Source organism: Myotis nattereri (genome assembly GCF_964212035.1).
Source record: "Myotis nattereri genome assembly, chromosome: 5".
NCBI classification, from domain to species: Eukaryota; Metazoa; Chordata; class Mammalia; order Chiroptera; family Vespertilionidae; genus Myotis; species Myotis nattereri.
The window spans coordinates 61,937,306-62,081,484 of NC_138080.1; the positions used below are offsets into that span (position 1 = coordinate 61,937,306).

At 39.8% G+C, this 144,179-nt stretch overlaps 3 protein-coding genes across 3 annotated transcripts; 2 read left to right on the plus strand and 1 right to left on the minus strand.

The window, feature by feature from the left end:
• Window positions 1-11,040: 11,040 nt before the first annotated feature.
• Window positions 11,041-85,527, minus strand: NAA15 (N-alpha-acetyltransferase 15, NatA auxiliary subunit). Its single transcript, XM_081091638.1, has 20 exons — window positions 85,165-85,527; window positions 59,633-59,717; window positions 56,523-56,627; window positions 54,258-54,415; window positions 52,762-52,896; window positions 51,433-51,586; window positions 47,631-47,750; window positions 45,648-45,743; window positions 45,402-45,508; window positions 43,404-43,476; window positions 40,234-40,403; window positions 38,430-38,582; window positions 36,232-36,360; window positions 34,409-34,622; window positions 30,221-30,414; window positions 24,510-24,618; window positions 21,357-21,455; window positions 16,892-17,038; window positions 15,094-15,191; window positions 11,041-13,790 (listed from the first exon to the last, which is right to left on the minus strand). The coding sequence occupies exons 1-20, from the start codon at window positions 85,216-85,218 to the stop codon at window positions 13,590-13,592; spliced, it is 2,601 nt and encodes an 866-aa protein (XP_080947764.1). The 5' UTR covers window positions 85,219-85,527; the 3' UTR covers window positions 11,041-13,589.
• Window positions 85,528-91,741: 6,214 nt separating this feature from the next.
• Window positions 91,742-96,569, plus strand: NDUFC1 (NADH:ubiquinone oxidoreductase subunit C1). The gene is made up of 4 exons (XM_081090654.1): window positions 91,742-91,925; window positions 92,379-92,482; window positions 95,088-95,167; window positions 96,430-96,569. Exons 1-3 carry the CDS (start codon window positions 91,859-91,861, stop codon window positions 95,145-95,147), a joined length of 231 nt encoding a protein of 76 aa, XP_080946780.1. The 5' UTR covers window positions 91,742-91,858; the 3' UTR covers window positions 95,148-95,167; window positions 96,430-96,569.
• A 7,176-nt stretch (window positions 96,570-103,745) lies between these two features.
• MGARP (mitochondria localized glutamic acid rich protein) lies at window positions 103,746-113,863 on the plus strand. Its single transcript, XM_081093290.1, has 4 exons — window positions 103,746-103,891; window positions 107,617-107,720; window positions 111,608-111,701; window positions 113,018-113,863. The coding sequence occupies exons 1-4, from the start codon at window positions 103,810-103,812 to the stop codon at window positions 113,464-113,466; spliced, it is 729 nt and encodes a 242-aa protein (XP_080949416.1). The 5' UTR covers window positions 103,746-103,809; the 3' UTR covers window positions 113,467-113,863.
• Window positions 113,864-144,179: the final 30,316 nt, after the last annotated feature.

The following is a 144,179-nucleotide window of genomic DNA, read 5'->3' on the forward strand; positions in this document are numbered from 1 at the left end:
TTTACGTGAATATATCCGTAAACCATACTTAGTATTGTTTTAAATTTTTCAAAAATTTATATACAAGATATACAATATGATGCCGTCTAACTTAACTTTTTTTTGGCTCACCACTGTTTTGGAGGGTAATCCTCAATTCACTTGTTGCCAGCTTATTCATTTTATCTGTACAGCACTCCATTAAATGAATATGGCACAATTTATTTTCATGTTACCTTTTATTTTCAAATTTCATTACTATAAACAATACTGTGACGAACATTCTGACACATTTCTCTGGCAAATGTATAGGAATGTTTACAGGGTGAACTTGCTGGTTCATAAGATATGCACGTTTAATTAAGATGGCCTTAGTTAATACAGATGGCCAAGACACATGAAAAAGTAAAAGAATATTGCCAAGTACCCTTATAATGACAATCAGTTTTACTCCCAGGGTCTGAAAGTTCCTGTGTTTTCAATATCATTGCCAATATTTGATATTCAGACTTATAAAATGTTACCAAATAGGTGGTATCTTGAGTTTGACCCTAGAGATCTTTGAGGAACAGAAGAGACCCCAGAAATCAACCCAAGCCATTATGATCAATTAATATTTGACAAAGGAGGCAAGAGCATACAATGGAGTCAAGACATTCTCTTCAATAAATTGTGTTGGGAAAATTGGACAGATACATGCAAGAAAATGAAATTAGACCACCAACTTACACCATACACAAGAATAAACTCAAAATGGTTAGAGACTTAAAAGAAACTTAAATGTAAGACATGAAACCATAAAAATCCTAGAAGAAACCATAGGCAGCAAAATCTCAGATATCTCTCATAGCAATATGTTTACAGGTACATCTCCTAGGGCAAGGGAAACAAAGAAAATAAAACAAATGGGTTTACGCCAAAATAAAAAGCTTCTGCACAGCAAAAGAAACCACCATCAAACTGAAAAGGGAGCCCACAGTATGGGAGAACATATTTGGCAACATACATCTGATAAAGGGTTAATATCCAAAATATATAAGGAACTCATACAACCTAACAAAAGAAAGACAAACAATCCAATTAAAAAATGGGCAAAGGACCTAAATAGATACTTCTCTAAAGTGGACATACAGATGGCCAAGACACATGAAAATATGCTCAGTCACTGATCATCAGAGAGATGCAAATTAAAATGACAATGAGGTATCACCTCATACCTATCAGAATGGCTACCATCAACAAACCAACAAATGACAAGTGCTGGCAAGGATGTAAAGAAAAGGGAACTCTAGTACACTGCTGATGGGGATGCAGACTGATGCAGCCATTATGGAAAACAGTATGGAGATTACTTAATTAAATATGGACCTGCCATTGATCCCACTTCCAGGAATATATCCTAAGAAACCTGAAACACCAATCAGAAAGAATGTATGCACTCCTATAGTCATAGAAGCACAATTTACAATAGCTAAGATCTGGAAACAGCCTAAGTGCTCATCAGTAGATGAATGGACAAGAAAGCTGTACCAAATTTGCTCCATGGAATACTATGCAGCAGTAAAAAAGAAGTATATCTTACCCTTGGAGACAGCATGGAGGGACCTGGAGAGTATTATGCTAAGTGAAATAAGCCAGTCGGAGAAAAACATGTCATGTGTTCTTACTCATATGTGGAATCTAATGAATAAACTGTTGAACAAATTAGATCCAGAGACATAGAAGCATGGGACAGACTGTCCAATCAGAGAGTGAAGGCAGAGGTGGGTAGAGGTCAACCAAAGAATTTGTATGCATATATGGTCACAGACAATAGGATGATGGAGGCTTGGGATGGGGATGGGCTATAAGAAGTCAATGGGAGAGAAAAGGGTAAATATGTAATACTTTCAATAAAAAGATTTTTAAAAAACCACTTTGGCCTGGCCGATGTGGCTTGGTGGTTGAGCATCGACCTATGAACCAGGCGGTCACGCTTCAATTACCAGTCAGGGCACGTGCCCAGGTTGTGGGCTCGATCCCTTGGTGGGGGGGGGGGGTGGTGCAGGAGGCAGCCAATCAGTGATTCTCATCACTGATGTTTCTCTCTCTCTCTCTCTCTCTCCCCCCTTCCTCTCTAAAATCAATAAAGATATATTAAAAAAACAAACTTTGATTCCTTAATACTGTTATCATCTACTACTTTTTTGCTATTTCTTGGTCTCTTATTAGCCTCTCTTCCTCTACCTCAGAGGTTTTCAACCTTCTGGCCCTTTAAATATAGTTCCTCATGTTGTGACCCAACCATAAAATTATTTTCGTTGTACCTGCTTCTGTTGGTAATTGTGTCATCTTCTTTATCTTTTTTAAAATATATTTTTATTGATTTCACAGAGGAAGAGAGAGGGAGAGATAGAAACATCAATGATGAGAGAGAATCATTGATTGGCTGCTTCCTGCATGCCCCCTACTGAGGATCGAGCCCACAACCCTAGGTATGTGCCCTTGAGGGGAATTGACCCTGGGACCCTTTGGTCTGCAGGCCAACGCTCTATCCACTGAGCCAAACCAGCTAGGGCTAATTGTGTCATCTTTGCTCATCCTCTTTGAGCAGTCTTGTCCAGACCACACACACCACTCACAACTCACTCTTCAATCACCTGTGTTCTAGGTTTCACACCCATATCTAGCTGCCAACTACACATCTTACTGGGACTTTTACATGGCCCATACACATCTAAAATTTATGTCCGAAAAGGACCTCACTTTCCCCCTCAATTTCTTCTTCCCACTTTTTTAAAATTGATTGAGGGAGAGATAAAAACATCAATGATGAGAATCATTGATTGGCTGCCTCCTACACGCCCCCTACTGGGGATCAAGCCTGCAACCCAGGCATATGCCCTTGACCAGAATCGAACCCACAACCCTTCAGTCCAGTCGCAGGCCAATGCTCTATCCATTGAGCCAAGCCGGCTAGGGCATCTTCCCACTTCTTATGGTAGTTTAATGATACCGTCAAAAGCAGTTTTACCCAGTCAGTGTGGCTCAGCTGGTTGGGTGTCATTCCAAGCACCAAGAATTTGCTGGTTTGATTTCTGGTCAGGGCGCATGCCCTGGTTTTGGGCTGATCCCCAGTAGGAGACATGCAGGAGGCAGCCACTTGAGATGTTTCTCTCAAATCAATAAGAACATTAAAAAAGCAAACAAAAACAACAACAAAACAAAACAGCCTGGCCAGTGTTGCTCAGTGGTTGAGCATCGACCTATAAACCAGGAGGTCAAGGTTCAATTCTTAGTCGGGGCACATGCCTGGGATATGGCCTTGATCCCCAGTGTGGAGTGTGCAGGAGGCGGCCAATTGATGGTTTTCTCTCATCACTATCACTGATGTTTTTCTCTCCCTTTCCCTTCCTCTCTGAAATCAATAAAAAAGATATTCAAACAAAGACAACAACAGGGTTTTGTCAAAACTCTGGACATCATTAACTTTTCCTTCTCCATTCACTACCCACTTTCTTCCAACAGTCAGCTGATGTTGGTAACAGCTTCTTAGTATTTTGTGTATATCTTGCTCTCCTCTCCATACTTAACTGTTGTTGTCCTTACTTCTTGCAGGTTATATTGATCAGAAGTAAGCACCCTGGAGTTAGACACACCTGGCTTGAATGCAGAATTTTATCATTTACAAGTTGTGTGACCATAGGCAAATTATGATCCTTAAGTGTTCTGTTAAATGGGAGTGCTACTTATCTCACGTGGGTTTTTTTAAGGATTAAGTGAGCTAACAGATGCAAAATACTATGCCTGGCATATACTGATAACTATTAATTAGCTTAACTTGAGACTCCTAATTAGTCTTGGCACTTCCAATCGTGCTCTGCATATCCCCCTTTACATTAGTAGCACAATTCTCTCAATCATCCGTCCCTAAGTCTCCAATAACTGTCCTTTGCTTACACAAAGCCAAATCCAGCCTTTTAGTAAGTAAATCATCTAATCATCTCTCTTTACTCTGAGCCCCAGCCTCTTTCCCAGATTCTATTCACACTACTTCACATAAAATCCCTGAATATATGATCTCATTTCATGTCTGTGCCTTCAGGCACATAGTATCTCTTGTCTGTCTAGGGAACTTACCTTTATCTTTCCAAACTTCAGTGAACAAACAGAAATGTGTATGACTGCTAGGGAGTTACATATTGCTGTTGCATTCATTTCTTGATTTGTCCGTCTCCTTTACCAGCCTATGAAAAATGTGAGAGCAAAGACTACGTACTTATGTCATATATCCCCAATATGAAACATAGTTCTTGGAGGTAGTAGGCATTCAGTAACTACTGTGTGGATAAAAGGAGGGACACTGGAACTGGCTTTATTTCACATCCTCAATAATTTTAAACAGCAGCAACAAATCTGCCAAGTTCACTAACACTAGTAAGTTTCCATGAATCTCAAAACGTTGACAGAGAATGGCGGAATCACAGGTGGTTTCCTCTTGAAAAGGCAAAATAGTGTACATACTAGCACGTTAAGTAAAATACTAGGGGAGAATTCAAATGTTGAGTTGTTGGTATCTAGGAAAAGATTATAAACTATACATTTCCTGAATATGGTGGCCCAATATACTGCAGTAGGCAAGTAAAAATAATCAACTAGAATATTGACAAACAGTAAAGAACATCCTTTTGTAAAAATATAGTGAATGCTTACTATTTATAATGAATATTTATAGTTAATGCTTGTGGTAATCACTTTATATGCCATGTGACTTAATCCTTCCAACAACTATATGAAAAAGAAATTCTTAGCATCTTGCCTAAAGAACCTGAGCCAGGATTTAAACCTAGTTCTGTTTTGACTTATTGTTTTTAACTACATCATACGATTGTTGTCCGTCAAGCCACAGGGTTTATACCAGAAATTTGGCATTTAGTCACAAGGATGAGAGAAAAGTAAGGAAAGCATAAGGCAGATCTTCTATGTGAAGAGACTGAAACACTTTAAACCTTCCAGTTTGCCAAGGTGAGGGAAAACTATCCATGTTCTGTCAATTCAAGAATGTGAACAGGAGAGAGAGCCAGAACTTCCAAAAGAAGGCCCAAGGCCCGACAGCAGCTTGCATTGATTCACAGCTGGGCCTCATCTGGGCACCTCCAAACCCCAAACAAAGAAGAGGAATCTGCAGATCTCTCCATAGCTCCTGCTGGGTAGAGCACCTCCTTAGAGATCCAAGAGCCAGTGTACCCAGTGGTCAGAGTGGGACCATCCAGATTACAACTCCTCAGATCCATAAGGGACACACTCAGGGGGCAGACTCAGTGAGCACCAAAGCCCCACTGAAGCAAGTCTTGCCCCAGAAGGGTGTCTCCAGCACAGAAGTTCTCCCACTGTAGACACAGCTGATTCTCACAGCCAATTGGCCTGGAGGTCAATTCCTCCCAGTGATACCTACAACAATCAAGGCTTAACTACAACAAGACTGTGCACAAAGCCCACAAAGGGGTGCACCAAGAGTGCCCACCTCAGGTAATTGGGGAGGCTGAGCCACCGGGCCCTATAGGACACCTAGCACAGAAAGCCACTCTATCAACACAGGGAAGCATAAAAAATGTGGAGACAAAGAAACAGGTCACAAATGACAGAAATGGAGGAAAGCAAACTACTGGATATAGAGTTCCAAACCACACTTATAAGGTTTTTCAAGAATTTTCTAGAAACTGCCGATAAATTTAGTGAGAATTTCAAGAAATCTAGTGAGACCTTCAAGAAATCTAGTGAGACCCTCGAGGATATGAACAAGGACCAACTAGAAATTAAGCATACACTGTCTGAAATAAAGAATATTATACAGAGTTTCAACAGCAGACTAGAGAATCGCAAGAATCAAGTCAAAGATTTGAAATACGAAGAAGCAAAAAACACCCAACCGGGTAACAAAAAGAAAAAAGAATCCGAAAATATGAAGATAGTGTAAGGAGCCTCTGGGACAACTTCAAGCGAACCAACATCCGAATTATGGGGGTGCCAGAAGAAGAGAGAGAGCAAGATATTGAAAACCTATTTGAAGAAATAATGACAGAAAACTTCCCCTACCTGGTGAAAGAAATAGACTTACCAGTCCAGGAAGCGCAGAGAACCCCAAACAAAAGGAATCCAAAGAGGACCACACCAAAACACATCATAATTAAAATGCCAAGAGCAAAAGACAAAGAGAGAATCTTAAAAGCAGCAAGAGAAAGACAGTCAGTTACCTACAAGGGAGTACTCATACGACTGTCAGCTGATTTCTCAACAGAAACTATGCAGGCCAGAAGGGAGTGGCAAGAAATATTCAAAGTGATGAACAGCAAGAACCTACAACCAAGATTACTCTACCCAGCAAAGCTATCATTCAGAATTGAAGGTCAGATAAAGAGCTTCACAGAAAAGGAAAAGCTAAAGGAGTTCACCACCACCAAACCAGTATTATATGAAATGCTGAAAGGTATCCTTTAAGAAGAGGAAGAAGAAAAAGGGAAAGATACAAATTATGAACAACAAATACACATCTATCAACAAGTGAATCTAAAAATCAAGTGAATAATCTGATGAACAGAATAAATTGGTGAATATAATAGAATCAGGGGCATAGAAAGGGAATGGACTGACTATTCTTGGGGGGGAAAGGGTGTGGAGGTGCAGGAAGAGACTGGACAAAAATCGTACACCTATGGATAAGGACAGTTGTGGGGCGGTAAGGGCAGAGGGTTGGGTGGGAACCAGGTGGAGGGGAGCTATGGGGGGAAAAAGAGGAACAACTGTAATAATCTGAACAATAAAGATTTAATAAATAAAAAAAAAACTATATGCCTGCCCTAACTGGTTTGGCTCAGTGGATAGAGCTTCGGCCTGTGGACTGAAAGGTCCCAGGTTCAATTCCGGTCAAGGGCATGTACCTTGGTTGCCGGCACATCCCCAGTAGGAGGTGTGCAGGAGGCAGCTGATCGATGTTTCTCTCTCATCGATGTTTCTAACTCTCTATCCCTCTCCCTTCCTCTCTGTAAAAAAATCAATATAATTTTTTAAAAAAAGAAAAGAATGTGAAGTGTCAACACTACCAGGGTCACTTATCAACTTCTTTAACTAGTCAAGAGTAAACTAGACAGAATTGAGGGGTAGGCTATGAAAAACAATTCCTATTTTACAAGAGAAAAATAATAGTTTGGGTAGATTTGGGACATCTATCCAGAATACTATTTCAACAGCTCTAAAGCAGATTTAGTTTGATATATGATTCCGTAACATATCAGCCTCCTTTCCAGGTTCTACACCTATAGACCAACATTGAAATTATGGGTCCCAGAATCACGGTTGCTTCCACATCTGATTTGTAACAGTAATTCACTCGTTTATAAAAAATGCTGTCCTTCAAGGAGAAGTACCTACCACCACCCTTATTTAAAAGCCTGCTATCTGTGCTTTGCTTTGGTTCTCATCCACACAAAAAACTCAAGCATCTACCTATGGCAATTACATTTCAACAGTTGCCTCAATGGAGACAAGTTACCATGACATCCAACAGAACCTTGAAGAGGTGATTTAGGTAAGAAAAAGCATGCACTTTAAAACTAACCAGCTGCTCTTAACAGAAAATTCAAATACAAGTTCTTTCCCTTAATATGAAATGGGGGAGTTACTTTTCACCCTTACATAGTTGTTTGCCTCTTTGATCTCTTTGAGGGAAAAAACCCAATACTATGTTTTAAAATTCTAAGCAAACACACCAATTCTCAACCTTGGATGCAACTTAGAATAACTGGAGTAGTGATTCTAAAGAAGCACCAATACTTAGGCCTGACTCCAGGTCATTTAAATCAAAATCTTTGTGGGTAGACCTGGGCATCGAGGTTTGTGTTTTTAGAATAGTTCCTCTGGGATTCCAATACACAACCAGGGTTGTCTGACTTAAGAGGACTCAACTGTCTATCTTAAATAGAGGCCAATGGTGGAACATAGCAACTAGTTATGATGAACACTGGCTGTAGATCGTATCTAGAAGTAACCTGTAGATCCCTACCGTCTCCTTTCTTGCCATGATTAAAAGTAGAGATACTAGACTGCAGAAAACAGCTCTCCAAATAGCTGGTGTGTAACACTCGCCTCACATTGTTTGAAAGATGAGAAACAATTACTGAGTGACAACCTTTGTAGTAACTTAATTCCACTGAACATGTTACTTGGGTGGTTGGTTGCTAAAGACATGATGAATAGATTTACTGCCAACTAAATGCCACAATGAACAGGCAACTGAGAAAAGTTAGAGGATGGTCTTCTAGTCATTTGCTTCCTACAAGGCCAGTCACAACCATTCATGATAAACTATAGGGGGGCGGGGGGAGCGACACAAAAATTAGATGTGAGAAATCCATTCGACCTAAATATAATGAATCTGTTATTTTGAAGAAATCCCTAAAGCCCAACAGAGAGGGACAAGGGGAAGATAAATGGGAATACTTCAACACATAAGGGGTAAAAAATTTGTGAGCCTTTACAGGTGACCTGAAAGTTAATAGTACTTTATTGCTATTTTCTACAATCTGTAGAGCAATATTAATATTTACAGCAAATTTAACAAGAATTTGAATATCCACTATGTATTTTCCTAGTCACTATACCTTTATACTAAAATGTACCGTGTAAATCCTGAAATTTCATACATTACATTAGAAATGGATTTACATGAGTCTGAACCAAAGCATTAATCATTTAACTTCATATTATAATTAGACATTTGTCAGAAAAATGCTGTGAAACTGAATGCTTGAAATAACAACTAGGCTCTTGAAGTAAAATTTTTAAGTTATAAAAAAATACAAGTGAAGCAGTTGGCTTATTTTTCTGTCCTTTTCTATGAACATCGGAGCAAATAATGTAAACAGTATAACAATACTAGCTCAATGTGTTTCTGAATGCTTCTATTATTGTTATTAATGCATAGTAATTTTTTTTACTGTTAATAAAGGGAAGAATTAGTATTTAGTATTCCACAGTTCAGGACTTAAAGGATCTAGGAGACAGATCTGTTATAAATGGCCCCCTTTTCATTTTGAAAGTAATCAACCAGCAACGACTCCTTGAAGGCAAAAAGGTAGTTCAGCCCTAACCGGTTTGGTTCAATGGCTAGAGCGTCAGCCTGCGGACTGAAGGGTCCCAGGTTCGATTCTAGTCAAGGGCATGTACCTTGGTTGTGGGCACATCCTCAGTAGGGGGTGTGCAGAAGGCAGCTGATCTATGTTTCTCTCTCTCATTGGTGTTTCTAACTCTCTATCCTTTTTCCCTTCCTCTCTGTAAAAAATCAGTATGTATTTTTTTAAAAAAGGTAGTTCACAAGATGGGAGATGGTAGCTAATTTATTCATCATTAATGAGGAAACACCAGAGTTTTGGATAGAAAAACCTATCCTACTTGCAATGAGACATTAAGCACTAGAAAATGGACCCAGTAAACTAACAGAACAAAGTAAACTAGTGGCAAGTTTAAGAAAGCCCAATGATAGGAAACCATAATTGATTGTAAAAATAGCCATGGAATGACATGGAGGGGCTTTTGTTTGTTACACAAAGTACAGGTGATCAGGCAAGTGTAATGACTGACTCAACACAAACCATGGGATCCAGAACATATTCCAAAAATCTCTTCACTCCTATGTTGTTTCTAAAGGAGACAATAATTTGTATTTATTGAGGCCAAGCTGAAGATTCAGCAACAGCAGAAATCTTTGTATAACAGACTAAAAAATTTCCATCATTATTCATCACCATCAATTTTTCAATTAGGAAGTTATACCATTTGTATGAAATAATCGGCCCTTAATGTAGACACAAAGAAAAGCCTGGTATAAAAATGTAAGACGTGCACTGGTTTTGTTAGAGAGCCATGTAGCAACTTTACTTTTGCTGCAAGCAGCCTTGAGACAAAGCCTATATTGTTTTTGGCAAATAGAGCTCTATAAAGAGCACTAAAGATTAAGATGCCAAGCTTGCCTTTAATCAACAATTTAGTAAAGTTTTCATTTAAATAGTACCAATTCTTTTTTCTTGCTACAATTCCAAGATGGCATCACTTCAAAGGCAACTGGATAAACTGAGGCTGGAAGCCTTTAGACCCTCTTTCCTACAACATACTGCTCCCTTTCCTCTGCCCATTACTGTATCATAAGAGGGGTATGTCCCTCTAAGGAGGTAGCAGTGTTAAGTAGGCTGTATAATCTAGAGCATGTCTAATTTTTCTGTTTTATCAAAGAGCATTTTCCTCACAACTTCCTGCATACTACCAATACTTTATTTCAACATCCCTCTTGAAGGTCACATACTGAAAGGTCCAAATAACCTTTTCCAAAATGTTTTATTGCTACAAGTTGTGAGATTTCCAATCATCAAAAACTTAAGTTTTCAGCTTCTAATGGCGCAACACAGCCATTTCCTAGGACTTTGTATTGGCAGTGGATTCGGTGAAGTTTAGATCTAGAATGGTATCAAGAAACCCTGTCTGTAACTTAAAGAAATGGAGCATGAGCCAGAACAAGACTATCTCCCATCTGAAAGGTCAGTCTTTCTTGGAATTCTCTTGAGTAATTTCAAAATTTAAGGCTGGTAATTACTAAGACAAGTATATAGGTATCTTGTAGGAAAATCCAATACTTCACTTACTTTTTTCTAAACAGATGCTACACGTGGCAACTAGAATATTCCTAGAAATTGTGCAGAAGAGACTTCCCTGAATTTATCACAACCTACCTGAATCTAGACCACACTTCCCTGGTCTCTTCTGATCAACACAGCTTTCATTTCACAGCTCTAACAGCAACACACCATGGAAGACAAACAGTTCTGTGAAAAACAAGGGCCCGTACAACTCATGGGAAAGCTATTCACTAATTCTGGGGCTACTTTTAGTCATGCTATTAAAGATCACACTTTATTCTTGTGCATAATAGATACAGAAAAATGTTGAAAATGTATGATGCAACTATCTAAAGTTGAGTAAACTAACCTACTCAGACTTTAACTTTTAAATGAGAAATGACAAGAGTAGTAAATATGAAGAAAAACAGAAAGAACTTTACTTTCCTATGTTAATACAGGTCAAGGGACCCTTTCTTCTCAAAAGGGTTGATAACACCAGTTCTTAGCAATAAACATAAGGCACTTGTTTAGATTATAACATCACCGCGTTCTCTTTTCCACTTGTTTTCTAACCCTGTTTTCCCCCCTCCCCCCACAGTATCATTTGGAATTAATAGAGTAAATGAGGCAAATGAGATGACCCCATTGATACTATTCAGGGCATAATAGTACAGTACAATGTTTTAGGGGTGATGTCTGGACATAAAATGGACCCTGTCAAGGTCCCCTAACACCAGACAATGTATCCACTATCAAGTAAACCTGAAAGAAAATAAAATATTTATTCAATAGTTCCAGTAAAACTGGGTTGGAATTACAATATATGTATTAGGAATTTAACTCCTCACCGGTGGCATCTGCATCGAGAGTTGAGTACTTATGAATATTCATTCTAAGACAATCTACATCATTTCAACATTGTCAAAACAAATATAATTCCATTTCAATATACAGTAGAATTTAAACATAATTCACACATACACCCCCTATCATATGGCTGATGCCTCCTCCAATCACCTCATTAGTGGCAGAGGTAGCACTAGTGTTCTTTCCCAACAGTAAGAACTTCAGCTGCCACTCACAGTTGAAAACAATGTTGGCGTTTTTGCCATCTGCTAAGATGTTCCTGAGACAAGGCCAGTTAATAAAACATAACAAAGCACTCGAGTTCAGTTTGTACTTTTCTTTACATCACTGAATTATTAGACTGGGATGTGGAATGCAGGAATGTACTATGAAAGGTTGAGTGTAGCACAATTGTCCAATCAGTGGAAAGATAGGGTCTCCTAAAAATTCCCTTTAGAATATACTTCCCATAACGGTACCGAAAAAAGGCCAATTACACATACAACTGATTCACTTAATCTTATTTGTTCAGATCTTGCAAATACAGTGAGAACCTTGAGCCAGAGGCTGGTTCTCAGTGTATAGATTTAACACATTAAGGCTCACTTCCTTAATCAAAATAATAGTTGTTTTCCTTTCAAATTATTAATTACAAATTACATTCATAGTACCTGCGGCCATCCCAGCCCTGAGTGAAGTCTGCTGGAGTGGCCCTGCACCCCCTGCACCTGCACTGCGGAACTCCCTGACACCAGCACTAGACCATTCTGCAGAGCCCCCATCTGCACTAGCCTTCCAGCATACTACAGCGCCTCTGGCTTACAACCTCTGTTTCCACCTGTATATTTTCACAGAAGCCCAACACAGATTAGTTGAAATATTCACACAACTGTTTTTCAAAACAATTTATTGCATCATATTTGGTACCTCATTTTGACAACAAAAAGGAAATTACATCTGTAACTGCAGGAAAAAGAAGCTGGTCTGTTATTGAAAAAAAAAATCTTGGGCCCTTTAAAAATTACAAAGTCTTGGGCTTGCCTGAAACAACTGAGCAAGAAATATATTCTTAGAAATGTAGGGCTTCAAGTATTACAAACCTGTGACACTGTGGAAAAATTCCAGAGGTATCTAAACTGCAGCACTTTTTTTCTGCATATCGTGAACAAGGCCTGCTGAGGTTTTTTAACTATTAGTCTCTTGATCAGTCATAGAATGGTAGTCAGGAGTTCTGCTCTTTTACTTCAAGCCATGGTAGATTTCCTTTTTTCACTCTGGGTGAAAAAATTCATGCTTGCTAATTAGTTGGTGCCATTATCACAGTGCATTTGGTTCTTGCATTACAGTTTTAACAAGTTTGGCCAAAACAATGCTGAAAGGTTTGCATTGTTATTTTAGTTCTTCAAGTTTTAGTTAAAATTGATTGTTCCAACTGGTATCTTCAGTTAAAAAAACTGTGGTACAAGAACGCCAAACTGATCATGTACAGTGAATTTTGGAAACACACGCGTATTGAACACCCTCTAGGTTTCTTAGAATTCTGCTTGGTATCTCTATGTCCCAGCTTCTACAACATCAAGCATCTGTTGTAGGTTTCTCTGTAAATAGTGATTCACATTTGCATACTTCCTATGGCCAGAATCAACCCCATAACAAAACCAGTCAGATGCTAAAGCCCCAACAACTCTTTGTGCTCAGTGAAAGAATCCAGTGCTAAAACAGCATTTATGCTGTCTGAGATATAGTAAAATCTCACAAGACAAATTTAAAGTAATATTTCTGCCACACACCTGCTTTGTTAGCTGTAACAGCCTCCAGATTTTATATAAATTAGTTTAAAAACATGGGTAGGTAGGTAGGAAGAAGATAGGTCTCTTTTTTTAACCCCTCAATTTTAGCAGCTTTTAATTTTTTAAGAAACTGAACCTATATCCTGTAATATGTTAGGTATTTTATATATACTTTCTCAGCAGGATAAAAAACTTAAAACACTATTTGAAGGCAAGAACATTTACTCTTCTCATTCTGTTTAAGTCAGAGCAATGCAGCAGGTGCGTGACAAAAATATTATATACTAGATATGGTCCAAAGTCATTCCATTTGCTTGTTTAATGATGTTCAAATTTCATTGGCCAGTTCTTCAGTTTCTGCAGAACTATCTCCATTAACTGTGATCTTCATATCCTCTTCATATCCAGGAGGCATAAAAGCCAAAGCATAAGGGAAAAGCTTATGACAATTTGCTCTATAAACTTCAGCAGCTTCTTTACAGTCTCCTAGGCTACCGTCACACAAGGCTTCTAATACCTCCATACAGGTCTAAAGGAAGAAAAAAGGTCATGTTATAACTTATCCAAAGAAAAGTTTTTACTGTGAATCTGACATTTTGTTATCAACAGACTTCTAAATAAGAGGCCAATGTACATATTTAAGATAAATAAGAGCATTTCCTCCCACATATATATTCCTTTAGAATTAGTTTCTTCAGAATTGCAGGGTTTATATAAAGGATGAATGTTTAAGCAAGGCCAGGACTAAGGTTGGGCAAGCAAGGTATATAGAGTGCTACATTTAAAGAGACGGTCACTTTCAGCAAGTGCTGAATCCTAAACAACGACCCTGACTCGGCTTCATTTGGCCCTGTATATGTCAAAATTCACATGCCAAGATCAATTAATGCACTTAAGCCTTTTAACTTTTTTGGAGGCTAAGAACCAGTTGGCAAAATCGAACACTGCTTTTCAACCTTGTATTCAAACTAAAGAGAACCTTAAGATGTGTCCAATAACTAAGCAGGAAAGAGCATCTCAAACACAAAGGGCATATATGCAAAAACAAAATGTGTTCATGAAAACTGACAATTCTTCCAACCAAACCCCAAAGTACATCTGCTGCTTCTATTTCTAAATGATTTGTGTTGGCTTGCAGTTCTCATGTTTTCTTTCATCTTCCCACTTGGAAAACACTATGTAGTCTCCAGATGTATATCCTATAAACCTTGCCAGTCTAGAAATGCTCTGATCTAAATGCTGCATTAATTAGCAACCAAGAAGTGTAATTTTCCCCTTAAAGGAAAATATTTAACTCTTTCAGCAAGTGCTTTCTTAAAAACCTGGCTGCTCATTATACAAAGTAGCTGTCCTTTGCTTTTAGTTTAAACTACAATCTGTATTTTTCAGCATACCCGTATTCTTTCACTCTCCTTAATCTCATGTTATATTACAAGCTATAAAATGAGTATATAAATTCACCCCGTGGTAAATACATTTTAAACGTGTCAGAATCTTTATTGAGACCACTGCTTATTAAGAAATGTGAGATATGAATTGAAATCCAAAATTAACCCTGAAATGTATATATGCTTTTACTAAAACATTTTTCTAAAAAAAAAAAAACTAACAGATGTGAAACTAGTTATTAAATGCCAAGTACTCAACTATGCATGTGTGCACAAACACACAATATAAATAAATTTAAGATTAGGTAACTTTCTGACATGGGTTCGTAATAGTTTGAATGCATAAATAACAAAAATATTATTTGTGACAACTGTTCTCTTGATAAAAAGAGGAATAAAAAGTAGTCAGGTACCCGTACAGACAGGTTGTAAAAAACTCTTTACCTGGAGGTTTCTGTTAGTGAGGGATTCATCAAGTGTTGTTGCCAACTCTATAGCTCTCTTCTGACTAGAAGGATCTAAATAATATACCATTTTGGCAGCTAAATGAGAAGAAAAACAAAAATTTGTTTTATTTCAAGATAAAAATCAGCATCTTATCCTCCATGCATTCAAATATAGGCATATGTGCACAAAGTGTGGCACTCTATGAGAAAAATAAGAATAGCCATTTGAAACAGTGTCATTTATTTTTTAATTCTGAGAGGATAGACCAGAAATAGCCTAACTAGAAGGTGAAGGCCTAGGAGGGGCAGGGGCAGGATGGAGGGAGGCAAAGGGAGGGGGAAATAAGGGACATCTGTAATAGTCAACAATAAAAATTTTAAAAAAAGAATGTTTAAGGTAAGAGTGACTATGAAGAAATGCAAATATCCTATATAATAAAAGGGTAATATGCAAATTGACCCTAACAGCAGAATGCCTGGGAATGACTGGTCAGTATGACACGCACTGACCACCAAGGGGCAGACGCTCAATGCAGGAGCTGCCCCCTGGTGGTCAGTGTGTTCCCACAGGGGGAGCTCTGCTCAGCCACAAGTGCCAGGCTGACGGCTACCAGCACAGTGGTGGTGGCGGGAGCCTCTCCCGCCTCCTCAGCAACGCTTAGGATGTCCGGCTGCAGCTTAGGCCTGCTCCCCGCTGGCAAGTGGACATCCCCCGAGGGCTCCCGGGCTGCCAGAGGGATGTGTGACTGCCAGCTTAGGCCCGCTCTGCCCCCAGGGGAGCGGGCCTAAGCCAGCAGGTGGACATCCCCCGAGGGGTCCCAGACTGTGAGAGGCATAGGCCGGGCTGAGGGACCTACCCCCCAGTGCACAAATTTTTGTGCACCGGGCCTCTAGTTCTAATAATATTTGTCTTCGTGGGGCAAGGCCCTGGATAGTTTTCTTTCAAAAATGAGCATAATTTGGGGGTTTAAGGGAATACCTAACCTTGAAAATATGAGCCAAAAATCTGAATTGAGAATTCCACAAAGGCATACAAAACTGCTGGGTTTCTTAGCCAGATTTTTATTTTTATTAATACTCACCCAAGGATATTTTTCCATTGATTTTTGGGAGAGTGGAAAAAAGAAACATCAATGTGAGAGAAACTCATCAATTGGAGGCCTCCTGCACAAGCCCTGACCAGGGCCTGGGCCAGGGAGGAGCCTGCAACCAAGGTACCTGCCCTTGACTGGAATGGAACTCGGAACCCTTTGGTCCATGGGCTGATGCTCTATCCACTGAACCAGGTATTTTTAAAGCACCCTACTAAACCGCCAGCCACATGATCCCATCTTGTCCAGAATTTAGCTTGCTAGCACAGACTCTTGCCAGATGACCCTTGCCTGTGGGATGGTTTCAGGTGTTTAGCACTGTCAAGCTTGCTATCTTACATACACATGAGAAATGGGGGATGACAGTCACGTCCAAGTGAATTTTAAGAATACCCTGATGGGAGAAAGAAGAAGAAAGTGTCTCCTTCATTGTATGTAATTTATAGCTAAATTCAGTTATACTTGCTTTTCTATAATGCCTATGCTGAGCCAGGAGAAACTACTAACCTTGATTCATAGTCATAATTTTGTCTAGGAAATTTAAAATTGTATGGGAAGCATATATAAGCTGCCTGTTTTCATGGATTAAAATGTGACATACACATTGCCTCTTCCACGTGAAAAATGTGTAACATCACTGAGCCATTAAAATAAAAAATGGAGTTGTCTTAGGCGGCCATGATTAGGATAAAATAAAGTGATTACCTGATAATCTGTGTGGCAATGAATCAGAATTCCTTTTCAGAAAAGTTTCATTAAAATTCTTTGGATTCGTTGCTCCAAAAAGACGATTCATTTCTTGTTTTAATACTGTTCTAACTGCATCAGGTAAATCTTTACTGTCACACACTGCTGAACAAATTAAAAACAAATTCTATTAGCAAGTCGAAAGTCTGATAAAGTTTGTAGGAGTTAAAACAAATTGAAAGGCAATTCAACATTTAAAGAGCTTACCTATATAAATTTAAAGAATTTCAAATTTATGTGTCATCACTCAAAACATTTCATTGACAGGTGATTCATTCCCAGAAAAGAACAGAAAGCAAAATAGATGATAAAAGATGTAGTTCCACAGCCTTAAAAACTCCTACATGCTGCCCCCATTAACTTTACAGGGAATCTGCAAAGCAGAGGCTTGACAGCACCTACTGGTAAATAATGTCACAGCAAATAGCCGTGGTGAAACCAACAGAATTTTCCTCACCATCTCCATCTTATTCTACAACCGAGTGAGGTATAACAAACTTATCGGTGTTGTAAGAAAACATGGTTGACTTCATTAACCTTTATTTTCAGGGGCTATGTGAACCAAGCTATTACTATAGAATAAATTTCAAAGGACCACCAAAGTATTTTCCTGTAATGAATACATGCAGCCATCACATTCCCAGGTCTTGGGATTTGGAGAAAGAAAAGCTGACCCCCACACCTCTCTGGACTGCATCCTAGTTATGCTTTGTTTCCTTGCAGGCATACCTCAGCAATATCTCAAGTTTGGTTCCAGACCATTGCAATAAAGTGAATATCACAATAAAGCAAGTCACACAAATTTTTTGGTTTCCTAGTACATTAAAAGTTATGTTTATATTATACTATAGTTATTAAGTGTGCAAAAGCATTATGTCTAAAAAAAAAAGTACTTCTTAATTTAAAAAATATTATATTGCTAAAAATGCTAACCATCATCTGAGCCTGTTGCAAAAATGGTACTGATAGAGTTGCTCAACTTTTAATAAAATGCAGTATATACTGCCTAGCCGGGTGTGGCTCAGTGGTTGAGAGTTGACCTATGAACTAGGAGGTCATGGTTTGATTCCTGGTCAGTGCATATGCCTGGGTTGCGGGCTCGATCCCTAGTGTGGGGTGTGCAGGAGGCAGCCAATCAATGATTTTCTCTCATCATTGATGTTTCTCTCTCCCTCCCTCCCTACCCCAACCCCTCTAAAAAACAAACACAAAAACCCAACCGAGTATTTGCAAAGGCTAATAAAGCAAAGCACAATAAAACGAGGTACATCTGTACTATTTTCGTATAGAAAGACAATCTGGATCTTTGAGCCAGACAGACCTGGGTATGGACCTCGGTTTGGACAAATCATAACCTCTCTGAACCTATTTCTGTTTTGTTTTGTTAATCCTCACCAGAGGATATTTTTTCCATTGAATTTTAAAAGAGTGGAAGGGAGGGGGAAAAGAGGAATAGAGAGAACAAGACATCCATTGTTTGCCTCCTCCATGCACCCTGAACAGGGCTGGGTATCACACCTGCAACACAGGTAGGATCGAGCTTGTGACCCTCCAGTCCTCGAACCAACATTCTAAATGCTGAGCCACACTGGCCAGGGCTCTGAACCTGTTAGTCTATAAAACTGAAGTGATATCCAACCTAGAATGATCACAGGAAGGAAAGGCTAAATTTAAAAGAGCTAATTATATACTATTCAATAAATTGTAGTTATTATTTTTGTCATAGATAAAAAATATAAATAGATTTTTCTTTGGTTAAGAACTATGGTGGTGGCTTTCAAACTTTGCCTATAACCAAGTATTTGTACTCTAATGAATATGTATCCTATATACACAAATTATGTGAAGCTAAAGTTTCACAGAATACTAATCACTTACTTTGTGCAACACAGGCTGATATTTTCTACTTTATTTTTTATTGTAGGTTTTTAAATGCTGGTAATGAACCCTACATTGCTTTCATTGTCTCAAAAATGGGCCACTACCCTAAGTTTAAAATAAACTGAACTATTGGGTAGTAAATATTTAAGTAAAATATTCTACACATAATTAGTAACTGAATAATTTATTGATATTGCCCTTTGTTGGTTAAACAGCATTTCTTCTATCATTCTAAAGAACTGGGTGGTTCAAATATAGGAGCTACTTGTTAAAGAATTTAGCTTTACTGCCATTCTGGCTGTATATTCAACTTGATTTAAAGGGTTATAACAAAGTTGCCCCAATTTTGTGTCTCTGTTTAAGTACACACCTGTTCTTATCAATGCTATTAAGCAGTCTACCCAACTTCTTGAAGGCTTTTTGAAGATAGTGAATCTTTATCAATACAAATTATCACTGCTTTCCATATTAAAATTTAGTCAAAATAAGGATCTCTGTAAATCTCAATGTCAGCTGAACACTTGGAGAAATGGGAATAGCTAACATACATTTTAATTTTCTGAAATAACTTGCAAGAAAATGGTCACAATCCACACACTCATTAAAAGCAAAAACATTTAGAAATGCCACTTTTAAATCATATTTAAAAGAATGTCTCTAATTCCATGGCACTTATGTATAATTTTACTGCCTTTCAGGAAAGAATAGATTATGCAAAAACAAAAGTGTGACCCTGGTGAGTGTTGCTCAGTGGTTGGAGCATTGGCCCATCCACCGAAGGGTCTTCGGTTTGATTCCTGGCCACAGGCCCAGTATCAGGGTTATAGGCTCCCATCTCCCACTCTGGTTGGGACAGTGCAGGAGGCAACTAGTCAATGTGTCTCTCACATCGATGTTTCTCTCACCCACTCCAATCTCTCCAAAAATCAATGGGAAAAATTATCCTCGGGTAGGATTAACAAAAAAAAAAACAAAGCATGTATGTTACTTTTGAAAATAGTTTAAGTGCATTCCATCCTAACCAAGAATGGATCGGTTATCTCTAGCCTTAACTTTCTGATTCATGATTTCAAAGTTTTTTAATACAAAAAAAAAAAAAAAGACCAAAAAGAAACTTATTTTCTCTAAAAACAGCAATTCCTTCTTCTATTTTGTATAATGTGGTATATTATTTACTACTTTCTGAATTTAAAAAGATTGAGGAAAAACATTTCTATGATTCCATTTCTATAACAGGAATCATTTCTTTGACAAGCATAAATGTCTATTATTTATATATATATATATATATATATAGCGCCTAAGTGACCGAACAACCACTCGAACATTCGACTGGTAGCTATGATGCGCACTGACCACCAGGGGGCAGATGCTCAACACATACACACACACACACACACACACACACACACAGAAACATTGAACAGACTGATGAATCTCAGAGGGAAGAGGAGAGGGGGGAGGGCAGGAAGGGATTAACCAATGATCTTATATGCATACTAGAGGCCTGGGCCAAAACCGGCATCTGACATTCCTTGCAGGGTCCCAGACTGCAAGAGGCACAGGCCAGGACAAGGGATCCCACTGGTGTAAGCATCCGTGCACCGGGCCTCTAGTAATTTAAATAAGGCTTTACTTTTTCCTTTGAAGACAAAACAATGTTCTTAATTGGGACAATTTAGCAATTTTCAAAACGATTAAAATGCCTGGTTTAATCTCATTATTTTATATAATGAATGGATTTATATGAGCCTGAGTATTTAAGCAATGAGATAACTAATAGTATTTCTAAATTCTGCAGGTTGTTCTAGTAAAAATTCCATTTCTCCTTCTCTAATCACTTAAAAACCAAAACAGCACTACTTGACTATAGGAGTGCTTTATCTACATTTAAAGCTCTGTAGTAGATAGAACAATATGAAGACTTGGGCTCTCATCCCTGCCTCATTACTGGTTATCTGTTACCTTGAATATGTAATTTAATCTTTAATGGTCACAAATTTCTTAAATATAAAATGAAATAATTAGCATAAAATTCCACCTTTCATTCTCTAAAATTCTGTAGTTTTACTTCACATTAAAATTAATGTATGGAATCTTATCAAAATATTTGAAAAGTACGATTGTTTTAAAGTTCTTTTTAACCTATATATATTTAATAACAAAAATGATATGACTTAACTGTGCTAAAGACAGGTACATAAGGAGATAACCAGTCCATTTCAAAGAGATTCTTAAATTTCAGGACAATTTACTAAGAAGCTTATATAATAACATATGATTCAAAACTTCAATTTACATGTAACCTTTTACAAACAGAAACAAAGGTAATTCGCAAATACCTGAACTGAACAATTCTGTCAAAATTAAGTAACGTTTTTTAGCACTACCAAATAAAGACCTTCAACACAAAGACAAGAACCCTGCTTTGGCCTCAGTAATTTAATATGCAGTGGTTCTAAAATGATTGTTTATGATGGTAAACTTGTACAGATCACTTATACAGTCACAAATATTTCAGAAATGGGAAACAAAAACATACCAGTACTAAAGAGTCGAATCATACACTCATGAAGCCAGGGATGACTAGAATCAATAGCAAATGCCCTCTTTACTGATTGTAGCATCAAAAGAAACTTTTCTATAAAAAGAAAAAGTGAGATATATTTTTATCATTTGATAAAATAAGATGCGCTCTTTTGGAGAACTAAGACCTTACAAATAGAAAAACTAATTTACAGTCAATCACATCTAACCTACTAAACATATGATTGAAGCCAATGAATTCCTCAGATTAGCAATGTTAGCTACTATTTTCCATACAACATTCTTTAAGAAAAAAGGTTTTATGAAGTACAAAAAATTTAGATAGCACGCAACAATATTTGAACTAATGCCATATAATCAAGTCCACTTCAACGAGATTCTTCAATATCAGAACAATTTACTAAGAAGCTTATATAATATGATTCAAATCAACGGAAACAAATCTGAAGCCATTTCATTTCCTAACACCCTTTAATCAAAATAAAGGGATTTTCCTCACTACGTAAAAACATCAGTGAGCCCTGGTTGGTTTGGTTCAGTGGATAGAAAGTCAGCCTGTGGACTGAAGGGTCCCAGGTTCAATTCCAGTCAAGGGCACATGCCCCAGTTACAGGCTCAATCCCCAATAGGGTGCATGCAGGAGGCAGCCAATTGATAATTCTCTCTCATCATTGATTGCTTCTCTCTCTCTCCCTCTCCCTTCCTCTCTGAACTAAATAAAAACATATTTTTAAAAAATCATTGTTTAGCCAAAACCGGTTTGGCTCAGTGGATAGAGAGTCGGCCTGCGGACTGGAGGGTCCTGGGTTCGATTCTGGTCAAGGGCATGTACCTGGGTTGCGGGCACATCCCCAGTAGGGGGTGTGCAGGAGGCAGCTGAACGATGTTTCTAACTCTCTATCCCTCTTCCTTCCTCTCTGTAAAACACCAATAAAATATATTTTTAAAAAATCAGTGTTTATATGCTTAAAACCATCTCCTTTGTTGTGTTTCCTCACATGTGTAATGGTTTCCTTCCTACCTGACTATTCTCTCCTGTCAATCCCTGGCTCTTCTTCCCCCTGAAAGGTAGAGTTTTCAGTGATGTTCTAATCTCTATCTATGCTGTTCCCCACTCACCCTCTACCCCCATGTTCCCAGGCTTCAGCAGTGCTTCAACCTGTTGAATGGAAATCTGCAGCAGAATACTCCCTGAACTTCTATCATCTATGAATACCTTTGTTATGACTTCCCTAATTTGGCACCATTCTCCAAATATCAAAATTCAAAACCCCAGGCTTCTCTGACATTTTCTTTTCCCTTACCCTCAACACTCAGAAAGCTAAAAGCACTGCCATGCCCTTTGTCATGGCCCATTTCACTCTCCTGCAGTGGACTGTCAATGCTGAGAGCCCTTCAGAGGTTACTACAGCATAGCCAAGAAGCCAAGTGAATGGAATTTAGATTGCCCTTCCCCACTCTAAGAAATACAGCTGTTGCATTTTATACTTTGGGACTGATTTAAAAGTACTGGTTTAAAGGGAGTTGTAGTAACTGTTAAAAGTTTAAAATTGCCGAAACCGGTTTGGCTCAGTGGATAGAGCGTCGGTCTGCGGACTGAAAGGTCCCAGGTTCGATTCCGGTCAAGGGCATGTACCTGGGTTGCGGGCACATCCCCAGTAGGAGATGTGCAAGAGGCGGCTGATCGATGTTTCTCTCCCATCGATGTTTCTAACTCTCTATCTCTCTCTCCCTTCCTCTCTGTAAAAAATCAATAAAATATATATATAAAAAAAAAGTTTAAAATTACTGTACTATTTATTAAACTTAGTTTCCAAATTATAACATAATCATTGTGGAAAATAGAAAATATAGTAGAAAATATTTTAGTCATTCAAATTCCACCTAGAGATAATCTCTGTTATCTTTTATCAATTTCTGCTTGGCCACTTTTCGATTGTACATACCCCTGTAAGTATCTTATTAAAATGAAAATGAAGCTATAGTTAGTTTTATGTCCTATTTTCAAACAATTATATATGGCAACCTTTCCCTAACATTACAAATTACTTTTGGTAAACATGATTTTTAATGGATACTCTATAGAGGTGTCATTTTATTCAGTCTTTTTTAGGACAGTTACACTGTTTGGAAACAACCTTCTATTGGATCTTACTAACCAGTTTGTCTCCCTTCAAAACACATCACCTTAATGATAAAATTTTCTTTTTCAATAAACCACTGGGATTACTCCAATTCAACACCATAAAATCTTCTTAGTATCTATTATCTTCTATATAATAAAAACCTAAGCAACCATTATGGCGGAACAACCAGAACAACTGGTTGCTATGATGTGCATGGACCACTAGGGAGAAGACACTCAACACAAGAGCTGCCCCCTGGTGGTCAGTGTGCTCCCACAGGGGGAGCGCCACTCAGCCAGAAGCCGGGCTCACAGCTGGTGAGGGCAGCGGGGGTGGTGGGAGACTCTCCCACCTCCACGGCAATGCTAAGGAGCAGCAAGCCGAGCATTAAGAAGCAGTGAGCAGGTGGGCGGTAAGGAGCAAGGGGTCCCGGACTGTGAGAGGGATGTCCACCTGCTGGCTTAGGCACTCTCCTTTCAATTTTGTGGAACAGGCCTCTAGTATATAGTATAAGCATTCTAAACTTGGCAACCAAGACCTCTCATTTATATTTTACTGGCTCAGGCAATATAGCCAACCTCAACATTACCATATTTACACACACTTGTGTTTTCTTAACAAAGCCTCTTCCCTTCTACACATCTTTTCTTTCAGAAATAGGAGCTCCCCTTCAAGATACACCTAAAGCATCACATCTTCTATTTTTAACAATAGCTAACATTTATTAATGCTTACTGTGTACCAGACACCATTCTAAGTTCTACATGTATTAACTAATTTTATCCACAGACACACATAGGAGCTATTATATCTGACCCTAATCCTAGTTAAGCATTTACATCTATTGTGATTTTAATGTCCTAGAAAAGATAATCATACCCTTGTACCTCCCCACATTTCGTGCAGAGCAGGCAAGCTGAACTGGCATTTGCAAATAGTGGTGAGGCTATCGGAGTTGGGAGACTATATCTAAGAAATACAGTGATCAATGTTATCAGGGCCACAATATCCTAATTGCCTACCTTTCCTAAAGTAAATCTCAAAGGCAAAAAGATGAGTTTCTATCTTGTTCTTCACCAAGTTCTTCAACGGTGTTAAAAATTTAATAGCTTCTTCCAATGGAGTTTCAACCTAACAAAGATAAAAGAGATTATACAAATGGAAACAAGATTGGAGGGGTGGGGGGGTGATGTTACTCTTTCTATTAAAAACACTTAAAAAAAAAAAAAAAAAAAAAAGCTCACCCAAGAATAGCTGTCATATTAAAATTCCCATAATCTGAAGAAGGGAGATTTTGAACTCTACAGTGGATTTTAACCATAGAAATTATATTACCTCTGGATAGAAACTATCCAACAAGTAAGGAAGAAAATGCAATAGAACTAGGGAAAGAAAGACAGTAAGAGAAACAGGGAAGATAACCATTAAGGGGAAAAAGAAGGGAGATGTGAAATAGGATAAAGGGGTATGAAAAACACTGTAGAGATCATTACAGAATGAGTGAATATTGTTTTTTAACTCAAACAAAGTGAGTATAATCAAGCTATTAAAAAAATAGTATAATATCCATTCTGTCTTGCTTTGTTCCACTACAAATTCTACAGAAATCCATATTGTTCAAATACCATATTAATGGTGAGATGGTATTTGAAAAAGATTTATATTTATAGAATTCTGTTTCTACCACCTTTTAGAAATTATATAAATGTCATATGAATTACATACTTGTAATCATTACTGGACAGGTATAATGTTTACTATATATCTGTGCTAGTGTTATACTCTTAAACTGAATAGTAAGACAAGACTATTCTCTGTAAACTGGGGTAAGAGTGTAGAGCAATATCATATACATCAGAAGAGCACTGAACATCTGTGTTCTATATTTGCCCTCTCTCATCATAGAAGCGGTGACAATTTATCCTCATTGGAATATGGATTCGCCCTATCCACCCAACATGCACCTGCCAATTGTACACAAACTGGCCAAGGAAATTATTTCACAGCATTTAAAAATAAAGTTAAGCAATGAAGTGTTATCTATGGGAGTTGCCTTGTACCAGCATGTAAAGCAGCTGGCATTATTCTGAAGGATACATGCTCTAAACCAGAAATCAAAACATGGTACTACCACTCTTAACAGCTACAGATACTAAGAAATAAAGGAGGAAATAGGGGTCCTCATAAGTATACCTTTCTCACACATTTGTAAATATTTTACTTCTTATTCCCATGATTCTAAGTTCTACTGAGTTGGAATTTGTGGTATACCGTGAAGAAACATCTACCAAGGAAAGGAAAAGAACTGGAAACTGAAATTGCCACAGGTTTACATCAAGCTTTTCATGACTGAAATGAGGATCACTTAGATATGGCTGCTACTGAAACACAGAAACATCCCTGGCCAGTGTGGCTGTTGGTTAGAACATCATCCCATGACCTGTTCAGGGACCATACCAGGGTACATATGGGAGGCAACCGATCAATGTTTCTCCCTCACATTATGTTTCTGTTTCTCTCTCTCTCCAGAATCAATGAAAAACATATCCTCAGGTGAGGATTAAAAAAAAGTGGGGGGGGGGGGGCGCCAAGGAATATAGGGAGGTTGAATAAATACAAGAATTATACCAACCAAAATCCCCTCAGACTCAGTTGGGGCCCCTATGTTTACTGAGTGGAGTAATGGATAGAACTGCCAGCATTATTCATACTCTTTTTTGCCTCAAAGAAAATTCACATTCAGTCATGAAGATTTGAATTTACTTAAACAAATGTAGAATGTAACTGTATTTTGATGGTCAATGTAAGACATTTATTTGCAAGGGCAGTTTTGATCATATTAATTTACAAACTAACCTGAAATCTAATCTGTGTTAAAATACATTGTATATCTCCCTACATTCTCCAGCATAACAACAAAAAGTTTAAAAACTATTAAACTCTATACAGACAGAATACTAAGGACTCATTACCCCTGATAAGGAATGCATGTGCGTGCACAAAAGGGAAGAAAAATCCAGCTGAGATGAATGCTGGCTGAAGGCAAGGAGAAACATGGGAGGGGCGGTGCAAGAGAGAACTCATAAATGCCAACTACTACTACCCAGTGACATTTTGGAGAAACAAGAAACACAGTGTCCACCAAGACTTTAGATTTTATATTCCATTAACTGAGTATGAAACTCACTAACTAAACCTCTTCCAATTTTCCTTTTCTCCTTAAAAGGAATTACTAACTTAGTAATACTTTTATGTTATATATCAGTGGTTCTCAACCTTCTGGCCCTTTAAATACAATTCCTCATGTTGTGACCCAACCATAGAATTATTTTCATTGCTACTTCATAACTGTAATGTTGCTACTGTTATGAATCGCAATGTAAATATCTGATATGCAGGATGGTCTTAGGCGATCCCTGTGAAAGGGTCATTCGACCGCCAAAGGGGTCGCGACCCACAGGTTGAGAACCGCTGTTATATAACATCCTCAACTGGAGACACTAAACTTACCATTTATCACAGGTAAGAATGCTGAAATATAGGATCACAAAAAAGCAAATAGAGATCATAGGCCCGGATATGGCAGGTGCTTTTAAAGTGGCCTACAATGCCAGCTCTGGTTTTGACAGCTTGATGTAATTTGGCACTGCAACCACATTGAGGATATGGATAAATGTGGTTGATATTAGATGGGGGGCATCTTGGAAGCAGTTATTCTAGGAAGAGTGTTATGTGCCTAATAGGTAAGAATAGTATATACTGAAGAACAGTCTATGAAACTGGGTCCCTTCCACCAGGCTTCTTCCTAATGAAGCACTTTTTGTAGGCATTATTTTGTTCTGAGACTCTACAAGATTAGATTACAACTTGACATCTGGCCCAAACCAGCCATAACAGGCTTGACACAAGGCAAACCCTAGTCTATAAGGAGGCCTGGTACAGAATTCTGCTTTGCGGGGGTACTCAATCCAAATAGATCTTCTCTTTTAAGACCTATAATGCAAGATGTGAAGAGTTACAAAGGAAAAAGTCATTAAGGAAAGTCATGGTTTAGAGAGAAAGCAAGTAGAAAGAATAATGGTGGCAGGCAGTCAGTTATGGTAGTAAAGTAGTGGTAATAAAGCTGAGGATAAAAGTGGAAAGCCCCTGAAGCTGATATTATCCCTGAATAACTTTGCAGCTCTCCATGAGGCCTAAAAGGTCAATTTTCTTTCTTTTTTTTTTTAAATCCTCACTGGGAGAGTGAGGATATTATTTCCATTAATTTCGAGAGGGTGGAAAGAAGGGGTGGAGGGAGAGGTGGAGGGAGGGAGGGAGGAAGAGAGAGAGAAACATCTTTGTGAGCGAGACACATCCATTAGTTGGTTGCCTCCCACACACACCCCAACCAGGGGCAGGGATCAGACCTGCAACGCAGGTACGAGCCCTTGGCCTGAATCAAACCTGTGACCCTCTAGTGAGCAGGTCAATGCTCTAACCAACCACTAAGCAAAGCCGGCAAAAGCCTAAAAGGCCTAAAATTTTCTTTGTTTACTTACTTGTATACCCTTCAAATAAATTCCCCCAAACAATAAAAAAGTAACATCTTTTTTTTCCTAGAATATATACAATTATTCGTGAAAAGGTGTCAATATATTATTTATGAAATCCAAGCTAGATTTCTATATAGTACTTAAATAGCAATAATGCTATATTACTGTCCATCTTCTCTGGTATACTTCTAAAACTATTTTCTAACTCTATTTGTTTGGTATTATAATTTTCCTTAGTTTTAAAGCATCCAACGATTTTTGAATTTTTACTTACTAGTAAGGCTAAAACTGAACCCTAGGGCAATGTCCTCATTACTATATTGCTTTAATATAAGAAATTATGCAATTACTTTTACATGGAGTAGGAGGATGTCAAGGGCCACAAGAGAAACTGCATAGGTATGTTATTAATCAAAATGGCTCATGTGACAATGAATAGCTTGTCTCGGTTTCAGCTAAGAGATTAGATTTAACCCTTTGCGGTCATATTAAATTTGAACATGGGTGTCGTACTGGTCGGAATTAATTTCCATTGAAAGAGCAGTGATATATAACATGCAAGATTGTGAAGGATAAACAAGATTTATTAACTCTTTTTTGGAACTACGTCACTACTAGTAGAATCACTACAACCGTTATCACTTTCTACGTCAGAGTCAGTATTCAAGGTGCCAAAATAAAACTCTTCATCGTTACTTTCAGATTCGCAGTACACTTCTTTCGGTAACTTTCTTTTTGCCATTTTGGAGTTTTATTTTGAAATATCTTAACAAGCGAGAATGCCTAATTACAGTTAAACGTAATTTGTAAAGCTTTATTTGAAATTCTGCGAAGTATCTCCGAAGCTTGTCGATTTCTTCACTCTCAAAAGGCGACTGACACGCCACGGTGTTTTGCATGGCGAGTGTGGAACGACCGCGTTTGTTTATATTGAGTTTCAACATCTCCGATTTGTCGGGGCAATGTTTTGGTTCGTGACAAGGTCGCTTAGACACTTAAGAGCTTTCAGAGAAATTATGAACTGATACATGAACAAATACAGTTAAGATTCGTACGGTTCCTTGCTGTGGTGGCTGAGAGCAGACATACAACTGGAACGGTAAAAAAGCTTTGGTGGCTGAGAGCAGACAAACGACCGCAAAGGGTTAAATAACAAAGTCCAGCCCCGGCTGATTTGGCTCAATGGATAGAGCATGGACCTGCGGACTGAAAGGTCCCAGGTTCGATTCTGGTCAAGGACACATGCCCAGATTTCGGGCTCAGTCCCCATTAGGGGGCGTGCAGGAGGCAGCCGATCAATGATTCTCATCATTGATGTTTCTATCTCTCTCCCTCTCCCTTCCTCTCTGAAATCAATAAAAATATATTAAAAATAATAATAAATAAATAAATAATAGCGAAGTCCGATGAAGAAATACTGTAAACTGACAACATGGGTTAAAGATACACATATAAAACTCCCTTTTTAACAAGTGATTCCCTATATAAAACCTTGCCAGTGTGGCTCAGAGGTTGCGTGTTGACCCATGAACAAAGAGGTCACCCGCTGATTCCCAGTCAGGGCACAGCCCAGGTTGCAGGCTTGTTACCAAGGTAAGGGGCTTACAAGAGGCAGCCAACTGATGTTTCTCTCTCATCAATGTTTCTCTCTCTCTCCCTCTCCCTTCTTCTTAAAAAAAAAATCAATAAAAACATATTTTTAAAAAAGTTGCCAAGATATAAAAGCATGCATGTTTCCACTTACAACAGACACTATATTCTTTATACGTATATTTTCGCTAGCCCTAACATCTCTTCCTAGTAGAGAATTCTTCTAGTCCCATTTTACAAATGAAAAAAAAAAAAAAAATCAGAGAGGTTAGACATAGGGTCCTAGACACACAGTGAAATGTAAGAACTGATATGTGGACCCAGATCAGAATGACTCAAAAGCCCAAACTTTCCATTACACCATCTAGACCAGCAGTCAACAACATTTCAGACCACCAGTTGGCGACTGCTGATCTAGACTACACTGTATCAGGATCGTTATTTCAAGTTTTAAACGTGAAATGTGATCAAGGAAGAAAAAGATGACTAAACTGAAAAATGATTTTTTGCTCTAAAATCTATAACAAAATGATTGACCAAGATACTTTAAAATGACAATAGTTGGTCATGAAACTTCACGCAATCATGCTATAAACACTAGTATCAAGTACCTTGGCCAGTTTCTCAGGGATAAGTTCTTCTTTTGGACCTCCAATTTCCTCATCATCGTCATCCTTCTTCTTTTTCTGATTTCTCTGCTGCTTTTCTTTTTCTGCATTTTTTTTCTCTTCCTCTAGCTGGGCTTTCTTTTGAGCTCTTCTTTGTTTATTACGTAGTTTCTTTAGTTCTTTGTCAGACATGTTTGCTGTAGGCAATAAGTGTTAATTAACAGAATTGTAAGCCTATTAATCAGATTAGTAATGATCAATTATTACTAAATATTCCCATACAAACTCCCATAAATATTACATTATCCATGTTCATATGCCAGTGTGTACCTAGCCTTTTAATGGCTCCACAATTTGATAGAAAACCCTGTAAGGGCTTAAAAAATTTTTTGAAAACAGAAGGAAACTTGGTGCTGTAACCACAGCAAAGCATAAAAGTTCCTACAGCAATATTAAACTACTTAACAATTCTAGGAATATAACAAGCTGTTTCATATCTCTATGGTTTTGTACTATGCTTTCTCCTAGCCATGCCTTCTCTAACCTTGTCAAACTCATTCTCCACTCTGTGCTGCCACTGACAAATAAAGCATTGTTGCTTTATTTGATTAATAACAGAATGGGGCAAAAGTAGGTTTACAGTTGTTCGTATGAAAATAAAATTATTAGTAAGTAATAATACAAGAATACAGTTTCATGTAATCACAACAGTAAGCCTACTTTTCCCCACCCTGTATTTTGCTTGTCACAAAACTTGATGAATACATCTGTTTCTGATTTAGACTGAGCAACTTGGTGGCAGAGACCGCGTCTTATTTGTAATCTTTGTATTCTCAGGGCCTCACAGCATACCAAAATACACAAAAAACACGAAATATTTGCTAATGAACTAATGGTAAATTAAAAAATGACAATGAGCCTTAGCTGGTTTGGCTCAGTGGACAAAGGGTCGGACTGTGGACTGAAGGGTCCCAAGTTCGATTCCGATCAAGGGCAAATACAAAGAACCATCCTAAAATGAATGTGTAAAGTATATGTATACATAAAACTCTGGAAATTAAAAATTGTGTATAAAGGAAACAGCACCTTTTATAGGGATAACCATTTGAAAGGAGATAACCTTTGGGTAGGAGGAAAGTGAAAGGAGATTTCTCATATTTGTTAAGGATATTTCTGAATTGTTTCAATGTTGTGTAGTTAATTGTGTATTATTTGTACAATATGAGGAAGAGTAGAAAGCCAGGATGTGTGAACAAAAAGGTAAACAAAATGTCAGGGGATCTCAGCTCTCAGCTTCAACTGTAAATTGTCCTGTAGAATCTTACTGGTATCTTTTTTGTACTTGAAACAGGTAGCAACAGATTCTAGTGAAATCTGTACAATGATTTCAATGTGTGACCTTAGAACTTTCTAAACTGTTCTTGCCTAACAGGAAATAAAATTTAATAATGAATTAACAACAACAGCCGAAACCGGTTTGGCTCAGTGGATAGAGCGTCAGCCTGCGGACTGAGAGGTCCCGGGTTCGATTCCGGTCAAGGGCATGTACCTGGGTTGCGGGCACATCCCCGGTGGGAGATGTGCAGGAGGCGGCTGATCGATGTTTCTCTCTCATCGATGTTTCTAACTCTCTCTCTCTCTCCCTTCCTCTCTGTGAAAAATCAATAAAATATATTTTAAAACAAAACAAAACAAAACAACAACAACAAAAATCCAAAGGTATTTAGCAGTAGGAAGAATATACAATGCAAACAACTGTAACATCAGAAGAGAAATAAATTTAGGATTGAAGGAAAAAAATCTTACACACTCTTTATGCCTCAACTCCTGTAACATTTTTGTCATGAGTCACAAAGTATTTGGACATACAATTAATTTATATCCTTCTACATGTATGCTAGATCATTTTCATTCTGAGGTTATTTTCCAAATAATCATCTAAGCAAGATTTCTCCCTACATACACTGACACCCTGCCACGAAAAAGGCATGTTAAGCCTGGCCGGTATGGCTCAGTGGTTGAGAGTCAACCTATAAACCAGAAGAAGGGCATGGTTCGATTCCTGGTCAGGACACATGCCCGGCTTGTGGGTGTGCAGGAGGCAGGTGATCAAGGATTCTCTCTCATCATTGATGTTTCTTTCTTTCTCTCTCTCTCTCTCTCTCTCTCTCTCTCTCTCTCTCTCTCTCTCTCCTTCTCCCTTCCTCTCTGAAATCAATAAAAATATATAATTTTTTAAAAGGCATATTAAAAACTGGTCAAATAATAAGTCACTGAACAATTTTAGTAGCTTAATTCCAAGCTGGCTTTTCATTTTCAAGCAATATTCATATTTTAGTAGGTTAATTACAAATTATTAAAAAGAGGAATAACTAGCCCTAACCGGTTTGGCTCAGTGGATAGAGCATTGGCCTGTGTACTGAAAGGTCCCAGGTTCGATTCCGGTCAAGGTCATGTACCTTGGTTGCAGACACATCCCCAGTAAGGAGTGTGCAGGAGGCAGCTGGTCGATGTTAATCTCTCACTGATGTTTCTAACTCTCTATCCCTCTCCCTTCTTCTCTGTAAAAAAATCAATAAAATATATATATATATTTTAAAAAGGGGGTCTGGCTCTTTAAAAAAAAAAAAGAGGAATAACTAGACATACTGGCAGTCAATATTAATGTAGAATGCCAACATTATTTATATAGTTAGCAATTTACAGTACTGGAGCTAGCAATTTACAATACTGAATAAACCAATTATTAAATGTAAAACTCATGGAAGTAAACTTCTTAAAAGCTAATGATCAGTTACAAATTAAATTCTTAACTTTTGAAAGTATAAAGTAAACAGTATTTTTTTTTAAAAAAAAAATATTTTTATTGATTTTAGAGAGGAAGGGAGAGAATCATTGATCGGCTGTCTCCTGCAGGCCCCAACTGGGGATTGAGCCCACAACCCAGGGATGTGCCCTTGACCTGACCCAAACCTGGGGCCCTTCAGTCTGCAGGCAGATGCTCTATACATTAAGCGAAACAGGCTGGGCAATGGTCGGCAAACTCATTAGTCAACAGAGACAAATATCAACAGTACAACGATTGAAATTTCTTTTGAGAGGCACATTTTTTAAACTTAAACTATATAGATAGGTACATTGTTATTAACTTAATTGGGGTAACCCTAAGGCTTAGGAAGAGCCACACTCAAGGGGCCAAAGAGTCGCATGTGGCTCGCGAGCCGCAGTTTGCCGACCACGTGGCTAAGAAAACAGTATTTTTCTTTTGTTGCTTAGAGAAATTCACAAAGTGACTGTCATCATTTTCTAAGCATGTATACCTTCAGTATCTTCTGGATCCCCCCCAGATATCAAAACCCCCAGATACTGAAGTCCATTATATAATGAAGCAGTATTTGCATACAGGCTACAACATGGTATAACCAAACATCACTTCATTTACATGGGTTCAGTATAGTGCTTGGCACGTGATAAATTCAAGTTTTACTATTTGAAACTTTCTGGGATCTCCCACTTATTTATTTGTTTGTTTGTTTATTTATTTTAATTCTCACCCAAGGATATGATCCTATTGATTTTTATAGAGAGAGGAAGGGGGAGAGAAACACCAATGTGAGAAACATTGATCAGTTGCCTCCTGTGCACCTGACTGGAGATTGAACCTACAATCCATTTATATGCCCCGATCAGGAATCAAATCCAGGATTTTTTTTAACATGGGATGATGCTCCAACCAAACAAGCAACCCAGCCAGGGCCCCCTTCATTATTTTCAACCCATGTTTGGTTGAATCCACAGATGCAAAACCCACAGATGTGAAGGGCTAGTTATAATATCTTCCCAGAGAATGCTTAAGAAACTGCTCAGGGCCGAAACCGGTTTGGCTCAGTGGATAGAGCGTCGGCCTGCGGACTGAAGGGTCCCGGGTTCGATTCTGGTCAGGGGCGTGTGCCTTGGTTGCGGGCGCATCCCCGGTGGGGAGTGTGCAGGAGGCAGCTGGTCGATGTTTCTCTCTCATCGATGTTTCTAACTCTCTATCTCTCTCCCTTCCTCTCTGTAGGAACTCAATAAAATATATTAAAAAAAAAGAAAAGAAACTGCTCAGGAAAAATTTATATATTACACAAAAACATAAATACACATACTCATACCACAGCAAACAATAAGAGTTCTTTGTATATCATACCATACCTGTATCAGCTTCACGTTCTTTATTCTCATCTGTAAGGGGGTTGTCATGAAGCTTCAAGTAGATCTCTATAGCAATTCTTGCTGCCTTGAAGTAAAATGGATGCTGTCGAAGTACATCTTCTAATTTTAATAAGTCCACATATGATCTAAGGGTAATCTTCCTCATACAGTATGTATGAAAGTCAAACTGGTCATCAGTGATTTCTATAAAATGCTAACAAAATTGTCTTTTTTATTATATTGAAATAGAGCAATACCAAAGAAAACAACAAAACTCAAAGCCTTGGAATTACCTATGACCTAAGCATAAAAACTTTAGTAAAATAACAAAAAGTTACAATCATTCAATATACTAAACACTTTGCAAATAAGCAAATATAATTGGCCATCACCAATTAGCAAAACATATGGCACATACAAAGCACTGAATTACTTGTTGGATGAAAAGGAAACACAACGCTTTAAAACGAATTTATTCCTTCCTTAATTATCCTATATAATAAAGAGCTACTATGCTAATTAGACCGAATAGCAGGACAATCGTCCAGACAACCTTCTGGGCAAAGCCAGGGCTGCAAGGGCCAGCCAAGGCAGACAGGGCTTCAATGGCTGAGCCCCCTGCACAAATTTCATGCATCGGGCCTCTAGTACTTAAATAAAGCTATCATGACAAATCAAACAGTATACATAATGATGTAATATAGTAAGATTTGTATAAATATTCAGTTTTTACATTTAGAACAATTTTGCTAAGTATTATAATATTCAGTATCTGGTAACTTTTATAAGGATATAAATCTTAATGCTATGAAATAGTAATGCTAGTATGTAGAAATCAATTAGCAAGTAAATCAAGCAATCAGAAATGAACACAATTCAACTAAGCTCTGGGGTTCTCTACTTAACGAAACAAGCATGAAATTATATAACCTATTTTTATCTGGAAATAAAACACAAAAAATAATCAAAAGTGAAGAGGACTACAAAAACAATGAATTTATAAAAAATGAGGCATTACATAGGCTATTCAAATATTGTAAAAAGGCTTCTAAGCTCCCATCTCATAAATATCAAGGGAATATGGTATCCCTAATCAAATCTATGACAAACAGGTTTCTAGGATAACTTAATGAACTTTGTGTTATTCAAGGAACAGCAGCTATTTCAAAGAAACATTAAAAAAATCAATGAAAACATAAGATACAAACTTTCCATAAATACTTTTACATGAACTCTTGCAGGAGGAGTAGACAATGGGAAAGTCTGCAAAAAATGCAGCCTATAATATCCTATCTAATAAAAGAGTAATATGCAAATTAACCATCACTCCAACACAAAAGATGGCAGCACCCGGTCCTCTCAGCCCCGCTGGAGTCCTCTATTCTTGGGGGCGGCCGCTGAGAACAGGGCCTGCTTGGCTGTCACCCGCAGTGACCTGGGAGCAGTCACGCAAGACCCGCAGACAGCACACAGTAGGGCCTGCTTGGCCGTCGCCCACAGCAACCCGGGAGCAGCCAAGTGGGCCCCGCAGACAGCAGAGTGCCACAGGGAGCAGGCCTAAGCTGTCAGTAGGACATCCCCTGAGGGCTCCCTGATTGGAGAGGGTGCAGGTTGGGCTGAAGGATCCCCATCCACCCCCTATGCACGAATTCCGTGCACTGGGCCTCTAGTTTCCATTATAAAGACTGAAAAATGTAAATACCAATATTTAGAAATCACTTACTGTAACTTATAAAGAGAAAAGAAAAAACAATAGGATTTACCCCAAATCTTTAATATTTAAGAGAATTAAAATAAAAAACTCATATGTTCAGGGTACTTACTCTCTCAATTTCATGACATTTCTTAAGTGCTTCACCAAATTTATTCATTGTCTTATAAGCCTGGGCACATTCTGTCTGGAACCACATGCACTGCATTTCATTCAAATTCTCTACCGCTGATGTTCCTTCCTATGTGAAAATCACACATATTCAAGAACATTTCTTATCTAATACATTATTCTACCACAGGATTTCAGAAAAAGACGGTCAAATAATCTGAATTCTTTCAAAATCATTTTCTGTTTTTTAACCCATTCTCAGATTAAGAGGGAATAAAATGTGAAAGAAACTGAAATTATATATATTTTTTTGAAATTATATTTCTAACCACACAAAAAAATATGTACCTCTGTAAACAACTAATCAAAAGCTACACTAATAAAAGACAAAGATGTTAATTGACCATACCTTCGCTACACCCACCAGCCAATCAGAATGACTATATGCAGATTAACCCAACCAAGATGGCGGTTAATTTGCATATTCCGGCTGGGAGCAAAGACTGAAGACAACATAGAAGGATGCCAAGTGCTGCAGATGGGAGCAAAGTAGAGGCGGCGGAGACAGGAGCAGAGCCAAGGCAGCAGAGGTGGGAGGCAGGAGCGGAGCCAGGGTGCTGCGGGCAGCTGGGGCGCGGTGGGCGGCAGTGGGAGGTGGGAGGCAGTGGGGAGGCAGAATAGGCCCTTGACGTCAGGGAGGGGTGGGACCTGAGCACTTGGCGCAGAGGGATAGGACAGGCTCCATGGGAGGGAACAGAGCGGAGCTGCGCTCACACTCAGCCTCAGACTTCAATTTCCTGGTGTGTCAGGTGGCCCTCCCCGCCTTCACCGGGTTGCAAGGTTCAGCTCAAAAGACTGAGAGCCTCCAGGGTGGTTGGGAAGGCATTGGGGGGTGGGGGGACGGTGAGGCCAGTGGGCGAGCGGATTGGCTGGAGGTGGGGCAGCAGGGCTCCCAGACTGGTTGGATTTGACAGGGCGGGGCTAACCTTTGAGAGGTGGGAGGGGGAGTGTAAGGGAGTGTGTACTCGCGTGCGCCACCGGTCTGCCGGCTTTACTCTTGTATGGCAATTGCGGTGGCAGTGGCGGTTACTACCCAAGCCCAGGTGGAGCAGAGGCCGGTGGAGCAGAAGAACATCCCGGCATCCCGATACCAGATGGCGTGGCCTGCGGGTCATGGCCAAAGGGGAGGGCGCCAAGAACGGCTCCACAATGGGGCTGCTGCCTATAGGCATCCTCCAAGTGGGTGAACGCCAGGCCCAGGGAAGGTGAGAACCTGGCATCCAGTGGAGGGCTAGGAGCGGCAGTGTCCACGGAGCATGCGAGGTGTCGGTGGCGGTGGACATGGCCCTGATGGCAGGCTAGGCCTAGGGGACCCTACACGCTTATGATTTAATCGTGCGCTGGGCCTCTAGTATCTATATAATTGGGGTTGGAGAGTAACTTAAGAAACAGAACACTAGGCACATAGCAGGTACTCGATTTATATTCATTTCCTTCAGCCCTAAAAAAATTAATCTGAACATCCATCAATATAAATCAGAGTTAAAAAACCCATTGTACAACCATCTAAAAGGTAATAATGTTTTATACTAACATTGATTTGTTTTTTGCTGATAAGGTGATTTAATTAAAATCACATTTTGATGTTAAAAATATTAGAAAATGCCCAGCCAGTGTTGCTCAGTGGTTGAGCATTGACCTATGAACCAGAAGTTCATGGTTCGATTCCAGGTCAGGGTACATGGAATTGATCCCCAGTAAGGGGCATGCAGAAGGCAGCTGATCAATGGTTTTATCATTCATCTCTCTCTCTCCCTCTCTCTCTCTCTCTCTCTCTCTCTCTCTCTCTCTCTCTTTCAAATCAATAAAAATATATGTTTTAAATATATATCAGAACCAAACTTTGAAAATAAGTAAGGTATACAAGTATGAACTGTTTTTTAAAAAAATATATATTTTATTGATTTTTTTACAGAGAAGAAGGAAGAGGAATAGAGAGTTAGAAACATTGATGAGAGAGAAATGTTGATCAGCTGCCTCCTGCACACCTACTGGGGATGTGCCTGCAACCAAGGTACATGCCCTTGACCAGAATTGAACCTGGGACCCTTGAGTCCACAGGCCGACGCTCTATCCATTGAGCCAAACCAGTTAGGGTTGAACTGTTTATTCTTAAGTAAGAATATTAGCTGTACAAACCCTTGTAAACTTGGAGCACATTTCTTCAGCCTCCTTTATCAGATTGGCTTTTAGCATATATTTTGCACACTTGGAGTTGATAAATCTGTCTGCTGTGTCCAAAGCCTGGGCCTCATCCATCCATCTCGCAGCTTCTTTAATATTCCCAGCATGCTTACAGGGTACAAAAACAAAATAAACCCGTCAGTATGCTAATATTCCTATGCAAGTAATTAGTTACCTATTGATATATGACTGAAACCACAAATGAAAGAAAGGTATTCTTCTGACTCATCAGTGCAGATGCATAAATTCTGCTATAAGTTCTGATACCTTTCTGACCATGTAGAATAAAGACTCTCTAATAGTCAAGACTTATTTTAATACTAGAGGTCCAGGGCACTAAATTAGTGCATGGGGTGGGTGGTTGAGGTGGGGTGGAGGGAGGGAGGGTGGCCCTCAGCCCAGCCTGCACTCTCTCCAATCCAGGACCCCTCGGGGGATGTCTGACTGTCTCTCACAATCTGGGACCACTGGCTCCTAACCGCTCATCTGCCTGCCTACCTGCCTGATTGCCCCTAACTGCTCCCCTACAGGCCTGATCGCCCCTAACTGCTCTCCTGCTGGCCTGATCGCCCCTAACCGCCTCTGCCTCGCCCTACACCTGAGACCCAGGATTCCCTCCTCCAGCTGGTTGTAGGCACCCAGGACCCAAGCTTCCCTCCCTCTGGCCGGCTGCAGGCACCCAGGGGGTGGGAGGCTTGTCCCTCTCCTGGGCTACAGCCTGGCTGGTCCCCATTCCTCTCTCCCCAGTGTTGAGTGTCTGAGCCATTATGATGTGATGGTGTGAGGGCGTGATGACCATTTGCATATTCGCTCTTCATTATATAGGATTATTGACTACTATTATAACTTCATTGCCAACAATATTATCTAGCACACAGTGAATACTCAAAAGTAATGGTTGAATCAAAGAATAAATAATAATTGAAATATTTACGTGAGAACAACATAATTAAATGTAAAGGTCATACTGGTAAAAGGCAAAGGGATGACCAATTTCTACCCAAAGGAACCATGGAAACTGATTAGGATCACTAGTGAACATTCCACAGTGATCCTCACTCTAGTTCAACTAACTAGTCCATTTGGCAAAGCCAGAAAACTAATGAACATAACCTAGATTTGAAAAGTGCTTTTAAAACATGACTTAATTTCTTTATTTTTGGTAAATAATTGGTTTACAAGCTCTTCCCCAATAAGTTTTATTATTAAATTATATTTGTATATTAATGTAATTTATTTTAAGATGATACTAAAACATATGATTAGAAATTCTCATACAAGACCCAAGAATTGAGGAGGCAAAAGATATATGTAAAATTCATTATAGAATCTTTAGTTTAATTTCATTAACATTACCAGATACTGATATATGATCAAACTCAAATGTTAACAGAAACAAGTATTTCACAGCAAATATAATTACTTTTGATTACCTACTCTCTTATTACTTAAAACCAAGAAAATTACCAGATACATATATATGTGAGAATGTATGAAAATATAAAATAACCACATATAAATAACCATATATGTGTCTATATATATATATATATATATATATAGATATGAGTGGTCCAATTAGCATGACCATGACAAGTGTAACAGTAATCAGACTAAGAATGTACTATGCTTGGTACTTCATGTTTTATGAGCTGTCAAATAGTTATTGTTCTTATAGCATTAAGAATCAATAAAATATAGAAAAAAATTTCTAAGTCTTGTTACTCTATAAGAAAAAAATAAAGGAATAGATTTTTACCTTATAGATTTTAGCTTTCACAAGAAAGAGTTCTATCAATGTAGGTGTACTTTCAATAGCGGTATTTATGTATTCAAGAGCGATAGATGGCTGACCAATTTTGTCATAATGTTGTGCCAAGTAGTACTGAACCCAAAGTAATGTGGTTGGCGGTTCCTCTTTTCCATCATCTTTAAAAAGTAGGGGAAGCAGGTGGAAGAGTAAAGAAACCAAGATTAGTCATTATACATATACATATTTTATATATATGTGTATATACACACACACACACACACATATCAAGAGGATACCCACCTCAAAATGGGCATTCTATCTTTATTAATAAAGAAAGTAGTTTGAACCATGTCACTTATGTAGCTAGCTGTAAAATTACCCCTAAATGTACTAGTATAAGATCTTTGGATGGGATCACACTTTCTTTTCTGGAACACTACAGCACCTAGCCCAATGCCTTGCATTTAGTAAGAACTTTACATAATAAACATGGTGGGTAAATGAAATCAAAGATATATTACCTAAAGGAAACTGAAAGGGGTGGGGAAAGACAAGTTGTACTAGAACTATGAGTGTATTGACCAGGAATTTATATATGAGAAAAGAAAAAAGAAAAAAAGGCAAAATAAATTTTCCATTAATGTGGAAAAAAAAGAAAGAAAACAAGACCAACTGTTTAATTGGTTTTCTCAACTATGTACTAAACTATACATATATATATTTATGATGTGGTTATTTTAAATTCTGGTGATTATAATATTCTTAATATATTTTAATATTATGGTGAATATGCAACAATTCATAATTGGGGTAGAATAAAAACTATACCCCCAAAAAAAGATAAGTAAAAATACTTATTCTATTTCATAATTTAATTTTTATATACTCATAAGAAAATGTGTAAGTTAAATACACAACCCACACATTAAAAAGTGCTTTTTATAACACAAATTTCTAAAATCAGAGAATTGTTCTTTGCTTTCAAAGAAAGCAATAGATTGCTTATTTTTTCCTGGTAAAAGTACGATGGCTCAGTGAACAAACAATAGGAGTGGAACTCACCAACTCCCGATCTGATAGATCTGCAACTAAATGCTGCATATTCTTGGGCATTTCATTGAACCTCTTCCACATTTGTAAAATATGTAGAAAAATGCTGATAATCAAAGGAATATTATGATGATTAACCAATGAAACCATGGTAACGCCTTCTAAATAGTATTAAAATGAATCTGAGACCTAGAAATTATGATCAAACCAATAGCAATGAGCACCCCAGTTCCCATACTGGGCTTTCCCACTGCAAGAACCAGGGCTCCTTGGGAAAAAACAATTGATTCCAGGTCCATTATGGACAGTGTACAAGATAAACTGGAAAAAGAAAATTGCAAGGAAGCTATCAACTACTACCATGGTATAAGAAGGCTGGAACCATTGAAACTGCAATGACTTGCCCCAGCTGATTTGGCTCAGTGGATAAGAGCATCAGCCTGTAGACTGAAGGGCCCTGGGTTCGATTCCAGTCAAGGGCACATGCCCCGGTTGTGGGCTTGATCCTCAGTAAGGGGTGTGTAGGAGACAAATAATCAATGATTCTCTCTCATCCTTGATGTTTCTATCTTTCTTTCCCTCTCCTTTCCTCTCTGAAATCAATAAAAATATATTTTGAAATTGCAAAGACTTAAAACAGCAAATGTGTTTAAATCCAGGAATTCATAATACCTTTAAAACATGTACTAGCCATATCTGAAGGATGTTAGTAACCCAATTCATTATTTTGAAAACTGGTAAAGAACGGGAAAAAAAAAAAGGTAGAAGAGGCAGGGAGAAAAAGTAGCATGTATCTTGTTTTTCCTATGCATAATGAAATATTGGATAAGCACAAATAGATCAAAAAAATTTCTTTTAAGGTAACGAAAATGAATGATAGAATATAAACAGTTTATAATTTCTACCAGTTGCTAACATGTATAACAAACACTACATGTCTCTTGATGGAAGAACATACCACCACCTATGAAATAATCCTGCTCACCGCTCTTCTGATAAAAACAAAACAAAAGCAAACAACGTGCCCGCCCCCCCCCCCCCGCCCACACACACACACACTTTAAATCTCATCAAGCCTCTGTCTATTAGAAGTTTCTGTGATGATGGACATGTCCTGTATCTGCCCTGTCCAATATGGTAGGCAGTCACTTCAGATGGCTATTAAGCAGCATTTAAAATGAGGCTATTGCAACTGAGGAATTGAGTTTTTAATTTTTTATAGCCAGACTATAGAAAAACTCAAGCATATCTGATTTCTTTAACAAACAAGTTGCAGGAAGAAGAGAAGATAGAAGAAAAGCCTATAGAATAAAAGAGAGTTAAGAGACATATCAACAGCCCTGGCTGGTTTGGCTCAGTGGATAGAGTGTCAGCCTGCGGACTGAGGGGTCCTGGGTTTGATTCAAGGGCACATGACCAGATTGTGGGCTCGATCCTCAGTGGGGGGCGTGTAGGAGGCAGCCGATCCATGAACTTCTCTATGTTTCTCTCTCTCCCTCCCTCTCTGAAATTAATAAAAATATTTTTTTAAAAGAGGCATATCAACCAAATTCAAAGTATAGAATTCATCTGAATCTTCATTCAAACTAACATGAAAAACAAAAAGAAAAAAAAAATGATGTGTCTAAGATAACTGGAAATGTAAGCATGGACCTTTTTTTCTTTGATATTAAGGAAATATTAATGTTCAGGTGTGGTGTTGACACTATGGCCATGATCTTTAGAATATTAAAATAATTCATCAATGAAATTATGTGATGTTTGGGATTTGCTTCATAATAACATGGCAGTAGAAGGAAATAGGTAAGAATATAAATGAAAACAGTTTGGCCAGGAGATAAAAATTACTGGAGCTGGGTGGTGGATAAATGGATAATCATTATATTATTACATCTATTTTGGAGATGTTTTTAATTTTACATAAAATGTGTTTAAATAAACTAATGTGATTTTCTTCCTTCCAAATATTTTCATACAATGTTTAGATTAATGCATCTCTAGATTAAAGGGGAAAAACATTTAAATATACTAAACTTATTGCCTAAATAAGGAACAGTAATGACCTTCTAATTAAGAATTTCACAGTACATTCAAAATTTCAAGATATTTTTAAAACCAAAACTTACCATTGGGGTTAAATAACCGGCAGCTTTTTAGAGAGGTTTCATAACCTACTACTAATTCTTCTATGATTGCCACCTAGAGTATAAATACACAAGCACAGTTTAATAAAAAAATGCATATATATATATATATATGTATTATATATATATGTCATGTATATATGTCATATATATACTATTTCTGTGCAGAATGTGTCATTTACTATTAAAGGGCTACATAAACATTCACACACACTTTTATAAATCTCTTAATCTATGGATAAAAATTTAAAAGCAAGTCCCCGGCCAGTGTGGCTCAATTGCTTATCACCCCATGCACCAAGAGGTCACCAGTTTGATCTCCGGTAGGAGGCATGAAGGAAGCAGCCAATCAATGTTTCCATCTCTCTCTCCCTCTCCCTTCCTCTCTCTCTAAAACCAATAAAAACGTATTTTTTAAAAGCTTAAAAGCAAGTAAACCATACATGTCTTATATATAAGACATAACTTTTTAAAAACTTACTGGCAACTCCTTTCCCTGCTAGAAAATAAAGTATCAAATTGAACTAGAAATCAGGAAAAGGTTGGACAAAAAGAGATAATGTTGTGGATGATTTTTATCTCAATCCATATAAATAAAACCCAAATTAGCATTTATTCTTCAGAAATCAAAATTAAATACTATGTGAAATGAGAAATTCTGTAAGTAATTGATAGCATTAACTCTCAATTTCATAATCCGGAGGAAAGCATTAATAAAAATCAACATGGAACAGTAGACGGGTTTCTGAGGTCCAGGAGAGTGAGTGGGTGTCCATGTTCTTCTGGCTTCTCCTGAGTCATGACTATACTACTTGTTCCTAGCTTCCTAAGAAATCTGTGAATACTTTTAATTTATTAAATGGACTTCTATTACTACAGAAGCTCTCTTTAATGACCTCAATTTAACTGATCCAACAGATTAACACCAGCTCTCTCCATTACCTCAGAAAACTGTGAGGACTGAATGGCCACAGCTAGGTTATTCTGGTGTGCCCATGTTCTTCTGCTCCCACAAGTTGAGCTACATGCTTACTAAGTTTTGTTTTCCCAAACCTGTTTGAATCAGTTGCATTTATTATCATCATTGCAAAATTTAATTTAATATTATGTAAACTTAAGAAATGAGAATAAAAGAAAGAACTGTTTCTATAAGTTGAATACTGTGGAAAGATTCAAGGATAAATTAGGTATTTTTAACCAATTTAGATTTAAATAAGACAACCATATATACCATTAAAATATATAGGAATTCTACAATTAAAACTGCTTTGCAATCATCAAGTTCTCTAGCCAAACTGAAAATAACAGACCACATTTTATAAATGTGTTTTATGCAAGAAAAAAAAGCGAAAGTCATCAATAAAGCCCATGCCTTGGGCCTCGCAACAAAAGACTGGCAAATAAGTGTACCTTATGTGCTTTAGGTTAGTGTTTAGCATGTTTAATTTGTCCCATCTTTCTGATTCTTCACTGTAACTGATTTTTTTTTATCCAACCAACATGTCTTGATGCCACTGTACTTGCAAGCAAAATAATCTAAATTAAGATCAAAACATCCTCTTAACAAGCATTTGAATATTGTAATATATAGCTAAAAGAGTAAGTTAGCTTACTGGGACAGCAAATAAACTCTTCTGACAGAATTTTTTATACTAAATAAAAAAGGAGAAAGATTACTGAGCTAAATCTTAGTTTAAAAAAAGAAATCACTTCTGAGTTTCACCATGAGCAGGGATTAGAGAAAATATTGAAGAAATCACTACCTTACCAACTTTTCATACCTACACTGACTTAAAACAAATAAGCACTAAATTATTTAGCTAAAGAAAGAAGAGGCACAGGAGCATTTAAACTATGAGCTAGGAAGACTGATACTAGATTCACAAAATGTGTACTATGTGCACAGATAAGCAAGAGTCAATTATTCCAAATACTAAGCAAAGAAATGATAGTTTTAAAAAAAGTCGTATTTTGCTTTACCTTTTCTTTATCTTTGTATAATGACCTCAAAGTATTGAAGACTGGTGGACAACCCTTGCTGAAGTTCATCCTTAAGAACTTATCCAAACATTCCTTAAACTTCTCACCTTGGAAGAAAAAAATCCTGTTGACTTACAATTACCCAGACATCTCTAACAATGCCTACTAATATGCACCTTTATATGTTTAAAATCAAGGAAACCGTAAATCATACCATCATTTTTATTCCTTTGCAATTATACTCACCACATAAAAAGTTTAATGGCAGTCTTCTTGGCACCAGTCCCCTGGGATACTTAGTCCAGGCCTCCTCATAAATTTTTAGTCGTTCTAACATATTAGCTGCAAACAAAAAAAATTATTTTTATATTTAACTAGAACTATTATATATTTCTAACAAATTACATATTTCTCAAGGTATACAAATATGATATTAAGCAAAATTTGCAGATGGGAAGAAAATTATTTATAATCTAACCATTTAAATGCATCAACAATCATTTCAGAATATTTCCTTCCTTCTAATATTTTCACATTTTAAATACCTATAGTGATAAAAAATACATAACTTTCTTTATCCTCTTCTATTCTAGGCAGCCTTTCAAAATCTGAGGACTGCTGTACTGTAGTTCTGAGAATGGCTCAAGTATTGTATTTCCATAGATGGCTTCTTCCACTATTCTCTTCAACTCTCCTTTTCTTTTTGTAATGACCAGATCTGACTTGTATTTTATTTATGTTTTTATTGACTTTTAGAGGAAGGGAAAGAGATAGAAACATCGAGATAGAAACATCGAGAGAGAAACATCACTGATGGGCTGCCTCCTGTATGCCTCCCACTGGGGATCTAACCCACAACCCAGGCATGTGCCCTGACTGGGAATTGAACTGGTGACCTCTTGGTTCATGGGTTGATGCCTAACCACTGAGCAACACTGGCTGGGGCAACCTCTCCTTTTCTAACTCCTGTCCTCTGATTTACTTTGGAGCTTCTGGATCTGTCCCCTATCTTCCATTTCTCTTTCTTTCTTTTGTATTTTATTCTTTACACTCAGTTGAGAGCTTTCCTCAGTTCATCAATCTTCTACTTCACTAATCTCCCCTCAGCTGTGGCCTCTCTTATTCAATCAAGATTTTTAAGTCACTAAGTAGGTTTTTTGTTTCCCAGATTCCTAATTGGTACTTTCTCATCACTATTCATATTTCATGGCTGCAATTCCCTGTCCTCACCTTAGATTCCTCCTTTATTTCCACTCTCCCTTTTGCTAGCATTGATAATTATCATTCCTGTGCTGGTGTTCTAGGATAGTATGACATCGTTACAAAGTTCCTTCTGCATATCTCATTATATCAGAAATGGCTCAATACCAGTCTTGAGGGAAACACAGCTTCAAATCAGATCCTCTTGGCTGAGGAACAGGCAGGCCTATCTATAGGTAACATGTTTCTGGGCCTGTCCTCACAAGTGGGTCCTGTTCATGGGAGAGGGTGATGGAGGAAATTGGGGGGAGGGGGGTGTCTCAAAAGCCAAGTTTATTTGAGTGATGGAAATTTAGTCCCTCTTCCCATATAGGCAAGTGCTGTTCTTCCAGCTATATTCATGTGCCCCAGCAGGCCATTCTGATGTGGCCACAGGTTACCAGAGAAGTTATGTTTGCTTCTTTCCTTTAGGGAGACATCTCCATTTCTGACAGTGGAAATTTCCCTTTCATGCTTTTGATGCTGCTTATATGCATTTGTGAATTTTTTAATTTTATTTTTTAAATGATTTTAAACTGATTTTTAGAGAGGAAGGAAGAAGGAGAGAAAGAGCAACATCAATGTGAGAGAGACACACAGATAGACCAGTTGCCTCCTGCACACCCACTATCAGGGATCAAACCTGCAACCCAGGCATGTGCCCTGACTAGGGAATTCAACCAGCAATCTATTGCTAATGAGACTGCCCAACTAATTGAGCAACACTGGCCAGGGCACATTTGTGAATTTTTAAAAGTTGTTTCTAATTTTTTCTCTTAACTATTTCTATGAATTTGTGTAGAAGAGAAGTTTCAGAAAATGCTGTTTGCCATATTAAATGGAAGTTTACAAATGTACTTTTATATTCAGATTCTGATCCAATTCTTAACTACTATTTTTCCAGTTATGCTTTTGAATGAGTTAATAAAATACATGTTAATTACAAAAGAAGCAACTAAAACTTAGAAAGTAAGTTTTAAATAATGCTACCTGGATTGAGTGCCTTTTCCAGGCCTTTGTAATAGGCCCAGTTTTCAGGATTTCTCTCCTGTAATCCTCTATACACATCAGCTGCATCTTCCAAGCGACATAATTGCAACAGAAGTTCCCCTGACAAAACACAAATGAAGTTAACTACATATTTTCTGGTTACAACTTTTTTCCCTCAAATTTTAAGATCTCTTCAATGCTGGGAAGTGGATGCATTTGGTATCCTCCTGAGTTCCCAATTCCCTTAAACAAGACTATTTACTATGTAATATTATGGTCTCTCCCCAAGTTCACATTTAGAAATGCCATTCTCATCACATCCTCAATTTATTCAGATATTTGTCTAACTCCAAGCTACTTCCCAAATTTATTGGAACACAACCACCAAACCCATCAACTACTACTTAATTATTCCTGACATCATATGGACAATTTAACATCCAAATTAATGACCTAATCTAATACCCTACATTTATCATCTTTTAACTATGAAGCTATTCTGTAGTACCTATATTCACGGCCACATCCAAAAGCTGTGTTTTCTAGTGCTTCCAACTACCAAATAGACATTACTTTAAGCTGAACTTACTTGTCTTCCTCCTTCTGGTCTCACTAATCCTATCCTTCAACCTTACAGAAAACCCACTCCTTTCTTTTCTTTTAGGCCAGTGGTCGCCAACCTTTCGGACTTCATGGACCACCCGGTGGTCCGCGGGCGACCACTGCTTTATGCCATCTCAGCAACACGTAGAATCACTGCATGTCTTCTCTGGGCTGCATGACCAATCTCATCCCTGAATGATATTAGCAGCCCCAAGTTTCAAAATCAGTCTCAAACCTCAGCTCCCTTATTTAGAAATTTAAGGCCTAGATGATCCCAAAGTGTTTGCTCCACACCTTCTCCCACAAAAAAAGCAAAGTCATCAGATGAATGGACAGAGGCACTGGTTTTACTACAAATATATGAGCTCCAAACTCACATAAGCCTCAAACACTATTCAGAATTCTTATCCTTAACATGACAGCTCCTGTTGACCAAAATTATTATTTTCAAACTATAACTATATCCTTACACCATTTGCTCTCACCAGATAATAAAAAACATTTAGTAAGTGCTTACTTTGTTAGTGACTTTGAAATGTTTCACATACATTAACTCAATTCTCAAAACTCTATGAGTTAGGTTATCATTGATTTCATCATTTTAAAGCAGAGAGGACTTAAGTATAACTTGCTGAGGGTCATTCAGCTAGTTAAATGTTGGAGTCAGAATTTGAACCCAAGCAATTTGGCTGAAAGAGCACATATTCTTAATGCCTATACCAGTGGTTCTAACCAGAGGCACTTTTGCCAGCCAGGGGACATTTGGCAATATCTGGATAGTTTTTAGTTGTCACAGTAAAGGGAGGTGGAGGGGGTGATGCCATGGTATCTGATAAATAGAAGCTAGTGATGCTGCTAAACATTCTGTAACATAAAGGAGACTTCCACCCTCAACATCTCAGTCTCAAAATCTCAAAAGTGCTGAAAATAACAGCCTGCTTTATATTAACCAAAAGCCTACTTCACTAAGAATATACAAAATAGCCGAAACCGGTTTGGCTCAGTGGATAGAGCGTCGGCCTGCGGACTGAAAGGTCCCAGGTTCGATTCCGGTCAAGGGCATGTACCTGGGTTGCGGGCATATCCCCAGTAGGAGATGTGCAGGAGGCAGCTGATCGATGTTTCTCTCTCATCGATGTTTCTAACTCTCTATCTCTCTCCCTTCCTCTCTGTAAAAAATCAATAAAATATATTTTAAAAAAAAAGAATATACAAAATATCCTCCAACTTTGCTCCCCTAAACTACCCATCCACATTTCCTTCCCTTCATCTTCTCCCACATTTTCTTTGTAAAAGGAACTGATGGAATAAGAATTAATGAAACTTTCTGCCTATCTATATGCCCACTCACCTACTCCAGGAAGCTCCCAAATTATCCTGACATCCCGCCTACCCCCTCACCCTGCGCCACCAATAACAACAATGCCTTTATTACTGGAATTCCCAAAGACTGATGATTCTACACTCATTTCCTTTCTATTCTCTTTATGTATATTGTCCCCAATAGCTGACTCACTGCAGGTATTCAACACATTTTATGGAATGAACCAATGGCTCTGTTTCCTATTTTATTGAGAAAATGAAAGCAATTGGAACTCCCAAATGTCCGCTACATTTACACATCCACTCAATGCCCATATACTCTACCATCTCTGGGGATAAACTAATCATGTTGTTATTTAAGGCTAAGCCTTGAACTTATCCACTAGATCACAAACCCTCTACTGTATCAAATATTCTGTGTCTATTAGATCATTCTCAAGTAAACATAAGCACATGCTATAAAAATATTTTGTTGATCCTGTAACCCGTTTTACCCATCACTGTTTCCCTATAACTAATAAAGTTATCAAGAGAAGCAAATGAAATAATGTATCAGAGTATTTTGAAAACTGTCGTGTGCTTTCATAAAAAAAACTGAGGCCCGCCGTAACCGGTTTGGCTCAGTGGATAGAGCGTCGGCCTGCGGACTGAAGGGTCCCAGGTTCGATTCCGGTCAGGAGCATGTACCTGGGTTGCAGGCATATCCCCAGTGGGAGATGTGCAGGAGGCAGCTGATCGATGTTTCTCTCATCGATGTTTCTAACTCTCTATCTCGCTCTCTTCCTCTCTGTAAAAAATCAATAAAATATATTAAAAAAAAAAAAAAACTGAGGCCCAAGACTTGGCCTTGATCATATAGCTAGTTAGGAGCTAGTCAATCAAGGAATTTGAACTATTTTTTTCCAATCTAGCGATATTCCCAGTAAGTCATAAATCTCCTCCCCTTATAACTAAGAGACCATTAAGGGATGACAACTCAAATGAAAGAGAGCTGTTCGCTCATAACTGAGGATCAGGAACCTTAAATTTCCATTTTTTTCTCGCCAGTAGCAATATCATCTGCTCAAAGTCCATCAGGCAAACAACGGCTACATCCAGTTTTATGTAACAGATACCACAGTTTTCTTATGTTCAACTTCAAGGGGAGCCAATGGAATTTGGAACCAGCAAATTTCAGTTCTCTGGACTAACAAGGGCAAAGCAACACTTTAGATGATAATTCCTAGAAAGTGCTTGTATTTTTAATTACTTGTCATTCTTTCATTTTCCATTACCACTTCCTCAACTCTTAAACCCATAAGACTCCTTTTTTTTTCAGTCCTATAATAAATGGCAGCATTAACGATTTTTATTTAAAACCCTACCCTCCTATTGCAATCCACACATATAAACCCAAATCTCCGATTTCAATTCATATTCTTTCTATATCCAGATAAACTATAAAGAACTTCCAGAATGTCCCATATATACTTTAGTAAAGACTGATATAGCTATATAAGAAATCTGATATACACATCCTGTTCTGCTAATAAGGTATTTCTAAGAAATTTAACCCTATGTTATATAAAATTAAGCAATTACATCCTGTGTTTTTTTAATCAACACCCTATATTTTAAGATCAAAAATACTTTCTTTAAAGAAAAAATATTTTGAGTCACTTCATTCAATAATTTTTATTGTTCAACATGTTTTTTTTTACCTATAACAATATTCATTGTTTAAATGTAATTTTCCCAGATTAAAAATTATTTGAACAGGATTTCTATCATCAAAAAGTTGAATTACATGCAATTTTCAACAGCAACTAAATTTTTAACCTTGCTCTTTCTCATAATTAAATGCTAGAATAAATGATATTCTTTAAAAAAAATATACCTTTGGTTTCTTCTACAGCAAGTTTATCACAAATCTGCTTTTCATAGGTACAAAGGTGTTCCAGGGCTTCTCTATAGAGACCTGCTTCCCGAAGAACTTGATTCTGATATAAAAGGAGTTCACTATATTCATAATCCACTTTATCAGGGGATGTCTATATATGGATATAAGGAATATTAACAGTTAAGAATTTTGTTTTCATATTAGAAAACTGTTTATACACTCAAATACATACAAGAAGTCTAAGGACACAATCTGATTGATATAACTAATTTTTTTAAATTAGTAAATATCTGTCTAGGGAACAATTAAGTAATAATGACAGTACTAACTTATAACCCACTGACTAAAAATCCCTAAGTCCTTACATATAATAAATAAATAAGGGGAAAGGAAAGCTTTTACTTAATAGCAGAATGTCAAATAATCTAGAAGGAATAAGAGATAATAACCACTTTGCAACTATCACTGAAACAGTTGATTCAAGCAAGAATCATAATCGATAAATGCTAAGACCAGTGGATAAATGTAAAATTTGATGAACAGGCTACCCATAAAGTCTCGAATTGTGTTTTAACACCAAGGGAAAAAAATAACAAAGAAAAAATAAGTTTATAGTGAAGAAACCTAATAGATACCACCTTATCCAAGTGATCAAATGGAACAGACAGACATTAGGTGCCTCTTAGTGTGATGAGTTGAGAAGGGCTCAACAACACTCTGTGGTTTCCTGCCAAAAATACATAACTATAACTAATTATGAGGAACCACCAAACAAATCCAAATGGATGGACATTCTACAAAAATCACTACCCTATATTCTTCAGAAATATCAATATCATAAAGTACAAAGGAAGTCTTCAAAACTTCCAAAGATTAAAAAAGACCAAAGAGAAATGATAATAAGCAAATGTAAGGTATGATTCTAAACTAGATCCTGAAATAGGAAAAAAAATCTAGAAAGGATATAGACAATTGATAAATGGGCTAGAGATTAGATAGTCTATCAATGTTAAGTTTCCTAATTTTTAAATACTCTACACAGTACTATCCTATAGAGTTCACAACTACAGAGTTATTCTTAGGAAATACCACACGGAAACATTTAGGAGTCAAAGAGCATTGTGTCTGCAAATACAAATGTTTTTAGAAGAAACTATAAACAGATAAATAGATATAGAGATTATAAGGTAAATGTATCAAATATTAAATTAGTAATGTGTGTGAACTCCTCTAGGAAGTTCTTTGCATACTCTTCTTGTACACTTCTTTCTTTTAGTTATATTTAGAATCGGACCTAGTTTACTAGGTCTGGCTTCTGAATGTTACCTGTTGTGTTTTCCTAAACTCTTCTAAAATCTTTGCTGCCATTTCATAATCTTCTAATAAGTGGTAAGCAATAGCGTAACCAATCCATGATGCTCTCTGGGCAGGTCGAAGCTGAAGTAATTGGTATCTTGTTTCCTTTAAGGCAGGGGAGAAAAAACTTTTTCTTAGGTTTACAGTGAAAGCATATGCTCCTTAAAAAGATCATATTAATTCCCCCACAACACTGAGCAATTTGCAACACAATGCAGGGAATAATATCAGAAAACAATTTCAAATAGCCATACTGTATAGCATTACTGAAGCAAAAAAATATTTTCTTAAAAAGCACAATGAAGCCCTAGCCTGTGTGGCTCAACCGGTTGGAGTATTGTCCAGTGTACAGAAAGTTCGCAGGTTCAATTCCCAGCCAGGGCACATACCCAGGTTGCAGGTTCAATCTCCGATATGGGTGCATACAGGAGGCAACTAATTGATGTTTCTCTCTCTCTCTCTCTCTCTCTCTCTCTCCCCCTCCCGCCCCCTTCCTCTCTCTCCTCCCTTCCTTCTCTTTCTCCTCCCTTCCTCCCTCTCTCTTCCTTTCTATCTCTAAAGTCAATTTAAAAACACACATTCCCAGGTGAGGGCTAAAAAAAAAAAGTACAATGAAGCCTCCAAGGTAATCTTGTAATTTTTTTAAAAAGTTATAACTAGGTACACATCATTATTTTCTGATTTATTATCTCTAAGAAAAGACAAGATGGAAAAGACAGTACAAAGGAAAAACATTTTAAAAAAATACAATGCACAACTACTGAATTAAGATCTATAGAAAATAACTCAGCAGGTACTACATGAGAAAAAAGAGAGAAAAGCAATCATCTAATTTAATAGAATGTTTAAGAATTAAAATGTAGCCCTGACCGGTTTGGCTCAGTGGATAGAGCGTCAGCCTGCGGGCTGAAGGGCCCCAGGTTCGATTCCAGTCAAGGGCATATACCTTGGTTGCGGGCATATCCCCAGTGGGGGTTGTGCAGGAGGCAGCTGACCGATATTTCTCTCATTGGTGTTTCTAAAACACTCTATCCCTCTCCCTTCCTCTCTGTAAAAAATCAATAAAATATATTTTTTTTTAAAGAGAGAGAATTCAAATGTAGCTACAAAGAGAGAATATTAGTTTCAACGAGGGTAAAAATAAACAAAAAAATGTTTCCCAGAAAAATGTAACAACTAATATTTAAATGTTAACAGCAGATAAAGGCATTGCCTATTTGAGGACTATTGTTAATTTTTACTGAATTGATTAACTAAATCCTATAGAGTAATCTAACTGCCTCATAGTAAAAAATTTATTTTTAAAATCTGAATAGTCCAGTCATAAACACAATCACTACTGGGGGAAGGTGTAAGATTTAATTAAATTCTTTTTAAAAATGGAAAATTTTATTATCAAAAAGTACTCAAAAAAGGTTTATATTTTAACAATATTTTCTCCTAGAATAAAAAATTATTTTACTTACCCTGTAACCCTCAAGATCTCGCATTTGAATCTGTAGTAAAGAAAGGTCCCTTAAGATTTGAAGATTGTCTTTATCCCATTTTAGCGCATTTCTGTAACACTTAATGGCTTCATCATATTTCTTGTCTGACCTCTGGAGAAGGCCATAAACATGCCAACCTAAAGATTTAGTTAAGGATACAACTAAAGGACTTAGTTAAGTCAAGAGATAGTATTCCAATAATATTCCCCAGGAAACTCAGAGAACTATAGCTATTTATAAAATTACAAGCATTAAATAAAAAGGAGATAATATAAAGATACAATAGTTTAATACAATGGAAAACAGTACAGCTTTTCAAACCAGAGCAAACAGGTCTAGCCTGCCTTGTTAGCTCTATGACCTTCGATAAATTATTTAATCTGGCCATGTTTCCTCAATTATAAAATGTAAATAGAAAGTCTATAAAGTAAAGCATTAGTTTGGTGACTAATTGGAATAACACATATAAAGTGCTCACTGGCTGGCATCAAATGCTCAATAAATATTAGCTAATATCAAAAGAAAAAAGAGGGAATGGGTATCCACAACATACAATTATTTTAAATGATGTATATTTTATTTTCTTTAGCTAACAAGGTCCTTGGGAGAGAACCCTTAGTGCAGAACGAAGTTCCTAAAAATCAACCACATATAAAATAAAGATCTTCATTCCACATATATTAAAATGTCTTAATAATTAGGGTGGTAGATGACCCAAAAGGGCAGTCTCCTGCATGCAAAGAACTTAAGAGTCTAATAAGAGACATATATAAGCAAAATTACATGTTGTAAAAAAAAAAAAATGGAATAAAGGGGGAAAATATGTATTTCCACTATCCTAACACAAGTACTTTTCACTTTAGATCTTAATTACTACGACAATCACCATTCTCCCACCTTCAGTTCTGCTTTTATTCTCTCCTGCCAAAGTAACCTTTATAACACATACATAATCAAAAGGGAAAAAATCCACTCCCCTTTCTAGAAATTTACAGAAGTTTCTCTTTCAGATCAGGTTCAAAAATTTTAATTTAGTAACTTATACAGCAGGGATTCTCAAGAACAGTAAAATATAGAATACCTAGGGTGGCATGTTTAACTAAAAATATATATTTAACATAAAATTTTACTTGAAAAATAATCTTTTCATAATATGAATGACAAAGTAAGGCTTAACAAATCTTCTGTTGGTTAGAACATGGTTTTGAAAAGCCTAAAACACACTACCCTTTATAATCTGCCCCGTTATTTACCTTCTCATTCCTCCCCATTTCAATCACCTCTTGAGCACTGTAACACCTTTTAACTGCCTCTAATCTTCACCTCCTAAAAATTTACCTTCAAGGAGTCTTATGTCCATCAAGAGGAACCCAATTATATAAACCATGGCAAATAACATATAGAACACTGTGCAATTATTATAAATGATAAAAAGATATCTACAACCATCTAATTACTACTTGCTGACCTTTTTAGTTTCTGGTTATTCCCAACTCACTTTTTTTTTTTACTGGAATAGTGATAATTTTTTAACATGCACTAACATTTCATGTAATACTCAGAAATGTTCTGTATATGCTTCTAAATTAATACCCTTTCATTTCTTAATTTGTACTATGCCAAGGGCCTGGTAAACATTTGAAAATCTGCTAAGTGTTTCAGCACTTAAAATTGTGTTTGCCCACAAAATAGGCAAGAAAATATTTGTTTAAAAACTACTTAATAAATAGCAACCCACAATCTTTCTTTCTATCTTCCCTCAGACACTTGTACTTACTGCTACCCTCATATTTCCTTACTAAGATAAAATTTGTATAGCATAGTAATTAGCATGATCAGGGACTTTGTTAAGCATCATTAATCTTTACACCACCACAGTGAGTTGGTTCTGATTACCCTCATTTTACGCATGAGGAAACTAAGCCCTATGATCACAACCAGAAAGAAGCTGAGCTGGGATTCAAACCTAAGTGAAGTATACTCCTAAACCTGTGCTCTTAAACAGTGCACTATATGGCTTCTAATATTCCTTAGTGTACACCCTTCTTTAATTTATGATCATGACAAGGTCTGCAGGGTGCCTTCTTTTTGAAGCATGGGAAGAGTTTTCATAGATACTTTAAAAAGGCAAGTCCATTAATCTGTAAATAGATAGATGCATTAGAACATGGTAGATATGTAAAAGTGTTCCCTGAATGAAGGCAGTTGCTACTCCTCTGGAGTTACATATCTCAAAAAGGATACACACATGACTCTTCAAGTCATTTCTCAAACCTCTACGAACCAATTCATAAGCTTCTTCCTTTTTACCCAAACAGTTCAATGTTAATCCTTTCATAGCCAGAGTTTCTATTAAAAAATAAGAAAAAGTAGGAAAAAGGAATTAAACATTTAAAATAGTCAACAACAAAAAAGATAACCATAACCTCAAAGACAAATGTTACATTACCCTAAGAACTGAAGATTATTAGGAAATTTTCCAGGTTTGCACAGAATTAAAATATTTTAAAAATCGACAAACCAGTTAAACCACATTTCTATACTCTAGGCCTCCCTAGATTTATTTTTTACGATGAAAGGTACAAAATGCATTAATATCTGGAAATTCAGATGCTAACGAGATACAACAGCTCTATTACTATTCTTTAGGGAAGTTCTATAGAATGACCTTAGATAATTACTCCTTTAAAGTATGAAAAAACTTTATCACAAAACAGATTTTACTTCTTTGAACCCAAATTACAGAGATTAAAATCATTGCTCAATGATTAAAATATACACATAAATTATATACATACACATTTCTGATATGCATAAATTTCATTCTTTTACAATGATTCTTTAGGATATTATTAAATATACAAATAAAAGAAGATATCAGACTCGTGTCACTCACATTGAACAGATTAAAAGAGGGACCTGAGCCCAAGCTGGTTTGGCTCAGTGGATACAGAGTCAGCCTGCGGACTGAAGTGTCCCAGGTCCTGACCCCAGTACGGGTGTGTGTGTGGGAGGCAACCAAGGCATGTGTTTCTCTCTGTCTCTTCCCCTTCACTCACTCTCTCTAAAAGTCAATGGTAAAATCTCCTCCGGTGAAGATTAACAAAAAAATTAAATAAATAAAAGAGGAAGTTGAGGGAAACATTAATTTTTTAGAAAAGGCAAAAAAATATTTTTAATTTTATAATATATATTTTATGATGTACAAAAGAATAAAAATATTTATTATGCATTTGTCTAACTTTTAGGACTAAAATTTAAAATTTATAGAAAAATTATGTAGGAATAAAAGATAATATGGCTCAAAGGAAAAAAAACATTTATAGGAAAGTACAGATAAAGAAATAAAAGCAAAAAAGAGGGGGGAAATCATGTACTAAATTGTTATAAATCATCCTATATAACAAAAGGCTAGTATGCAAATCACCCGAAAAGTGGAACAACCAGTCGCTATGACATGCACTGACCACCAGGGGGCAGACGCTCAATGCAGGAGCTGCTCTCTGGTGGTCGGTGCGCTCCCACAGAGGAAGCGCTATTCAGCCAGAAGCCGGGCTCATGGCTGGCAAGTGCAGTGGCAGTGGCGGAAGCCTCTCCTGCCTCTGTGGCAGCACTAAGGATGTCCGACTGTTGGGGAGCGGGCCTGTTAGACATCCCCCAAGGGCTCCCAGATTGCGAGAGGGCTCAGGCCGGGTTGAGAGATCCCCCTCCCACCGAGTGCACAAATTTCGTGCACCGGGCCTCATGTATAAATGAAAAGAAAGCAAATATATTTGGCACGGTACTGTAAAAAGTAACCCTTTGCTATCAAACAAGTAAAATATATTCTTACAAGCTTTACCAAACATCTTAAAGTTCCTTAATTAATGGAACCCCAGGATGCCATTACGTTTAAGACAAACCATCATTTTATGTACTGTTAAAAAATATTTTCCATTAGGTTACGATCCTTCATATGCAACCTAATTTCAGATATGTTAAAATATGAGAAACTAGCCCTAGCCAGTTTGACTCAGTGGATAGAGCATGAGCCTGTGGACTGAAAGGTCCCAGGTTCAATTCCGGCCAAGGGCACATGCCCAGGTTGTGGGCTCAATCCTCAGTGGGGGGCATACTGGAGGCAGCCGATCAATGATTCTCTCTCATCATTGATGTTTCTACCTCTTTCTCCCTCTCCCTTCCTCTCTGAAATCAATAAAGAAATATATTTAAAAATAAATAAATAAATTTGAGCAACTGCACTTTAGAACAATTAACTTTGGTCTCTGCTATACTGAAATTCTATCATTACATTACTAAAGTTATATGACCAGTATTTTACTTTAGAAAAAAATATAAACAACCTAATATCCAGCTGGCCAGCAAAAAATATTTTTAACAACATTAAAAAAGTGTTAGCCCTAGCTGTTTTGGCTCAGTGGACAGAGCATCGTCCTGCGGACCCAAGGGTTCCCGGGTTTGATTCCGGTCAAGAGCACGTGCCTTCGTTGCAGGCTCCTCCTGGGCCCGGGCCCTGGTCAGAGCGCATGCAGGAGGCAACCAATTGATGTGTTTCTCTCACATTGATGTTTCTCTCTGTATTCCCTCTCTCTAAAATCAATGGAAAAATATTCTTGGGTGATGATTAAAAAAAAAGAGAGAAAAGAAAAAAACAGTGCTATTATTTTAATAAAGTAAAGCTAATAGAAAACTATTACTCTCTCTCCAATAGTGAGAACACTATCAAATTAACTACCAAATAGCCATGTTTCCTAACTATACAACTCTGACCTGTGAAAGCTTATTTTTCCCTTGCCTCATCAAGTTTAGCTAAACACTCTTCCCTTACTCTACAAACATCTCACTGTCCAATCTTCTACCCTCACATAGGCAAAAGCTAAAAGGCAAAAAAATTTTCAGATTACAATATACAAATCATGCATTAAATATGGCTGTCTGAAAAAACTAAGATATAATGCTAAATAAAAAGACGCTGGGACCAAATGGGCACTTTCTGAGTAAGTTATTTTAAGGAATAAAATTCCCCAGATCAAAATTCTAAAGCAAATTTTTCTTTTAACATCTTAAATAAATTTACTGATTCAACTTAAATAAGCATATTTATTCTACTAGGTGCTTCTGCCTCCCCTCCATGCTTAGTCTTAAAATAGGTATCTCAGAACTCAAGTAAAATGTGTGTATCATTTTCTTGACACTAAATTCAAAAAACAGACGTCAAGGATAAAAAAGTCCATTGTCTCTGGAAATTATTTAAGGCATTAGGAAGTGATAGAACCCAAATAAATGAAGCCAGACAAGTAAGCAAAGCCTTATCTATTCATACTCACAAGTAAGCATATGGTATTTACACTTACCTCCATGCTCTGCAAATTTGGGATTAGAGAGGATTTGTTTACAGAATTTCAACCCATTTCTATACTGTTTATGCTCATAACATCTCTGTTAAAGAAAAAAAAAATAAGTTTAGCAAGAAATGCAAAAAGTTTAAATTCATTGTGAAATGTTTTATTGTTACACACAATAGGATAATCAAAGATTACTTCCATATTCTTTTAAATCCCAGTAAAAAAATACAGAAGGTTCAAATACAGAAAATAAAACAAAAGGACAGAATATAGATTACAAAAAAAAATAAGAAAATCATTAGCTTACTCCAAAAGGTTCAACAATCCTAATAAAAATGGAATATGCAAATTGACAGTCACTTTGCGACAAAGATGGCAGCACCCACAGCCAGTAAGGAGGGAATATGCAAATTGATACGACAAAGATGGTGGCAGCCAGGCCAGGATGCTTGCATCATCGCCATGGTGACAACACAGGTGTTCCACCCCGCCCTGGCCGCTCCGGGCCTCCGGGCAGCGCGCAAAGGTGGGAGGTGGCTCCAGGCCGGAGCCAAGGTGGTGCCAGCAGCCAGGGGAAGGAAGGCCTATTCTTGCACAAATCTTCGTGTATTGGGCCTCTAGTCCTATATAATAAAGATGTAATACGTAATGGTCGTTACACTGTGATGCATAACGACCGACCGCGTTACAACGGGATCACGGATCAGGAGGGTGGGGCAGTGAGCTACAAGCGGGCAGCGGATCAGGAGGGGGCAGGGCAGCAAGCTATGGGAGGTTGGGCAGCTGCAGGAGGGTGGGGCAGTGGGTGGAGAGCTACTGGAGGGCGGCAGCGAGCTACTGGTGCACAGATTCATGCACAGGGCTACTACTTATTATATAAAGTGAAAACTGAATAAAAGTAGAAGTGTAGAAATTATATTTCAAAACAAATTTTCTTTTTAACTGAAGGAAAAAAGTCTCTCAAGCTACAAAGGGACAAACAAGTACGTGCAAAATAATAAAGAAGAATAAAGACCCATACCATGAAACATCATAATGAAATTTCAAAGCCCAAAAAGAAAAGGTCCTTAAAAATTTCCAGAGAAAGAGAAGGAAAAGAAAGAAACAAACAAACATAAGAATGATCTGTAATCATAATGGCACCTTTTATTCGATAATAGTACTGGAATATTGCTGAAAGTCAGAAAACTATACACAGCCTTAAAAATTCAGTGGAAATTAAGTTTCAATCTAGAATTCTATACCCAGAAAGATTAGCAATCAACTCTATGAGTAATGTGACATTTTAAGGCTTCTCAGAAAGCTAAAATTCTATAATCTCCCTTAGAAAAGTTTATTAAAAAGAATCAAAAAAAATTTAACAAGACAAAATGGAAGTTAGTAACTAAGGAATCTAATGCAGAAAAAAGAACTAGAGAACAACCACTCCAAAATAAAAAAGGAAGCGAAGCCAAAGGACACCATGGAATACCTTTCCAACAAAGGCAAAAATGGAACTGATGTACTTCATAATATGGAAAATATTACTTATAACCACATAACAGAAGAACAGGCATATTTGGGGGGAAAGTAACAGGTCTACAGAAAACAAAATAACTGTCCAGCTGGCATGACTCAGTGGTTGTGCAACCAGAAGGTCATGGTTTGATTCCCCAGTCAGGGCACATGCCCAGGTTACAGACTAGATCCCCAGTGTGGAGCATGCAGGAGGCAGTCAATCAATGATTCTCTCTCATCATTGATGTTTCTCTCTCTCTCTCTCCCCCCCCCCTTTCCTCTCTGAAATCAATTAACAAAAAGAAAAGAAAACCAGATAACTGCATAAATGAGACAGATATTAACTCCAGGAGAAATAAAGACTTATATAAGAAAGTGTAATTTAGTGTAATATTTGGCTTACCAGTGAACAACATATACATGATTATAAAAATGTAAGTATTAAGTACTAATTTACTGAAATATTGTGATATGAGGTAATGAGGAAAAGGAAAGAGGGCAAACATGGTAGTGATGAAGTTCTAAGTCCTCATATTCCATAACCAAAAGTCAACAAATGTTTAAAAGTCATTTATCGCCCTGGCTGGTAAGGGTCAGTGGTTACAGCATCAGACAGCACACAGAGGGGTTGTGGGTTCATATCCCAGTCAAGGGGGTAAGTACCTGGGTTGTAGGTTCGATCCCTGAACCCTGGGTGTGTACAGGAGGCAAGTAATTGACTTGTCTCTCTCATATCAATAGCTCTCCCTCTCACTCTTCCTCCTTCTCTCCCTCCCTTCCACTGTCTCTAAAAATCAAAAGAAAAAAATATCCTTGGGTGAGGATTAACAACAACGACCAAAAAAACAAAAAGTCATGTATCAAGAAATAGTGATATATTGTTAAACAAAAGAAAGCAAATACCAGATAAAATGGCTAGGAGGACTGAGGGTACTTGATTCTGGAGTGGGAAGGCATGGGTGAGAGAGGGGGAAATTACTTATTTTTTTATTATTTGAATTTTAGGCATCAACATGTGCTTTCATAATTATTTTTTAAATCACTGTATGTTACAACAAAACAAAACCTGCATCTAAAAGATATTCACTGTCATAAAATTTACTCACAACTTTTAAAATAATATATTCAAAATCTGGGAGGGATAGTTAATGCAAAAGATGACAAAAATGATAGAATATGTAGTAACTTTTTACATGTAGCATCAAGAAATCAATTGCCTACAGCTCAATACTACAGCCAACTATAGAGTTGTTCTATACCAACTATGTACTCACCATATTGTTTGTTTCACATCTCAACTAATTTATCCAAAACACAACTGATTTCACCCCAAAATCTATTCTTAACCAAGTCTTTTCCATCTCAGTACATATCTTCCCCTCAATTCATCCAACCAGATGACGATGAAAGAAAAACTAATTATCCTTGGTCCTTTCTTTCCTTCATACTTCCATCCTCTAGTAAAGGAGTGGGAAAATTTTTTTCTGTCAAGGGCCATTTGGATATTTATAACATCATTCATGGGCCATACAAAATTATCAACTTAAAATTTAACCTGCTATATTTGGTCAAACATTTAATTATCTCACCCCTAATTTCTTGGCAGGGCCAGACCAAATGAATCCACAGGCTAGAGGTTCCCCACCCCTGATCTAGTAGGTCCATCAGTCCCAGTTTCTCTGCAATTGCTTCCTAACTCTTGCCCTCCCCCCCCACAATCAACTCAGCACTCAGCAGGCTGAATGACCTGGGGGATAAGAGGAAGGGGAGAACAAAAACTGTAACTTGGGAGTTACTACCAAATGTATGTAATCAAAGAAACACAAGACTAAGCAACTAAACTTAGTGTTCCTATTTACTTAACAGAAAGCTTAAAAATAGGATTTATTTTAAAAACCTGTAAGCTCCTCATGCCGTAAAGCTATAAACTCCTCTCTTAGTGATTCCTTCTCAATTTTTTCTCTTCTGAATTCCTAAATCAGAGCTGTGTGAACAAATATATATTGCAAAATACAGAGAAACCAAGATGGCGGCATAGGTTAACGCCGGAGATTGCTGCCTTGAACAACCACTTCAAAAAACAACTAAAAGACGGAACGGACATCATCCAGAACCACAGGAAGGCTGGCCGAGTGGAAATTCTACAACTAGGAGGAAAGAGAATATCATACCCAGACTCAGAGGAGGCGCAGTGCTGAAGTGAAATACTAAGGTGCGGAGTGCACGCGGAGCGAGCTGGAGGCGGAGGGCGCGGTTGTTGTTTTCAATCGGGAGGGAGTTTCAGACTCTGAGCTCCAGATCCCGGCGAGTCTCTAGGGACCCAGACTCAAACGGAAGAAGCGGGACTGTCTGGCTTCAGTCGGAACTCGAAGGCAGCTTTCTCTCCGAGGTTTGCAGCAGTTGCTGGGACTCTGTGAGGCAGAGCCCCTAGGGACGGAACTGAGAGCAGCCATAACTGCTCGCTCCGGCCCGCCCTGTAGATCCCCGGGGACCCGCCCCGCACAAGCCCTGCGCAGAGCCATTTGCGGGATAGCCTCAGGCAAACGCTAGATTAGCACCGCCCTAGAGATCCAGCACAGAAGCTCTCCCACTGCAGACACAGCTGACTCTCATAGCCATTTAGCCTGGAGGTCAAATCACCCCCGGTATTGCCGACAACAATCAAGGCTTCAAGGCTTAACTACAACAAGACTGCGCACAAAGACCACTAGGTGGTGCACCAAGAAAGCATAAAAAATGCGGAGACAAAGAAACAGGACAAAACTGTCAATGGAGGATATTCAGTTCAGAACCACACTTTTAAGGTCTCTTAAGAACTGTCTAGAAGCCGTCGATAAATGTAGTGAGATCCTCAAGAAATCTAATGAGACCCTTGATGTTATGATAAAGAACCAACTAGAAATTAAGCATACACAGACCGAAATAACGAATACTATACAGACTCCCAACAGCAGACCAGAGGAGCGCAAGAATCAAGGCAAAGATTTGAAATGCGAAGAAGCAAAAAACACCCAACCAGAAAAGCAAAATGAAAAAATAATCCGAAAATACGAAGATAGTGTAAGGAGTCTCTGGGACAGCTTCAAGCGTACCAACATCAGAATTATAGGGGTACCAGAAGATGAGAGAGAGCAAGATATTGAAAACCTATTTCAAGAAATAATGACAGAAAACTTCCCCTACCTGGTGAAAGAAATAGACTTACAGGTCCAGGAAGCGCAGAGAACCCCAAACAAAAGGAACCCAAAGAGGACCACACCAAGACACATCATAATTAAAATGCCAAGAGCAAAAGACAAAGAGAGACTCTTAAGAGCATCAAGAGAAAGAAACTCAGTTACCTACAAGGGAATACCCATACGACTGTCAGCTGATTTCTCAACAGAAACTTTGCAGGCCAGAAGGGAATGGCAAGAAATATTCAAAGTGATGAATACCAAGAACCTACAACCAAGATTACTTTATCCAGCAAAGCTATCATTCAGAACGGAAGGTCAGATAAAGAGCTTCACAGATAAGGAAAAGCTAAAGGAGTTCATCACCACCAAACCAGTATTATATGAAATGCTGAAAGGTATCCTTTAAGAAGAGGAAGAAGAAGAAAAAGGTAAAGATACAAATTATGAACAACAAACATGCATCTATCAACAAGTGAATCTAAGAATCAAGTGCATGAATAATCTGGTGATCATAATAGAATCAGGGACATAGAAAGGGAATGGACTGACTATTCTTGGGGGGAAAGGGGTGTGGGAGATGCGGGAAGAGACTGGACATATATCGTGCACCTATGGATGAGGACAGTGGGTGGGGAGTGAGGGCGGAGGGTGGGGCGGGAACTGGGAGAAGGGGAGTTATGGGGGGAAAAAAGAGGAACAAATGTAATAATCTGAAAATAAAGATTTAATTAAAATAAATAAATAAATAAAAAGAAAGCTTAAAAATAACGTTTTTCATGGAACTCCCATTCGACCCAGTGATCCCACTTCTAGGAATATATCCCAAGAAGCCAGAAACACCAATCAGAAAGGATATATGCACCCTTATGTTTATAGCAGCTCAATTCACCATAGCTAAGATTTGGAAACAGCAGATGAGTGGAATAAAAAACTGTGCTACATCTACACAGTGGAATATTACACTGCTGTGAAAAAGAAGGAATTCTTACCATTTGCAACAGCATGGATGGAACTGGAGAGCATTATGCTAAGCGAAATAAGCCAGTCACAGAAAGATAAATACCACATGATCTCACTCATTTGTGGAATATAGAGAATAACATAGACTGATGAACAGGGACAGATCCAGAGACAGAGAAACAGCGATCAGACTATCAATCCCCAGGGGGAAAGTAGGGGAGGATGGGGGTAAGGAGAGATCAACTAAAGGACTTGTATGCATGCATATAAGCCAAACCAATGGACACGGACAACAGGGGGATGAGAGCATGAGTGGGGGGGAGTTGAGGGTTAATGGGGGGATGAGGACACATTTGTAGTACCTTAACCAATGAAGAAATTAAAGATTAAAAAAAATAACATTTTTCATATCTATAAAAGCCTAAGTGACTGAACGACCGGTCACTATGACGCACACTGACCACCAGGGAGAAGATGCTCAATGCAGGAGCTGCCCCCTGGTGTTCAGTGCACTCCCACAGTGGGAGCGCCACTAAGCTAAGAGATGGGTGTCAGACGCAGGGCTCATGCCTGGCAAGCACCACTGTGGCGGCGCAAGCCTCTCCCAATTGGGACTGACTAGGTGCGAGCCCCGGGCAGGCACAGCGGGGCTGGGATGAGCGGGAGTGGCAGGCGGCATTGGACTGCTGGTTTCGGCCAGATCCCTGCAGGCCATTCCGAGGGACCCCACCAGTGCACAAATCCATGAACCAGGCCTCTGGTATAATTATAATAAAAACAGTAAAAAGCAGTAAAGGAAGCTATGATGTAAAGACTAGGCTAGTTAAAAGGGTTGCTTCATTTGTCACTATTTTCCAGGAAAAACATACATACAGCACACAGATTAAGTGCACTATTCTTAAAACCCTCAATTAGCTTTCTGAAAACTTATTTCTGTAAACATGTATTAAGAGAACTACCACTTTTGGCCATAATGGGTGAGGCTGAACTTCCCTTCTCCAACAAAAAAACTGGACAAAATAAATAGCCTAAGCAACCATTCGACCGGTAGCTAGCTATATGACATGCACTGACCACCAAGACAGAGGCTCAATGCACAGGCATGGAAACATGGACAGACTGATGAATCTCAGAGGGAAGGGGGGAGGGCAGAGGGCAGAAAGAGATTAACCAAAGATCTTATATGCATAATAGAGGCCCAGTGCATAGGTTCATGCACTGGAGGGGTCCCTCAGCCTGGCCTGCAGGGATTGGGCTGAAACCAACAGTCAGACATCCCCCAAGGGGTCCCAGATTGTGAGAGGGCGCAGGTCAGGCCAAGGGACACCACCGGTGCACAAATTAGTGCACCAGGCCTCTAGTATGAAATAACTGTTGTCAGACACTGAACAACAGGCAGGGCTGGATTGTGAACCACATGAGATGGGGAAATAAAATCATGATGAGGCCCTAACCGGTTTGGCTCAGTGGATAGAGCATCAGCCTGTGGACTCAAGGGTCCCAGGTTCGATTCCAGTCAAGGGCATGTACCTTGGCTGCAGGCACATCCCCAGTAGGATGTGTGCAGGAGGCAGCTGATCGATGTTTCTCTCTCATCGATGTTTCTAACTCTCTATCCCTCTCCCTTCCTCTCTGTAAAAAAATCAATAAAATATATTAAAATAAAAATGTTTAAAAAAAAAATCATGATGAGCTTAGAAATGCCACTGCTTTATAGATCACAGCACAAGAATAATACCAAGCAGAGCACAATAGTCCACAAAGTTGAAGAGACAAAGATTGAACTCCAACAACATTTGCAAAAAACAATGGAATTATTCAGAGGAAGAGATCCAACAATTTGCAAATTACTGAATAACTAGAGGCCCGGTGCATGAAAATTCATGCACTGGAGGGGGGTCCCTCAGCCCAGCCTGCCCCCTCTCACAGTCCAGGAGCCCTCAGGGGCAGGTGGTGACCCGGCAATTAGGGGAAGGGGACGCCCCCATCACAACTCTGCTGCTGCCACTGCCAGAAGCACAAGCCTCAGCAGGCCCCAGTTACCTGAGCCTCGGGCAGCCCTGGGCAACTGGGCAGCCACCATCCGAGGCTTGCCTGCACCTCGGGCCAGCCCTGGGCAGCTGGGGAGCTGAGGGGACTGGGCACTGCCATCTTTGAGGGCAGGCCAGCAATTAGCATATTCCCTCCTTATTGGCTGTGGGTGCCGCCATCTTTGCAATGGCGTGAGGGTCAATTAGCATATTCCCTCTTTATTAGATAGGATAAGTCTTGCATATGTAGGGTGAAATTTCATAAAGCCAAACAAAGCAGTAAGTTCAACAATTCTTAGAACTCACATGGTATTGAGAGTTCCAAGTAGCCAGAATAGAGCTTCAATAAACAGCTAAATATTGTGGAAAAGTCTACTCAGTAATAAGACAAAAACTAACCCTGGAATAAGTATACTCTAGAGACCCACCCTAACAAAACCACAGACTGATGTATAAGTTCCTTCACTGCCTGCTATAACCAAGTCTAACACTCTTTAAAGACAGTTAAATCCAACAAAAACAATGTAAAATTCATAATGCCCAACACCCAATAAAAAAATGAGTAGATTAGCTAAGAAACAGAAAAACATGACTCATAACCAGGAGAAATAAAAGAGAAATGATGGAGCTATGAGATGAGGATAACAAAACATCTATTATAAATGTGCTCATGATTTAAAAATATAAACTGCCCTAGCTGGTTTGGCTCAGTGGATAGAGCGTTGGCCTGCAGAGCATCAGCCTGCAGACTGAAGGGTCCTGGGTTCGATTCCAGTCAAGGGCGCATGCCTGGGTTGTGGGCTCGAAACCCAGTAGGGGCATGCAGGAGGCAGCCAATCAATGATTCTCTCTCATAACTGTTGTTTCTCTCTCTCTCCCTCTCCCTTCCTCTCTGAAATCAATGAAAAATATTAAAAAATCGATATATGTAAACATATTGCCCAGCCAGTGTGGCTCAGTGGTTGAGTGTGTCGACCTATGAACCAGGAGATCCCTGTTAAATTCCGAGTCAGGGCACATGCCTGGGTTGTGAGTTCTGTCCCCAGTAGGGCGAATGCAGGAGGCAGCTAACCAACGATTCTCTCTCATCATTAATGTTGCTATCTCTTCCTCTCCTTTCCTCTCTGAAATCAGTAAAAATATAATGCAGAACCAAAGAGTACTTCTACAGATGAAAAATACAATTATGTACAATGAAAGCTTCATCAGATAAAATTAAAACAATTATGGCATCGAAGAAAAGATCAATAAAATGGAAGACACAGAAATAGAAACTAGCCAAACTGAAGAATTAAGAGAAAAAATAAATACTGGTAAGCAGAGTCATAATGACTCTATAATAGAAAACTAAGTTATAAAAGCATCACAGATCAAAATATGAGAGGTAAATAAATAAAGTTTCTAGAAGAAAATATTTTTTGAATATCTTCATTATGTTGGGTAGATAGAATCTCTTAAACAGGAAATTTAAAAATCAAAATAGTGTTTTTAAAAAGCCAAGCCAGAGAAGACATATACAATAAATATGGATAACAAAGATCTTATATCCAGAATATATAAAGAAATCCTGCCCAGCCAGTGTTGCTCAGTGGTTGAGTGTTGATCCATAAACCAGGAGTCACGGTTTGATTCCTGGTCAGGGCACATGCCGGGTTGAATCATCACTGTGTCCTAATCCTAGGGTTACATTTAGATGTAATTTTTTTTTTTAAATATATTTTATTGATTTTTTACAGAGAGGAAGGGAGAGAGACAGAGAGTTAGAAACATCGATGAGAGAGAAACATCGATCAGCTGCCTCCTGCACATCTCCCACTGGGGATGTGCCCGCAACCCAGATACATGCCCTTGACCGGAATCGAACCCGGGACCTCTCAGTCCGCAAGCCGACGCTCTATCCACTGAGCCAAACCGGTTTCGGCTAGATGTAATTTTTATATACCAGAAACAAAACCTTAAGGAATTAGTCAAGTTGTGAAAAGAACTGCCTTTGAAATCAAACAGCCCAGGTTTCAAACACTAACTTCAGACAATAAAACATTTGTGATCTTAAGTACTTTGCTGAGTATCAAAAAGAATCCGTAAATTCTAGATATAAAGCATCAGAAATACATGAAATACTTCCTGTTTACTCTATGTCAGGCACGGTGCTAAACGCTTTATAAGGAAAAGTCATTTAAACATATTTTTCCCAGTGTATATACATTTCCATTACCATAATAAAATTTTTTCTGATTGTCTCATTTAATCTTAACAATGGAGTGAGGCAGGTACTCTTTTTATCCTCATTTTAGATGAGATAACTGAGGTCTAGGGAAATCACTATATAATTTGGCCAAAGTAACACAGCTACTAACGTGACAGGAAAAAAAGAGCCATTCCACTTAACCATTATAACTACCTCTCAAATAGTCAAGTAGCCTAAAACAGACAAAAAAAGATGTTTTTAAAAAATAAAACCACTAACACAAATAATATAAAGTCATTGTAGAAAGGAGAGAGATAGAAAAAGAAAAAAATTAAACTATATTCCCTTTTTAACAATAAAATTTTAATCCAAAAATTATGCAGCAGTCTACTATCCCACAGTATAAAGTGAACCTGTATAAATATAATGCATAAGTACCATATAAAGTCATAGGCATTGATATTCTTACTTGACATGCACCAATGTGACTTTATTTTGTATAGTTGAACTTAAAATACTCAGGATTCCATGTTTTTTTTTATTGGTCTTACTGAAAATACCTTATATTGTTTACAGCCACACATTTTTTTCAAAAAGATTTCACACTAACATATCATTTAATCTTCATGATATTCCTGTAAACTAAGCACAAAACATTTAACCCTTATTGTACAGGTGAAATTTGGAAAACAAACAATTTGCCAGAGACTACATACCTACTTGTGGCAAAATTTGGACTAGTCTACACCCTCTAAGTCCCAGCTAAAAGCTCTTTCCACCACATACTGAAATTTTATTAACGTAATTGTGGGTTTTTTTTTCATAATTGTTATTAAACCCAAGAGTTTTAACCTTCTAACAGATCTTCTAATGGACAAATTTGACTGTTATCTCACCTTTTGTTTTCTTTGGTTACTCGGTATTATATAATTATAATTTTGGCAATAAAAATGCCAAAAACAAAGTGAGAAAAATAAACACACACACAAAATAAATCAACTGGATAATTCCACCAAATAATTAAGTTTAACAAATTAAAATTAAAAATCAAACTCCACTTTCTTGGAATGAAATGCTAATACTACAGCACTTAGCCTTTTATTTTATCACACTTCAGAACAGTAATTAAGCTTCAGTTCCTAATGATTATGTTCCCAATTAATGTAATTTGGCAATCTTCCATATGGAAATTATACGTGATGCCATTAACCCAATTATCTCCTGTTAATGTGACCTGTGAAAATAATTCAGAATGGCATACCTCTCCAAATAACTGCTAAGAATTCACTCTCCTCATCAAGAATCAGCATGTGTATAAGGAAATAGATGTCAATAGATCTCTTATTTTTTTTCCTAAAAGCACTACCACAACGGGTCACTCATTATAAATGACAGTAGTCTCACGAATTAATGAAACAAGTAACAACAAATATTCAATTTAGTTTACCTCATAAATTTTTCTCAAATTTTCTGCTCTTGCCCAAGGATAAACTCTAGTAGCAAACAGAGTTAATAAAAATAGGAAATAGCCCGCTGGTGTGGCGCCGTGGTTGAGCACTGACCTATGAGCAAGGGGGTCACGGTTGCATTCCTGGTCAAGGCACATGCCCATGTTTTGGGATCGATCCCCAGCAGGGGGTGTGCAGGAGGCAACTGAATAGATGATTCTCTCTCATCACTGATGTTTCTCTCTCTCTCTCTCTCTCTCTCTCTCTCTCTCTCTCTCTCTCTCTCTCGTCAGTAAAAATATATATTTTTTAAAAATATCACTAGCTTCAAAGATTACTATATAGCAGATAATATGATACTATATAGAGAGAACTATACAGATTCCACCAAAAGCCACTAGACCTGATAACTGAATTCAGTAAGGTAGCAGGATACAAAATAAATATTCAGAAATCAGTTGCATTCTTATCTACACACTAGAGCCCGGTGCACAAAATTCGTGCACAGGTGGGGGGGTCCCCTCAGCTCTGCTTGCACCTCTCTATTTCAGGAACCCCTGGAGGATGTCCAACAGTCGTCCCTCTCGCAATCTGGGACTGCTAACTCCTAAATGCTTACCTGCCTGACTGCCTGGTCACCCCTAACTGCCCTCCCCTGCTGACCTGGTCACCCCTAACCGCCTTTGCCTCAGCCCCCACCAACATGGCTTTGTCCAGAAGATGCCCAGTCTAATTAGCATACCCTTTTATTAGTATAGACTAGAGGCCCAGTGCACAAATTCATGCACCGGTAGGGTCCCTTGGCCTGGCCTGTGCCTTCTCACAATATGGGACCCCTCGGGGATGTCGGATAGCCGGTTTCAGCCCAGTCCCCTCAGCCCCACCAGGACGGCAAGCATGCTCCTGCCTCCGGAGTCCCCAGTCCTCTCAACCCCCCAGCCATCCAGGGCTGGCCCGAGGCACAGGCAAGCCTCGGATGGCGGCTACCCAGCCACCCAGGACCGGCCGAGGCTTGCGCTGCTGGCAGTGGCAGTAGCAAAGGTGTGATGGAGCGTCGCCTTCCCCTGATGACCGGGTTGCCTCCTGCCCCTGAGGGCTCCCAAACTGTGAGAGGGGGCAGGCCGAGCTGAGGGATGCCCCCTCCAGTGCATGAGTTTTCATGCACTGGGGCTCTTGTATAAATATAAAATGCTAAGTGACCAACAATACATATGTACGGCCAGTACATATGACGCACACTGGCAATTTAAAAATAAATGTTGCCGAAACCGGTTTGGCTCAGTGGATAGAGCGTCGGCCTGTGGACTGAAAGGTCCCGGGTTCGATTCCAGTCAAGGGCATGTACCTGGGTTGCGGGCACATCCCCAGTGGAAGATGTGCAGGAGGCAGCTGATTGATGTTTCTCTCTCATCGATGTTTCTAACTCTCTCTCTCTCCCTTCCTCTCTGTAAAAAATCAATAAAAAAAATTTTAAAAAAATAAATAAATAAATAAAAATAAATGTTGATTCGCACAAGCACAATACATGCAAAGCTCTCGCTGGCGCCAATCACACACGTGTATTTCGACCTGTCATTGTCGATCGTGAATTTGGTTGTTTTTGTTGACATTCAATGTGAACCACTTTGCGATTTACTCACTGACTGTCTGGCCAACCGAACAACCAGTACATACGACGTGCACTAGCATCCTCCTATATAATAAAAGGGTAATATGCAAATCGGCCGGTTGCTCGGATCTGCACTGACCACCAGGGGGCAGACTCTCAACCCAGGAGCTGCCCCTGGTGGACAGTGCACTCCCACGGGGGGGCGCCGCTCAGTCAGAAGCTAGGCTTACAGCTGGTGTGCACAGCAGCAGTGGTGGGAGCCTCTCCCGCCTCTGCAGCAGCGGTAAGGATATCTGACTGATGACTTAGGCCCTTGGGGAGCAGGCCTAAGTCATCAGTTGGACATCACCCGTGGACTCCTGGACAGCAAGAAGGTACAGGCTGGGCTGAGGAACCCGCCCCACAAGTGCACAAAATTCATTCACCAGGCCTATAGTTACTCATGCATGCATGATACATATAAAGCTCTCACTGGTGCCAATCGCACACATTTTAATTTTATAATACTACTAGAGGCCCAGTGTACGAAATTAGTGGACGGGGGAGGGGAGGTCCCTCAGCCTGGCCTGTATCCTCTCACAATCTGGGACCCCTTGGACGATGTCTGACTGCTTGGCTTAGGCCCGATCGGACTGTTCACCTGCCTGCCAGCCTGCCTGATCACCCCAACCACTCTGCCTGCCTGCCTCATCACCCCTAACCGCCTCTGCCTGCCTGCCTCATTGCCCCTAACCACTCACCTGCCTGCCTGATCTCCCCTAACCACTCTGCCTGCCTGATCGCCCCTGTTTGCCTACCTGCCTGATCACCCCTAACTGCTCACCTGACTGCCTATGCCCTCAACCCGGCCTGCACCCTCTCCAATTCGGCACACCTCGAGGGATATCCAACTGCCTGCAGGATTGGGCCTAAACCAAAGGATTGGGCCTAAACCGGCAGTGGGACATCCCTCTTGCAATACAGGACCGCTGGCTCCTAACTGCTCACCTGCCTGCCTGATGCCCCTGTTCCCCTGCCTGCATGATCACCTCTAACCTCTCTGCCTGCTGGCCAGGTCATCCCTAACTGCCCTCCTCTGCCGGCCTGGTCACCCCTAACTGCCCTCCCCTGCTGGCCTGGTTGCCCCTAACTGCCCTCCCCTGCTGGCCTGATCCCCCTAACTGCTCTCCCCTGCCAGCCTGATCCCCCTAACTCATTGATAGCGAACCTATGACACGCGTGTCAGAGGTGACACGCAAACTCATTTTTTTGGTTGATTTATCTTTGTTAAATGGCATTTAAATCTATAAAATAAATATCAAAAATATAAGTCTTTGTTTTACTATGGTTGCAAATATCAAAAAAATTCTATATGTGACATGGCACCAGAGTTAAGTTAGGGTTTTTCAAAATGCTGGCACGCCGAGCTCAAAAGGTTCGCCATCACTGCCCTAACTGCTCTCCTCTGCCAGCCTAATCCCCCTAACTGCTCTCCCCTGCCGGCCTGATTGCCCCTAACTGCCTGTCTCAGCCTCGCCACCATGGCTTTGTCCAGAGGATGTCCAGAAGGACGTCCGGTCTAATTAGCATATTACCCTTTTATTAGTATAGAAGATATTATATATACTATTTTGACATGTAATTTTTTGCAGTAACATAATTATCACATGAATCTTTCTTCTAATTAATTCCCTTTCAATGTGCACGAATCCATGCACCAGGCACTAGTACTCCAATAATAAACTATAAGACAGGGAAACTAAGAAAACAATCCCATTTACAAGTACATCCATAAAAACCCCTCAAAAAAAACAGGAACAAATTTAAGCAAGGATGTGAAAAACCAATCTTCGGAAAATAACCAGACACTGAAGAAGATGCAAACAAGTGGAAGCATATACCATGTTCATGAATTGGAATAATTAATATAATTAAAATGTCCATACTACCCAAGGCAATCTATAGATTTAACACAATTCCTATCAAGATACCAATGGTGTATTTCACAAAACTAGAACAAATATTCCAAATATTTATGTGGAACCACAAAAGAACTCAAATAGCCACTGTACTCTTGCAAAAGAAAAAAAAAGAACAACAACAAAGTTGGAGGAGTCACACTACCTAATATCAAACTATACAGCAAGGCCATCCTAATAAAAGAGTAAGATGCAAATTAACCATCACTTTGCAATAAAGATGGTGGCACCCACAGCCAATAAGGAGACAGGAAAAAAATGCAAATTGACATGACAAAGATGGCGGCGCTGGTCGTGGGAAGCCAAGCTGGCTGAAGAGCGGGCGCAGGAGGCTTGGCTTCCTTGGTTGCCCTAGCTGGCTCCGTGGCTGCCACCCAGACAAAGCCATAGTGGCAGGGCTAAGGCAGAGGTGGTTAGGGGCTATCAGGCCAGGAGGGGAGGGCAGTTGGGGGTGAGCAGGCCGGCAGGGGGGGCAAGTTGGGGGTGAGCAGGCCAGCAGGGGGTGGGGGAAGTTGGGGGTGAGCAGGCCAGCGGGGGGTGGAGGGGTCAGTTGGGAGCAATCAGGCCGGCTGAGGGGGCAGTAGGGGGCAAGCAGGCTGGCAGGGGGGGGTGGCAGTAGGCAGCGAGCAGGTCAGCGGGGGGGCAGTTGGGGGTGAGAAGTCCAGTGGGGGGGGGGCAGTTGGTGGTTAGGCAGGCTGGCAGGCAGAGTGGTTAGGGGCGATCAGGCAGGCAGGCAGGCAGGTGAGCGGTTAGAGCCAGCAGTCCCAGATTGCAAGAAGGATGACCAACTGCCAGTTCCACAGGGATGGGGACTAAACCGGCAGATGGACATCCCCCAAGGGGTCCCAGATTGGAGAGGGTGCAGGCTGGGCTGAGGGGCACCCCGCTCCATGCATGAATTTTGTGCATTGGGCCACTAGTAATAATTAAAGCATCATGGCACTGCCCTAGCTGGTTTGGCTCAGTAGACAGAGTGTCGGCCTACAGTCTGAAGGGTCCTGGGTTCGATTCCAGTCAAGGGCACGTATGCGGGTTCTGGGCCCAATCCCCAGTGGGGATATGCAGGAGGCAGCTGATCAATGATTCTCTCTCATCATTGATGTTTCTCTCTCTTTCCCTCTCCCTTCCTCTCTGAAATCAATAAAAATTTATTTTAAAAAAAAACACACAAAACATCATCGTACTGGCATAAAAAGAGACATAGATCAATGGAACAGAATAGAAAGCCCAGAATCAATAGAATAGAAAGAACAGAATAAACCCTCACCTTTATGGTCAATTAATATTTGACAAAGGAGGCAATAACATACAATGGGATAGAGACAGTCTATTCAGCCCTAGCCAGTTTAGCTCAGTGGATAGAACGTCAGCCTTTGGACCAAAGGGTCCCAGGTCCTTTCCAGTCAAGGGCACATGCCTGGGATGCATGGTTGAACCCCAGTGTGGGGCATGCAGGAGGCACCCAATCAATGATTTTCTCTCAACATTGATGTTTCTGTCTCTCTTTCCCTCCCTCTCTGAAATCAATAAAAATAAAAAACACTTAAAAAGAAAAAAGTCTATTCAATAAGTGGTGCTGGGGAAAATTGGACAGGTGCAAAAAAAATGAAAGCTCTGGTCTGGCCAGTGTAGCTCAGTGAGTAAGAGGGTCAGTCCAAGCACTGAAGGGTCATGGGTTCAATTCCCGTCACGGGTCTGTACCTGGGTTGGAAGTTCAATCCCTGGTCCCAAGAAGGAGCAGGTGCAGGAGGCAACCAATCGATGTGTCTCTCACATCAATGTTTCTCTCTCCCTTTCTTCCTCCCCATCCTCCTCCCTTCTATGCTCTCTGAAAAAAAATCGATAGAAAAAAATATCCTGCCGAAACCGGTTTGGCTCAGTGGATAGAGCGTCGGCCTGCGGACTGAAAGGTCCCAGGTTCGATTCCGGTCAAGGGCATGTACCTGGGTTGCGGGCACATCCCCAGTGGAAGATGTGCAGGAGGCAGCTGATCAATGTTTCTCTCTCATCGATGTTTCTGACTCTCTATCTCTCTCCCTTCTTCTCTGTAAAAAATCAATAAAATATATATAAAAAAAAATATCCTCAGTTAAGGATTAACAAAACAAAAACAGCAACAACAAAAATGAAGCCCTGGCTGGGTAGCTCAGTTGTTAGAGCACCATCCCAATACACCAAGGTTTTGGGTTCGATCTCTGGTTAAGGGCACATTCAAGAAGCAACCAATGAATACATTAAAAAGTAGGACAACAAATCCACGTCTCTCTTTCTCAAAACCAGTAAATATAATTTTTAAAAATATTTTATTGATTTCAGAGAGGAATGGAGAGGGAGAGAGAGACATAAACATCAAGGATGAGAGTATCATTGATTGGCTGCCTCCTGTGCCCCACACTGTGATCCCAGTCCTGTGCCCTGACCAGGAATCGAATCATGACCTCCTGGTTCATAGGTCAATGCTCAACCACTGAGCCACATCAGCTGGGCTCGGTAAATATAATTTTTTTAAAAAATTTTAAATGAAGACTTGTACTAGGAAAACTACAAGACGTTGAAAAGAGATAGAGGAAGATATAAACAAGTGGAAGAATATATTGTGTTCAGAGACTGGTAGAATTAACATCATTAAAATGTCCATACTACCCAAAGCAATCTATAGATTTAATACAATCGCTATTAAAATACCAATGGCATTATTTCACAGATCTAAAACAAATACTCCAAAAAATTTATATGAAAGCAAAAAAGACCCTGAATAGCTGCAGCTATCTTAAGAAAGAAGAACAAAGTTGGAGGGATCACAATGCCAGATAGTAAGTTATACTACAAAGCCACTGTAATCAAAACAGCCTGATACTGGCACAACAACAGGCATATATAGATCAATGGAACAGAACAGAGAACCCAGAAATCGACCCAAGCCATTATGCTCAATTAATATTTGACAAAGGAGGCAAGAGCATACAATGGAGTAAAAAAAGTCTCTTCAATAAATGGCACTGGGAACATTGGACAAGTACATACAATAAAAAAAATAAAAATAAGCCACCAATTTACACCATACACAAGAATAAACTCAAAATGGATAAAAGTCATGAAACCATAAAAATCTTAGAAGAAACCATAGGCAGCAAAATCTCAGACATCTCTCATAGCAAATAAACAAACAGAACTACATAAAAATAAGAAGCTTCTGCACAGCAAAAAAACCATCAACATAATGAAAAGGGAGCCCACTGTATGAGAACATATTTGGCAATAATACATGTGATAAAGGGTTAATATCCAAAATATGTAAGGAACTCATACAACTTAACAAAAGGAAGATGAGCAAAGGACCTAAATAGACATTTCTCCAAAGTGGACATACAGAAGGTCAAGAGACATATGAAAAAATGCCCAGTCACTAATCATCAGACAGATGCAAATTAAAATGACAATGAGGTATCACCTCATACCTGTCAGAACAGATACCATCAACAAATCAACAAATGACAAGTGTTGGTGAGGATGTGGAGAAAAGGGAACCCTACCTAGTACACTGCTGTTGGGGATGCAGAGTGATGCAGCCATTATGGAAAACTGTGAAGTTTCCTCAAAAAATTAAATATGGAACTGCCATTTGATCCAGTAACCCCACATCTAGGGATACACTCTAAGAAACCCAAAATACCAATTAGAAAGAATGTTTGCACCCCTATGTTCATTTCAGCGTTATGTACAATAGCCAAGATTTCGAAGCAGCCCAAGAGTCCATCACTAAATGAATGGATAAAAAAACTGGTACATTTACACCAGGAAATATTATGCAGCAGTAAAAAAGAAGTATCTCTTACCCTTTGAGACAGCAAACAAGGATCTGGAGAGTATTATGCTAAGCGAAATAAGTCAGTCAGAGAAAGAGAAGTATCCCATGATTTCACTTACTAGTATATGTTGAATCTAATGAACAAAAGAACAAACAAAATAGAAACAGATCATAGATACAGAGAACAGACTGACAGCTGTCAGAGGTAAGAGGGATTGGGGGGCTTGGTGAAAAAGGCAAAGGGATTAAGAAAAAAAAACCCCACAAACCTCATAAACAACAGTATGGTGATTACTAGAGGGAAAGAGGGGTAGGGGGAGGTATGAGAGGATAAAGGAAAGATAAATGACTTGGGGTGGTGAACACACAATACAATATACAGATGATGTATTACAGAATTGCACACTGAAACCTATGTAATTTTAGTAACCAATGTCACCCCAGTAAATTCAATTAAAAAAAATAAGATTACAATTTCTCCAGTAGGTTTTAGTAGAAATTTCAAACTATATCAACTGAAAATCTGTTCCTATTTTATTTATTTATTTAAAATATAATTTTATTGATTTCAGAGAGGAAGGGAGAGGGATAGAAATATCAATGATGAGAGAGAATCATTGTTTGTCTGCCTCTTGCACGTTCCCTACTGAGGATCGAGCCCACAATCTGGGCATGTGTCCTTGACCAGAATCAAACCCAGGACCCCTCAGTCTGCAAGTCGACGCTCTATCCACTAAGCTGAACCAGCTAGGGCTGTTCCGATTTTATTAACCAAAGAAAATCTCAGTGGAATAGAGCATATGTCAAGAACAAAAAATTAACCTCTCATTCATTTATTTCTACGGTAGAATTTTTATTTTACTTTTAAATAGCCAAAAAAAGATTGCTTTTATTAAATTGAAATTTTAAGAAATTATTTTAATTACAAATTAAGTAGTGAACAATATAATTCATAGCTTACCTAAGAGGGACAATCCATATGCAACAAGTTAAACTGGTGTTTTTTTTAAAGTTACAACTTAAATATAGCTTTGTACAGCATGCATCACAAAACAGTACAGATATACCAGGGAAATTCCTAAAAGTCAAGAATACAATCACAGCATAAAATTCCCTCCTCTCCACATCCTAATTCTTATACTAAGAACCACCACTCTTTAAACCTCTTCACTTGCTCTTCTGCCATCAGCACTGGCAAATGACGTTCTTCTCAAAACAATTTTCACTAAGAATTTGAAGTTTTTCTTTTTTCAATATGGTTACTGACTATGAATAGACAGCAAAGTTGTATGTATTTAGAAGTGAACACCGATGGTTGGCTAGGCTCACTGATGGTTAAATGGCTTGCTCTGACACTCCAGCTTCCAGCATACCTTTCCAAATTCCAAGAATTCAACTTGGTTATTTAATTTCCTGAAAATAACTCACAAAGGAATTCTAAACTAAAAAAAAAAAAAAAAAAATTTCCCCTTCTAACATTTTATATTCATAACAGCATATGCAGAGGTCCTCACCCCTGTGTCAGAATCAGTTGTATAGCTTTATGAAACTACAGATGACTGAGCCTTACTATCTGATTCAGCAAGCTCCTCACATCATTTAATCCAGATGTTATTTTTTTTCCAATGCTAAAAAAAAAAAATCAAATTTTCTCTTATGCTCTTGTGATGGGACAAGGGCCATGTAAACAAATACTATGATTCATTCATAAATGAAACATCCAAGTTCTTACCAGGTAATACAGGTTCTGCCTGATGTCCTACAATTACCTCATATAGTAATATATTCTACAAAGCCAAGGCTCAGCTTAACTTCCTTCTACAAAAATCTCTGTGCAAGCACACAATCCAAAGCTCTTTCTTTCTTGCCCTGTAGTCATTGATTTAAAACTCATTTCATGTAACAAATATTTCCTAAATATCTATATTGGTACATTATTCTAACGAGGAGAGCAATGAACAGAACAAAGTCTCTATCCTCATAAAACCTACATTTTAATTGTGCAAGGCATGTGATAAATAACTTGTCAGATGGTGATATGGAAAAAAAAAAAAAAAAGCAAGAAAGAAAATAAGAAGGTTGACTGAGGAGGACTTCTCCTGGTCAAGGAAGGCCTCTATATAACATTTAGATGACATCTGAGCAGAATTCCAAAAGAAATAAGAGAAAAAATGAGCCGAGACCGGTTTGGCTCAGTGGATAGAGCGTCGGCCTGCGGACTGAGGGGTCCCGGGTTCGATTCCAGTCGGGGGCATGTGCCTGGGTTGCGGGCATATCCCCGGTGGGAGATGTGCAGGAGGCGGCTGATCGATGTTTCTCTCTCATCGATGTTTCTAGCTCTCTATCTCTCTCCCTTCCTCTCTGTGAAAAATCAATAAAAATATATTTTAAAAAAAAAAGAGAGAGAAAAAATGAGCCATGCAAATATTGAGGAGAGAAAATTTTGAACAAACAGCCCTTTGCGTGTGATCCCTTATATGACCTAGTCTTTTATGTCCAAAAACACTTTTATGAACAAAGATATATTTAAGTCAATGCTCTGAAAGAACTACATTATCAGAAGCAGAATTATTAAAAGGAATAAGAATGCAGACTAAGCAAAGAAATCCCTTCAGTTAAGCCCAGTTGGCCAGTAGCTTTCCAGCCCTGCAATCGTACAGGGCACCATGTCTACTTCTGTGGGTACTGTCTTTTAACTGTCCAAAATGATAACCCTTCACATGTGGCTATTTGAATTTAAATTCATTAAAATTAAAAATTCATGCCCTGACCGGTTTGGCTCAGTGGATAGAGCGTCGGCCTGGGGACTGAAGGGTCCCAGGTTCTATTCCAGTCAAGGGCATGTACCTGGGTTGCGGGCATATCCCCAGTAGGAAATGTGCAGGAGGTAGCTGATTGATGTTTCTCTCTCATAGATGTTTCTAACTCTCTATCCCTCTCCCTTCCTCTCTGTAAAAAATCAATAAAATATATTTTAAAACAAACAAAAAAAACTTGAAAAAAAATTAAAAATTCAGTTCCTCAATCCCATTAGCTATATTTCAAGGGTACAACAGCCACATGTAGCTAATGGTTCTATGTCTAGCATTTCCATCTCCACAGAAAGTTGTATTCTATAGTACAAATTGTAAGTTTTCAGTAAATCACAAATATTATCACTTTGCTAACTTCTCTTAACACTTTTCTAGGAAGAAAAATTCTGTCCTTCAGACTTTTAACTAACACCATAAATCATTCAGGCAAAAATCCAAAAATAGATTAATGATGTACAATATTTTAAGTACTCCTAAGTTAGATGTTTTTTCCTACAACTCACATTAACATAGAGAGAAGAAAGAAGAAAGCAGCAACAGTCACCAACCTAGCAACACTTGACTGCAAGGCAACAGAGTATGTCCAACTTTTCCAAGTGGGCTAAATCTACAAAAGTGTGGATTTTGTTTTACCCCGACAACCTCATTTCTCTTACCATTCACCTATGTCCTAAGAAAGTGGTGAAAAATAGCATCAGGAGTATGCAAAGCCATCATTTTTTAATGACTTAGTTTTTCACATTGTTACAATAGTGTAATTACAACAACAAAAAACACTTCTGGCAAAAACAAATATCTCTTCTTTAAACTAAACTCCTACATAATATATAGCACATTAAACTCATATTCCCACCCTTTCATTAGACAAATTATATACAAGACACTTTTTGCAGAAATTATGACCAATTTATGACAATGTTTTATAGTCAGAAAACAGTAATGTGGGGAAAAAGATGGACCAAATATGCAACAAAATTAAATTTTAGATATCAAGTCGACTAGAACAAGCCAGGCAAATCCACTACCAAAAAAACTGAAATTTTTTGTAAACTGATGTGTAAACCAGGTTTCCTTTGACAAATTAAGGCAAACACATACTTTATTATTTTGGAATTGTAAAACACAAATTAATTTCATTTCCTACACACTTTACTACAAATAAGTATGGTACAACTAAGAAAGTAGTAGCTCAAAAGCTGAATGCCACTGGAATGATTTAAGTTACTAACCTAAGCACCACTTGATTACAAGGCATTAGAGTATGCCCAACTTTTCCTTTATCTTACTTGGGGGGAAAACTTACAGTCAAAAGAGCTAACTACAACTGAGGAAGCAGAAACAATTTTGAAAAAACAAATACTAATTATACTTTTGGTTAGTAATATTTTCATTATTCCAATGTAAGAGAATAAGGACATTATATCCCCTTTTCTTTCAGTTAGTGATTTTCAATTTTCTTCTACATGTACCTATCCAAATAAATCCTTTAGCAATTTAACTTTAGCAATGAACGTAAATGTTCACTCCACTATCACCACCAAAAAAAACTGTTTGATGCTTAATCAAAAATTGTTATCCTATGGAATAATTAAACTGTGGTACATGCATATCACAGAATTCGTCAGCAATAACAAGGAACAACTACTGATACACCCAACAACTTGGATGAATCTTTTATGTTGCATAAAAAGGGCCAATCCTAAAAGTTATGTACAGTACTTTTTAGTAAACATTCTTGAAATGCCAAAACTATAGAAAGATTAGTAGTGATTGCCAGAGTTTGGGGGGGTAGAGAGGATGGGAGGGAAGGAGGTGTGGTTCTAATGGAACTGTTCTGTATATTGACTGTTGTGATAGTTATATAATCTACACGTGATAAGATTGCACAGAACTATATACACAAATCAGTACAAGTAAAATAGAAAAATATGAATAAGTGGTAGATTGTATCAGTGTTATGATACTGAACTACAGTTTTACAAGGCATTAGCATTAGGGAAACGCGGTAATGGGTACAAGGCATCTCAACGTATTATTTGCTAAAACTACATGTGACCCTAAAGTTTGATTTTTTTTTTTTAAAGTGTTACCCCTACCAATTGGGAAAAACTGAATATGAACTGGGTATTAGACAATATTAGGGAATGATTGATAATTGATAATGGTATTATGGTTTTATAGAACAATGGCCTTATTCTTAGGAGATGCTTGCTGAAGCATTTAGGAATGAACTATTATGTCTGCAACTTACCTTTAACTCTTGTAAGTATGGGGAGCGAGATAACAAATATAGCAAAATATTAAATCTATGTAAAGGGTTTATAAGTGCTCCTTGTATTCTTCTCTCAACTTTTCAGCTTGAATTTTCAAAATAAAAAATTGTGGGAGATTAAAGACAATTTGCTCACCTAAAACTGTTATAGTCAAACCTACATACCAATTAGTCTTTTAAAAGGTTTAAAAATAAATAAATTGTTCTGGCAAAACTATATTATAGTCCCACTGACACTCCAATTCGTCCTAAAACAAAACAAAAATAGCAATAAGAATTTCAAGGAAACTAAGAGTTACATGTTACATGGTATTGGATGTGACTTTCTGATGTTTTTCAACATGCATCGACTAAATGTGTGTACTACATATGAATATTTTTGCAAAATCAAAGTCACTTCAACATGGAATTCTCTTTCTTATTTCTAGAAAAACTGGATCCCCAGAGTTGTTCTACTTTTCAAACAAGTGAAATAAACTTAAACTGCAAGAGAGAAAGCAAACACTTTCATACACACACCCCAAACTTTAAAGTCTTTAGTTTGGCAAATACAGTTAATCCTTTCACAAAGAAATGTTTGCATGAAAGGGGCAACCCACACATAAATGCCAAACAAAAAAAAAATGTGCTATAATGTTGTTAATTATAGCGCCAAGGCGACAAAACATATTTTACAGGGTAAACAGTCCCTCCAAACATCATTGCACTTATGACAATGAAGAAAAAAAAAAGCCAACTGCACACATTCGAAATGTAGAGAATAAGTGGGTTTGAGCTAATGTCAAAGGAGCCACCTCAAAAGTTCGTATATTCTCTGTTGCTAAATTTTTCCACTGGTGTTAATGCGCTTCAGTCTCGGCGAAAATCCTGGTCTAGGACGCCCCAACCGAAAGCCTGTAACTTTTCACTTCCGACCGGCCGCCCCCACGCAGTGCGCCCCACCTCGCGAGGAGAGGGATGGGTGGGGCTGTTTCCCGCTCAGAAACCAAGAAATAAATGTCCCGTCCCTACTCTAGAAAGAAAGAGAAGAGACAGAGAGAGAGAGAGAGAGAGAGAGAGAGAGAGAGAGAGACAGAGAGAGAGAGAGAGAGAGAGAGAGAGAGAGACAGAGAGACAGAGAGACAGAGAGACAGAGAGACGCCAAGATGCTGAAGACCCAAGTATGCCACTACCCAAGAGGAAGTCGTCGAAAAGCTTCCTTTTCTCCTCTAAACTCCTTCCTCCCTTCCAGCCTCTCAGGTCCCGAAGCGACTCGGGGCCGGGCGGGGACAGGTGGGTCCCCGAGAGGCGAGGAGGGAGGGAGGGACCGCCGCCGCAGGGAGAGCCGCGCTCGGGCAATGAATGAGCCGCCCCGCGTCCGTCCCACCTGTTCCTCCCCAGGGTACCGCCCCGGCCGGCCGGCGGGGATCCGGCACAGCCCAGGCCGCGGCTCCGGCCCCTGGTGCCGGCTTCCCTCCTCCAGGCCCGACCTCTCCTCCCGTCGCTCAGGAAGGGATGTGGACACCGGCAAACGAGAAGCGGGGAGGACAGGGCCTAGTCAGGGACCACGGCCTCTGAAAGCGAGGGGACCGGAGGAGGAAGCCGCGGGCCCCCGGCGCACGGGCCGAAGCGGGAGCCAGAGGGAGGGGGCGACAGAGTTCATTCCGCCACCAGACGACAAGTAACGAAGGCGGGGTCCTGGGCGAGGGTGGCTCCGAGCCCGTCGGGCCGAGGGTACGGGTGACAGGCCCGGGGACCGGCTGGATCTTGCCCACGGCTGGCCCGGAGCCTCACACTTACCAAGATCCGCTTGAAGAGCGCGTTCTCCTTGGGCGGGAGGCTCACGGCCGGCATCGTTCCGGCTCCTCCCGCTGCTCCCGCCACCGCCCGGCTCGGTCAGTGTGTTTGTCCGACCGCCGCCGTTCCCTGGCGGCTTCAGCCCTGAATGCCCCGATCCACCGCCGCGACCGGGCCTCGGGTGTCACCGCGTCGCCCAGCCGCGACACCCCTTCCCCCTTCGTTGTCTTTTTCCCTTTCTCACTTTACGCGGCCGCCGCTTCCCCCCCACCCACCACGGGTCTCCGTCGGCGGTTCACGTGGTAACTGAACGGACCGACAGAGGCAGCCAAAATGGCGGACGCGAAGGGCTTTCCCACCCGGGTCATGCCGCCGAGCGCGCAGGCGCGATGACCTCCTTTCCCCACCTCCTCTGCCCCGGAGCTTGCTGGGAAACCTGGAGGCCGGCCCAGGGGCCGGGGCAGAGAGGGTCGCAGAGGCCCCGCCCACCCGTTCGCCGCTGAGAATCGCGGAGGCACCGAGGGAGCGCGGACTGTGGTCCACTCTGGCTCCGACCGCCTCTGCGTTAAAAACAGCAGCCATCCTACTGCTACGCTGGCCTTTCATTCATTGGATCGACTCTCCCAGACTGATCGCAGCTTGAGCCTGAAGTGCTTAAATGCAGGCGTTCAAGAAGCGCTGTGTTTGATCCTGGACAAAGTGCCGAATTCGGTAGCAGAGGCGGAGAGAAAAAGAAGGCTTCCCGCCAGTGGGGACTAGTAAACAGATATGGAGAAGAGAGGGCTTAATGGAGTCTAAAAAGGACGGAAGAGCTTGAGCAATTAAATGGACTTGGCTGGGGTACTGGCGACTCCGTTTATTCCTTAGGACCAGCCTGTGAAGGTAGTCGGCCAGACCCAGAGTGTCATTTTGCACTTGCCAGAGAAGCATCTGAAAGTTCAAGCGTGTGTTTTTATTTCATGGCGGAGGCCATGCACTGCCGGGTTGACGAGTGGCTGAGTCACCTTGGGTAGTGGCATTAGGGACACTGACTTCCCTGGAGCTAGCTTCAAGCTAGTGCTTTACAGTGTGACTCGTTGAATGCCCCATCTCCAGAAATCCTCAAATCTTAGAAGCCTAAGAAGATCTGGCGAGGATACTAGAAAACTGTTGCAGTAGGCAAGGTCAGACTACTTACCCGCTGGGGCATCTTCTACTTATATGTCATTTCATTAACAATCACAGTAAAACTAAGTTTCAAAAGTGGCATTCCACTGATAATCTACAGTTTTTCATATCATATGAGCCATTTTTACCCTTGATTACTTTTTTAAAATCCTCACCTGAGGATATTTTTTCCATTGTTTTTCAGAGAGAGTGGAAGGGAGGAAGGATGGGAGGGGAAGAGAGAGAGAGAAACATGGATGTGAGAGAGACACATGGACTGGTTTCCTTCTACCTGATCTGCTCTAACCACTGAGAACACCAGCCAGGGCCCCTTGATTATTTTTTATGATCTTTCTCCAGATCCTGAATTCGATTCATAGCATATTCTGCATCATGAATCATTATGTAATATGTAACTGCTCTTTTAAATTTATTTACCCAGCCCCACCGGTGTGGCTCAATGGTTGAGCATCCACCCATGAACACTGGTTACCAGGAGGTCATGTTGGATTCCCAGTCAGGGTACTAGCCCAGGTTTCTGGCTCAATCCCCAGTAGGGGGTGTGCAAGGCAGTTGATTAATGATATTTCTATCCCTCTCCCCTTCTCCCTCTCTCTGAAATCAATTTTTTAAAAAATATTAAATTTATTTACTCAGGTATTTTCCTGGTTTCAACTTTTTCCTTAACTTTCTCTGGAAAGTTTCCCAGTGGAAAAGTCTGCTTGGACTTTCTGCTATCTCAAATGCCCTCTCCTTTTGCCTGGATCATAAATAAGGTTTTAGTAGTCAAATCCTGAAATCTCCTCAATTTCTGTGATCTCCAAAACTTTCGTTAAGAAAATTTTACTGCCCTAGCTGGTTTGGCCCAGTGGATACACTGTCGGTCTGTGGACTGAAGGGTCCCAGGTTCGATTCCGGCCAAGGGCACATGCCCAGGTTGTGGGCTCGAACCCCAGTAGGGGGCGTTAAGGGGGCAGCCGATCAATGATTCTCTCCCATCATTGATGTTTCTATCTATCTACCCCTCTCCCTTCCTCTCTGAAATAAATAAAAATATATTTTTAAAAAAGAATTTTATCTATAGGAAACTGAGTTTGAATTTTGGAATATGGCCAGTTGTGTGTGTTTTTTATCTTAACTTAAAAAAACACACACAACAGAACAAACATAGAATTCATAAAAACAGTTGTTAATTTGTAGTAACATTTGAACTTTACTGCCCCCTTTTAAAAGGTCTTTCTTTTAACTATCTGAACTATAAAAAGGTAGAAAAATTGTCTAACTTCAGGTTTAGGGTTTTCTTTAAGATTATGTTTAAGGTTAAAGTTAGGGTTAGTGTTGGGGTTAAGATTATATTTAGGATTAAAGTTAGGTTATGGTTAGTGGTAGGGGTTAAGTTTAGGGTTATGGTAGGGTTAGCTTTAAGGTTAGGTTTAGGATTAGGGTTAGAGTTAGGTTAATTTTAGGGTTAGGTTTAGATTTAGTTATGTTTAGGTTTTGAGTTAGGACTCAGCTTAGGGTTAGGTTTATGTTTAGGGTTAGGATGGCTTCATAGCCAAAAGTCCCTATAGCAATATTATTTGCTATGATTTTCTAAGTGTATCCTGTAAATAATATACTGTTTTCCCCTTGGGGGAAGAGCATTTCTTGTCTTTCAAAACAAGCAGTAGTTTCCAACAGAAGCTAAGCACCTAAATAGATGAGCCAGCAATATGCTTTGGTAATGTTACATTCTTTTTGGCTGATAACAAATAAATACCAATTTTTAAGATTCAGTGAATACTAATTGAGTCAACATTTATCTGAGTCATATCCTCATTAAAATGGACCTACAGATACAGGTAATAGTTGAACCACATAGTCAGAGACTTCATAGCCTGAACTCAACAATAAAATACGTACTCTGGTAGATCACCACTTTTTAACAGATAAAGATCCCATTTATACTGTTAATGATAGCTATCCAAGAAGTTAACATAGCCAAGGCTAGATGGTGACAGTGACGATGATGGTGGTGGTGGGTAGTTCACCTTACCCCAAATATTTGCATATGACTATTGTCAAAATGCCTCATCCCTAAAAATCTTAACCAAAAATCCTATATAATAAAAGCCTAATATGCTAAGTGTCCGACCATTGGACCATTCGACCAGTCGCTATGACGTGCACTGACCACCAGGGAGCAGAAGCTCCGACTGGTAGGTTAGCTTGCTGCTGGGGTGGGGTCCATCGAGACTGGGTGAGACAAGCCAGACACGCCCTGGAACCCTCCCAAGATCCCTCCCCAGCCCCAATCGTGCACCAGTGGGGTCCCTCTGCCTGACCTGCACCCTCTTGCAATCCGGGACCCCCTTAGGGGATGTCAGACTGGTTTTGGCCCGATCCCCACAGACCAGGTCAAGGGACCCCACCAGTGCACGAATCCGTGTACCAGGCCTCTAGTAAATAAATAATTTACCTGACAAACTTTAATTCTACAGAAAGGGTTATGTAGAGTTAAATTCATTCATCTTCACATATGTAAGATGTTCTCTATTGACTCTTTTATGCCTTAATTATTAAGTACTTAAATTTTATAGAAATACAACAGAAAAGAAATATGTATTTGCCACCCAGATTTAACAAATGTTAACATTTTGTGATTACTTCAGTAAGTTAAATAAAAACTCAGATGCATCAGGCACTTCATCTCTCTCCAGATCCTGAATTTGATGTATAGTCTTCTTGTGAATCATAAATCAATAAACATATATATAATTTACATTTTATACTGTTTCAAGTCTTGCTCTTCCTTAACCCTCCTTAGGAGGTATAAGTTGAGTAAGAAGTTTCCCAGCAGGAAAATCAGGGACTAAAAAGTCTGGTTTCCTAGCTGCTATTCAAATCTCCTTTCCCTTTGCCTGGGTCACAAATAAAGTTTTAGCATTCAAATTCTGGAAATGCTTAAATGAATGTCACATAGCAACTACTACCAAAACATCACAGCTATTAGATCCTGGCAGGAATTGCTTCACCGGGATTCTTTTCAAGATGTGGTTTCACATACAGCGGCCTACTCCAAGTGTAGGGTTCCATCAGCTATAACACACTGAGAGAAATGTGCTTATACTTTATCACTCTCCCAAAATATACACCAGTAAAAGGGGCCAAAAGGACAAAACAGCCTTTTCCAGCAGCAGTACTGAAATGGGCAATTGGCTTACTGGCTCTGTATGCTCTAAGCCAGGTTTCTGTTCCAACTTGTTGGATACTAGCAAGAGCTGTGTCAGGACAAGCTTCCAAGGGATGATGTAGAAAGGATATACAACTGACTGGGTGCTGAGTGGAGAGAAGAGAAGAAGTTGAGAACCAACAACTCAGTCAGCATGTTAGCTGAGTGGCTTGCTTACTTGAGCGTGAGCCCAAGAGACTCAAACTAGGTTAGAAACTATAAAGTGACTCACATCTTCGCAATCTGTTTAGCCATCCTTTACATGTACTAGTGAAAGTGAACCAGAAAGCATAAACAATTATTGTTTACTCTTTAGGTAATAATTTTGGTTTAAAAAATTTTAATAACATAGCTAAAGAAAACATAGAAGGGCCCTGGCTGGTGCAGCTCTGTGGTGGCAGTGTTGGTCGGCAGTGTTGGTCAGGGGTTCGATTCCCAGTCAAGGGCATGTACCTGGGTTGTGGGTTTGATCCAGGACCCCAGTGGGGCACGTGCAGGAAGCAACTGATAGATGTATCTCTCTCATATCAATGTTTCTCTCTCTCTCTCTCTCTGTCCCCCCCTTCCTCTCCCTAAAAATCAATGGAAGAAAATACCATGCCCTAGCTGGTTTGGCTCAGTGGATAGATCATTGGCCTGAGGACTGAAGGGTCCTGGGTTCCATTCCAGCCAAGGTCACATGTCTGGGTTGCAGGCTCGATCCCCAGTAGGGGGCGTGCAGGAGGCAGCTGATCGATGATTCTCTTTTTTTTTTTTTTTTTAAATACATTTTATTGATTTTTTACAGAGAGGAAGGGAGAGGGATAGAGAGCCAGAAACATTGATGAGAGAGAAACATCGATCAGCTGCCTCCTGCACGCCCCTTACTGGGGATGTGCCCGCAACCAAGGTACATGCCCTTGACCGGAATCAAACCTGGGACCTTTCAGTCCACAGGCCGAGGCTCTATCCACTGAGCCAAACCAGTTCTGGACGATGATTCTCTCTTATCACTGATGTTTCTATCTCTCCCTCTCCCTTCCTCTCTGAAATCAATGGAAATATATTTTATTTGTATATTTACTCTAATATATATATATATATATACATATATATATATATATACATACATACATACACACACACACACTACTATATCATTGGGTGAGGATTAACAAAAAAAGAAAATATAAAAGGAAAAGAAGTTTGCTAACATTTATTTTGCGTTTAAAACGAAACTAAATGGCATAAGAGTCAAAGGATTAAATTATTAAAACTTATTATCTCTTTTACCTATACGTACCTATTTTTACAAGGTCTTTACACATCAGATCAAATTGAGAATTGAATTTACATAAATCTGGTTCAACTGTGAAAGACAAAACCTACTGATCAGTACAATGTTTTTAACAGGCAAAACCAAGTTGTTTACAAACTAAGTGTCCCAACGACCCTATACATAGGCTTTATGTTACAGATTTAAAATGGAGGCATGCAGAGGTTAAGTAATTTGCCTAAAATTGATGCAGCTAAAAAGGTGTGAGCAGGAATGGCACTTTGGAACTTAGCACTTTGAACCCTGCCCTTCAGCTCATGGCCTCAGGGGCCTGTCCATGTTAGGGGGGCTAAGGAGGGTCACTGGAAAGGGAGGATCACTAAATCTGGGATCAGAAGACCTCAGTCTGAAGCCCGCCTCGCCCACGTGTGTGCTCGTGAGCGGGTCAGGGCATTTATTTTAAAATGCGGGGATTCTCTTTTCCTCACAGGGTTGTGAGGCTTTTCTAAGGCAGTGCGAGCAAACAGACTTTAGAAACCGTAAGAGGTCTTTCCAAATATCAGGAGTACTATGTCACCTTGGATGAATAGCTTGTCTTCTTTGAGCTTCGTCTGTAAATTGAAGATGATAATCATGGCATGCCATGCAGTCTGTCGTGAAGATGAAATGAGAGGATGCCTGTGAACCACATGATGCATTCATGCACAGTGGCTGGAACACAGAATTTAATCAACATGCTAACTGTTAACTCAACACGACACTTCATTTCCAGTTTTCTGGCTCCTGACGGTGGATTGCAGCGGATCTAAGGGTAGGTATCCCTGGGGAAGGGGTCTGAAATAAACTCTCCGAGGACAAGGAGGAGGACAAGGCAGAGGACAAGCCACCTCCTCCTCCCCCACACCACGCACGTGAATCCTTTCCTCCCTAACCTCGCAGACCGGAGACGCACCAGCCGAGTGAGTACCTGCCTGTGACCCGGCGCGGCCGGCTGCGGAGCCGGCGGGTCCCGCCGCCAGGGGGCGCTCCGGGGGCCGGCGCCGACCCGGAGGGACCGGCTGGGGAGGCGGAGCCGGCCCGGCAAGATGGCGCCGTCCGCGTTCCTGCGGCCCTTCTCCCGGCTGCTGGCCCCGGCCAGGCTCCCGAGCGGCTGTGAGTGTCCCTCCTCGTGCAGGCAGAGCCGGCCTCCCAGCCTGCCCTTCCCGGGGTGAACCCGGCCGGCGGGGCGGGGGGTGGCTGCGGCCCGGCCCCGGCCCGCTGTGACCTTCGCCGGCCCGCGGCCCGAGCCCACGCCTGTCCGCACCCCTGACTCTGGGTTCCCTATCACCCGCCGCCACCTCCCTCCGAGCGCCACCCACCCCCTCTTCGTGCGAACGGACCTTAGGTTCCTCCTGCGCCCTCTTTGCAGAAGGGGAGACCCTCCCGGGGCGCCTCCCCTCCCCCCCCGCCCCCGTCCTCCGGTGGCCCAGGGCGAGCCGCCTGACCTCTCTGAACCTCTGTTCCCTTGGCTGTTGCAGGGGGCGGGGGAGGGGAGGGAGAATTAAATGCGATTAGACACGTTGTTTCCGACAAGGAGACCAGTTACAGCCTCTCCGTCCCTTGCAGCGTCCGCGCGGTCCAAGTTCTATGTTCGGGAGCCGCTACACGACAGGCCTGATTGGCTGAAAGTGGGGCTGACCTTGGGCACCACCGTCTTCCTGTGGGCCTATGTAAGTCTTACTCCCAGTGCAATAGGATAGTTATGTATTTGCTGATAACGTATTTCTCCGTGAAGGAAATGCCAAGGATTGAAAGTATTAAGGTTTTAGGGGCATTGAGAAGATAGGGTGAAGCTGCAATGTGTCATTCATTGTTACTTAGCATGGGTTTGTCATGAGTGGTGGTGGTACTACTTATTATCCTATATCTAATTTCTTTTTCTTTTAAATATGTATTTATTGATTTCAGAGAAGACGGGAGAGGGAGAGAGAGAGAGAGAAACATCAATGATGAGAGAGAATCATTGATCGGCTGCCTCTTGCACGCCCCACACTGGGGATGGAGCCCACAATCCTGGCTTTGCCCTGACCGGGAATCGAACCGTGACCTCCTGGTTCCTAGGTCGATGCTCAACCACCAAGTCACGCTGGCAGGGCTGTATCTACTAGTAATTTCTTAAGGAGGATGGAGGCTGGTTGGGGTTTTATGAAGGCACTTTTCCCAGCTGTCATAGAGACAAACCATCAATGAACAGGTATATAAGTTAAATCACATTAGATTTCCCAAAATATAAGATTTTAAAGAATTGATTTGGGCGGGAAGGAGAGAGAGGGAGAGAAAACATCAGTTTAGTGTTCCGCTTATTTATGCATTCATTGGTTGCTTCTTGTATGTACCCTGCCAGAAACTTGGTACATCTGGAGGATGCTCTAACCAACTGAGCTACCTGGCCAGGGCCAAAACATAAGATTTTAGTCATTGGTTTGTATAAATACATTGTTGGAAATGATACTTACTGTGTAGGTTTAGCAGCCTTTCTTCTTCTTTTTTTTTTTTGGTCTTTACAGTATGCCAAATGCTTTATATATATAAATTAATTTAGCCCAGCTGGCTTGGCTCCATGATTGAACATCAACCTATGAACCAGGAGGGCACAGTTCAACTTCCGGTCAGGGCACATGCCAGGTCTGTGGATTCAATCTCAATGTAGGGTGTGCAGGAGGCAGCCGTTCAATGATTCTCTCTCATCATTGATGTTTCTATCTCTCTCCCTCTCCGTTCTCTGAAATCAATAAAAAAAAATTTTAAAAATACTCATTTAATATTCTCAACACTATGTAGGTACTATTATTGTTGAACTGTAACAGATGCAGAAAACACTTGGAGAAATTAGTTTGCTGAATCTGCTTCTTTCTAACTTCAGAGCTAGCTACACTGTAGACCAGGGGTGGGCAAACTTTTTGACTCGAGGGCCACAGTGGGTTCTTAAACTGGACCGGAGGGCCGGAACAAAAGCATGGATGGAGTGTTTGTGTGAACTAATATAAATTCAAAGTAAGCATCATTACATAAAAGGGTACGGTCTTTTTTTTTTTTTTTAGTTTTATTCATTTCAAATGGGCCGGATCCGGCCCGCGGGCCGTAGTTTGCCCACGGCTGCTGTAGACCAATCTGAAATACTGCTTCCTTATGGATAAAATTTTTAAAAGTTAACTCAAATATCTGTGCTACATTAGTATTTAAAATTTTTGTTTTGTACCTAATGGGGTTAGGCTTCCTCCACTGCCCCTAACTCCATCTCTTCAGGTCTCTTATTTTGGATTTTCTCATTAAAGTGATTCAGTTCTTTCAAATTGAAATGAGTAAGAGGTGTTAAAAGTCACTTACAACCTAACAACAGTAAATAATCCTTTTTAAATAATGTTATAATGACATTTTTTACATTCTTTTTTTTAATATATTTTAGTGATTTTTTACAGAGAGGAAGGGAGAGCGATAGAGAGAAACATCGATTCAGCTGCCTCCTGCACATCTCCCACTGGGGATGTGCCCGCAACCAAGGCACATGCCCCTGACCGGAATCGAACCTGGGACCCTTCAGCCCGCAGGCCGACGCTCTATCCACTGAGCCAAACCAGTTAGGGCATTTACATTCTTAATTTAAAGTTTTCCTGAAATGGAGCTTTATTGCTGCTTGAGGGCTCTGATTAAAATTAAATCTTTGATTTCAGCAAATGTCACCTTATATCAGTGATGGCGAACCTTTTGAGCTCGGCGTGTCAGCATTTTGAAAAACCCTAACTTAACTCTGGTGCCGTGTCACATAGAAATTTTTTGATATTTGCAACCATAGTAAAACAAAGACTTGTATTTTTTATATTTATTTTATATATTTAAATGCCATTTAACAAAGAAAAATCAACCAAAAAAATGAGTTCGCGTGTCACCTCTGACACGCGTGTCATAGATTCACCATCACTGGCCTATATCAACCATTGTCCCACTTGAATATTTTGTCAGAGGGTGGTTCTAAGAAAGTGGTTGTCCTCCTGATATCTAATTAATACACATATATTTTGGGCTGAGGTTGTTTATTCACTCACAGTATCAAACTTCTAAGGTTAGAAATATAATACACACCTACCCCTGGACCCCATTTAATAACTGAGTCCTGCTTTGTTGTGTGGTTTAGCCCCTCTGTGGTGAGGAATTCCATTAACTGCCCACTGAATGAAGTAATTTATTTGGCAAAAGTTGAATTTTAAATATTAGTCTCCTCCTCTTTAATTTGCCAGGAATATTGCATTTCTAATTTTAACTGTTACCTCCTTCTAGCTCATCAAACAACATAATGAAGATGTTTTAGAATATAAAAGAAGAAATGGGTTGGAATAAACTTTGTAAATGCTAATACTGTAAGTATGCAATTTTATAGGATTAATAGATTATGCAAGATAATTAAACTATTTTTATTGATTGACTTTTAGAGAGAGAGGAAGGGAAAGGGATAGAGATAGAAACATCGATGAGAGAGAAACATTGATCAGCTGCCTCCTGCACACCCCCTACTGGGGATGTGCCCGCAACCAAGGTACATGCCCTTGACCAGAATCAAACCTGGGACCCTTCGGTCCGTAGGCTGACGCTCTATCCACTGAGCCAAACCAGTTGGGGCTGTATTTGGTTCTTAATATCTACTTGTCATATCCCACACTTAAGTGTAAATTCCATGAGAACAGGAACCCTGTCTGCTTTATTAATCACCATGTAGTCAGCAACTTGCTCAGTGTCTGATCCAACTAGGAGTTTCATATTTGTTGGATAGATGAATGTATAAGGGCAGGCAATAGATTGTTAATTTTTTACTGTGTGACCATTTCAGTATGATTGGTACTACAACTGAACAATTCCTGGTAAAACATAGCTGTGAACAAAATAACTGTATGATCTCTGTATGGTCTGTGATTCTGTGATTTATTGATTTATTTATTTATTTATTTTTTAAATATATTTTATTGATTCTTTACAGAGAGGAAGGGAGAGGGACAGAGAGTTAGAAATATCGATGAGAGAGAAACATCGACCAGCTGCCTCCTGCACACCCCCCACTGGGGATGTGCCTGCAATCAAGGTACATGCCCTTGACCGGAATTGAACCTGGGACCTTTCAGTCCGTAGGCTGATGCTCTATCCACTGAGCCAAACCGGTTTGGCATGTGATTCTGTGATTTAAAAGATAGTGAGTTTATGTGTAATATATATACATATAGATAGATTAGGTTGATTAAAGTAGATAACTTATTTCTGCTGAGTAAAATAGTAATCACTAATGTATACTTTTCCATATTTAACTCTCAGTCTCAGCTCTTTAGAGTTTGATTATCCAAATATTTGCTTTTTAAAAAAATATTAATATCAACTTGCCCATATCACTACTTCAGCCAATCAAGAGATAAAAATGAAATAGATATTGAAATCAAAATCAGATGCTTTTACTAATCTTTTGTAGTTCAATTAAATTATTTTTTGCTAAAACTTAAAATGAGGTGTTGGTGCTCTTTGTGGATTTGTTTTCTAGACTTTCTTGATGCTCTAGGGTTAATTATTCAGAATGGTCTAATTTTAATATTTCTGTTTGTTAATGCTGTAGTTTTAATTTCTTTTCTCTTCATTATAGGTATGCTCCATATAGAGTTGAAAGCAGTTCCAATATGTTGAGTTGTAAGCGAGAGAGAAAAGTTATATGTGAATCTATGTAATCAGCATTTGTGTTTTGCATCATTAAATGAAAAAATAAAAATACATCTGTATTCTTCAGATTGTGTATGTTGTGACAATGTGTAGAAAATATCAATTCTAAGGTATATTATTAGAAGTACTTCATTGTGGAAGGTAACCTTCTGATAACAGAGTCAGTAGTAATGAAGGGCCCATTGGTAAGAAATTTGTTAAGAAGATAGACTTAAAAATCTCTGTTGAAGGATTTATTCCTTATATTAACTTTTAATTTCTAGTGAAAGCATTTATTCTTTAGTGTGTCACAGAGATAGAGCTACTTTATTACTCAATATACAAAAGAACCCAAATGCTCTTTTCTTCTAGCAGCGTCATTTTGGTTAAGTCAGAAAGTAATGTTGAATCCTGTTATCAGAGTTCCTTCTCACTCCATTTCTTTGAATTTGAATGATTTTCACTTGGATTACTGATTATGGTAACGCAAAGTTTATTGTCCCTTTTGCTAATATTACTTTCATTCAATGATTAGCAAGCTCTTGACTGTTTCAAAAGGAGTGGAGAAGGGAAAGAGTTGATCAGGGGTCCTCAAACTTTTTAAACAGGGGGCCAGTTCACTGTCCCTCAGATCGTTGGAGGGCCGGACTATAGTTTAAAAAAAAACTAGTCGGCTGCTTAGCATATTTAACTCCATATTTAACTCTCAGTCTCAGCTCTTTAGAGTTTGATTATCCAAATATTTGCATTTTAAAAAAATATTAAATGGGAGAGGGATACACAAGTGTGTGTGAGTATGGAGCGGTGTGAGAAAGACTCAACTGGCCATTGCTACCTTTGAAGATGGAACGGGGCCAAGAGCCCAGGAGTAGAAAAGTCAGTCTCACAGCCCTGTTGTCACCTTGATTTTAGCCCACTGAGCCCCATGTAGGATTTCTCACCTACAAAAACCATAAGATAATAAATCTTTTGAGTTTTAAAGACTGAGTTTGTTATAGTAGCAGTAGGAAGCTACTATTTTCACATTGCAATAGAGACCAAGAAGTCAGCTATCAATTCCCAAATCAAGGCACTTTCCACTAAAACACTTAAAATTCCTATTTCTAAAGGGAAGGGAAAACTAAGACACTTGAAATTCTGGAAACTGATAGCCTCAGTTGGAAATAAAATATAACTACAATGGCACTACTGTACAGGTCTGGCCTTGAGAAAAGTTACCCTGTGTGGACTTCCATCCTGATGGTGCCTGTACAACTCCAGGGGGAGCTGTCATGAAGACCTGGGCTGTCCAAGAAAACGTTCTGCAGAGATGGAAATGTTCTGTCTGTGATTCAGTACAGCAGCCACTACTCCCATGTGGTGACTGAGCATTTGGAATGTGATTAATGTGACTGAGTTTTTCATATTTAACTTGAATTAATTCAAGTAGCCACAAGGGGCTGGTGGCTGATTAGCACAGAAATAGATTATGCTATGAGTAAACACCTCACAGAGTTGTGCTACAGAGTGACACTGGTCAATAGAAAGAAAAGCTTTCTAAATTAAATATTGAAGCAGGACTCAAATTACTTTAAACTAGAAAAGGGTTATGAAGATACAGAGTGACTCACAGACCCCAAGAATAGGAATACACCTGGACTCAAATAATTGGGGCCTGGGACTCAAATGTCATTAATACTTTTGCTCTTGGCTCTGCTGTCTGTGTACAGCCTCTGCATGCAGACCTCTTCCCCAATCTACATTGTAAAAAGGCCCCAATCAATAGTTCCTGGTTTTACTTCGGTGCAAGAGAGTAACTGGACTGGACAGGAATCACTCTGATTCTAAATTCCCAAGAGGAACTGTGGTCAAAGGGTGGCTCCTGTGGCAAGAACATGGAAGACTTGCCATGAAAAAGAGGATGCAGACAAAATGTAGTCACGTGTCAAACGCAGTCAAGTTTCTTATTAGATCAAAATCAGGTAGACCTTTTTTCACACTTAATGTCTGGGAAGAAGTCATTTAAATTATTTTAAGTTGCCATGGGGGAAAAAACAAGCTATACAAACTCAATTTCAAGTATAAGAAGTTGTTATGGGTTGAATTGTGCCCCCCAAAAAGATAATATGGAAGTCCTAATCCCCAGCATCTCGGAACTGGGGAAGTAGGGACATTGCAGATGTGATTAAGGTGAGTTCATACTAATCCAATATGACTGATGTATTTATAAAAAAAGACAGACACATAGGGGGAAGACAATCATGTAATGATGGAAGCAGAGATTGAAATGATGCATCTACAAGCCAAGGATTACTAGCAAACAGAAACTAGAAGAGGCAAGGAAGGACTCTCCCATACAGGTTTCAGAGGGGGCATGGCCCTGAAAACACCTTAATTTCAGACTTCTGGCCTCTAGAATTGTGAGAGAATAAATTTCTATTTTAAGCCACCCAAGTCTGTAGTAATTTGTTATGGTAGCCTTAGCAAAATAATGCAGAAGTGTTTGGAATATCATGTTTATTTTGCTACAGAAGAGAAAGTGAGTAGGTGGGGAGGGAGGAGAGACTGAGTGATCTCCAAGAATAGTTTTAGAATTTACCATCTTGATTGCACTTCCCCCTTCATTGTATCTAAATATTTTAGTCCATCAAGAGGGTGCTTATCAGGACTTTCTTAGTTGCTTGCTAATTTGTCTTCCTAGATACGCTTCTAAATTATTTCACTTTAGCCCTGGCTGTGTGGCTCAGTTGGTTGGAGCATCATCCCATTCTCCAAAAGATTGTGGGTTCGATTCCAGGGCAGGTTTGATCCCCAGTGTGCCTACATGAGGCGAAATGGATCAATGTTCCTTTCTCACATTGATATTTCTCTTTCCCTTCCTCTCTAAAAACCATTAAAACATACCCTCTTGTGAGGATTAAAAAAATAAATTGTTTCACTTTATATTGATCTGTTGAAAACATGGTCATGGCCTAAGAATTTAGTGCTAAGAAAAACAAAGCTGTTTCTACCTTTCTGTGGAGTTTAGGAAATCACCCAGTCTTTGAGAATTGCTTTTAATTATATAGCACTTAAGCCTCGAATAAGTGTGATTAATATTGTCAGTAGAGGACCTCACATTATGCATCATGTTTTCAAAACTAGTATCTTTGTCAACAGTCACAATTAGGTGGAGGTCATCTTAGATAAGCTAAGTTATCTCTGACCCTAGATTCTTGTTTTTCCAACAAGACCAAGAAAAATGTCAAGGATGTGCTCAAGGGCAGCATTGCAAACAGTGTGCCTAACAGCTGGGGAACTATTGCCCAAGCCTCACAGAGGCTTCTACAGCAAAGACAGAATGTTAAAATTCTCTAGGGTTTGTGAGAAGCAGCTTGCCACAGAGTGAATCTGACAACCCACAAGCATGTCCTCTCGTGAGAAATGTTTCAAGATGTGGGGAGAGTGTGCCATCAGAATGCAAAGCCACATGCCCTCCAGGAGCAGTGGAGTAGGTAGAAAATTCCCTCCCATCAAAGAGTCATGAGCTTTTCACTAAGATGAAAGGGATGTGGAGAAGTGACACTATTTCTCTCAGTTTTGCCTTTCCCAGCTGGGATGGCCCCATCTAATCTAGAGGATACCATAAAGCCCCCACTGGACTCCACCATGTATCAGATAAGATGGTGGGATTGAATGGATCCTGTCATATGTACACTGAAAGGCAGCAGGTCATAGTAAGGGAGCCTTGAATTTTGGCTTAGGCTGGAAGTAGAATCTAGTACCACCTCCTCCAATTAGCTGAGCATGTTACACACCTAATGTGCTTTACAGCTTACAACAACCCTGTGAATAAAAATTATCTACATTCTACTCAGACCAGTAAATCAGACTAGTAAATCTGACTCCCAAACTCATGCTCCTAACCACACTATTCTACTACCTTGATACTTTTCATATGTAACAGTGATAATCAACATTCCCCTACCTACTCTTTAGGGGTGTTGAAGATGAACTACAAAAATAGGTGTGACAATACTCTGGAGAAAGTTTTTAAAGTCCTATATAACCTGTGTTTTATTTTTGCATTTTTAAAACCAGTTTAGTTGTAACCAAAGGCCTTAGATTACATTTATGACTGATATCTGGCCAGAGATTTTTTAAAAATATATATTTTATTGATTTTTTTACAGAGAGGAAGGGAGAGGGATAGAGAGTTAGAAACATCAATGAGAGAGAAACATCAATCAGCTGCCTCCTACACACCCCCAACTGGGGATGTGCCCGCAACCAAGGTACATGCCCTTGACCGGAATCGAACCTGGGACCCTTCAGTCCGCATGCTGACGCTCCATCCACTGAGCCAAACCAGCCAGGGCCAGAGATTTTTTTTTTTTTTTTGCTTAAAGTTAAAATATATTTTTATTGATTTCAGAAAGGAAGGGAAAGAGAGATAGAAACATCAACGATAAGAGAGAATCATTGATCAGCTGCCTCCTGCATGCCCCCCACTGGGGATCGAGCCTGCAACCCAGGCATGTGCAAGGCCAATGCTCTCTCCACTGAGCCAAACCGGCTAGGGCTGGCCAGAGACTTCTTTGTGATCATTGACCCCATTGATGGTGGGCTTGTTTCAGTGTCTGTTTAACCTGATCTTTTTTTTTTTTTTTTGTGCACTCAGCACGTAGCCCCACCAATGAGCTTCCCTCCGCCCTTAACCTGATCTTTTAACCTCTGTGAGTGATAGCAGAAATCATATCTTGCTCATTAAAGAATGCCCTGAAACAGTGCCTAGCACATTATCCTCAATAAATGTTTGTGAAATCGATTATAACCAATCCCCAGCATCTGGCAAGGTCCCAGCGTATGGTAGGCATTTTGACAGATACTTACAGACAGTTTGATGGAACCTGGGGATGATCCGGAAGACCTCAGACTACACCCAGACCCCAAGTCTACACTGAGTTCTGAAGGGGAGCCTGAAATGGTCCTGAGAACCATCGTCATATATAAATGTTCTCTCAGAAAGAATTATTTTTAGGGAAGCTTCCAACACATTAAATACCTATAATGCGCCGAAACCGGTTTGGCTCAGTGGATAGAGCGTCGGCCTGCGGACTGAAGGGTCCCAGGTTCGATTCCGGTCAGGGGCATGTGCCTGGGTTGCGGGCACATCCCCGGTGGGAGATGTGCGGGAGGCAGCTGATCGATGTTTCTCTCTCATCGATGTTTCTTGACTTTCTATCTCTCTCCCTTCCTCTCTGTGAAAAATCAATAAAATATATTAAAAATAAATAAATAAATAAAATAAAATAAAATAAATACCTATAATGCATTTGCCACCTTTGACTATTCCTCTTCCTGGCAACTAAATCAAAATTTAGCCCTAAGGAAAGAATGAGCTGTGGTAGTAGACAGATTTTTTTTTTCTTGTCTTTTTAAATTTCAAATAGGGTCACACCAAACTGGGGTGGTTAGAAGTACTCTGGACAGATTTGGTTTTATTTGTCAATCTGTCCTAGGCACTAGCAGTTCATTAAACATTCTACACTATCAGTGAGATAGCTCATCAATAGTTGCAGGAGGATGTGTACCTGATGCTGGTCAAAGATAGCAAGTTTACTAATCTTCATTTTGTTACTTTCATGACTGATTAACTTCTTGGTGGAGGGCCTGGGGTCTACCCTTTCTTGTGCTGCTTCAGGTCTAAATTTGACCTCTCCTTAACTACAGATTACCCAATTGCTCTTGTTCAGTGTTTAATCCCTAGGAATAGCTAGCTACTGTATCCAAACAAAAAACAAACAAACAAAAAACCAACAACAACAACACCCATTTCTGACCATTGGTTTGTACTCTTCAAATGAGAACATGTTAAATATTATTAGAACTGCTGCCATAACCGGTGTGGCTCAGTGGATAGAGCATCGGCCTGCGGACTGAAAGATCCCAGGTTGGATTCCGGTCAAGGGCATGTACCTTGGTTGCGGGCACATTCCCAGTAGGAGGTGTGCAGAAGGCAGCTGATCGATGTTTCTCTCTCATCAATGTTTCTAACTCTCTATCTCTCTCCCTTCCTCTCTGTAAAAAATCAATAAAATATATTTTAAAAATATTATTAGAACTGCATTCAGAACTAGAATCTCCAAAGAATGTTTAGTTGCCAAGTAGCAAATAAGCAAATATTTTGTTTGTAACATGCCTTAGAGAACTTGGAACTAGAAAAACTTTGTTCATATACAAAAAAAAACCCCCACACAAAACCATTAGCTCCTAGACATTCCTTCCCACCACCCTGTCGCTTGCTAAAAGGAATAATTGCCACCTCCCTCAGAGGGTGAAATGAGAATTAAAGGAGATAGTATGTGAAAGTGCTTTAGAAACTGTGAAGTGCCAAACACACATAAGGGATTATAGTAGGACACGGTCCCTACCAAAGATTAGTCCTTTAGAAAATGTTATAAGCATAAATGATTGGTGTTCATATTCAAACCCTGACAAATTGTAGCCACAATGAGGCAAGTGATTGAAATCTGGGGGGAGAAACTAATAATTTAGCATTTTTAGTTGATGTGGAAATGCTAGTCTCGAACCTCATAGAGGAATATACAGCATTTGAGGGGTTATATTTAAAGTCATTGAGGCCCTGGCGGGGTAGCTCAGGTGGTTAGTGTCCTCCCCATACACCAAGGTTGCGGTTCCATCCTGACTCACTCTCTCTCTCTCTCTCTCTCTCTCTCTCTCTCTTTCTCTCTCTCTCTCTCCCCTCCCCTTCCTCCCCTCCCCTCCCCTCCCCTCTCCCCCTCAAATTAATAAATTAAAATAAAGTCATCCTAACAGTGAATTGCTGAGAGCCAGCCATTGCCTGGGGATTTCGCGACTCTGAACACGACACTAAAGGCTACTCCCCCTCTCCCCGCTCCCCTTCCACTCCCAGGAGAGCAAGGAGAGTGCGAGAGATAAGTTGGAGATACTCTGTTTCCTTGCGTGAGATAAGTGGGTTCATATTTCATCCGGCCTGGGAACCAAAGTGTGTCTTACTCCGGATGCGGACCCTGAAACACTTCCAGCCGTCACTGAGGAATTCCACTTAGCAAACAGTACCGGCAGGCAGGTGATTCCCTGTCCTCCTGAGATGCCTCCGTCAGCCTCTTGGGCTTCGGAAAGAGCAGCAGAGCCTGCAGACTGGGGTGGAGAGGGGAAGGTGCCAACGCCTCACCCCACCCACCCCCAGCGGCCGCCCGGGCGGAGCGGGGCAGGGGTCCGCGCCCCTCCCCGGGGCGGGGCTGGCCCGAGCTCACCGTGCCCCGCAGCGCGCGGGGCTGCAGAGGCTGCGGCGGGCGGGCGGGCGGGCGGGCGGGCGGGCGCGATGTCCCTCCGCAGGGCGGTCTCCAGGACCCTGGCGCTGCCGCTCAGGGCGCCCCCCAGCCCCGCGCCGCTGCGGAAGGACGGTGAGTGCCAGGCGCCGGCCCCGAAGAGCACGGGAGCTTCGTGCGTGGATCCCGCGGGCGTCCCTCTGTGCCTGTCTGCCCCGGGTGGGCCAACCCCACCCCGAGCCGCAACAAGCCTGCCTTGTGGCGGGGCGGGGGGGTGGGTGGGGGAGCAACGGGGGAGGGTCGCAGGGTTAGATGCCCCGAAGTTCTTGGAGATTTTGAAAGTAGGGAACCTGTCCAGCGGGGCTTCTGAAACGCGACTTGACTTTCCGGGTTCAAATCTTGATGTTGGGCAAGTGCTTTAACCCCAGTTTCCTCATTTGTCAATGGGGACTATAATAGTTGCGTTTCAATGGGTTAACGTGTAGTTAACGCGCTGAGAACAGAGCCCGGCTAACACACGCTGGGCTTACCATTTTTATTGCCATAGGGACCAGTGCGCTCTCCAGGTTCATGGAGAAGCAGAGGCACCGGGCTGTGGGGAAGACAGGCACTGCCCAGTGAGCCGGGCCGGCTGCGGCCAGAGTGCTAGCCCAGAGGAAGCCGGTTAAGGCTCTGGAGTAAGTAAACTCCAGGCTTGGCCAGCGCGGCAGCCTCGACCCCTGAGCCTGGGCCGGGGCATGCCCCACGCTCTCCCGCAAGGACGTGGCCTTCGGAAGCATTTTTCTTGGCGGCTGCAAATAGACCTGGAGCTGTCCAGGGGTTTGCCTCCATCGTCCTTGTATTTAACACCTTTGGATGTGCGAATTCATGGGGGAAAAGAGCATCTTCAAAAATTTCCTACGGGGAAAGGTGCGCTGTGAGCTGGTAGTTTATTAATTGACAAGTACGAATGGGACTAGCACAGTGCCTGGGACACGTAGGTGCTTAAGTATGAGCGTGGCGGTATTTGCCAGGCCACCAGGTTCGTGCTCGAGTGCGATTCTGCCCCAGCCAGCTCTTTCTGACTCCTCATCTGTTTCCCCTCCGTTTTCCATGACCTGATGGTGGGGAATGGGGTGAGGGGGGGGGGGGGCTGCTCCTAGACCACTTCGTCGAAAGTTCTCAGTTTCCTCAGTTCTTTCTTCACGTCGCCTCACTTCCCAAGGCTTGCCAGGTAGCCTTAGCCCAGTTTGTGCTTTTGAGACGGAGTGAGATAGAGAAAGACTTGCGAAAATTCCATGGGCCAATATTTTTTCACTTCGATTAGGCCTGTGCTGGTGATAATGGAGGGAGGGAAGGAAGGTCTGTCCAACCAGATTTATTTTTCTCTTAAAATGGTGGTGGGAAGAAGTTGCCTTGCAAGCAACGGAAATAAGGCGTCTTCCTTTTCTCTGATCTTTAAAACCGAGTGAAATAAAGCAATTTTTTTTTTCACTGATGAAATGGGAGAAGCCATTCATCTTAAACTTCTGAAGTTAAAAGGCTGTGTGATGGGGGGCAGAGGCGGGAGGGAGAAAGATGAGCCCGTTGACCTGGCCTTTTGCGCTCTGGTTATCCATCTGCTTCCCCCATGGTCATTACGCATTTTTTTTTTTTTAGCTTCATACATTTCAAATAATTTTCTCTCCAATTGGGGGCAAAAGAAAAGTGGTTTAAAAATTTTAAATAGGTAGTTAGCAATACTGGTTGTAGCAGTATTGGTCTTTCTCTTTCACCTAATTACTTTTTTGTAGCGCTGATTTTTTCGTGAATTTGAAGAATTATTATTGACTAGATATTTGGCTTCAGTCATGGATATCAATTAACCTTTTATTGATTCCACTTTGACGAAAGAAAAAATTGTTTCCGTTTTATTGAAGGATAAAATTGTAACTGCCTCATCAAATTTTGTTCTCTAGTTTTTCTTTTAAAATGTATCTTTTTAATGAATAAATAATTTAGGTTTATAATACATTATTTAAAAAACACACAGAAAGGCAAAATAGTAGTCACCTGTAATTTTACTACTCAGTGAATACCATTATTTACATTTTAGTTTATTTTAATGTTTCAGACCTTTTTTTACCTCATGCATATTTTTTCCTTATGCATATCGCTTCCACAAAGCTGGGATATTCCTGTATAACCTTTCACTTAACATATTGTAAATATTTCCTCAAGTAAGTAAATATTCTTCTGGAAAAGTTCTAATGGCTATTTGTTTCCCATTGTATGAATATGCTAAAATTTAATTAATCCTTATTGAATATTTATTTCCCATTTCATGTTCTTTTAAATAACTTTGCCATAATTGTATTTGTCTTTACTTAAATCTCTTATAATTTTATTTATTTCTTCGTATTTAAAAAGTCTTTTTGATACTTATGTCTGGTTGACAACTATAAAACTGACATATTCCCTATGTAATAGCAAATGTATTTTTAAACCAACAAAAGCCCCACTACAAGTCAATGCCATAACCTTCTACCACGGGCTGCTGGGGCACATTTGTAGGGAAAATATTTGTTTCTAAGAGATGATTATTTATATTCAAATTAAGAACATATATGTGGATTTTTTTCCAATTTGACTACTACAAAGATTCGTAATCAGTGCAATTTTTTTAAAGATGTGCCCTCTGCAAAACATAACTTCTTACTAGTCCCCCACCAAATCAAATTCCTTTATTCTTTCCAAGTCACTCAACTCATGCCTCATGCTGTATCTTCTGCCCCTAGGGCAATTTTCCTTTCATTTACTTATCTGACAAACTCCTACTTTCCTTTAAAACTCAGATCATGTCTTTGAATAGTGACAGCTGCTTTGAGGCAACTAGCTGAGTTTCCTCACTGTGTTTTCATGCTGTTGTTGAAGCTTCCACTATCTATGACAGCCTTTGTCATGCTGCATTGAAATGATTGTCTGTAGTTATTTGTCTGACATCTGTTCCTTCTTTCTAAACTGTGAGCTACTTGAGGCCAGTAACCTTGTGTGTCTTGTTTACAGTTATAGACTAATGCTTCTAAGAAGACAAACAGGTAACAGGTGCTCAACTGTGTTTGTCAATGGATAAATAAATGTTTCCTCATTTTTATCTGTAAAATAAAGAATTTGAGCTATGTGAACTTTAAACTGCTTCTAGGTTTGAGTCTATTATAAAAATTCAATTCCAGGGAATATGGTGTATATATAAACTCTAGCACTGTAGAGTAAACATATTTAAATATGAGAACACAGCACTTTCATCTTTTCTATTATTTTGTACAGAATTGTACTTCTGTTTCAGATATGATCTTGTTGCAACATTTGTCTTAGAAAAGCTTCTCACTGCTCATCTTTAAAGGCTTTATAGTAGAAATATATATATATGCATTTGTATTACAGATTTATAGAAGTGTGTTAGATTTCAACAGAAATGTTTTATTTAACATAAATTTCAACTACAAATATATTTAATTAATTTTTTGGAAAAGTCATCTTTTTGACTAAAAGATGGAGTACATACAGCAATGGATTTCTTTTGCTTGTATGCATCTTGTTTGACAGTTGAAATTGTTTAGTGCTTTTGTCATTTCTCCTTACCCATGCCTGCACGCCTTCCAAGGAAAGCTCGGTGCTTAGCATCAAAATGACAGGTTTCATAAGTACTTGTCAAATTATATTGGGAAAATGTCAAGTGGAATTATTCCTGTTATCTCATAATGCCATATTCCCTTAAGCTAAAGTCACTTGATGTTAATAGATTCTAGGTTCACTGAGCAGAAATATTTTCAAAGAAATAATTATTTAAAATGCTTTTGCTTAAGCAGTGGAGCTAACCGTCTTTAAACCTGTTTTCCTAGCATCTCTTCGCTGGATTTCATCTAACACGTCTCCTGGATCATCTGGATCAAATATGATCTACTATCTGGTTGTCGGTGTCACGGTCAGTGCTGGTGGATACTATGTAAGTGTTTAACCACAGTGTGCAGGAATTCTGAAATTTTACAACCTGTGGTAAAACTCAAAGCAATGTTAAGATCAGGACATGAGATCAAATAACAAGATTATGAAGCTTTTTAAAGTATAAACTCAGTATTTCTTAATACCTCTAAGAATGGATGACTTTCAGTAAAAACAATCTATAATAATAAAAGTGTAATATGCTAATTAGATCAGACAGTCGAATGACCCTCCAGACTAAGCCGGGGCTGCGAGGGCCGAGGCAAGACACCGCAGCTGCGAGGGCCAAGCTCTTTGCATGGATTTCGTGCATCGGGCCTCTAGTGTTATCATAAATATTAATAGTAATAGCTGACATTTGAATGTCATGTGACAGTCTAGGGCTCATTTAATAATTACAACAATTCTATAAGGTAGATACTATTATTAACATTTAACAGGAATTGTTTTTGGAAGATTAATTTTTTTAAAAAGTTATTTCTTAGAGCAGTTGTGGGTTTACAAAAAAATGAACAGAAAATGCAGACAGTTCCCATGTATTTTCTCTCACCCCTGTTTCAGCTTTTCCCTATCAGTAATCATGCTTTAGTGTGGCATGTTTGTTACAACTGATGAATCAATATTGATACATTACTGCTAACTAAAGTCCATAGTTTACATTAGACTTCACTCTTTGTTCGTTATAGGGGTTTTGACAAATGTATAATGATATGCATCCACCATTACAGTATTATACAGAGTATTTTCACTACCCTAAAAATCCCTTGTGCTCTATTCATTTCTCCCTCCCCCAATCTTTTAACTATCTCCATAGTTTTTATTAGCTTTATATCTTTATATATACTCTTATTATTTTTAAAAAGTAATATTTATCCATAAATTTTAAAAATTCAAAATAGACATATATAAAATTAAAATAATGCTTTCCTCCCTGGTCCCCTTATCCAGTCCCCCCCTATATAATCACAATAAAACAAAGCTTTTAATAATATGATCTTGGAGCTAAAACAATGGAACATTTGTTAATCAAATAAGATAAGCCTATTTCATCTTTCCCCATTCTGTCATAAACTTTCTAAATTGAAATCTACTCTTCATTATGAATAAAAGTAGAATAAGTATAAATCCTTTGGAAACCAATAGAATACACAGTCACTGCATTTTGGCTCAACACTACAGAAATATGCATAAACTAGTGGCCCAGTGCATGAAATTCATGCATGGGGGAGGGTGTCCCTCAGCCTGGCCTGCACCCTCTACAATCTGGGACCCCTCAGGGGATGTCTGACTGCTGGTATAGGCCCAATCCCACAGGAATTGGGCCTAAACTGGCAGTCAGACATCCCTCTCGCAATCTGGGACCGCTGGCTCCTAACTGCTCACCTGCCTGCCTGCCTGATTGCCCCTAACCACTCTGCATGCTTGCCTGCTTGCCCCCAACTGCCCCCCTGCCCCCACCGGCCTTCTTGCCTCCAACTTTCCCCCCTTGCTGACCTGATTGCCCCCAACTGCCCCCCACCTCCCGCCAGCCTGATCGCCTCCAACTTTCCCCCCTCTGCTGGCCTGATGGCCCCCAACTGCCCCTCTGCTAACCTGCTCACTGCCTACTGCCGCCCCCCCTGCCGGTCTGCTCACCCCCTACTGCCCCCTCAGCTGGCCTGATTGCCCCATCTGACCCCCCTGCCGGCCTACTCGCCTCCAACTGCCCCCCCACCAGCCTGAGCACCCCCAACTGCCCTCCCCTCCTGGCCTGATCGTCCCTAACTGCCTCTGCCTTAGCCCCACCACCATGGCTTTGTCCGGAAGGATGTCCGGAAGGTCTCCCGGTCTAATTAGCATATTACCCTTTTATTAGTATAGACGGATTTTAGTCATAACTAGGAGCAGTTTGTAGAACTATGTAGATAGCCAAATCTAAATACATCTTCTGATCATCAGAATTTTGAGAGCCTCAAGAAGCCAGGAAACTTCAAACATGTCATTTATATTATTGTCCTCTACTAACCTACCAGCTTTCACTCATACCCAGATTCCTTCGCTTCTACTATCATTCTATTGCACAATGCTGAATCTACTGCCCAGGGCTCCTACAGTTGGATACAACTGGGAAAATAGATATTGGACTAAGTCATATGATTTTGTGGGAGCCAGAAGACTTAATTTCACCTGGGCATCACTATATCCCTAATTAGTTTTACTAGTGCTAGACATGAACCTCTGCTGTCTACTAAATCTTTCTTTACAAAAGCTATCTTAAACTGAAAGTTATAAACTGATGACTCCTGAGAGCCCTTTCTGGCCTTATTGTCTCACAATGGGAATGAAGTTGGACAGGTAATGATTTCTAAGTCCCCTTCCACCTTGAATATTATATATAGTTTTAATCCTAAATCTTGGAAGTGTTAATTCCCAAGAATGTTAGGCTACTTTCAGGAGGAGATACAGAATGGGAGGTATTTAAAACCCTGAACTCTAATCTTCTCTTCCCCTCCCTTGTCCTGTACTAAAATAAGTTCTATATTAGATTTGTCTGAATTGAATCCATGGTAGCCAAGAGCAGTTTTTCATTTCCAAGTAAAATCTATTATGAGGGCCTCTTAGAATCTGAGAAAGGCCTAGGCCATTTTAATTATTTGAAGGTCTGGGTATATTAAAAAACATAATGCCATTATGATTTATTAAAGTTTTGGTATACATTTTTAAAAATATTTTTATTGATTTTTAGAGAGAGAGGAAGGGAGAGGAAGAGAGAAACATCAGTGATGAGAGAGAATCATTGATTGGATGCCTCCACATGTCCCCTATTGGGATTGAGCCTGCAACCCCGGCATCTGACCTTGACCAGAATCAAACCCAGGACCTTTCAGTCTGCAGGCCCACACTCTCTCTAGTGATCCAAACCAGCTAGGGCAAGTTGTGGTATATTTTAAATGCTTATGTTTAATAAATAATATCACTTGTTTAATAAATAATAAATTTGAGGCCTGATGGAAACACTCTTCTGTGTTTGACTATGTTATTTTGGAAAAGCGAGGTTCTCTGGGCCACACGTGAGTGTAAATTATTCCATTCTGCTTTAAGTAGTTTTCTTTCTTACCTCGTGTTCTAGCCCCTTGAACAATAAGACTAATGTCCCTTAGGATGCTGCTGCTGGTCAGTTCAGGGATGTGAACTTCTACACAGGTTCCGTCAGCATTGCTGTGCTGAGAACTGAGGGTGCTGACTCAGCATATTGGCCCTAATTTGTCTTTGTCTTCCTACTTGGTTTTCAGTTATCCTTTTTTTTTTTTTTTTTTTTTTAATATATTTTATTGATTTTTCACAGAGAGGAAGGGAGAGAAATAGAGAGTTAGAAACATCAATGAGAGAGAAACATCAACAAGCCGCCTCCTGCACATCTCCTACTGGGGATATGCCCACAACCCAGGTACATGCCCTTGACCAGAATCGAACCTGGGACCCTTCAGTCCGCAGGCCGGTGCTCTATCCACTGAGCCAAACTGGTTTCGGCTTTTCAGTTATCCTTGACTCCGGTTACAGCATTGTTTCTTTCCTTCTTTCCTACGTAATGACAAAGGTTTCCAAATAGGAAATTCAAGAGTAAATGATAGGGCCCTGGCCAATGTAGTTCTCTCTCTCTCTCTCTCTCTCTCTCTCTCTCTCTCTCTCTCTCTCTCTTTCTCTCTCTCCCTCCCTCCTTCCCTTCCTTCCATTCTCTCTAAAAATCAATACAAAAAATATCCTCCAGTGAGGATTAACAACAATAAAAAGAGTAGATGATATACATTGTCTTCTCTTCTTTGAATTGCATACACCTTTGAGTTTGGCATGATGAATATAAATCACGTTGAAAAAAATGCTTGCGAATAGTAAGTACACATTTGCTTTCAGACTTATAGGAGAGTAACATCAGAGCAAGTCAAACACACTGGACATATAAAAAATTTGAAAGAAAAAAACGAAGCGGAGTTACAGCCACTTCAAGGTAAAGTGAATTTATTAGTATTATTTTCCTTAAAACTCTGATTTTCATCACCCTAGCCTAGCAATGAACACTATTTTCTTTTGGCTTCTTTACTGACTTAATCCAGAATGACTCTGGGTAGGAGTTCATTCAAAAAGGAAAAGCCACCCAAAACCTAGAGAATATTGTTATACGTTTTGGATGAGTGCATTTAATAAATGAAAACGTTTTGCATTTATACTGCTGACCAGCAGTTTTGACTTCTCTGTGTGGTAATATTACTTTTCTCCTACTCAGGCTCCCATTCATGCAGCATAATTTTAGTATCTGCCTCTCAGCAGCTTGACCTTTCATTTCCCTCATTCTTTTTTTTTTTTAAATCATAAAACTAATTTTTGTTTCAGTTTTGATTGAGACCATCTAGTATCTTTGCCCAAAGTACACTTGACATTAGTATAATCAGTCATGTTTGTTGAGTCCCTCAGTTGATCTGATTAATAAAATGGCAAATACAGGAACAAAACATTACATTTTCACCCAAGTAAATGTTTCCTGCCTTAAACTGCTTGCTTGAACCATACTTTCTTCCATTTTCAACTATAATACTATTATTACCAGTTATTACTATGATCACTCTTTGGTGATAGATAATAGCTGTTCATGGACCAGTTTTAACCTTTAGTCATGACAATAAGAAACAATGTATTAGTGAACGTTACTTAATATAATCATAAGAAGGCAGATTGTAATAATAATAATAAAATGCATTTCCATAGCATTTTAGTGGTTTTAAACCCCTTTTTATACACAACATTTTAATCAGTCCTCACAAAAGTTCTGTGCGATAGAGGACATTTTACAGATGACAAAACTGAGGTTGAGAATAAATTAGTGACTCCTCAGAGTCAATGCCTGGTAAGTTGGCTACATTTCCATGCTGTCTCGTGATGGGTTGGCTGTTTATTTTCCTGTTCTTTGTATTTGAATAAATACTATATATAAACTAATTTTTTTTAAGTTCAACATGTTCAAAGCGTTTATAGAAAAGCAGATCCCCCATTTTCTCTTCCCAGGGGCAACCAATAATATCAATTTCTCTGAATCCTGAGGAGAGTCTTTGCAAATGTAACTATCTATGCATATAACTTACCCTCCTTCTGTCCTAATACAAACAGTACCAAACTGTATACACTGCTCTTTTCCCACTTCACAGCCTACGTTGAAGACCATTACATATCAGTACATATAGATGTCTCATTGTTTAAAGTGACCGCACAGTGTTCGTCAGTCTCCCATGCTCTTTCGATTTACTTTGCTTAATGGGCTAAATCTTACAGGTGAAAAAGAGAACCTGGAGGGAGCGGAGAAAGCAAGTTCAGAGGCCCCTGAAGTATCTTCGGAGGCAGCCCAGGGGGTGGGTGCTGAAGAAAGCTCGGATGCTGCAGCTGCAGGCAGCGCAGAGGAGGCTTCCGCCTGTCCCGACGCTGCGGAGGCTGCTCAGGTGGAGATCATCGCGGTCCGTGCTGAACCGGGGCCGGAGGTTCCACACGCCACCCCCTGCGAAAGCGCCCAAGTCAGCACCGGAGCGACCTCGGAGGTCACCAGTGCAGCTCCGGATGAAGCCGCCGTTGCCATCAGTAACGATAAAGGTACAGCCGAGAACGAAAGCTCTGATGCACATGCTGACCTGGAAGAAGCGAAGGCTCCGGCTGAGTCAGAACCCCCTGCTGCGGATGTTTTACAGGAAGAAGCCGGTGTCGCTGCTGAGGCCGCGACTCAAGGCTAACCTTGCAGATTCACACTCGGCGTAAACGCCATCGCAAGTCTGATAGGTGCTTTTGTAGTTTTAGTCACCTTAATTTTAGCTTTTTTTAAAGGCTCCTTTTCTAGAAAACTTTAATGTGCCTTGAAGGTGTTTGGTATCCGCTGATAGGTTTCAGGGTTGAGGCATTTGAGATTACACGTGTCTGAAGTTTTCTAGTCTCTGAGGTCAGACTATGACACTGCAGTAGAGAGGTTCAAGATTTCATCTTTGGATTTAAGTTTTATGTCATAGGAATTGAGCTTTCTACACAACCTGCATTCACTTTAACTTTGCTGTGCCCTTACCTTAAAGTAATGTGTGTAAATGCAGATTCTCAAGTTTTGATTTGAACTCATTTAAATAAAATTTAAAAATATTTAGTGCTTCTATTTTTATTCACCAATATATGTATAAATAATACAATATATATTAACACATAACATCACATGAACATTGCAATATTATCCAAGAAATCATGTAATCTAAGGAGGACTCTGCATATAGCAACATATGTGTCCTTTCTCCCATCTATATTACAATAGGGCTGTGCTCATATTTTCCATTTCAATTTAATTCAGTTTAATCGATGTATACTGAGGACTTACACTTTATGCCAGGAATCATTCATTCACTCAACAAATATTAACTGACCATCTGCAACCTACCAGTTTTATGTGGTGAGAATTTTTGAAGAAGATGAAAAGCCCTACCCTTTCCAGTTTATATTCTAGAGCAGTGGTTCTCAAGCTTCCTAATCCTGCGACCCTTTAATACAGTTCCTCATGTCGTGGTGACCCCCAACCATAAAATTATTTTCATTGCTACTTCATAACTGTAATTTTGCTACTGTTATAAATCGTAATGTAAATATCTGATATGCAGGATATATTTTCATTGTTACAAATTGAACATAATTAAAGCATAGTGGTTAGTCACAAAAACAATATGTAATTATATTTGTGTTTTCTGATGGTCTTAGGTGACACCTGTGAAAGGGTCGTTCGACCCCCAAAGGGGTCTCAACCCACAGGTTGAGAACCGCTGTTCTAAAGTATGATCAAACAATAAACAAAATAAATCAGAAAACTACATAGTATATTAAATACTGATAAGTGTTTAAAAAGAAAAGTAATGCAAGTGAAGGGGTTATATGTGTTTGTTAGGGGTGGAAGTTGTCATCATTTTAGATAGGGCAGCCAGAGACAGCCTTACTAAAAAGCTGTCTTGTGAGTAAAACCTGAAGGTTATATAAGGGACCAAGTCATGAGGACATGAGTGGTGGGCAGGGGAGAATCATTCCAGATGAGAAGTGCAAAGGATTTGAAGCAGAGAGAATTGCAAGGTGTCCAGTTGTGGCTAAAGTGGATGAAAAAGAGGGACAATAGTTGGAGATGAATTCAGAGAGAAAGAGACTGATTCTGCAGGGATGGGCTAGATCGCACAGGGCCTGGTAAGATTTGGGCTATACTTGGAGGAGGTTGGCAAGTTGTGGTGGTTGTGGATGCTCTGCCTAGATCCCCTTAACTGGGCCAGCACATTTACTCTCAGCCGCTGGTACACACACCTCCCCTCAGAGGCAGCTTCTAAGGACTAACTGCCAGAGTGGTACAACAGGTGAGGCCAACTCATGCTCCAGAGCCTCCTGGGGCTCAGGCTGAAGCTGGTTTCCAGCCAACATTAGATCCTTGCTTAGCTTTTCTCCAGTCTTATCCAGTTGTCCTCCTCATATTCTCCTGAGAGCACCCCTTCCGTAAATCTCTTGCAAATAACAGAAGCCAACTCAAAATGGACCAAACAACAGGAAGATAGTTATGACTATGTAACTATCTATCCAGAGGTCGGGCAGCCCCAGGGTTGGCTTATTCTGTGGTTCACTCTCCAAGAACCAAGCTGTTTCTATTATTCTGTTCTGCTATCAAGAATGTTTGGTCTTAAAAAAAAAAAAAAAAAAAAAAAAAAAAGCTGAAACCGGTTTGGCTCAGTGGATAGAGCGTCAGCCTGCAGACTGAGGGGTCCCAGGTTCGATTCCGGTCAAGGGCATGTATCTTGGTTGCGGGCACATCCCTAGTGGGAGATGTGCAGGAGGCAGCTGATCGATGTTTCTCTCTCATCGATGTTTCTAACTCTCTATCTCTCTCTCTTCCTCTCTATAAAAAATCAATAAAATATATTTTAAAAAAAAGAATGTTTGGTCTTGAGAACCAAGATGGGGGCATAGGTAACAGCCTGTATTTGCTGCCTCCCACAACCACATCAAAATTACAACTAAAATACAGAACAACTATCATCCAGAACTGCGGGAAAGCTGGCTGAGTGGAAGTACTACAAGTAGAGAGGTAAAGAAGAGAGCACATTGAGACTGGTAGGAGGTGCGGAGGCGCGGAATGGGCTTGTCCGGCACCCGGTGTGGCACTTTTTTAATTGGAAGGGAGATTGCCTCTGCAGAGGCCACCTGGAGGAGTGAGCGGTCCCAGCCCCATACCAGAACCCCAGCCCAGGGTTCCAGAGCTGGGGGAAAAAGTCCCTATGGGCAGTAAGAACTACGGACTGTGAAGCTCTTTACCTGACCTTCAATTCTAAATGATAGCTTTGCTGGGTAGAGTAATCTTGGTTATAGGTTCTTGCTATTCATCACTTTGAATATTTTTTTGACACTCCCTTCTGGCCTGCATAGTTTCTGTTGAGAAATAGCAATGTATGCAGTGTCTGCTTTCTGTCAGAGTGTATTGTCAAGCATTGAGATTTTTGCTCATGTGATAGGTGAGAAATTATATCTTAGTGTAGTTCTAATTTGCATTTCCTTTATTAAGAATGAGGTTGAACATTTTTCCCTTTGGTTAAGATCCATGTACATTTATATTTTTCTGCAAATTACCTGTTCATTTCTCCAGTGAATTTTTTGGTGTTGTCAGTACTTTCCTATTCTATTTTTTTTTTTTTTTAGAAACTATTTATGTACTAGAGATGGTAAGCTTTTGTCTATGATATCAATTATAAATATTTTTCCAATGTGTCATTCACCTTCTTAATTATGGTATTTTTTTTAGTAAAAGAGATTTTTAAATTCTAGGTAATCAAATTGCTGTGTTGTTTCTGAATTTTGAGCCATTGTTAGTGTAGTGAATTTGGATAAAAAATAGCCACATGCCGAAACCGGTTTGGCTCAGTGGATAGAGCATTGGCCTGCGGACTGAAAGGTCCCAGGTTCGATTCCGGTCAAGGGCATGTACCTGGGTTGCGGGCAGGCACATCCCCAGTAGGAGATGTGCGGGAGGCAGCTGATCGATGTTTCTCTCTCATCGATGTTTCTAACTATCTCTCTCCCTTCCTCTCTGTAAAAAAATCAATAAAATATATTCTTTTAAAAAAAAAATAGCCACAAATTTTTCCCTTGTATACACAATCTTGTGAAGTGTGACTTTATATATTTCCCATCAAAAAATGCAGACTGGCCCAGCCAGCGTGGGTCAGTGGTTGAGTGTTGACCTATGAACCAGGAGGACACGGTTTGATTCTGGGCCAGGGCACATTTCTGATTGCAGGCTTGATCCCCAGTGTAAAGTGTGAGGCAGCCAATCAATGATTCTCCCTCATCATCGATGTTTTTATCTCTCTCTTCCTCTTTCTTCCCCTCTGAGATCAATTAAGAAATATATATGTGTATATATGCCTATATATACACATATATATATACATATATATACGCACATATATATATATTTTTATTTTTTTAAAGAGAAATGCAGACTGTTTTTCCACCCCCTTGAATTTGGTTTGCCTTGTACTCTGATTTGATAGTATGCTGTGAAAGTGACTGTGGAAGCACTCATACTCTTGGAACCCTGAGACCACCATGTGAAGAAACCTGGGCTATCCTCCATGAGAATGAGACCATATGGAGAGAGGGGCCCCACCTACAACTAGCGCTAACCCCAGCTGTGAGTGAGGCCATCCTAGACCATCCAGCTCCCGCGTTGATGCCGGAGGACTGCAGTTGTCTGAGTGAGCCCAGGCAAGATCAGATAAGGACCACCCAGCTGAACACAGACCAAACTGCTGAGCCACATAATTGTGAGCAAATAAGATAGCTGTGTATTAAGCCATGAAAATGAGGTAGTTTAAGCAGTGATATGTACTTAAAATAGTTAGGACATGAAACTTAACTTGGAATTTGATACAGACTTGCTTTGTGTTACTGCATTTCACATTCCTCACCAGGGATGAAGAAAGAACTAGCTGTGCCCAGCAGATCCCAAATTTGTTTGGCTGCACCGAGGCTAGGCCAATTGTTGCCTTTTCTGAAAACTTTTTTAGAACAACTAAATGCGACTGCATACTGAGGGATTTTTTCCCTTTTAAGAGTCTCATGCTCTACCGACTGAGCTAGCCGGGCGCCCGGATTTTTTCCCTTTTAAAAGTCAATATTTATTTAATGCTGTGCAAGTGACTGCGAGTTCTCTTGAAGCAGCAGCTATCAAGTCCAAAAGCAACCTATAGTTTATGAACCTTTTCCAAATTTAACAAGCAATGTAATGCAAGTTTAACAACAGTAGTCCATAGAAAGCCCTTTCATTATCAGACCATTAACTGATTTTAATAAAATAAAAAAAATACATGACCCTAGCTGGTTTGGCTCAGTGGATAGAGCACTGGCCCACAGACTGAAAGGTCCAGGTTCGATTCGGGTCAAGGGCACATACCTTGGTTGCAGCTCGATTCCCAGCCCTGGTCGGGGTGCCTAAGGGAGGCAACCAATCGATCTCTCTGCCTCTCTCTCTCCCTTCCACTCTCTAAAAATCAATGAAAAAATATCCTCGGGTGAAGATTAAAAACAACAACAACCCCCCCCCCCCCACACACACACACAAAAACATGTTAAAAAAATCAAAGTGGGCCTGGCCAGCATGGCTCAGTGGTTGAGCACTGACCTGTGAACCAGGAGGTCAGGGTTTGATTCCCAGTAGGGCACATGCCTGAGCTGCAAGCTCCATCATCCCCAGTGGGGGGCCTGCAGGAGGCAGCAGATCAATGATTCTCTCTCATCATTGATGCTTCTCTCTCTCTCCCTCTCCCTTCCTCTCTGAAATCAATAAAATATATATTTTAAAAAATCAAAGTGGGATAGAGTGTGGGGCTCAGAATGTGAAGTCTATAGTAAAAGCTAAAAACTGGCAGCAGAATCAGATAACCATGATGAAGACAAATATAAAGGAAGACTTAAGTTTAGAAAAATGAAACACCCATTCTAATGAGACACTGACATTTAAATATTAATTTAAATTTAAAAGTAAATACAAATATTACTACAAATTTCTATTATTTTAATTCTTGAAAGAAATGTATGACACAGTCATGAACAGTACATCTGAGATAGCTACCCAGTCTTTTTTAAAAACAGCCTAAATTTTCTATCACAAAGGACAGTGTATTTCAAGCCAGCTTTTGTGAGTTGCAGCTGGATTCAGGAAAGATAGTTTCTGAATGTGTTAGTAATTTCTGTGCCAAGTATTTGTCCTGTCAGATAGCATCTGTTGACCAGAAGCAGCACTGTCCATTATAATCAAGCATATTATATAATGTTTTTCCTAGTTAAATATTCCTCTAAAGTTTTTCCAGAAAGATATTTTATTTTATTTATCATTTTGGCTAAGTTTTTAGTGAATAAGTTGAAGGAATTTGGAAAGGTAAATATTAGTATTTGAATTTTTCACATGGATATATACTTTTAAGTAATCATTGACCAAATCAATGATTAAACTAATATAAAAACTTAACTTTTATTTTTCTGAGATTATTTCTTATGGATTTCTGGGGTAGGGGAATAGAATAAAGAGAAAATTTGTTTCTTTTTTGCTTCATCACATGGCATGAAGATGAGAAAATTGTGGGCATTATTCCCCGCCTCCCTCCCTACTCCCCTTTTAAGAATGGGAATCTCTCCTCCCACAGCAGAAATGCTCTCACTCAGACTACGGAAAGAATCCCCTTTGGAGGGGAACATTCTATGTAGACTGTGGTTATACCTATTTTGTCTCAACTAGAATCACCAATTAGACTGATTTTTAAAATTTATCTTTAGATTAGATAGTAATTCATTTATCATGCAGTGATTTTATTCGATTAAGATATTTAAAACAACAGGTTTTACAAAGAAACAAATCAGTTATTTTAGTCATATAGAACTTTCAATAAGGAAAATAGTACATTTTTGAAAAGACCTCAAATAGTAGCAAAACATTCTGGAACCAAGCTCTTTTGAATTTACTACCATCACATCTCTCCCTCCTTCCAGTCCTCTCCATCTCCAAACTCTCTCCAACTGTTACCTTGGTTCAATAGCTCACACCTATAGCTGCTTAGCAAGTCTTCCTACTATTTGTCAATTCTTCTAAAACTAGAGGCCGGGTGTGCAAATTCGTGCACTGGTGGGGTCCCTGGCCTGTGGGGATTGGGCCCAAACTGGCAGTTAAACATCCCCCAAGGAGTCCTGGATTGTGAGAGGGCACAGGCCAGGCTGAGGGACCCCACTGGCACATGAATTTGTGCACCGGGCCTCTAGTATGCATATAAGATCTTTGGTTAATCTCTTCCTGCCCTCCCTGCTTCCCTCTGAGATTCATCAGTCTGTTCCATGTTTCCATGCCTGTGTGTTGAGCGTTTGCCCCCTGGTGGTAAGTGCGCATCATAGCTACCAGTCGAACAGTCGAATGGTTGGACACTTAGCATATTAGCCTTTTGTATATGTAGATGGCAAATTGGTCCTGTTATCTCCTAGTGTAAAACTTTTCACTAATCCAGCAATACCCAATTGAGGACATTTAAATTTGTTATTACTTTACAGTAAAAATTCTTTCTTTTTTTTTTTTTTGCTTAAAGTATTACAAAGGGTATTACATATGTGTCCTTTTTCCCCCACCCTTGACAGTCCCCTAGCCTCCCCTACCCCCCAGTGTCTTATGTCCATTGGTTATGCTTATATGCATGCATACAAGTCCTTCGGTTGATCTCTTACTCCCCTCCCTTACAGTCAAAATTCTTATTCTATAGTATGACAGTCAAAACACACCTGTCCAATCTCATCCCAGTCTTATGTTCTGCCCTTATTCCTACTTTCCTGCAGCCTCCAGCCACCCTCCCTTCCCCATGAACCAGACAGTCTAAATGATTTAACAGCATCATTACTTGAACTTGTCACCCTGTTCATATTATGCTTCAAGGATCTTGTACATGCTGTTCACTCTACCTGAAAAGACACTCCTAATCCCTCAGCTGGCTCAACTTCTAATTACTCAGCTCAAACAACATCTGCTTTGCAACACCTTTCCTCACCTAACTGAGCTAAGTCTATCACACCTTCCTGTGTGTTATTCTCTATTATTGCATTTATCATTCTGTTTTTCATTTATTTGTTTATATTTTAGACTTTCTGAATAGAATAGGAATTGCTTGAGAAGAAACACCGTAGTAGGGCCCTCAATAAATGCTTGCTGAATAATATTATAAGGCTCATGGAATTATTCTCTGTTTTCTAGAGTTGACCTCTATGAAACTGCTGTTATGCAGCCATTTTTGACCTACAGAGATAGGAATTCCATAGGATTCAACCTAAGTATATCCCAAGAGGTAAATCCTGAGAAGAGTTCAGATTGTTAACGTTACTAAAATAATTATAACTTCTTTTTTAAAAAAAAATATATTTTATTGATTTTTTACAGAGCGGAAGGGAGTGGGATAGAGAGTTAGGAACATCAATGAGAGAGAAACATTGATCAGCTGCCTCCTGCATACCCCCTACTGGGGATGTGCCCGCAACCAAGGTACATGCCCCTGACCAGAATCGAACCTGGGACCCTTCAGTCCACAGACCGACGCTCTATCCACCGAGTCAAACCGGTGAGGGCAAAATAATTATAACTTCTAATGCAAACCCAGAATTTTCTCAGATTGTATGGAAATTCAGCTGAAGAAATTCCCAAAAATAAAATTTTTTCCCCATAAAGAAATCAGCCTACCCCTGCCAGCATGGCTCAGTGGTTGAGCATCGGCCTATAAACCAGGAGGTCACAGTTTAATTTCTGGTCAGGGCACATGCCCAGGTTGTGGGCTCGATCCCCAGTATGGAGCGTACAGGAGGCAGCTAATCAATGATTCTCTCTCATCATTGATGTTTCTATCTCTCCCTCTCTCTTCCTCTCTGAAGTCAATAAAAATATATTTTTAAAAAATCAGCCTATAGTTTTCTTCTCTTTGTACAAAGCCCACCTGTTGTTCTGAATGGAATTTTTATCTGTCACTTGATTGCCTTACAATTAAAAAGAAAGAGCTTCCAGCTCCATTTTGAGGTTGCCGAGGGTACAGGAAAAAGCTCTCCTATGATTACTTTCTGTACTTTTTTTTTTTAACATACATTTACAGATATCTTCCTTTGTTCTCTATCTGGATGCTTTCCTCTCATATCTTTGTTAATAGGACAGTGGTTCTCAACCTTGGCTGCACATTAGAATCACCTAGGAATCTTTTTAAAATCCTGATTTCTGGGCCTCATCCTCTGGAAATTCTGTTTCTTTGTTACTAATGTTTTGGCCCCGCCCCATAACAAAGAAACAATTTCCGGAGGATGAGGCCCAGAAATCAGGATTTTATTTATTTATTTATTTAAAATATATTTTTATTGATTTCAGAGAGGAAGGGAGAGAGAAAGATAGAAACATCACTAATGAGAGAGAATCACTGATCGGCCACCTTCCGCACACCCGCTACTGGGGATAGAGCTCACAACCAGGCATGTGCCCTTGATCGGAACCGAACCTGGGACCCTTTAGTCCACAGGCCAACGCTCTATCCACTGAGCCAAACCAGTTAGGGCAGAAATCAGGATTTTAAAAAGATTCCCAGGTGATTCTAATGTGCAGCCAAGGTTGAGAATCACTGGCCTAGACCGTGGTCGGCAAACTCATTAGTCAACAGAGCCAAATATCAACAGTACAACGATTAAAATTTCTTTTGAGAGCCAAATTTTTTAAACTTAAACTATATAGGTAGGTACATTGTTATTAACTTAATTAGGGTACTCCTAAGGCTTAGGAAGAGCCACCCTCAAGGGGCCAAAGAGCTGCATGTGGCTCGCCAGCCGCAGTTAGCCGACCACAGGGAGGATAAGCATAGGGTTTTGGTTCAACAATGCTCTGGGAAGCCTTTTCAGCTTTAGCATCACCACGCTAATCAATTTCCATGAGAAGTGTCGCTGCAGGCAGATTCCAGTGCAATTACACTTGCCACCTCCTATTATTGTAGCTTCACTGTTCCCGGAGAGCTTGTTTCCCAAGTATTTACACATGACTTTTCATAACAGTGACTGGCTTTCTCCCAAGCTGAAAGTTGAACAGAAATGTCTTCATATTATTCCTCAACACTCTTTCAAAACTCAAGTCAATATAATAAAGTTGATATGAGAGCTTATATAAATTCTTGCAAAGACATTTCTTGTCTGACAATAACTCAGAAAGATTTACCCACGAAAGCAACGGTAATAAAGCAGGATTTCATCTTAATTCTGTTGGACCTATTGGCTATTTTGGTTATAGCAATATTTTCTGCTTTTCTTTAAAAGTCAATTTCCTGTTTCCTCATAACTCAGTACTAACTGGAAGCAGAATTCTCATATTCTTGTCAGCATACAGAGTTGGCCATCATCTGGACTATGTGGAATATCTTTGTGTGGTTGAGTTTTGTCTAGTCAAGTTCCCATAGTTTGCAGTCTAATATAAACATCTGGCTTAAAAATATATGCTTAAAAATGAAGGACTTTGTGTGTGTGTGTGTGTGTGTGTAGGGAGGGAACTTACCCAACTAGATAGAAAGACTTATAAAGCTATAGAGATTAAGCCCAGCCAGTTGAGCATCAACCCAGGAACCAAGAGGTCACCAGTTCAACTCCCCGTCAGGGCACATTCTTAGGTTGCAGACTTGATCCCCAATAGGTGGCACATAGGAGGCAGCCAATGGATGATTCTCTCTCATCATTGATGTCTCTGTCTCTCTCTCTCCCTCTCCCTTCCTCTCTGAAATCAATAAAACAAATTTTTAAAAAAAGGTAGTTGGTATAAGTGGATAGATAAATAGCCAATGGAAAAGAATAAGGGGCCCTAACTGGTTTAGCTCAATGGATAGAGCAGTGGCCTGTGTACTGAAGGGTCCCAGGTTCAATTCCTGTCAAGGGCATGTACCTTGGTTGCGGGCACATCCCCACTAGGGGGCGGGCGTGCAGGAGGTAGCTGATCAATGTTTCCCTCTTATTGATATTTCTAACTCTCTATCCCTCTCCTTTCCTCTATGTAAAAAGTCAATAAAATATATTCTAAAAAAAGAAAAGAAAAGAATAGGAGGCTAAAAAAGTCCCCAAGTATATAGAAAGGAACATTATGATTGATTAGAAATCAATGAAGAAATGATGAACTTAGTAAATGGTATAGGGATTATTGGGTATCCACATGGAAAAATAAATGAAATCAGCCCCTTACCTCACAATGTATACATACAAAATTCCAAATGGATTCACAATTTAAAAGTGAGAAGAAAAATTCTGAAGTTTTGTAAGAAAATACTTCTTTGATTTTAGGAAAAAGCAGGACTCCTCCATCTGCGTAAGAATACAAAATGCTCATTAGCCAGGCTCCACAACATACAGACAGTGCCAGGAGAGGCATGTGCTCCAAGTCAGTTAGTGATGATTGAGGAAGTGTAATTTTACTTTTGTTATTTACTTACAATATGTACCTTTCTGAATTTCAAATGGTATTTATAATAACTTACAATAAGTCACAAGTCATACTCTGTGAAAATTAATATAGGCAAATATGAAAACAGGCAGAAAGAAGAGGCAATAATTATAGATTCATGAGTAACTTATGTATATATAAAAGGCTAATATGCAAAGTGTCCCCTCTGGAGTTCTACGGGGAGACTGGGAATTCGATCACTTGCTATGATGTGGGCTGACCACCAGAGGGTGGCCAGGAATGAAGGAAGGCCCTGGCCAGCAGCTGGAAGGCCCTGATCGGCCCTGATCACTGGCCAGGCCTAGGGACCCTACCGGTGCACGAATTTTGTGCACCAGGCCTCTAGTTAAATATAAGCTCTTCTAACACCTTAAACCTTCCACTCAAAATTAGCCACTCACTACACTGACTTCAGCTGTAATTTTAGTTTTAAAGGAGCATGAATATTCTATTTCCTTACCATGCAAAAGAAATACAGTTATGAAAATTCATTCAATTACAATGAGAATGAACCTTACTACATCTCAAAATCTTAGGACCTAGTGAAAGTCATACAGAGAATCCTTTCTCTGCCTCCTTGCATGAATCCCAGAGAACCCTGTAGGAGACCCAGAAAACAGAAATAACTGGCATTTTGGGGAAGGCATTTCTGGTTCCCTATTGCAGCCTCCATGCTAAGAAAAGATAAAAACAGCTAGGCATTTCTGCAGTCACTGCAGACTTGGAGGCAGAGCTACAAGTGATTGCCAAAGTGTTTCTGTGGCCAGAAAACACAGATGAGGAGCTGCCTCTCCCCGTCCTTTGGCCTGCTGGGACCTGGGAGGACAGAGAGGGTCCTAGTGTATCCCAGATGTGAATGATAAATGACTCACTGAGAGGGGTGTCTGGTTATGTTAGCACAGGTAGAGGGGTAACAGTTGTTGTTGGGGTCTTTTTCCCTCTTTGGAATTTTAAGAATTGAGACCTTACTTGCTTTTTCCCCTTTGGCAAGTTTTAATTTAAAAAAAATTATTTTTCTCTGAATGGTTTAAAAATATTTAATTTTCTTCCAGGCATTTTCTTGAAGTAATTTCCTGCTTTAGCTTTAAAAATGTTAAATGTGGGATGGGGATAAAGAAAGATCTACCAGACTTTAGGACAAATAATCCTTATATAAGGCCAAATCAAAAGTATCCCAAGAGAAGTACAGTCTTGCCATCTTTTGTAATTGGTTTAAAAAGATGGGACTAAAAACATACAAATCTGTCACTTGATTGCCTTACAATTAGTATGGAAAAAACTTCCATTTTGAGGTTGCTGAGGCTACGGGATAAAAACTCCCCTGTGATTCCTTTCTGGTATCTGTTTCAGGTTCTGTGATTGTCTGAGTGACAAAGACCTGTGGTTATGCTGGGCTGCATATGTATTTTTGTGTCAAATGGCTATTTAAGAACAAGTTTTCTCCTTAGCCACAGGTGTTGCAGATTTGAGATTAGATTCTCATAGTTTTGTGCTCAAGAGGGAGCTGGGAATACTGAACTTGGAAGAGAAAGAGCTCAGATCTCCAGAATAGTACCTGGTTATAATTTCCTGCCAATCATGTCCTCTGCCACACAGCAAAACCCTTGCTGAAAATGGAAAGAAAGGTGATTATCCTTATTCTTAGACTTTTCTTTGCATGAAAAGAAAGCCAAAGTGATTTCTTAATGTTCTCTTGGAGAGAAGAAACTGAACCATGCTTCTCCTTCTTTTTTTTTATTTTTATGACCCCTGAAAAACTTTGTAGCATCAAGTCTTGTTAACAGAGTTCTCTAAGTAACTTCTTTTATTTGGTCAAATCAATTCACTACTATTCACAGCTCTGAATCACATTTATCCATGGGTATTTATTGAACTGCCTACTATGGTACTGTCATTGTACTAATGTGGATAGACTGAGAAGCTTACATTCTAGTTGGGGAGAAAGAAAATAAACAAAATCTTATAAAATATGTTGGTACACAGAAATGTGAAAGTAGCTATGGAAGCCTCTAGAAGTGAGTCATGGTCACAGAGGGTTTCCTGGTGAAGATAATGTCTCACCTGAGTTTTGAAGGATGAGTAGGGATAGCCAGATGAAGAAGTGGGGACTAGGGTCAGTAGGCATCCCAGGTAAAGGGAGGGGTCAGAGTGGCCATTCAGAGTCTAAGATGGTTGGGGTTCACAGTTGATTCCTGTGTAGACGCTGCTACTGTTTTAACTAGAGTGTGTGTCCCCGTGTATGCCGGATGCATTCCAGTGCTACCTGGAGCTCTAATGTGTTGGAATAGAACCCTAATAATCACAGAGTAGGCACATGTTTGGACAGGACCGTTGCCTTTCTGGTCCTTTCACACAGTCCCTGCTGTCTGCATGCCTAACGTACTTCCATGCTTTCATGTAAACTAATTTTTTAGAAAATGTGGATGTTATATAATCAGAACGCCAATGCTTAGAGGCAATTCGTTTTGCCATTAGTCAAGAATTTTATTGACTATCTTTGTCTTGGCTAACCCATCTGGATTCCACCGTACTACTTTTCAATCATGAAAAGGTTCCCTTGTTTTTAAGGCAATAAAACATTGTTTATTGTTTATGACATTGTTTGGCATTTTCTTTGTTTGGAAGACAGAAAGATATAATAAGGCATTTTACTAGGCTTTTTAAATTTAAGCCTTCATTTTTCAGGAAGAATAATGCATACATCTACAGCCTAACCATTAAATTCTAAATATGACCCATTTAAAAGAGAATTTTTAAAAATACCATTATTTTAAAGGCTATTTCCTGACATACTTCCTACTTTCCCATCCTGCAAAAAAAAAACACCAAAACTACACGCAAGATTACAGCTGCGTTTCTGGACCAACAAAATGATCATTTCTATTCTGAAATTTGGCATATCTCTGTCTAGAACCCCCTCTGTGCTGTATGCCCAAAGGTCATGATGCCAGTCACAGCTCCAGGAGGTTCAGCTATATCACTCCTGGTCACCAAGCGTATGACAGCACCCTCACTCTCCACTTTCTAGAGTGAACTAGTGATATGTTTGCCTTTTACATGTGAATCAAGCTTGACTCCTTGATCCCTGGCTCCCAGCCCTCTCTTGCCCTTCCCTGGGGATTCCAGGCCCACGCCTCCCACCCAGCCAACTGTTGTGCTGCTGAAACCCAGATGTGCTAGAGGCCTTCTTTCCTTCCATGAGTAGTTATGGGGTGCCTACTACATGTCAGACACTGCTCTAAGCAGACACCAAGACAGACAAAAATCCTGGTCTTCAAGAGGCTTATATTCTGTTTTTGTTTTTGTTTTAGGAAATAATTTTTAATGTTTTCTTTTTCTTTACAAATCACCAGAGCATCATGCAATGCTGCCAGCATCGGTGCAAGCCTGGGCCACAAACCGGCTAGGACTCTCCATATGACTTTCGTTGTGGACTTACCACCGCTGCATGTGCCTTCCTTCTGAGCTCTGGTTTGCCTTTTATGACTGTGGCCATCCCCATGTCTTACACACCAGCCACAGGAAGTCTGGTCGCCCTTTGATCCCCTTCACAGAGAAGATATCCAGAGTTTTGGCTCCTGTGCCGTCAGCACAGGTGATCGCTACTCCCACCAAAAGGCTCAGGAAAATCCGAAATTTCGCACTGGAGGACCCACCACGTGCTCGCTTCAACACCTTCAACACCGACAAGGGACTTATGTTCTAAGGTGCATTTCTGTTGCCTGGTGCCCTGCTCTCCGTTTCCACGGTCTCTGCTGGTGTGGCTGGGGCCCAATGTGCCTTCCAGGCACTTTGCTTCAGTGCCACTCTTAGAATATCACTCTCAGTACAGCTCTTCCAGTTCATTACATGCAGATGTGTTTACAAGGCATGCCCTAGTACAGTGATGGCGAACCTATGACATGCGAACTCATTTTTTTGGTTCACTTTTCTTTGTTAAATGGCATTTAAATATATAAAATAAATATCAAAAATATACATCTTTGTTTTACTATGGTTGCAAATATCAAAAAATTTCTATATGTGACACGGCACCAGAGTTAAGTTAGGGTTTTTCAAAATGCTGACACGCCGAGCTCAAAAGGTTTGCCATCACTGCCCTAGTACCTAGGCAGGGAGAAATTCCTGCCTCAACTACACACCGGGCCCCAAGGCAACATCTGCCTCCCAGGATTCAGATCCTGCAGAAAGGTCTGGGGTGGGGGGTTGGGAGGTATCAGTGCAGCTTGTCCCTTCCCTATAGTAAATTTCCTCTAAAGGATGTTTCCCTCCCATTGCTATTTTAACCATCTGATTCCTGCCAGGCTCTCCACAGCCAGCTTTGCCATCAGACATGAACTAATAAACGTGAACCTTTGAAAAAGGGATCTATATCCCAATTTCTAATACACAAAGGTTTTTCCCCATCCCTATATTAATTTGAGGATGTAAATAAAAGTGGGAATAGAGTACCTTTCAGCTTCACTAGACAGCATCCAAGCTCAAATGCCAATGAATGGCTACCTTTTTTAATCTAAATGTCTGAGTCTCAGGTCGCCATTGAGCTAAAAAATATCCTATTATAAATGAAATACAATCAACATTGTGAAAAAAGGTGAGTTTTTATTTTTTAAATGTATTTTTATTGATTTCAGAGAGGAAGGGAGAAGGAGAGAGAGAAAGAAACATCAATGATGAGAGAGAATCATTGATCGGCTGCCTCCTGCATGCCCCCTACTGAGGATTGAACCTGAAACTTGGGCATGTGCCCTTGACCAGAATCGAACCCGGGATCCTTCAGCTCGCAGGCCGACGCTCTATCCACTGAGCCAAACCAGCTAGAGCATAAATGTTAGTTTTTAAAAAGCTACCTGAATATTTTCTGGATTTTTATTTTAAATTAAGCTCTTTCCAGTTTTTATTGTAAAAAGTAATATATAATCATTTTTAAATTAGACAATGAATATAGAAAAACAAAAATATAAGCCATAGTCCACTATCCAGTGATAATGATACTTGTAATTCCATTGCTTTTTATACATTTTAACTTCCAATCTCTCAAAAACATTTTAATTAAGAATTTAATTATATTGCCCCCCCCCAAAAAAAAAATCATACAGAAAGACAGAGTATAAAAAAGTTCCTAGTTTTCCCCTACAATTGCATTTCTGAGAGTTAATCATTGGTATTAACTGTCCTCCTAGACATTTTTTTTGCATATATAAACTTATGTTTTCATTCTTTTTTAATCCATAGGCAGGTTTTGGTTTGATTTATGTTACTTTTTTTTTTCAACAACTTCGTTCAGGCATATTTTATGCATCACATAATTCACTCATTTCAAGTATACAATTTAATGATATAATAAATATGTTGTTATTTATTTTAGAGAAAAAGGTAGGGAGAAACTTGGATGAGAGAGAACCATTGATCGGCTGCCTCCTGCACGCCCCCAACTGGGGATTAGGCTCGAAACTTGGGCATGTGCCCTGACTGGGAATTGAACCAGTGACTTCTTGGTGCATGGGACAATGCCCAACCAACTAAGCCACACTGGCCAGAACCAATTCAATGATTTCTAGTACAGTTTGTGTATGTGGATGTGGATGTTTACTGTTTTACATGCACAACTATCACCATATATGAGTTTAGAACATTCTCACCATTAAGCAAGATCCCTCTTGTAGCCCGGCCAGTGTGGCTCAGTGGTTCAGTCTCAACCTGTGAGCCCGTGGGGGGCATGCAGGAGGCAGCTGACCAATGATTCTCTTTCGTTATTGATTTTTTTTATCTCTCTCTCCCTCTCTGAATCAATAAAATATATATATAAAAGATCATGCACATTTACTGTCAAGCCCCATACCCTGAGCCCTTACACAGGGCAAATACTATCTACTTTTTGTCATTAGAGCTTTGCCTTTTCTGGACACTTCATATAAATGGTATTATATACTATGTGGTTCCTGTGTCTACTTTCATTTAGCATAATACTGGTACATTTATTCTTAGAAAGTGCAGAAAAATGTCTGTGGATGCTTAATGAGTTTTCTTTGAAAATAAGCCCTCACAACTAAGAACTACAAAGAAGTTTTAAGTATTGCTAACGTTAGGGAAAAAACTCACAGTAATTATTAGCCATTGAGAACTGTGGAAGACGTCTAAGTTTTTGACACTCCACTCTTCCCTCTAGTGGCCAGAGCGAAAAAAAGGATGTACGTTTGTTAGAACGCATGCCAGATTCTTCAAAAGCTCCTAACTGGTAGGCGTATTACATTTGGGAATTTCATAGGAGAGATGTTTTCTTTTTGTTTATTGGAGGCCCTTTATAAAACAAATTTCCTGGGAGGCATAATTATCATTTTCTGCGATTCTTCCCATCATCAAATTTACTAGCCTCCTCATGTGGCAGGATTAACATGGTGTTAAACAGGGGTGGGCAAACTTTTTGACTCGAGGGCCACAATGGGTTCTTAAACTGGACCGGAGGGCCGGAACAAAAGCATGGATGGAGTGTTTGTGTGAACTAATATAAATTCAAAGTAAACATCATTACATAAAAGGGTATGGTCTTTTTTTTTTTTTTTTTTTTTTAGTTTTATTCATTTCAAACGGGCTGGATCCGGCCCGCGGGCCGTAGTTTGCCCATGGCTGTGTTAAGAGCTCAAGGCGCGTATCAAACTGCCCAAGTTCAAATCTCAACTCTGCCTCTTGCTAGTGGGATGTAGGGCAAGTTACCCACTCAATGTCTGAGTTTCTTCTTCTGTATGGTGAGGATGATACTAAGACCTGTCTCATGGGGCTGCGGGGGGGGGGGGGGGGGGGTCGCTGAGTGAATTAAGGTGAGCGGATCTCCTTGGAACAGTCCTGGCACGTAGTGGGAGTTGAATTAGTGATGTGTCCTCTGTGTTGCATTGCCTGCCTTCATTCCCACTACAGTGGGGCCTTGACTTACGAGTTTAATTCATTCTGTGACAGAGCTCGTAACTCAGATTACTCATATGTCAAATCTTAAAGTGAACGGGTGAGACACGTGATGCTGGGCTGATGTTGTGGCGTTCACTGTGACGTTCGCTGCACCAACTAGCGGTGGGGTATCTGAAGCTGGCTCGTAACCCGAATTTTAGCTCGCAACTCAAAGCAAAAAATCAGCCGAGAGACGGCTCGTATCTCGAAAAACTCGTTAGTCGGGACACTCGTAAGTCAAGGCCCCACTGTACAATAAATGCCAAAGCTGGCCCTTCCCTGGCTCTGCTGTTATCCCCTCCCCGACTGCTTCCTAAGGATCTGCATTGTTAATTTTCTCCTCTTTCTCCTTTGGTAATTTCCTCTACTTTACTCTACCAGCTCATCCCACTTACTTCCATCTCCAGTATTGCCTCTCTAGTTCAGGACACCATTGTGCGCTGGTCATAATGGAGACCATTGTTACTGTCTTCTGGTCAGTCACCCTGCTTCAACCCTACAGCACACTGTTACTCAGCAACCCGAGTATTTTAAAAACACGAACCAGAATTTTTTTGTTTCTGCTGAAAAGTGATGTTTTGTAGCCCTGGCTGGGTAGTGCGGTTGACTAGAGCATGGTCATGTTACACCGAGGTTGCAGGTTTGATCCCTGGTCAGGGCACATACAAGAATCAACCAATGAATGCATAAATAAGTGGACCAACAGATCGATGTTCTTCTCTCTTTTTCTCTCTCAAATCAATAAGTTTTAAAAAAAATAAAAACAATAACAAAAATAGCAACAATATAGACCCCAAATTCTGAACACAATATCATGTGAGACCAGGAAGAGGATGAGGGGGGAAATGCTCACATTTCCAGATCCTATGGGAGGGTGGAGATAACTACTTTCTGCCTTAGGATAATAAATGGTGTTAAACCAACGCAAATATCTCCTGGGGGCTATAAATGTTAGATGTACCAAAGAAAAGGTGAGTCCTTTCAGCTAAGACTGCTACCATGAATAAAAGCCTTGATTCTTGTGGTACCTTTTACACAATCTCCTGAAGTTTGAGCAGCTGCATGAGGCACTTGTTACCCCAACTTCCCACACATCCTTTAACACGTCTTATCACTGAAGGTGACCTGTGTGTGTTCCTTTCATCGTCAACAAACTAACTGGTTAACATTCATTTTAGCAACCTTAAAGTTTATATTTTGCCAAAAGTCACAGTTTTATGAGGAAGTAAATTAATCTCAACCATAAGAATCATATCGGGAATTATCATTTTTTTAGACCATGAGATATCACCAAGACGCCTGGTTCCACCGGTGGTAACCTGATTTCATTGCGGTCAAGGTCAATGACACTTTACAAACTCAAACCTTTGTACAGTTATAGCTAACTTACCCTCACTTCTCACAGTGCAGAAGGTCAGTTCTGGGAGCCTGGGCTTTGCCCATTTGGTTTTAGGTCATAGCGCACAGGAGTGAAGGCGGAGGTCGTGCTCAGGGGAAGGAACCCTGAGGGGCCATTCACAGGGTGACCTTTATGGTACTCCATTCTCTATTCTCTGAGTGTCTCTGTCTTAAATAGTTTTGAACTGACATTTTTTCTCCTCCCCCACCCCCAGTTATAATCCGATTAGAATGGAGAATGCTGTCCTCTGTCCCCCTCCATCTCAGAAGACAATGGGACTGTCATCATGGACATGGTATACATTTAAACAAACATTCTTTTTTTTCAGAACAACTTTAAAAATGTATAACATTCATGCAATGAGATATGAACATATCCTCTTAAAAGAGAACGCAAGCACACTTGGTTTTGTTGACCTATAAAAGAGTGTTGCCCTAACCGGTTTGGCTCAGTGGATAGAGTGTCGGCCTGCGGACTCAAGGGTCCCGGGTTCGATTCCAGCCAAGGGCATGTACCTTGGTTGCGCACACATACCCAGTAGGGAGTGTGCAGGAGGCAGCTGATCCATGTTTCTCTCTCATTGATGTTTCTAACTCTCTATCCCACTCCCTTCCTCTCTGTAAAAAATCAATAAAATATATTAAAAAAAAAAAGAGGGGGTAAGAGATCAACTAAAGGACTTGTATGCATGCATATAAGCATAACCAATGGACATAAGACACTGGGGGATAGGGGAGGCTAGGGGACTGTCTAGGGCGGGGGGATAAAATGGACACATATGTAATACCCTTTGTAAAAAGAAAAAAAAAGATAAAAAAAGTGAATAATAATAAAAAAAAGAGTGTTGATGTTCACGAAATCAGAAATGTGGAAAACTTATTTATTTATTTGAGAATTTTTATAGTTCATTTGAGCCAAACTGACAACGCATGCCAGGAAGCAAGATCTCAAATGCTCCCAGAAATTTAAAAGGTATTAGGCATAGTTTTGCAAAAGGAAAGTGAGACAAATCTAACTTTCAGATGTCCTGTTGTGGAGATAATGAAACCACGGCCTTTAGAATTCCTTGTTTCGCCCACATTTCTCAGAAACTTGCATTTATATAATTTTTGTCCTGTGTACAAAAGTACTAGCTTTGCTCCCAACAGTTTGAACTCTTTCAGACTGCTTGAGAACAAGGAAATTTGCCTGGATGTGTATTGAAAGTTTTAAACAGAAGAGGGCAGTATGTCAGAGCGTCAAACCCCACTCCTACCAAAGGAGAAGGGAAGAGAAAGAGAGGGGGGGGGGTTAGTTTCTGGGCAAATTATGCCCAGAGACTGAGATTGCCTTTGCCAATAATTTATTTAACACAAGTTCACTGTTGGAATTATTATTTATAATAAATAATATTTCACAAGCCAAAAGCATATAGGATAATATCTCTTAATAAGCCAACAAAGAAATAAGTACTCCAGCCAGGCTGGTGTGGCTCAGTGATTGAGCACCGACCTATGAACCAGGAGGTCGAGGTTCAATTCTTGGTCAGGGCACATACCGGGTTGCGGGCTCCATCCCCAGTGTGGGGTGTGCAGGAGGCAGCCGATCAATGATTCTCTCTCTCATCATTGAAGTTTCTATTTCTCTCTCTCCCTCTCCCTTTCTCTCTGAAACCAATAAAAATATATTTAAAAATAAATTATCCAAAGCAATGATAGAGTAATCACAGTATTATTCCAAGCAAAGGAGAGATGAATGAAATAAAGTCCAAGTTTGGTGGAAGTGGACCTTCTACCAGTTGATTCGGCAGAGTCAGTCCTATAAAAGGGCTAACAAGCAAACAATCTAAGGAAGAGACAGCTTTAGCACCAGAGATAGAGGATCCAGAGTTGAAAAACCTCTAGAAACAAACCCGTTAATTTTACTAATTTACTGCCCTATACCTCCATTCCATGTCAATCCTTTCTGACTACACAACCCCAATCTTATGCTCCTTTGTCTTGTCAAATCCCTACACATTTAATGTTTCTTTAAGTAAAAGATATATAAATGGACTGTTCTATTTCTCTCACAGAGAATTATTCTTTTAATTCTCTTGTGTATACATAACAAAACTTGGAATTTTCTCCTGTTATTATCATGACTTGTGCCAATTTTATTAGTAGCCACAAGAACTCAAGAAGGGTAGTCCCTCTCCCTGACAGCGGCTCATGCAGCAAGCTGACTTAAGAGACTAAACCCAAACTGCCAAGAGAAGCAAAGAAGAAAGATGGAGAAGGAGCATCCTGAAAAGGAATGGTTCTGTCACAGTTGTCCTTGCCTGCCCAAAGGTTAGACTATGTGAGCCAGTAATTGATCACAGTATTTGCTGGCTCAAGTCAGTTTTTGTCATGTGCCTCCAAGCGTCCTGATAATTCAGTAGATGAAGTCCAAAGTTCTTTGTTCTTTTACTCTTTTTTTTTTTTTTTCTAAAGGGACAATGACAATTCTATAACCCTCACCACTAATCTGCTCTCAGCATACGCTATTCACACCAGGGATGCTACTCAGAATGATTTTTGCATTTCAGGGGGGCTAGAGACAAATCTACTTTATCATTTAAAAGGCGTTGATTTACTCTCTCATATCTTAAAACTTCTCCAAAATGGCCATCTGCTACTTTTTTAGGTAAGAAAAAAAGGCCAACCTTATTCTAAAAAGATTGAATCTTCAGATAGAAAATGATAAAATTCATATTTCTGTTTGAGGGCCTTAACATAGGCTGTGGGTAGGGGTTACAATACAGTAAAGCAATCTCTGTTTTAAAGTGCTTTCCCACTTTTTTGCTCAAAATTGTTAACATAGCAAGGAAGTTTCCTTCTTATAATTTCTATTTGGATAGTGAAAGTGGTCTGCCTGGTTTTGAAGGCAAAATGTTCTACTGTTTAAAAATGTTTATTTCTTTTTAATATGATTTTTATAACCAGGAATACCCATGTCTATTTTCATATACATTTTTCTAAAATCTTGAAATGAAGTTGGTAGTTTATTAAAAAAAAAAAAAGTTTATTTTTTATTTCCCCCCATTAATTTAAATGTTCATAATTCTGACAAGCTACTTTCATCCTAATACTACTACTAGTTAAACCAGACAGAACTGGGACCTCCCCACCCTTCAGAGATTTAGGAAAACTTGGTGCCAGCACCTATTTATTTTGGGGACTGTGAGAGCCCAGATTCTGCTTGGAGGTTTCTGATGATTCCTCGAAGTTAGTTTCCTCAGGACGCCCTGTGTTTCTGCCTTAGGCCAAGATGGACATTAGCGGCACAAGATGTCTGCACTGCTTTCCACTGGAATGCCATGCCTGCCAAGCACTTTGTGAGATTAATATTTTCGCCGAGGATTCGTGGGGTTGCTGGATGGAAGCACCTCACAGGGCACAGCCAGCTTTCTGTCGTCCCAGCGGCTGCGCCTCCACCCTCTGTCTCTCCAGTGCATTCAACACATTCCTCTCTTTACTCTGGGCTGGGCAGTTCTTCACACGTAGGGCCCAGCTTCCAAGCAGGCGAATCATGGCATTTTCCCAACAAAGTTGGGTCTCATTCCTATGAGAAATGATCACACCAGTTGCCAGGAGAATAACGTTTCCCCGGTTTGTTAAGAGAAGTACTTGACATCTACCTGGGTTAACTGATCATCCCACTGATCAGAAAGGTTTAAGTGGTGCTGAGAGTCTCCCATTTTCTATCTCTCCGTGTGGTCCATTCGGACAATGGGAGCTGTGGAACAGGAAAACCTTCCTAAATAAGTATATGCATGGGAAAAAATGTCATCTCTGACAATGGAATCTTTTAACTAATAGGCTGTAGTCATATTAACATCCGAAGAATTGTGTCACTACTTGTCACCAGATATTTGAGTTCAGTTGTTGTTATTTATTTAAAAGCTAGAAAAGATACAAAAAGTTTTATGGTCAGTCACAAATCTAGGATTATATATTTCTGGGTGCCCTGGCATCCTTTCCAAGGTGCCTTCAAATCACAGGTCATGAATTACTAGTTTTAAAGACCAGTTTCTATAATGAAAATGTCCCTAGTAAAAGTCAGGGAAGCCAACCAAAGTCAACATTAATCCCAAATAACTTACAGTCTAACTCTGGTACTTGAATAACTCTTTGTTCAGGAAGTTATTCAGCACCACCTGGGGGAGTTCTTGCAATGAAGAATTTTGCAGTACATGGTAAAGACAGCTTAAGAAGGTAGGAAAGTTATTCAAGTATTCATGAATTTACATTTCTTTTATCAAACTTTATGAACTTGTAAAAATTAAAATCAATGTAATTCAATATTTTGGGGAGAAACATTTAAAGAATTAAAAAAATTTTTCAACTGATTTCAGGGAGGAAGGGAGAAGGAGATAAAAACATCAATGATGAGAGAGAATCATTGATTGGCTGCCTCCTGCACACCCCCTTCTGTAGATCAAGCCCACAACCCGAACATGTGCCCTTGACTGGAATCGAACCCAGACCCTCCAGTCCTCAGGCCAATACTCTATCCATTGAGCCAAACCAGCTAGGGCTACCATTATATTTTGAGTGACTCATATGTACCAGCACTATTTGAGTCACTGCAAAGATACAAAGTTGTGTATCCCTGCCCCTGTCCCCAAGTACTAGGGTGGACACAATAGTACTCACTCTATTTTATAGGCACCGTTCTAAGTGTCTCTCATTTAGTCTTTTACAAGCATATGAAGAAAGTGAGACTATAGCTAATATTTACTGAGTACTATTACATGTCAGACCTAGTCTAAGTGCTTTATATATATTGGATCATTTAATTTTCATGGAAAGCCTAGAAGCTATGTAATATTATTTTACAGATTAACTATATTAATCCTTACAACAAGCTTATTAATTAGGCCTTATTAGCATTCCTTTTTGCATATGGAAACTGAGATGTAGAGAAAGTAAGTGATTAAATAACTTGGCCATGGTTACACATTTAATAAGTGATGGAGCCAGGAATCAAACACACCTAGTCTAATGCTAGAGTCTGTATCTTAACCACTCTTAAATGTACTTCCTCTATTATAAAATCCCATTCTAGGTACATTTAATTTACATAAATTCAGCCATATGTACTGAGAAACTGAGAGAACTTAAATGGATAAGGCAGGTCTTCTGATCATGCTACTCAGTTGGCACATGCTTTGGAGGGAACGCGTTATCGGGGGGAACTGTCTTGCTCGGTTCCTGTGACTCTCAGAGTGTGGGCATTTCTTCAAGCCGAGGGGGACTGCAGCTTTGTAGTACTTATCGTGTCCGCCATTCACTTCATCTGGGGTCAGCAGTGAGGTCTTTTAATGCTGGAGGACAGTGCAGTTGATCTAGGGAGAGCAGTAAGTTGCCCTCTAATTTGGCACCTTCTTAAGAAATTTCCAGGAATTTTTTTTTAATACATTTTATTGATTTTTTTACAGAGAGAAAGGGAGAGAGATAGAGAGTTAGAAACATCGATGAGAGAGAAACATCGATCAGCTGCCTCCTGCACATCTCCCACTGGGGATATGCCCGCAACCCAGGTACATGCCCTTGACCGGAATCGAACCTGGGACCCTTCAGTCCGCAGGCCGACGCTCTATCCACTGAACCAAACAGGTTTCGGCATCCAGGAATTTTTTGGAGTATAACTTTTTTTAATTTGTTCTCTGACTTTGGGGCCTAACCTCTGTGCAAGGTGTATACAACTAATATAACATAAGGCAAAACATAGCGTCACTTTCAAAGTAAGAACCAAAAGCCACGAGGAGTCAAAGGAGAGCAAAAATCACTTAGTGTGGGGGATGGGAGGTTCTTCGGGAAATCAGGAGAAACTTCATGGAGGAGAGGCTATTTGAGATAGATTCTGAAGGGTAGGTAGCCCTGGAAGCCAGAGAGAGGACATTATGTGTAGGAGGAGGTTCCTGAGCCGGGAGGGACACGGGTGGGAAAGCTCAGGGAGGAGCCAGTTGTAGCTAGTGCCAGGACTCTATTGAGAAAAGTGGTGGAAAGTAAGCCTGGAAAGATAGGCACTGGGCCACTTTACACAGGCCTTCGTAAGGGAGGAAAAAGAGGAAACTAGACCACCAACTTACACCGTACACAATAATAAACTCAAAGCGGATTAAAGACTTAAATGTAAGCCATGAAACCATAAAAATCCAAGAAGAAAACATAGGCAATAAAATCTCAGACATCTCACATAGCAGAATTTTTGCTGATACAAGAGAAACAAAGGAAAAAATAAACACATGAGACTACATCAAAATAAAAAGCTTCTGCACAGCAAAAGAAACCACCATCAAACGGAAAAGGGAAGCCAATGTATGGGAGAACATATTTGCCAATGAAACATCTGATAAGGGGTTAATCTTCAAAATATTATATAAAGTACTTATACAACTCAACAAAAGGAAGACAAACAATCCAATTAAAAATGAGCAGAAGACCTGAATAGACACTTCTCCAAAGAGGACATACAAATGGCCAAAAGACATGAAAAAATGCTCAAAGTCACTAATCATCAGAGAAATGCAAATTAAAACCACAATGAGATATCACCTCACACCTGTCAGAATGGCTATCATCAAAAAATCCTGGTGAGGATGTAGAGAAAAGGGAATACTCGTGCACTGCTGATGGGTATGTAGACTGGTGCAGCCACTATGGAAGACAGAATGGAGTTTCCTCAAAAAGTTAAAAATGGAACTGCCATTTGACCCAGGGATCCCACTTCTGGGAATATATCTGGATTTTATCCTTAAAACCCTGAAACACCAGTCAGAAAGATTATATGCACCCTTATGTTCATAGTAGCGTTTTGTTTTTTTTAATCCTCACCCGAGGATATTTTTCCATTGATTTTTTTAGAGAGAGTGAAGAGAGAGGGAAAGACAGAGAAAAATATCTATGTGAGAGAAACACATCAATTGGCTGCCCCCTGCATGGGGAGGAATCTGCAACTGACGTATGTGCCCTTGACTGGAATCAAACTTGGGACCCTTAGGTTTGCAGGCTGACGCTCTATCCACTCAGCCAAACCGGCTAGGGCAGCAACGTTATTAACAATAGCTAAGATTTGGAAACAGCCCAAGTGCCCATCAGTATATCCTATATTATAAAAGCCTAATATGCAAATTGACCGAACAATGGAACGACCAGTTGCTATGATGTGCACTGACCACCAGGGGGCAGACGCTCAACGCAGGAGCTGCCCCCAGCCCACAGGCCCCTGACCAGCCAAGGCAGGTGCCAGTGGGGGGTGGGGCTGGCAAGCAGGGGGCGGGGCCGAAAGGCAGGGGTGCCAGGCCGGCCAAGGCAGGTGCCAGTGGCACCCCCCCCTGCAAATTGCCCCACTGGTTGCCCCACAGATCGGCCCTGATCATCGGCCAGGCCTAGGGACGCTACCCATGCATGAATTTCATGCATTGGGCCTCTAGTGAATAGATAAAAAAGCTGTGGGACATTTACACAAAGGAATACTGTAGGTTTAAAAAAGAGGGATCTTTTACCCTTTGGGACAGCATGGATAGACCTAGAGACTACTATGCTAAGTGAAATAAGCCAATCTGAGAAAGACAAATATCACATGTTCTCCCTTATTTATGGAATCTAATGAGCAAAATGAATTGACCAACAAAATAAGACCCAAAGCATGTTGCCATGGAAGAGACTGACATACCTTGATGTGGGGGTGGGGAGATGAGAAATAAACCAAAGAACTTATATACTTATACGCATAGGTCATGGACACGGGCAATAGTGTGGTGAAGGCCTGAGGGGTGCAGGGGGTGGAGTGGAGACGGTCAATAGGGAAAAAAAGGTGACATCTGTAATACTTTCAACAATAAAGATAAAAAAAGAAATAATGTGATAATATGTAGCCAATGAATGTAGGAAAATTATTTTAGAGGTATGTCAGAGAGTTGATTAACAAAAAAGTATAATTTATTTTTCTGGGTTTTATAATATTTGAAGTAATGATCAGCTTTTAAAAATCTGTAATTTTGTGATTTATTTACCATTCTAAATATGCATATTCATACCTAATTTTGTATAAATAATTATCTATTTTTTAAATGGAGGGCCCTCACATTGTATAAGTGTCAGGTCCTATAAAGGTTTGGAATGGATGGGATCCAGAAGCTACCAGGAACCCAGACACTTTTCTCTTGCTCTATTGTTTGCTCCTCCCTGGGGCTGAGCCACAGCTGAAGGGTTTTCCCTGCTCTCAGTTTGCATATGGCTCCCCCACAACTACCAACACACATATGCTAGGCTCCAGGCACTTTAAGAGGCTGTAGATAGCCTGTTGGTCCCAATTCCAAATTCCTGAGAGATCAAGAGTGTCCACCTCAGGTAATTGGGGAGGCTGAGCCACTGGGCCCTATAGGACACCTAGCACACAAAGCCACTCTACCAACACAGGGAAGCATAAAAAATGCAGAGACAAAGAAACAGGTCACAAATGACAGAAATGGAGGAAAGCAAACTACTGGATATAGAGTTCAAAACCACACTTTTAAGGTTTTTCAAGAACTTTCTAGAAACCGCCGATAAATTTAGTAAGACCCTCAAAAAGACTGGTGAGACCACCAATAAATTAGTGAGACCCTCAAGAAATCTAATGAGACCCTCGAGGTTATGAAAAAGGACCAACTAGAAATTAAACATACTCTGACTGAAATAAAGGATATTATGCAGAGTTCCAACAGCAGACTAGAGGATCACAAGAATCAAGTCAAAGATTTGAAATATGAAGAAGCAAAAAACACCCAACCAGAAAAGCAAAATGAAAAAAGAATCCAAAAATACGAAGATAGTGTAAGGAGCCTCTGGGACAGTTTCAAGCGTACCAACATCTGAATTATAGGGGTGCCAGAAGAAGAGAGAGAGCAAGATATTGAAAACCTATTTGAAGAAATAATGACAGAAAACTTCCCCTACCTGGTGAAAGAAATAGACTTACAAGTCCAGGAAGCGCAGAGAACCCCAAACAAAAGGAATCCAAAGAGGACCACACCAAGACACATCATAATTAAAATGCCAAGAGCAAAAAGACAAAGAGAGAATCTTAAAAGCAGCGAGAGAAAGAAACCCAGTTACCTACAAGGGAGTACCCATACGACTGTCAGCTGATTTCTCAACAGAAACTTTGCAGGCCAGAAGGGAGTGGCAAGAAATATTCAAAGTGATGAATGCCAAGAACCTACAACCAAGATTACTCTACCCAGCAAAGCTAGCATTCAGAATTGAAGGTCAGATAAAGAGCTTCACAGATAAGGAAAAGCTAAAGGAGTTCATTACCACCAAACCAGTATTATATGAAATGCTGAAAGGTATCCTTTAAGAAGAGGAAGAAGAAGAAAAAGGTAAAGATACAAATTATGAACAACAAATACACATCTATCAACAAGTGAATCTAAGAATCAAGTGAATAAGTAATCTGATGAACAGAATGAACTGGTGATTATAATAGAATCAGGGGCATAGAAAGGGAGTGGACTGACTATTCTGGTGGGGGAGGGGTGGGGTGTGGGGGTGAGGGAAGAGATTGGACAAAAATCACGCACCTATGAGTGAGGACAGTGGCGGGGGGGTGGTTAGGGCAGAGGAGGGGGTGAGAACCGGGTGGAGGGGAGCTATGGGGGGAAAAAAGAGGAACAACTGTAATAATCTGAACAATAAAGATTTAATTTTTAAAAAAAGAAACATTTTACTTCTTTATAGCTCATCAAGAATCCTATATAATAAAAGCCTAATATGCAAATTGACCAAATTGGACTGACCAGGAACAACTGGTTGCTATGACACACACTGAGCACTAGGGGGCAGACACTCAACATAGGAGCTGCCCCCTGGCAGTTAGTGTGCTCCCACAGTGGTAGCACCGCTCAGCCAGAAGCCAGGCTCACAGCTGGCGAGCACAGTGGTGGTAGCCTCTCCTGCCTCTGTGGCAGTTGGAATCCCCTGTGGGCTCCTGGACTGTGCAGGCTGGGCTGAGTGATCCCCGCCCCCTGCTGCCCCAAGTGCACAAATTTTGTGCACTGGGCCTCTAGTATTTAAGAATATTTTTCATATGCTAACTTCTTATTACTAGCATTTTAGACTGATGTTCAATTTGTAAGTTCTAAATTTTTTTTAAAATTTTGTTACCTAGAATACTAAATGGCCTTAGGCCCTCGTAAATATATGTAAATTTACCAAGATTGTCTTCTTTTTTTTTTTCTTAGATCAGATCTTTGAAATATTTTCCCTGTAGAACAGACATAGCTAGCATACTTCCAGTGCACAGAAGACTTGCTTTCTTATCTTATTTTTTCATTCCTTTAACCCATTCACTTATCTCACCCCAAAAACCTGCTACTGGAAAACAGGATCCCACCTAAGACATTTTTGTGGGAAAAGGGTTCCGCAAAGCCAGTCATATACGCTACATGAATTAGTCATTAATCTCCTTTGAAGATATCTAGACCATTTACAGAAAAATCTACAATTGCCATTTGAAACTTTGCACTCAAAAAGACTCAGTGCTACCCAGTTGGTCTGGTAACCAGAAGTGCATCTTTAATACAAATCTGTCCCTTGCTGGTCTCAGCATGCTGTCATTTGGAAGTTTAGTACTTTAGGGCTTGAGAGGCAGGATATAGTGCCTTTGCTCTAGTATCTATTTCCTGCCTAACTGCACAAGTGTTTTCTTAATGATTGAAGGGCTCTTTGGGCTAATGGCAAATGAAAAATATTAAAGACTGAAAACGTCAATAGAATAACATAAAAATAATTAAGTTTTCCATCATATGTGTTGGAAAAATGCCAAAGTTGACTTATATTAAATGTAAACCACCTTATAAAAATATACAGGACATTCACAGGAAAAACTGAAAACCAAAATAATTTTGAACATATGGATATGGTTAGCTATAGACCAGTGGTTCTCAACCTTCCTAATGCCGCGACCCTTTAATACAGTTCCTCATGTTGTGGTGACCCCCAATTCCATTATTACAAATTGAACATAATTAAAGCATAGTGATTAATCACAAAAACAATATGTAATTATATATGTGTTTTCCGATGGTCTTAGGCGACCCCTGTGAAAGGGTCGTTCGACACCCAAAGGGGTCTCGACCCACAGGTTGAGAACCGCTGTCATAAACAAAATTGTCAAGTCTCCATTTGAGTCCACAGTTTGGCTAACTAATTTTAGCTTTTTCTATGATTTGCCTAAGCTCCCTGATTTCTCTACTTGGCCCTGCTCACTAGATCTAAGCCTGTTTTCTGTGATTCTATACCTGGTTTTCTGCCCTCCACCATCTCACTCAGCCCCTCCCTCTCTTGCGGGGCGGGTGAGGGGCGGGGGAGCTATCTATTCAATTAAAGGGAGCTTGTTGTCGCTGAGCTCCCTCCACTAGGCTCAAGGGCATCAACATTTCCAAAGACCTTCCTCTTCTACAGCTCTTATCTCAGTGACCTCAAAAAGAGAGCTTATAAAAATAAGAAAAATTTGGATTCAAATTCCAACTGTTTAGTTGTATTAACAAAAGCAAGTTTCTTAATTATTTAGGCCTCAGTGTC

Excerpts from the sequence above, each read along its gene's own strand:
- NAA15 (XM_081091638.1), bottom strand. The coding sequence starts at position 85,218 with ATGCCGGCCGTGAGCCTCCCGCCCAAGGAGAACGCGCTCTTCAAGCGG. Across the intron at positions 52,897-54,257 it reads GAGATCTTGAGGGTTACAGG|GAAACAAGATACCAATTACT; the intron begins GTAAGTAAAATA and ends CCTGCCTTAAAG. Across the intron at positions 45,509-45,647 it reads GCCATTAAACTTTTTATGTG|GTGAGAAGTTTAAGGAATGT; the intron begins GTGAGTATAATT and ends TTTTCTTCCAAG.
- NDUFC1 (XM_081090654.1), top strand. The coding sequence starts at position 91,859 with ATGGCGCCGTCCGCGTTCCTGCGGCCCTTCTCCCGGCTGCTGGCCCCG. Across the intron at positions 91,926-92,378 it reads GGCCAGGCTCCCGAGCGGCT|CGTCCGCGCGGTCCAAGTTC; the intron begins GTGAGTGTCCCT and ends CGTCCCTTGCAG. Across the intron at positions 92,483-95,087 it reads CCGTCTTCCTGTGGGCCTAT|CTCATCAAACAACATAATGA; the intron begins GTAAGTCTTACT and ends ACCTCCTTCTAG.
- MGARP (XM_081093290.1), top strand. The coding sequence starts at position 103,810 with ATGTCCCTCCGCAGGGCGGTCTCCAGGACCCTGGCGCTGCCGCTCAGG. Across the intron at positions 103,892-107,616 it reads CGCGCCGCTGCGGAAGGACG|CATCTCTTCGCTGGATTTCA; the intron begins GTGAGTGCCAGG and ends CTGTTTTCCTAG. Across the intron at positions 107,721-111,607 it reads TCAGTGCTGGTGGATACTAT|ACTTATAGGAGAGTAACATC; the intron begins GTAAGTGTTTAA and ends ATTTGCTTTCAG.